A 125928-nucleotide genomic window follows, 5' to 3' on the forward strand; every position below is an offset into this window, starting at 1 on the left:
TTCTTACTGAATATACTTGCTTTAATAAAATAACAAAGACTAAGTTTATTCATCTATGAAATTACAAAATACCCTTACGTTTACTTACATCTAAAAGCAAAACAATTCGAACAGACTACTCAACCAAAATACACATCCATCAGTATGTTATACACACACAATTTCACATATCCAAATAGACACGCACATTCTAAAAATCAATAACACGAATAAGCTAGATCTACATGTAGGTCAAAATCCTTCGTCTAACCGGTTCATCCGAGGTAAGTAATCCATAGAATATGCACTTTTTCATAATTACATCCAGGATACATTAAATAACACGAAAAAAATGCGCGTCTTCAATGTTTTATTCCAAGACATCGCATACTAGTTTCGTGTACACCAAAAGATGACATCACATATGTTTGGAAAATGACGCAATAAGTATGTAATTTTATGACGCCATCAATCAGCTGATTTCGGATTGCGAAAAATTATGCCCCTTGACTAGATCTAATGGTTGAAGGTCGTATAATTTTAAACCTAACGTTTTGTCGACTCTAGAGATTTCTTATGAAAAATCATTCCGTGGTAGAATAAAAAGTATTCCGTGCACGCGACAGGTATATTCAACAAGGTGGGATACAGGCTATTTTTTTCCATGGGTTGTTTTACCGTCAATGTCGGTATAAGAATGGGATAAATTTGTTTTCGTTAATTGTGTGAGTTTACCGATCCACAAGATTAACACAAACATATCAGAAAATGACCAAAGCAAATTGCTCTTTTCCAAAATCAGAAATCCACATAAGTCATTTAGAAAAAGCAAGTCCAGTGTTTGTGAAGTAAAGTACCCCCTACTGCGCTTTGAAGCAGCACAGTGCTCGGCTGTTTTAGAGAAACTATTAAGGTAAGTCCAAGGCCCATAACTTCGCCAAAGAACAATTGACCAGAACAAATCTTACACTTCATCTGTTAGGCATGTTCGTTGACTTATATACCAAGCTCAATATCTGAAAACATTGGTTAAAAAAACTTCCAACAACGGTTACTACAGAGAAAATTTCCTTTAAGTCCAAGCCAATAACTTCGAAAAAATCACTGGACCGGAATGAATTTCACATTCTAACTGTAGGTCATGTAGGGCTCGACTCGCACACCAAATATCAGCTCAATATCTGAAAGTATTGCGTAAAAAAGTCCGGAAAATGGAATGCCGCAACAAGAGACGGACAGTCCAACTCAACTGCTGTTATGCCACCTGTACCACGAGGAATTGTCAACAAAAATAGTTAAACATTTTCAAACATTATGATCAGGGCTTTAAGATTGTGCTTAAAGTGTTGTCCCAGATAAGCATGTTCAGTTCTTAAAGGCTAATCTGACAGGGAAAACACTTTCCTCCTAAAATGGATTTGGTTTTGAAGAAACTTCCTTAAAACAAGCAATTCCATAAAAGCAGAAAGTGACAGAGCGTTCACTTGAATTCTGACGCAAGGAGACTTAACTTCCTTGCCTTTTTGATGTTAAAGAAGTCCTTTTCTCAGAGGCTCATATGTTAAGAAACGTCTTAAGGCACTTCAATTATAACCCATCTGAGGAACAAATATCATAGGAATATAATTATCTCAGACGATATTGTAGAGAGAATTTTAAACACAATAACAATCCATGGTTTAACATGGATTGAGCTCTTTAATACGTCACAAAACAAAACAATCTTATTTCCTTCTGGTATGAAATTGAATTCTTTAAAACTTTCAATAAAAAACAACATAAGTAAGGACTAGAAATGGCGCGGCAGAGGCCAACGCGTATCCCCACGTCGCACTTTGTTAGTAAAATGAGGGAAATGTCTGACCCGGCCCCACCCCAACCCCCATAACTTTTGACCCAAGCGTCAGATCAAAATTCCAAATAGTGCACTATCGCACATATGCGCATAGCTACCATGTGTGTAAGTTTCAAGGTTCTAGTGCTCATAATGTAGGAGGAGATAGTGGCCAGGACGGACAGACGGCGGATATAACCACATTATAAATGTATAAACAAGAGCGCCAAAGGCCCAAGGTCGCTGCTCTGAGACCTGAAGAACTGACCTAATGTGGGCAGATTTGGTGATGTTGCCAGAAGCATATTACACCTCAGTAAAGATATCTTTAATAAATACAATGTAAGCAAGTTAAATAATGAGTGCCCCAGTGTTCCAGCTAAGATTTGAAAAAGGAAGGGGGGGGGGCTATTTTGTCAAAAGGGCACTTTCAACGAACAGAATTTTGTCAAAAGGTCACTTTCGAGCGCGCGGTCTTATCTGGAATGCTCCCTGTTGCATATATATTTTAATGTTATTAATAATTGTTAGAATAAATTTTAGCCTTTTTTATTAAACCATGCAAAGAATATGTCTACAATGAGTAATAAGTTAATAACTATGTAATAAGAGATTTATAAATTATAATATGTTTTTTGTGTTTTAATAATAAAAGGGCAGGGCGGGGCATCAGAAAGGCATGGCGGGGCTTCTGGAGGGCAGGACGCGGCGCCTTTCCAGTATAGCCTAGCTGGAGCACTGTTCAAATTGGGCTACACATTTGACTTTAAGAGTGTTCCACAATAGCCATTTAAAGAAAATTACCAAGATGTTATTCTGACCAAAAATTTGTTTAAGTTTCATAGAGATTGGGCCAATAATGTGACTTCTGGAGTGTTCAAAAGATTTTTCTATTATTTGAACTAAACTTAACTTTCTACCCATCATGACCTGTGTTTGTAAAACAGCCTAGATATCATTAAGACAAAGCTTCCAGAAGATAGGCCAAAAATGCGTCTAAAGTGTTGTTTCTTTCATGACAAACATTTTGGAGCTCATGTGACCCAGTTCGAACTCTGCTCACAAAGCATTCATAGTCCCTTGCAGCAAAATGTCTTGGGGTTACTACTTCAGGGACCTTCTTTGCAGTAACCACTGTAGCGACCTCACTAACGGGAACCACAGCAACCATCTCCCGAGCGGTAGCCACTGCAGCCATTTCCCAAACAGAAACGAATGCAAGAAGCTCCCTTACGGTATTTTTTGCAGCGACATCCATTATGATTACCACAGCAGCCAAATCCCTAGTGGTAACCACTTCAGAGACTTCCCTGACGGTTTCCACTGCAGCAATCTCTCTAGCGGTAAGCATTGCAGGGTCCTCCCTAGCGGTAAGATTTGCAGGGTCCTCCCTAGCGGTAACCACTGCAGCGACCTCCCTAGAGGTAACTACTGCAGCGACCTCCCTAGCGGTAAGCATTGCAGCGACCTCCCTAGCGGTAACCACTTCAGGCACTTACTTAGCGGTAACCACTGCAGCAACCTCTCTTACGGTAGCCACTGCAGAACCTCCCTAGCGGTAACAACTTCAGCAACCTCCATAGCGATTACCACTGCTTCAACCTCCATTGCCGTAACCAATGCAGCAACATACCTAGCGATATCCATTGCAGCGACTTCTCTCTCGGAAACCACTGCAGCAACGTCCCTTGGTAACACAGCAGCAATATTCTTATCGGTAACCACTGCAGCCAACTCCCTTATGGTAACCACGGCAGCGACATCAATTAAGGTTACCCCAGCAGCCATGTCCGTAGAAGGAACTACAGCAGCCATCTCCCAAACGGTAAACACTGCAGCCACTTCCCTTACGATAACCACTGCAGTCATCTCCCTTACAACGACATCCCTCATGTTAACCACAAAAGCCTTCTTCCTAGCAGTAACCACTGCAGCCACCTCGCTAACGGTAACCACTGCAGCGACCTCCCTAGCGGTTACCACAGAAGTCATCTCCTTAGCAGTAACATATGAAGCGACTTCCCTAACGGTAACCAATGCAGCGACATCCCTGATTGTAATTATAGCAACCATCTACACAGCGAAATCCACTGCAGCGACCTCCCTAACGCTAACCTTTCCAGCCATTTCCCTTTTGTGTTGCCACTGCAGTAAACGCTGCAACCATCTCGCTAATTGTAACCACTGAAGCGACCCTTATAGATGTAACAACAGCAGTCATCTCCCTAGCAGAAACATATGCAGCCAAATCGCAAACGGTCACCACTGCAGCGATAAAGCGACTTTCCTAACGGTAACAACTGCAGCGACACTTATGGTAACCAAAGCAACCGTTTACATAGCGATAACCACTGCAACGATCTCCATAACGGTAATCACTGCAGCAATGTCCCTAGTGGTAGTCACTGCATCCGCATCCCTAATAGTTACAGCTACAGCCAGTCCCCTAGCGGTAACCGCTGCAGCCATCCCCCTGATGGTAACCACTGCAGGCACCTCCCTATCGGTTTTCACTGCAGCAACCGCTCTAGCGGTACGCATTCCAGGAACCTTCCTAGCGGTAATCACTGCAGCAACCTCTGTAGCGGTAACCACTTCAGCAACCTCTCTAACGAAAACCACTGCAGGCATCCCCTAGCGGCAACCATTTCAGTGACCTCCCTAGCGATTACCACCTCACTTCAACAACCTCCATTGCGATAAGTAACGCAGCAACATCCCGTGCGATATGTAACGCAGCAACATCCATAGCGATAACCACTTCAGCGACCTCGCTCCCGAAAACCACTGCAGCCACCTATTTTACTGTAACCACTGCAGCGACATCCCTTATGGTTACCACGGCAGACATCTCCCTAGTAGAAACTACTGCATTCATCTCCCAAACGGTAACCACTGTAGCCACCTCCCTTACGGTAAACACTGCAGCGACATCTCTAATTTTAACACAGAAGCCTTCTCCCTAGCAGTAACCACTGCACAAACCTCGCTAACGGTAACTACTGCAGCGACCACCCTAGCAGTAATCACAGCAGTCATCTCCCTAGCAGTAACACTGCTCTTATGTTAATTTACCACGGCAGCTATCTACCTCGCGGTAACCACTGCAGCGACACTAGATCTGAAAGAATTATCAGTTAATTTTATGAAATGGAAGTAATTTTCGGCATAATCGTTATGTTATATTACATGGACATTACAAAAGACAATGACGATTTAAATCATATACACATAAAAGCAGTATTATTACGCAGTATTATTTGTATCGAGCATATGATAACGTGTTTGGAATCGCGGCGATCATTGGACAAGAGGTGTGCTCGTAACCAGTCGAATTCCTGCATGAAGGTTACACATATTGCACAGTTATGTACTTACTTCGAGCCAAGCGTGCTTCCGTCCGACTGCCTCACGCGTCACTTCCACAACGCATTGTAATAACAAGCCGTAATAATTATAATATTTTGTATTTACCTGATCCATCTACCCCTTGCAGGTCGAGGTCATCCTGCTCCATACTTAAAAAATTGCATTGTTAATTGACCTTCAATTAAATACAATTTAATTGTTTTATATTGTAATATCCGTTTTGTTGCGTTTAACATATTGCTATTTTACTTGATAGATTTTAAGTAATGTAATAAATAGAATAGGCAAAAAAGCTAACTTCATGTGTGATTGCATTTTAAAGATAGCTAATAAATCCACTCACAAGTGGTTGTTTTTATGTACTTTTAACCCTTTCAGTGCTGGAACCGAATTTTGAAGGCCTTTGCAAACAGTTTGGATCCTGATGAGACGCCACGTTTTGTTAATCTGATAGTATTCTTTGAAAAAAATCAAAGAAGCTGCTAATTTTAGAAATTCAACAGACGACATTTTAACAGACGACAAATTTCCCAGCATGCAAAGGGTTAAGCACAAGTGTGAAATAATGCCAAAACTAATCACCGTATGGGCGAGGTGTGTCGCGCGCTGCAAGAATTACACTGTGAATCGCTTCACTTGAAGAAATCAATAGTTTTCTTTTTTCTATTAATTGTTTTATTATTAATTTGTATTATTATATGTTTTATCGCGTACTAAACGTTAACATTTAGTGTGTGTAATATAAGACATTCGACGGTATTATAAACACAGTGTAATTCTTAATATATTGAAGGTCAATATGCTAATGGCCCACTAGAAGGTGATTTAAATTAGTATGTATTACAAAAAAATCGTAATGCTTCATGTTTCTTCGAGCATTGCAACTTAATGTAAATATAGCATTCGATCGAGTACTTAATAATACGGTGCCACTGGTGTGTCGCCATTTTTAGTTGGTCGCGCTAGCGGGCAACTAATGTAGAGAGTTTTGCAAGTCAGTCTGCTATTAACTACGCTAGGAACGATAACCACCGCATCTGCCTGTTTATACTTCACTGGTACACTGCAGACAGCAGAGTGTGTGTATGTTATCAATAGTGTTTAACAGCTTGTGCGATGATATTTGCAAGTCAAGTGTTTAACAGCTTGTGCGACGACATTGGCCAGTTTATCGTTTTCTGGGAAAACGGCGCTTAATGCATGTCAAATAAGATTAGCCTGTGCACACTGATTAGCCTGTGCAATGCGCACAAGCTAATCAAGAACGACACTTTCTGATTTTATGGTGTTGTTCGTTTAAAGAGAGCCTCTGGTACTGGGATGACGATTAATGCATATGCATTAAGCCATGTTTTCCCAAAATGAAGCTTAAATTATCTTTTTTATTAATGATTTGAAAAAAATAAAGATAAAAGTGATAATAACTTAAAGTAACCTCGCTGACAAGGCAAATAAACAAAATCACTTTTAAATCAAATAAACAACCAGTGAGTTCGAAATGTTTACCTTGTGGCATTTTTAGTAAACATCTTTAATGGACCTTTTCATAGTTTGTAATTAAATGCTTAATATTGATAAATGTAAACCAGGGGGGCACGCGTATACGGGAGCTTACCGCGTTTAAGTGAGAAAGTTGTTGCAAAACTTCAAAGATGGCGTCGTTTAAGTGTTTTTCGTGAAGGAGTAGCGGATATTTTCACCCGGTAAGCCAGTTTATATTTATATTTCTTTTAAATGAATAAGCCCGTTCGGCTCTACGGTGTTTGTTCTCCCCTCGGTTTTTTGTTTCAAAACCGTAGACGTCGGAATAAAAAAGTTATTGAAGCAAAACCGTCGACAAATTTGTTGTTTAATTTCTTGACCTTCGAGATGTTGGATGTTCGAATATCATTTTCTCTCATAATAAACAGTATTTGTGCATGTGTACAGTAAAATATAACATAAATCACGAATATTTTATTATCTCGACGCGTTGTTACGTCTATTAATTCATTTAATGCCGAGTTATAACGGGTTAACCCCCATTTTTGGAACTAAACTTCCTTTTAAGCACATTTTGGGACCTGACTTCCAATTGATTAACAGCTCTTTCCTATGTTACAAGGTTTTATGCGAAATAACTTTCGTGAATGAATTCCGCATTGATGCGAATGTCTTGGAAAACATTTTCACTTGAAGAAATCAAGAGTTTTCTTTTTTCTATTAATTGTTTTATTATTAATTTGTATTTTTATATGTTTTATCGCGTACTTAACGTTAACATTTAGTGTGTGTAATATAAGACATTCGACGGTATTATAAACACAGTGTAATTCTTACCTGTTTATTTTAACACATATGGACATACTTGTGTTTGAATATGCATCCAACGGAATACTATGCTTACTATTTCCAGATATCTAGACGCCAGTTGTGGTCCATGAATGGGGCATGATATCTCAATCCTCCCCTGATGTAAAATTCCTGATTACATATACTGCAACGAAAGATGCACTTATTTTCGCCCTTTAACCTGCATCATCTGAAAAGACAGTAAAAGAATGGTTAAAAAAAGTTCATAGCAGAATAAGGTCGACACGTCATAAAATACATGGAATTAATTATAATATTACTGAAAGATAAACGTTCTATTATCTCGTACATCAGCCACCACACAACCCATCTTCTTGAAAATAGGTGAATTGATTCAATTGGTCGGCAGGTTTTTCGAACAGCATTATTATAATTCTACAGTAAGTAACGTGATTAAGAAAACACTTATATTGCACCACGTAACATGCTATCAAACTATAATATCGAAGTACACATATACACTTTATTTAAGATGGGTAGGTATATCATGTCAAGCTCTTTTACATATGAAAGAGCTGTTTGTCATTTGGAAGTCAGGTCCCAAAATGTGCTTAAAAGGAAGTCAGTTCCAAATAAGGGGGTTAAACCAATAATGTTTGCCAATAAAATAATTATCAGTGATAAAACGGCGTCGGTAAAAAGAAATAATCATGATTTTATTTTTATTTTACTGTTCACGTGTGTCAATACTGTGTATTATAAGAGAAAATGATATTTGTACATCCAATTTCTCGAACGTCCCGTTAGTAGACAACAGATTTGTGGACGGTTTTCCTTCAATAACTTTTTTATCCCGACGTCTACGATCTTGAAACAAAAAACTGAGGGAAGCACACACACCGTAGAGCCGAAACGGCGTATTCGTTTAAAATAATTATAAATACAAAGGGGCTTACCGGGTGAAAATATCCTCCCTTCCTTTAAGAAAATCCAACAAACGACGCCATCTTTGAAGTTTTGCAACAACTTTCTCACTTAAACGCGGTAAGCTCCCGTATACGCGTGCCCCCCTGGTAAACATTGGATCTTAAAAGCCCCATTAAATAAAAAACAAGAATACAATTGAAGAAACAAAATAAAGTTACCCTCAACTGGGCTCGAACCACTGACCCCTGGAATAAAAGTATATCGTTAAGACCGCTCGGCCATCCTTGCTCATATAATGAGAGATGTATTTTATAGTTATGATACAATATTACGACAACAACAGATCTCTCTAAATTATTAAATCGTTTAATTGTGTAAGTTTACCAAAACGTGTAAAGGTCCCTTAAATGTCTTCAGACTTGCAAATTTAGCAAAGTTAAATACACTGTCAGATCTTACATCATGAATAACTTACAGGTTTAGTGGTTGCCTGTAAGCCTGGGGCCAGAAGATTTAAGCCCAGGAAACTCAATTTCAAAAGTTGGTTACAGTTGGGCTAAAATACGGAATCCGGATAGTGCCGTCTATAATCTCGCCATTTTTTCATCAAGGGCGACACTAGACACACGAAGCGATACACGATATTTTTCGCGACAGTCGCGACGACGCACGATAGTTTGCGCGATAGTCGCAGCGACGCACGATACTAGTATATTAAACACGATATATCGCCTTTTGGGCTACCTACACAAGGGCGATATATCGTTTTAAATATTATTATTATATTATTACAGCGTTATTTGAACAGTACAAATATCGTGCGTCGCCGCGACTGTCGCGCAAAATATCGAGTATCGCTTCGTATGTCTAGTGTCACGGTCTTAAATTATACCGCGATACACGTGATTCGGATAATATGGGCGATATTTGAATAATAAAATATCGTGCGTCGCCGCGACTGTCGCGCAAAAAATAGTGTATCGCTTCGTGTGCCTAGTGTCGCCCTTTGAATGCGAGATACGACACACGAAGCGATACACGATATTGTTCGTGACAGTCGCGGCGACGCACGATATTTTTCGCGACAGTCGAGGCGACGTACGATATATTTAACACGATATTTCGCCTTTTATGCTACCTACACTAGGACGATATATCGTGTTAAATATATCGTGCGTCGCCGCGACTGTCGAGCAAAATATCGTGTGTCGCCGCGACTGTCGCGAAAAATATGGTGCGTCGCCGCGACTGTCACGAAAAATATCGTGTATCGCTTCGGGTGTCTAGTGTCACCCTTGATGAAAGAATGGCGAGATTAAAGATGGCACTATCCGGATTCCGTACTAAAAAGCAGGGCAACTGATTTTTTCAAAGCTTGAACAACTCAATCCAATTAAACATAGATAACAAATTGGCGACTGTGGATCAATTAGTCCTAGGAAATGATTCAATTCCGGCTCACAACACGACATGATGCATCAAAAGTCTGTCATGTCGTCAAACTTGTTGCTCAATCATTTTAAGAAAATAGATAAAGTGTTAGATACACATAACACAACATGTCCATGATTCAAGGCTTGTTATTCTTTAGCAAGGCAATCAAAATTCTAAAGATTGTTGCCAGTGCAGCAACTCATTGCGAAAAAAGAAACGTTTTGTTGTTATTTTGTCTAAGTTATCTCTATAACATAAATAAGAGGATAAACAGTGCACACACATCTCGACCTGTGCTTTAAGACACACTCTTTATAAATTTAAATGGGCTGTGTTCATTTCAAATTTGCGATATAAAAAGCTATAACATAATTTTGATATTCCGTGCAGTGTGTATTACATGTCTGTTGGAAATCGCAAAGAGCAATTACTAAACCTTTCTTTATCTATTGATCTTGTGAAATTACTGAGTATTATTCATTCCCAGTTCCAGACACACATGCTGTCCGAATTGTTTAAGAATATGTGTTGTTATGCGTATTTGTCAACTACCTGCCTAGACCGCTTCAATAAACTGACGTCCAAGTTAATTATTACCAATATATATGCTATACCAGCAGATTTCAGTATCAGCATTATACTGATACTGTTTGACAGACTAGTTTTAGTACATTATTACCATATATTGATTTACTTGCATATTTGCAAATTACCACAATTGTCAACTCTTACCAAAAAGTTTCTTTTTGTTACAAATGCACCATCAAATGTGTATATTAAAGGGGCCTTTTCACAGATTTTGGCATTTTTCAACTTATTAATTAAATGCTTTATATCGATAAATGTAAACATTGGATCGTAAAAGCTCCAGTAAAAAATCAAGAATAAAATTAAATAAAGGAAAAAAAACATTGCCCGGACCAGGTTTCGAACTTGTGACCCCTGGAGTCCTGCAGAATCCTGAAGTAAAAACGCTCTAGCCTACTGAGCTATTCCGCTTAGTTTACATGCTAGACGTATTTTATACGTTATATAAGCAATCTTCGTAGTTTCACAAAATTTAACGACAAAAACAGAACTCTCCAAATTATTCAATCGTTTCGCGTTGCAACGCTTTATAATTTTTTGGTTTTAAAATCGTCAAAAGATGCATATAATGGCTATATAAGACCATGGTAAATGTTCAGTATTACGGTTTCCTCACAAATATCATAACTAAAACGAAAATTTGCGAATCTGAAACAACTTTTTTCAATTTTGTCAATTTACCAAAGCGTGAAAAGATCCCTTTAAAGGGACTTGTTCACAGATTTTCGTATTTTTGAAATATGACATTTAATGAATTAACGTACAAAATGCAACATTTGGAATAGTGTAAAACAATTATGTAACCATGAAAATCATAAAATTAAAAAAGTGCATGCCTTGAGGATCGAACCCAGTACATCTGGAAGCAAAAACCAACTCGCTACATCTTAGTCAAACACCGATGTCGGTAATGCAGGTTTTTGCTAAATTATCTTTGAAATTTTTAGTATTTTCGATCGATAATAATAGAAACGAAACAGATTTCTAACATTTTTTCTTAGTCAGGGGTTTTTTGCTTGTAATCTAATGAATGCATTATTTATTTCATATACATAGTGTTTTTATTAGTGAGCGAAGCTCACAAATAATGCAGCCGCAATTTTGCAAATCAGTATGGATCAGTATGGGCTTAGGTACGGCAGGAACCGTAACCCGTGACTGCCTGTGTGAATAACTCCAGTAAACTTTAGCGTCTGCCTTTAATCACCGCATCTACCTGTTCTCACTGGTACAGTGCATAGAGTGTATTTCACAACTTGTAGCAAAACAACGTTGGCCAGTCTAGTGTTTATCATTGAAATCTGTGCATATTGGCTGCTTTCAGGGAGAACGGGGCTTAAAAGCCGGATCTCACTTGCTTGATTTTGCGGTGGTCAAATATTAAAGGGGCCTTTTCACAGATTTTGGCATGTTTTGAAGTTTGTCATTAAATGCTTTATATTGATAAATGTAAACATTAAATTTTAAAAGCTCCAGTAAAAAATCAAAAATAAAATTTAAAAAAGGAAAAAAAAAGTAGCCGGCGGCATGGCTCGAACCAGTGACCCCCGGAATCCTGAAGTAAAAACGCATTAGCCAACTGAGCTATCCTGCCAAGCATACATAAAATGCGTATTTTATACGTTATATAAGCAATCTTCGTAGTTTCACAAATTTAGACGACAACAACAGAACTCTCCAAATTATTCAATCGTTTCGCGTTGCAACGCTTTATAATTTTAAGGTTTTTAAATCGTCAAAAGATGCATATAATGGCTATATTAGACCATTGCAAATGTTCAGTAATACTGTTTCCTCACAAATAATCATAACTAAACAGAAAATTTGCGAATCTAAAACAACTTTTTTCAATTTTGTCAATTTACAAAACCGTGAAAAGATCCCTTTAAAGAACATTAACTAGTAGGCTGGGTTTATCTGCCAGTGATTTGCTGCTAACATTAGTGTTTATAAATAGAAACACGTGTTTGTGCAGACAGCATTTGGAATACTGTTGAATCTGTATTTACATATTAACTTGATTTGAGTCATTCGCTAGCTACTGGCTGAGAGAAGTTCATAACCTTTCAAGTGAGCGGTGCTTAGCATTTACAGGGAAATTTGAATTTCAAGCAGACACCAAACAAGAAATATCTTTAAAAAAGATATACGGCGTTGATAGTTTAATGAATGAGATCAAGGATAGCGAATGTCTTTTTTTTGTGCAGTTCTTAGCTGCATCACACGCAGTACGGGATGTTACGCGGAGTTTTCGCGGCTTATTTTACATTTTTACATATTGCTGGTCATAAACCTATAGATACAAAACAGAAAACCAAAAGAAGAATGGAAGTGAAATTAAAACATACGAGTCAACCGGCCACACGATAAGTATCCGTATTTATAGGCGCGTTCTTCGAACAAACCTGTTTTAGTGGTTTGATTCGATTATTAACAGTATCGATAATCATCGCGCTCATGCTTAATACATTGGTCAATATGGTGGAATAATTATTGTTAAATTAATCAAAAATAATATTTATCATTGTTTTGTTGAAAACACATTAAGAATCTACATATTTCTGGTCTAAAAAAATTCCAGGTCACCTAGTAAACGGATAGCGTATTTATTATATAACTATTATTTTACTGGCCGCGAACTCCGGAGATGACCTGTATATAAACTCTGACATTCATACACTGGCCGCGAATTGACCCGGGTTGAAATGCAATGTATTAAAGTGAGGCCTCGCTTCCACTGCTCTTTATACTTTTACATGTTAACATGTTGACAAGAATATGGAAGTAAGTACTAAATATGAGAACATAGCCTTTAAATATAAACGCGTTGCGCTGGTAATTCTCTGAAAATAAAAGGTGTACGCACAAACTGTATTTATGTCGAGAATTGAGTGTAAAACTGTTCTATCTATTAAGCCTTTTCATTAGAAATTAAATTGTTTCATGCAGTAAAACAGTGTTACAAAGACGCGGATATGTTTCCAATGTTTTGGTGGAATACTCAAATCAGCCAATGGAATAAATGAAGTGTATTCATTCGTACCTAGCCGCGGGAAATTTTATTTGAATTTTATTGGACACTTACAAAGGTCAGGAGAGGTGAAAAGCTGGCTTAATTCAGCTTACGCCGAAAAAACTTTTTATGTAAGTCAATAACTATATAACTTTCAACCACCAAATTACACATACATATTGTTTGTATACTAAAGTATATGCATGCCAAATTTCACTGGAAAATATTAAATACAAACTTAAATATTATGAAAATAATTATTTTTGTTTTCTGCTGTTTACACACCAGTGTACAGCTGAAAAGTTGACATTTTGTGAGTTTGTGGTCCTTTTATACTGCTTCTCTGGTGTTTAATGCATGTCAAATAAGATTAGCCTGTGCACACTGATTTCTCTGGTGTTTAATGCATGTCAAATAAGATTAGCCTGTGCACACTGATTAGCTGTATCAATGATTTGAAAAAAAAACAACACATCTCGACCTGTGTTTTAGACACACTCTTCATAAATTTGAATGGGTTGTGATCATTTCAAACTTGCGATATAAAAAGCTATAACATAATTTTGAAAACTGAGTTGCGTCTAAGATTATACAACAGCGAACAAATTCAGTGCCTTCAGCGCTTTGATTGTAATATGTAATGTTGCTTTGCTTTGAACAGGTCCTTTTCTTTGATCAATTGTAAAGGGCTATATACATACCAATCACTGATTTCAGAGCATCCGCCCCTGAGATTTAAAACGTCAAAATGATTAGTTGAATTGTCTGTTATCTGTCTCTTATGAGTACGTTAATTGTTGCAATTTAAGGTATCCTGTCTGAAATGAGGAATTTAAGAAAGCGAATTCCTTGGAAAGTTCAGTGATATTTTGTCTACATTTCTCCAATAGTTTGAAACACATGGGACCGTTACTTTACTTTTACGACATCTCCAAACTGTAAGCGAAACATGCTCTAAACTCACTAAAGGACAACACTGCAATTATTTATGTCTGGTTTCAAATTTCAAGGTTCAAGGGTAGGTTTTCTTATCACATTCGCATTTGGCGTTCCGGATGTCGACAAATATTGCTTAGGCAATACATCACGTACAGATTATGATACCATTGAAAAAAAAATTAATCTCGAGTATACTAATCGTTTTTCATTTAAGGCTTATATACCATGGTGAAATAAGTCTCACAGGGTCAATGTTTGGCGTTATTTTACATAAACAATAGCATATGTTTACCGGTATATTTCAACTGGATACGCGTTTAACGATTATCAAATCGTTAATCTTTTAAAATGCTTTTGCACGAACGAAGTCCTTCGTACGTAACGTGGTCGTAAAGACGAATTGTAACAATTTCAGTTGGTATTGTCATGCATAAAGCTTGTTTGACGAAGTCCAAGCAACAAAGCAAATCGTATGTTAGCGCGTCAGTTCGATGGCACAGTTATTTGATAATGGGGGGTGGGGGTGGGGGGGGGTGGGGGGGGGTGGGGGTGGGGGGGGGTGGGGGGGGGTGGAGAGTGGATTTGACACGCGCGGTTTCGCACGTAGACTGGTTGTGAGTAGGTTTTATAGCATAATTGCTGTTTGTTGACAGAAATTCGAGATACAAATGGGACCAAGATTTACTAATCACATACGCACACTGATCTACGCGAACGTGATGATAAAGTAGATGGAATTTTTTACGGTAGATGGAATTTTTACGACGCTATTTGCCACAAAACATTAAACAAATAGATAGACCATGTATAATGGTTGGTACACTCGATTCTCACATAGGCGACACGGGTTCAATTCCCGTACCCGGCCGCATGTGAGTTTGGATTTGTGGTCACTATACCGGTCAGGTGGGGGTTTCATCCGGGTACTCCGGCTTTTCCATGAAACACAAGACCACGCTTATTTAGTAAAAAAACATATGTCAGTAACAACGAATTAGCTGTAAATTGCAGCTATACTTCAAAATTCGTCCCACCTTTCGTAAGTCTAGTAAGTTAATTATGTATATAGGAGTATTGGGGCACATTCCGGGTCCACACATAATGTAGTCTCTCATAAACTTGGAAATGCACGCACGTATATTGATACAGTTTCTACACACAGCATGCAACTGTTGCATGTCTACACTTACGCATACACATACATGTATACTTAAGGTCATGACCGAAAAATACTGCTTAGGCTTATATTGCTAAGTTGTGTTATCCATTAGGTTTTGTAAGAGTTCACATCCGTAATATATAACAGTATTCCATCCATTTCCATATAAAGAGAGAACAAATTGCAGTTTGTTGGATCGGTTCCATGTCGCCGTATCCGCGTATCTCCCTGTCCATGCCCCTAGCCCAGTTCGTCAGCCTTTGTCCGTATGCTTGCCGAGTAATTTAATTAATTAACGTGTGCTGTTGCGGACAGACAGAAAAAGTACGACCCACCTGTAGAAAGATGACCGACAGGTTGTACGGCGTGCTCACTCCAATAATTAAGGTACTTATTTGTACAATTATATGTAATATGGAATGTTAATGCATCCAAACAGTAATGTATAGTGAATCAACTTACCATATGGTGATATTGTTTATATAGAATTAAAAGTTTGCGAATAGCTTTAGGGAAAGTGCAATTTGTGTAGCTCCTTAAAACCAATGTGTTTCATGATGTTTCATGCCTTGTTATATACATTGTTTTGCGCCTCTCTGTTTCACAACTATTCCCTTGAAATAAGAAAATGACCACAAAATAGAACGAGGTTTTTCTCCTGTTGGTTCAGTTGATGTTTAACTTTGTGTATTTGGACTCTGTTCAATGTAGACCAATTTTAGGAATATGTTTTAGAGAATGAACGACGCTGTTGTATGGCGATAATAAGTAAACATAATTTCAATAGTTATACATGGTAATTTAGGACTATATTCAGAAATTGTTAACATGAAAATACGTAGAACACACATTTTGGAAACCAAAAAAGAAAAATATAACACGGATATGTCTGGATGGGAACTGCTTTCAACCGAAATATTAAAACATGACGCGGATATGACTGCATGGGAACGTGCCTATAATCGAGGTACGGATATGGACCCGAATATGTAAACGCAACATGAAACTTCTAATTTTTTTTGCCATTGTAATTCAGCCATATACTGTATCTAGAGCTCAACAATAATTCGCTCTTTATCACGAAATCCTTTTATAACGAATAAATGCCTCCGGTCGCAGCAAACGCATTTGAACTACCAAATTTTAACGAAAAGGCTTTCAATCCACGACCACGTTACAGTTCGAACAGGCAATAACCAAACTACGGTAGTAAGTGCCGTGTTCGTATATCTTTCGAGCATTTTCGAGATACATGTATATCCGAAGACGTCTACATACTGTCCCTTTCAAGAAATGGTCTGCTTTACATAATTATGCATATTGTATGTAAGACTCAGAACAACAATCCAATCGAGCTATACAGTAGTTTTGAACAAAACTGATCAGCACATTAATAAGAATTCGGATGGACGGGCAAAGTAGAAGGTAAGCTTAAAATACACGAGTAAACATGTATTCAGCATCTACAGCACGATAATATTTCGTTGAATTTGTTGTCCACACATAATGAAATTAAACATATATATCATATTTCACAACTTATATTTCAAAGATCTACGTCTATGGTATGTTTTCTCAACTCTATCTTTATTGTTCATGTTAGTCACTTGTGAAAACACACACACACACACACACAAAACGAGGATAATGGTAGATCTATGAAATGGACGTTTATAAGTACAGATCTACCAATCTCCATGCAGAGTTGTCGTTCCTTGCTCTCACATACAACTATGCTGGTTCCCGTCAGTAGGTTGCAGATCTACGTGATCAAAATTATGCTTAGCAGGCCCGTAGCCAGGGTTTTGAAAAGGGGGGGGGGGTGCGAATTTTTGCCGGCAAAAAGGGGGGGGGGGTGGAGTGTGCGGGAGGAGATGTCCCCCTCCTGCAATCGGGGGCTTTGGAGGTCCTCCCTCTAGAAATATTCGATAATGAAACGTAAACTCCTGCATTCTGGTCACTTTTTGACTGTATTTAGAGACTGAAATTATGGAGTATTTTAACATGAAATTTCACTTTCATTGACCATACTCAGTGACTGATTGACATGAATATGATATAACATACATGTATTCCCCACCACGTTTTCCAATAACCACCTTTTTATGCTCCCCCAAAATTTAGCTCCCCCAAAATTTATTTTGGGAGGAGCATATAGTCGCCGCTTCGTCTGTCCGTGTGCGCGTCTGTCTGTCTGTCTGTCCGTCCGTGCACAATTTTTGTCCGGGCTATTTCTCAGCAACTAATGACCGGAATTCAATGAAACTTTATGGGAAGCTTCACTACCAAGAAGATGTGCATATTATCAGCGGGTTCTGGTCGGATGATTTTTGACAGAGTTATGGCCCTTTGAAATTTTCTGTAAAAAAATATTGTCCCCCCAACTACTGTGCCCTCAAGACGTTTTCTTTTATCTGAATATATAGTGCAATATTGTGAACAAAAAACCTTTGGGGAGCATCACCCGTCTCCGACGGTTTCTTGTTTGATCAGTCACGGATATACATGTACATCATTTTATACGGTGTTTAACCCGACACTAGTATGCGCGCACACACTTTTTTTACATATGCAACAACAAATTTATAGAATGTTATATCAACAATAAGAACGGTATAAAATATCATTATTTATTGGAATATTGGAATCTAAAATAAAATTGGTGTGTTTTACCATTCCAACATTCTACCATTCATACATCGAGAAAATTAAATGGAAATACAACATGTATTTGACTTTTTTGTCAAAACAATTGTTTGTTTGCTACTATGGGTAGCACCAGAGGCATTGCATATTACTCTAAACAAGATTGTATTGTACAACAAACACTGATTAACAAAACTGGGTCTTCTCTGATCTGCAACAATACTTAAAAGAAATCAAAATGGTACAACTGGTTACTTTAATATTTTTTTTAAACTTTTTTCTAAACGAATTTCAGAAATATAGAACACTTAATGCTTCATTAAGACCCTATAACCACAAACTACTGGCCCTATGGTCTCAAAGTCCTTAATACCAGGACGTTGAAGAAAAAAGATGTACCTATTTGCCCATTATATGCTCAAGATCCGTCACAGTTGATGAACATTTAACGCTGACGCCCATCTGATCATATGTTATAACGTTTTAACTTCATTATAACAACTGTTTAAGAGTTGGACATGCCTAGTGTCAGGTTTGACATAATTAAAACATTGTGGGAAGTTATGTATGGTGAGCAGAACAGACGTCATTAAGTGTTGGTAAACTACAAAAAACTACATTGCTTTGTAGAAATTATTTGTTTTCTTGTCATTCAGCAAAAAAAAATATCCTGTCTTGACCATAGCTGATATTTTGTTGTGGAAACCCCTTTAGGGGATCCGAAAATGGTTGTACGGGGATATAACAAAAAGATAACGCAGTCTGTCGGAAATGCTGTGCACAATGTATAATTGTTATAAATCGTGGTATTATGCAAAGTTATTAACCAGTGACTCATTAGTCTTCGGCAATAGTCGAAGGGTGTCCTTTGATTTCAGTCATTTTCGGAAGCTGACATAACATTCCGCTAATAATCATCTTAAATGTATTTTCATTTTCATAAAATTATTTATTCAAGTAAATCAAATTGTTTTTCAAGCCGTTTAGATAATTGTCGAAAAAGGTTATTGGACTGGGATTTCAACCCACAATAAGAAGGCTTCATCATTTTGTTATGATATCTATTAAAGTTATAACTTTAACAGACATTAATAACGATGACAAAAGTTACAAAACAATCATTCAGTATCAAATATCCATAAATAAGTATCGATTTTATACGGAGTAGGGTGCCAGGCTAATAATTTTTCATTATACAGAAAACAAATATCCATTTATAACAAAGATTCAAATTCCATTTTGCGCGGACCGGCTTCTTAGATCTTTTCAAATTTTGCTGTCAAAACTTCTGTTGATTTAAACAATTATACGGTTAAATATTGTTAATAAAAAGCATGCGCTATCTAGGAAATGACTTAATCGAGATATGAATGATATGGTGACCTGTCGATGGAATATTGAATACATTATTATAACGCTTAAATACGAAGACTCACTGGGTTCCTGGAAAAATATATAACCGTTTTTGCGTAAAATAAAGTTGGGTGCAACGTGCGTAGTACGCTTATTTTTACTTGTCAAAAAAGATTGGGTGCGAACGCACCCAACGCACCCCCCCCCCTGGCTACGGGTATGCTAAGTCATATGAACTTGTATTTAAGTTGACAGTACAATAACAAATATTTGTTACAACTATGCATATATGACCCACACTGTCATTCTCCTAGCAGAGTTGTCGTTCGTGCCTAAACATACGTGAATGTAATGAACCGCTGTGTAAGAGAGCGCCAAACTGTAAAGTTTACGTCCATTAAATTTTTGGTTGGTATGTCTTCTGTCGTTGATGCTAGTTATAAATTCCATCGCCCCGTGTTTTAATTTTAACACGTCGGAACTTAATACGTCCTGAATTGCTGACAGTGATTCATTTACTCGTGTTTCTGTCATCCGGGCAATTTATCCATGGCTGGTTATAAAACAAAAATAGCGACTGCTAGAGATATTCTATTTCGATAACTGACGGAACTTTTCTCTTCTGCGGGAAAATAGAAATATATATACAAGCACAGGTACACAATGCAGGTAATCTACGTCCCGTATTCTCTCGACTCGGTACGGACAGGGAGCAAAATCACAACATTATTTTACTTTTGGAAGATAAACGATATTCGTCTATTTTGGTCGCAGACTTCAGTTCAGACTGAGGAACCGGCTAGCAACCGGCTTCACGGAAACTGGTAAATTACAGTCTAATAAGGCTCAAAAGAAGTGAACATACCTTTGGTTCGTATTTTTATAATGTTTTATACTCGAGTTTGCTGTTGTCATTACCCGGAAACGCTTCAAATCCAGTTTTACTGTACTGAAAATTTCCGTTTTGTCATGCTGGTCTGGTTACCTCCCCTGAATAATAAATGATAAAATTGCATCATTTTGCAGACTTCTTTAATATAAGATCCCAGGAAACTAATTTATTACTTATCCCTTACAGCTTACATAAGGATTAATCAATGCAATTTAAGCGGTAGAGCAATTACCCTCTAAGCATGACTAACACAATCTTAGTCAGGTATCTGTTTATTTCAATAGTTGTTGATTTTAGAGTTATAAGTGAGACATTAAATACCAATTAAGTGCCATCATTTTAAACCAGGTTTTGCGAAGGAAAAAACTGGTTTAAGATTGGCAAATGTCGGTGGGCGGGCTGGCTGATGGGTGGAACAAGCTTGTCCTAGCCATAACTAGAGCTCCAGATAAGGATTTGTGAAATTAGTAACGGTACTGCCACTGACAGAAATAGCCAGGTCAACACATTTTATAAAATTGAAACAAATCTGGGATACTTATACAAATTCTTTTCAGGCTTTTTTTCCTGACTTTGTGAAGCGGCCCTGGCCCCTCACTTTGTGAAAAAATGAGTCGCGAACATGTTAAAATTGTGAAAAATTGAGTCGCGAACTTCTTAAAATTGTGAAAACATGAGTCGCGAACTTCTTAAAATTGTGAAATTCAATGCATTAGTATAGTTAAAGCATGTTAAACACTTGAATATTATCAAAATTTCATTTCCTTAAGTAATGCAATAAAGGCATATTTTCCCTCTATGAATACTGTATTTAATACAATAACATCACATATCAGAGCTACAGATAAGCTTTTTGGGGTAATTGGGTAATACCCTTCAAAATGAATTGGGTAATGGTAAACGTGATTGGGTATCCAAAAGTATGATGCCCGCTCATATAAAAAAATAATTGGGTATTTGTACCAAAACAAACAAGTGTATTGGGTATTTCCATAAAACGTGAATTTAGCTTCTCAAAACCGTACCTACATAAAGTCACTGTTATGTATTCAATCGCAGTATAGGTTGTTCCATCTTTCTGCTATCAGATTCAACAATCTGAAGACAAGGGAATTTTCTCAAGCCACTCATCGAATGTGTTTCTACTTGTTTTTGTTCCAATAATATGGGCCAGTACTTTTGTTTTAGAAACCCAACACACCCCATCATAGGGATTAGGGGTTTGGAACAGTATTGTGGTAGTATAATATAGTGTATTTTGACCAAAAATGCCCCAAACAAAATTCATTATAGTCATCAACTATGCCATTTGCAATTGTTTTATACTTAGATTGTTTTACTACGACAAAAGAATCTAAATGTTTTTGTATTTTTTTGCGCAACTTTTCGTCTGCCTCGAGACGCCATTTTGTTTGACTCGCATTTGTTATCATCTAGATGATTGGTAAATAAGTTACCAGATAAAAACAAGCGCTTGTCGATTAAGACTATTCAAAACGGCCAAAACAAAACGGAATTTTTCATTACGCATGAAGGCGGCTCGAATTGGGTATCGGCGATTTCTTTTGCGTACTGGTACGCACAGATTTTAAAAAAATTGCGTAGCCACCTATTTTTTATTGCGTATTTACGCAAATACGCAGCTTATCTGTAGCTCTGACACATATACATATATCTGTTTTGCAAAACATTCATGTACCAAATGCAACTAAAATACCTGGTCCCAACACTTCTTTACCACAGGAAAAACATTTATAAACATAGAGCATTTCAAGGGCACATAGCTCAGACATGTTCTGGACTTTACAGCTTTAAAACTCTGTTCATTTTACTCTTGAAAATATCAATAATTCTCTCAATATCTGAAAGGAAAATTCCTTCTTCATGATATTTTTCATGTTCTGTGAGCCTGACCCTCGCCAGTGCATGGTGATCTCCCTGGGAAGTTGTCATTTGATCTGAAACATTAGGTATACATTGAACAACAGTACTTTTGTAAGAAATGTAAACGAGTTACTTTATTTTTCAAATTTTTTCACAAAGCATAAATAGACTACTTACAAAGTTTGAATCATGAATATGCGTCATGAATTTGCATTTTAATTAAAAAAATATATATGAAGGGACCACATTATTACTTTAACCAAGATTTACAATCGTAAACAGATACGAATAACAAGTCACGGTCATCAATATTAGAGGACGTTTTGACTAGCTTCCAAGTTTCATCAATACATAGCCGCGGCAGATGCTTTCACTTTTATCAAATGACTTCTTATAATGTTATCATGTGCATGTTTTAAAACTTACCCTTCTATAGAAAGCTTTTGTTTCTTCACTGTTATCCAAATTTTCTATAATACAGATTATTTGCGTTTTTTAAATTTTCTTCGTGTAGTAACGAGTGCTCCGCATCGCCATTTTTTTATAGTGACGATGCTAGGCAGTGCTTTTACTATTAACGCCGGTTTCACCGGTTACACAACACTTGAAAATTGATTAAAACAAGCAAACATTGGTAACGCGAGTCGACAATTTTTCGCGAATTCGGAATTTAAAACGAGGTTTTGAAACCTATATTTCTGTTCGGGAATGTCCGTTTTTGACAGTTTTGAGCACGAAAAGTCAGTTTTTCACGTTTTAAAACAGCCGTTTTTGTAAATATTCACGGACATGTCAGGTTTGTGAAGTGGCCGTGTCAAAATTGTGAAATGTCCGTCCACGGCCAGTCGCAAAGAAGGAAAAAAAGCCCTGCTTTTAAAAGACACTTAAGCAAAATTAAAACTCTTTATTTGATTAAAAAAATATTGCCAAATAAGCAAGATATTGAAATTTCAAAAATAGGAACTAGAACTTCTTTTCTGTCAGTTTTTGACGATAAACACAATATTGTACTTCCACACATGTATTGAAGGGAATTTGTGCATATTGTACCCAATGCTAACAATTGCATTTAACATGTTATTTTACAAGCTAAAACTGTATCAGTTTCTAAATATTTTCTTTGTAATTTCCCATTAACTTGTATGTGTAGATCGCCTTATCACCTGAGTATTCCACATTATACCATGACGGGTATCCAGGAACCTGAAATGAACAGTGTATTGCTTTTGTTTCACAATCACATACATGTTTATGATGTTTTAATGCACACAATTTGTTGGCTTGAATGTTAAATAAATTTAGAAGATTATATAAAAACAATATAGTATAATAATATACATGTATTATATCATAATTTTGTTCCGTTCTATTAATAATCCAATGCCTATGAAATAATAACATGATATTTAATATACAAATATGAGTATCTCATATATTACTTATATATTTTACTGAACATATGGAATATATATTGATTAAAAAACTTAAAATTAGAACTTAACTTACTGAATTCTGATGTATTTTTCTTTTTCTTTTTTGTAGATAAATGAATACGCAAAGCTTAACTTAATTGGTCAGCTCAGTGAATGACACGCTTTTCTCCAATCCAAATTATAAACAGGTTTGTAGTGTTAACTGAACATGTTTAGATGTTTTGAGAATTGTTGCTCTGCTTAAAATGGACTATACTTTAGTACAAGAATGTTATAAATGCATTTAAAATTCTACTAGTGAATACCTTATGGGATAATGTGAATACAACTTATCTATGAAAAGTTGTAGGGAAATAAATTGGAAATTTCATATAAATTCAAACAATGTTCTCTACACAAAAATTACTAATGCCAAATCTATAATACATGATTGTGCTAGTGAAATATGATAGGTATATACCATGCAATCTTTGTCAAATATTCGTTAAATATACTCTGCATTTGGATCAATTTTCTATTTTTATTGACTCATTTGTAAGAAACATTTTAGAATTCATTAACGGTATGTACCTGACAATATAATTATTTACTTGCCACATTCTAGTGAGCAAGTTTTTATTTCAAAGTCTGCATGCTGTACAATTAATTAGTAAAGTGTTTAAAGCATGGTAACACTGAAGTGACCTTTATGTCAGACCGAAACTATATATCTACTGGTACTGCAGGAATTTCGCTTTTCTGTCGCTACCTGAAAACCGGGCTTGATGGATACTCTTATGAAAAAAACAAAACAACATATTACGACACAGTACCATACAAGATTTAGCAATCCCAAATTAATTTCTTAAAAAAAAAAAATTTAATTATTCAGAATTTAAACTGAACTGAATATCTTGCTCTGGCAATCATTCATAAAAATTATCTGATTCGATAATTCACATGAATTCTAATTCATATTGATATTTGCTGATTAGTTTTTATAACATTCAAATTCTTAACAAAATCTTTAAGTAGGATTTAAACTCCGAGTATGATATAACATGGTTGAAACACTTGTTAATTAAATTCATTTTAAAATTGGCCGACTGGTACATGTTTAGTAGGCTAAAAATATAAGCTTGAAATTTTAACCTCTTCTTTCTTTTCCAAGTCTTCTTCAGTAATAGAAGACTCAATGTGCAGCTCCGAGTTGGAATCAGACAGAAAAAGGTCCTCACTCATGACATTCTAAACAATTAATGACACATGCCAATAAATCTTAATGATTGAAAAATTGTTGATATGTACATTATTTTTAACCAGGTTTTCTGAAGGAAAAAACTGGTTATTAGATTGGCGAATGCGGGCGGGCTGGCTGGCTGGCTGGCGGGCGGGCGGAACAAGCTTGTCCGGGCCATAACTTTGTCGTTCATTGTGAGATTTTAAAATCATTTGGCACATTTGTTAACCATCATTAGATGGTGTGTCGCGCGAAAAAATTACGTCAATATCTCCAAGGTCAAGGTCACACTTTGAGTTCAAAGGTAAAAAATAGCCATAAATGAGCTTGTCTGGGCTATAACTATGTCATTCATTATGAGATTTTAAAATCATTTGGCACATTTGTTCACCATCATGGGACGGTGTGTCGCACGAAAGAATCACATTAATATCTCCAATGTCAAGGTCGCCACGACTAAAAATAGATTTATTTTAAAACAAACTTACAAAGGGGGTTAATTTTGTTTGTTCATTTCAAAAGTTCAGTTTGAGTTGTCTCCCTTTATCAGATTTTTTTTCACAATGAAAACCTGGTTTTGTGACAATTTTGTCCCTTGTTTTTATCTTCATCCCAGTTGTTCTTCCTCAAACATTGTTGTACAAGTCATATATGAAAAAACTACGATGTATGCAGCCTTTTTTAAACATAATACATGAACACACATTCCATTGCAATAAGAAAAACAGCAGGAATTTTTTTTATCCGAATTGTGAGCTGCATTCAAAATCATCCAAATCTAATGGGCGAGAATTGACAATGACGACCATGAAATATTGTTTAAATCATATTTACTGACAAGATTCTACTATAAAAATCAGAAATATATCATTTACTTACGATGACATGTGGCAAATACTGAAAACGCAGCCAGAAATTCGTACAGAAGTATAAACAAATGTGACTGATTTGAAGAGTATTCGATAAAGGAAACAAATCCAAACAAAATAGTTGCTTGAGGCTTGCGACAGGGAATCTTCGGATGGCTAACGCACAAATGTGCATAGGTTTATAACAAAAAACTTTCGTAAACTTTACTCAAAACGGATTTAAAAAACGCTAAAATGATATTTTCAAACATTTATAACGATCTTCTCTTACCTTTCTTCTACCTGAAAGTTGGCTTAAACAAGTACCAGCCGTGAAAATGTATGCTTTCATTTAATACCAAAAAAACGCCTTATTAGCCCGTGGTGTACCTCTATGATGACATTCAACTTGCAAAGTAACAAATTTTTCATTGGTCGATGTAAATAAATCAGATCAAAAGTTATCATATGATGCTGTAATTCCAAACAAAAGCCGTCCATATTGAAAAAAGGCGATGTAAACACAACGTTTAATCGCGACAAACAATCAATGTAAGGCCGAAATCGACAAGTTATCGGTACAGTTAAGATGATAAGTATATATTTTAGCAATTGCATTAATGTTTTTTTACTCATAAACATATCATTTATTGTGTATTTGATCATTATTTCATGCAATGTTTACACTGCGACAAATACAATCTGAGCATGCGCTAGATGAGCTGTCCGGGCTAGCAGAAAGAAAAGGAGTAACACTGAAAATCAATTATGGTAGGTTACTTGTATAGCGCGCAGTGTTTTACCTCAAAAATTAAAATTAAAAAGCTGGTGCGCGCTATACATTGATACAATGCTACCCTGGCTGCTAAATTGGTAAAAATATGTTTGTAATCGTAAATAATCAAAATGGCCGCCATTTATTTTTCCAGAAAACTACCACCCTATAATTGTACAGACTGAGGGACCATTGTCGAAACAACAAGAAGTCGCTACTGGTAGATATGAACGCGGTAGAAGCAGTTTTGGTCAAAAATAAATTTGTTTGAATAAACTTGCGGACATTTCTTTGTTTGTCTTTTTACACTTCTTTATTGATGAATTCCGATGGGGACTGTTGTCGACATTCGTAGAGCAGGCAAGGGTAGGTGCGAACGAGGTCTTTTTTGTTGGTAACTGTAGGTGTGAAAGGGGGTCATTTTGCACTTCGTAATTCATTGGCAGATGGTATTGAGTAATATGTGCCACGACTTGTTAAGACGCTAATTGACATTTGAGACACTAATTGACACTTGAGAACGTGAAAATATGCAATCGCATTTTGTGTGTATAAATATTGAACGTTCAACAGTGGCGTTTCAAACACTCGTTAAATTTGTCAAAATATAGTGCTACGCCCGCATACCTCAACAACTGTATACCTGTCTCCCATGCGACATTCAAATTTAATGCCCATGCTTTCCCCGAGGAAAAATCACACGATGTACACTAATTCTTATTTTCTCATGTTTTTCACGAAATGCACTTGGACTGTTAATCTTTAGCTAGAAAATTACAAAATTGTCAGAAAAGTATAGTGCTATGCAACCCATGCTCCTTATCATAATGACGCTTCCTATTTTGAATGCTTAATAAAGCTTTCCAATGCCCGGGATTATTAGATTGTTCAATAGTAAAATGGCGGCCATTTTCGGTCCGATTTGGTGGTTTTATTGTCTTTAAATATTTTTTTCTTCATTTTTGCATTTTAAAAACAGCCTGCGCGCTATAAACAGGAGCGCGCTATACGAGGAAACCTACGGTAGTACCTGTACCACCATATCCAAAAATACAGGTAGTACTGTACTACCCGTGTTCTTGGATATTGAAGGGTGTATAACTGACTTTACAGAAAGATTTGCAGCAATTATAATTAATATATTTAGCTTCCTTGATCAAACAATTATACCTAGGAACAAGTACACTACTTTTTGTTTATGAATATACTGTATAATTCAAACCTTCATAGGCCCACACTGTACTTAATTTACAATGTTTAGCACTACGCCAAATTTCACAATTTAACCGTAAAACATCTTCTATTTTCTCGGTGACAATCTAATTATATTTCGTTTTCCAATATTCCACAGTTTTTGTTTGGGTCCGTTTCCCATCGTGTTTTATAACATTTTTAGCCAACGATGCAATCAAATCTTTTAATATGGGACCATACGGATAATGTCTTTTTTTTTGGTTTACAGATTGAATGTCATGATGGTTAGGCGACCGTGTGTAGCCATTATATGACAACAAAGTGTTGTTTTAACCGCTTTCGGTGTAGCCGGCCTTCCCTTTCGCGCAGACATATTGTTTTTGACAGGTTTACGAGTTACCGGAAAACACACGACAGAATAGACAATAATACCGGAACCCAGTCTACAACTGTTCGGTAATTTAAATTAACGAAAAGCGCCGTTAGGTTAGAGACCAACAAATCACACCAAGCTGACGCGGATGTATCGGTACAGCCAGATGTTTTTCGTTCATGCGTAAAAGGGATATCAAAGTCGTAATTGTACGTCAAGTTTAAAATAAATTTGTAAACCTTCATGAAAACGCTGTACTTACGGCTGTACAGCCCTTATCTAGAGCTCTGTATAACTATGTCGTTCATTGTGAGATTTTAAAATCATTTGGCACATTTGATCACCATCATTGGACAGTGTGTCACTCGAAAGAATTACGTCGATATCTGCAATGTCAAGGTCACACTTTGAGTTCAAAGGTCAAAAATGGCCATAGATGAGCTTGTCCAGGCCATAACTATGTCGTTCACTGTGAGATTTTAAAATCATTTGGCACATGTGTTCACCATCATTAGACGGTGTGTCATGCAAAAGAATTATGTCTATATCTCCAAGGTCAAGGTCATACTTAGAGTTCAAAGATCAAAACTGGCCATAAATAAGCCTGGCCGTAACTATGTCATTCATTGTGAGATTTTAAAAGCATTTGGCATATTTGTTCACCATCATTGGATGGTGTTTCATGCGAAGGAATTACGTCGATATCTGCAACGTCAAGGTCACACTGAGTTCAAATGTCAACAATGGCAATAAATGATCTTGTTCAGGCCATAACTATGTCATTCAGGAGACAAAAATATTTCTAAACTGCACACATCATATAGGACGAGTGCTTTCAAATTGTCACTCGTCCTGCAAACACATGCATGCACTCCTCCTTCAAATATGTGTGAAATAAAGATTGCAAAGGTCTGACATTACTAATAAAGTTTCCTATATCACTGCTAAAAAGCTGCTTACTCAGTTATTCATGCCAGCTGATCACAAAAGAAATGTTAACCTGTGAAGTTAGTTACTTTATTTATGAGGAACACACAATAAATAAATGAAGACAACTATTTTGCTAACTTAATGTTTGGTCTTATCGTACACCAACTGCAGTGTTTTCCTTTTTTCTAATGCTCCCGTGCTTTCTGTTTCGGACGTTTTTACATCGCCACCGCCCCCTTTAAAGAACGCTCGTATAACAGACATTTTTCAGACTGGTTTAAAACCGTACTTTGATGTTAAATAATTATTTAAAAATCGATACCTACAATGAATACAGTCGGATGGTTCCCTGTCAACATGAACGCACAAAGTTTACACCACAAAGCCAATATTTACTCGGGACACAGTCTTGCGTAACAACGTGCACCTGCTGTATAACTTTACAATTACAATTTCCGGTTACTTGGCGTTCTACTTTAGGAATAGATGTGCTATAAGAAAATGATTTTATTTAATGAAAAAGAGTCTTACTGGTCAGAAAATACATATTTTAACATCAGCTTTTTTTCACTCGTCCTGTAGGACGAGAGCTTTAGGGAAATTCACTCGTCCTTATAAGATTTCACTCGGCAATACGAGTGGACGAGTGAAGGTTTTGTTCCCTGTCATTCATTGTGAGATTTTAAAATTACTTGGTACATTTTTTCACAATCATGTGACAATGTGTTTTGCAAAAGAATAACGTCAATATCTCCAAGGTAAAGGTCACACTTTGAGATCAAAGGTAGAAAATGGCCATAAAAGATCTTGTCCGGGCCATAACTATGTCATACATTGTGAGATTTTAAAATTACTCGGTACATTTGTTCACAATCATTGGTTGGTGTGTCATGCGAAAGAATAACGTCGATATCTCCAAGGTCCAGGTCACACTTGGAGTTCAAAAGTAAAGAATGGCCATAAATGAGCTTGTCCGGGCCATTAAAAATATGTCATTTTTCAATTGACTCTGTATATTAATTTTGTTCACAGTCATTGGAAGGCGTGTCGTGCGAAAAAATTCAATAGTTCGAAGGTCAAAATGGCCATAAATGATAATGGCATAATAAATCTTAAAAATCGCCATAAATTAGCTTCTTGTTTTGTGAAGACGGCATGCAAAGTATTCTGTGTCAATGCAGCATGTGGGGGTATACGTCATGTCTGTGACAAAGCTCTAGTTATAATATTTTTTTTATTGAAAACATGGTTTTGTGACAATTTTGTCCCTTGTTTTCTTTGATCTGGACCTTCTTATCAGTCTGGCTGTATTTACCCTTAAGAAATGCATAACAATAAACGTCTTTTTACAACCTCATTATCAGGGACTACCCTGTTGAGGGTTACTTTTGTTTCTTTTTTAAAATTGAATTCTTGTATTTTTTACTGGAGACTTTTAGTTCAAATCTTTAAATTGATCAATTTAAAGCTTTTAAGGCATTTAATGACAGGCATCAATAAATAACAAAATATGTTGGACGACCCCTTTAAAACTAATAAAACAACTGTTGAAAGTTGGCAAAAGGTTTTTCGTGGCTCACGGTTGTGGACGATAAAGACGAAGCTCGTCTTAAATGTAAAATCTGCCAACAAAACAAGGCTGATAAAAAGAAACCTACTACTATGAAGGAATACACATAGTTAATTGTTTATTGTGTTTAACATGATTTAAGTAGTGTGTCTGTACCCCGGCTATATTCTTGTTTTACTTTTAGCAAATAACCCTTCAAGCAAGGCAAAATTTGACCATTTACCCCCATGCTTTGAATAGTGGAGGGTATTTACCCCCATGGGTAAAATATTATTTATAACGCTGTGTTGTGAGGTAACAAGCTCACAGCATAAGTGCTAATAGTACAGTTGTAGTTGTCCATTGTCATTATAGTCATCATCAATTTTTTTTTTTTTTCAAATGAGCATTCTTTTTCAACTGTCTTCATGAAAATCATTTACAATATTGAGATGAATACAGTTCAATTAAAGTAAAACTATGTTAAATGTGTTCAAAAACTTGGTCACCTGGTTATAATCACAGCTATTTTGATTTGCCCATGTACATATACCTTAAGTGTTTGATTTGTTTTTGAACACAAATTCATCTGCTTAATTCCCATTGTTTTATTGTGGTTATGTCCCTTGGAGCATGTATGCAGCTGCATGGGAGTAATAGTTTTATGGATTTGAAAAACTTTAAAGTTGTTTAATTCAAATGGGGTAGAATTTTAGTAAAGATTTAGATAAGATAATAAATATTTTACGTTACTTATGCTCATTTTTGTTATGTTGTAGAAAGATTATTGTTTATAAGATTTAAATAAAATATTAAAGATGGTAAATCTGTATGTTTGCTGATATTGTTTGATACATCTTGTTTAAAAAATGATGTTGGCACTGTTTCCCTTCTACAAAGAACTAATAAATCCATATACCTTGCAACTTCATGAAAAAGCAAAAAAAAACACCATTGAAGGAAAGAAGCTCCCAGATTTTTAGATGGCTAAAATTTTCTTTGAATAGTCATTTTTACAGATTTCTTTCATAAAGAATGCCTTAATTTTCCAAACAAGGCTTTTTTAGCATCTAAAACAATAGTGTTTTACGCATGCTCATTAATATTGTGTGGTAGAAATCTTAATATTGGGGTAGATAAATCTGTTTTTCATACAGATGGATTGAATTTCACAAATGATTTGCCAATCAAATAAGTTCAATGAACTTAATTGATTTTGAAATATATTATTTACAGTTTGTATGCATAAAATCTGTTGTGTAAAAGGATCTAATTTGTATTTTGATGCATTGCCAAGTAAATGAGCAATTAAAGTTGGGTAGAAAGATTAACGGTTAGATTTATTGAACAGTTAAATTATGTAAATTGCAAATTGAAAAAGAGTCAGTGCAATAGAAGTCATTCTGGTCTTATCAATTGGTGTTTTTTATCTGAGTTTCTACCTGCAGAGTTTTAATTGTGTCATTTTAATGTCTGGTACAAGTTTAAACTTGTGTTGCCCATGCATGCTGAAAAGTGTAATGTCACATGTCAAGCACGGGTATATTTTAAACTGCTTTGCTATGACTTTATCCAGGTCTTAAGTTTGAGCATTAAGTTTTTTGTAGTATTATACTGAATGAACCTTTTTGAGAATGCCTGTTTGATTTACTTGCTGATCGAGCACATTAAGTATTTGATCAATATTCTGAAATGGGTAATTATATGGCTTGTTTAAACAGAATGAAGGATAAATACTAGGCATTTTATGCTTGTTTATTGGAATAAACCACTATTATATTGACTGTTTGATCATTGTTACACAGCATTACAATAATTTATAGGATTTGCTTAACAAAATGTAAGTTGTAAATTTGGGTTCATTGACAAAGAAAACAAACTTTGAAAGAAATGATTGTAGAATAAGAGAAGTGTTCATCTGCAGTCAACACTGTTTTAAATCAAACAAGAACTCTTATCACTAAAGTCACTCGTTAGGAAAACATTAATGCTAAAAAATCTTAGACATGTATCATTGTGTACTTCCATGCTAGGCCAAACTTCCACAGCAGGTAGAAAATGAAACTTGCCATCTAATTATGATAGTTTTTTTTTAAGGGGTTGGCCCGGGGGACAAAACAATTTGACATATTTACCATAAAATACTTGTGCTTCATTTATATTTAACATAAAAGAAAAAAATCTAACAAATAGATCAGTTTTGTATTTTGATGCCTGTCCAAACCTCAACAGCAGCTGGTATCAAATGAAACTTGCCTTCTATGTATGACACTTGTTTTTTTTGGGACAAAACACATTTGACATATTTACTGTAAAATACTGTTGGGTAATAGTAACTTAAACATTAAATTCGTTTGGACGAGTGAAGGTTTTGTTCCCTGTCATTCATTGTGAGATTTTAAAATTACTTGGTACATTTTTTCACAATCATGTGACAATGTGTTTTGCAAAAGAATAACGTCAATATCTCCAAGGTAAAGGTCACACTTTGAGATCAAAGGTAGAAAATGGCCATAAAAGATCTTGTCCGGGCCATAACTATGTCATACATTGTGAGATTTTAAAATTACTCGGTACATTTGTTCACAATCATTGGTTGGTGTGTCATGCGAAAGAATAACGTCGATATCTCCAAGGTCCAGGTCACACTTGGAGTTCAAAAGTAAAGAATGGCCATAAATGAGCTTGTCCGGGCCATTAAAAATATGTCATTTTTCAATTGACTCTGTATATTAATTTTGTTCACAGTCATTGGAAGGCGTGTCGTGCGAAAAAATTCAATAGTTCGAAGGTCAAAATGGCCATAAATGATAATGGCATAATAAATCTTAAAAATCGCCATAAATTAGCTTCTTGTTTTGTGAAGACGGCATGCAAAGTATTCTGTGTCAATGCAGCATGTTGGGGTATACGTCATGTCTGTGACAAAGCTCTAGTTATAATATTTTTTTTATTGAAAACATGGTTTTGTGACAATTTTGTCCCTTGTTTTCTTTGATCTGGACCTTCTTATCAGTCTGGCTGTATTTACCCTTAAGAAATGCATAACAATAAACGTCTTTTTACAACCTCATTATCAGGGACTACCCTGTTGAGGGTTACTTTTGTTTCTTTTTTAAAATTGAATTCTTGTATTTTTTACTGGAGACTTTTAGTTCAAATCTTTAAATTGATCAATTTAAAGCTTTTAAGGCATTTAATGACAGGCATCAATAAATAACAAAATATGTTGGACGACCCCTTTAAAACTAATAAAACAACTGTTGAAAGTTGGCAAAAGGTTTTTCGTGGCTCACGGTTGTGGACGATAAAGACGAAGCTCGTCTTAAATGTAAAATCTGCCAACAAAACAAGGCTGATAAAAAGAAACCTACTACTATGAAGGAATACACATAGTTAATTGTTTATTGTGTTTAACATGATTTAAGTAGTGTGTCTGTACCCCGGCTATATTCTTGTTTTACTTTTAGCAAATAACCCTTCAAGCAAGGCAAAATTTGACCATTTACCCCCATGCTTTGAATAGTGGAGGGTATTTACCCCCATGGGTAAAATATTATTTATAACGCTGTGTTGTGAGGTAACAAGCTCACAGCATAAGTGCTAATAGTACAGTTGTAGTTGTCCATTGTCATTATAGTCATCATCAATTTTTTTTTTTTTTTCAAATGAGCATTCTTTTTCAACTGTCTTCATGAAAATCATTTACAATATTGAGATGAATACAGTTCAATTAAAGTAAAACTATGTTAAATGTGTTCAAAAACTTGGTCACCTGGTTATAATCACAGCTATTTTGATTTGCCCATGTACATATACCTTAAGTGTTTGATTTGTTTTTGAACACAAATTCATCTGCTTAATTCCCATTGTTTTATTGTGGTTATGTCCCTTGGAGCATGTATGCAGCTGCATGGGAGTAATAGTTTTATGGATTTGAAAAACTTTAAAGTTGTTTAATTCAAATGGGGTAGAATTTTAGTAAAGATTTAGATAAGATAATAAATATTTTACGTTACTTATGCTCATTTTTGTTATGTTGTAGAAAGATTATTGTTTATAAGATTTAAATAAAATATTAAAGATGGTAAATCTGTATGTTTGCTGATATTGTTTGATACATCTTGTTTAAAAAATGATGTTGGCACTGTTTCCCTTCTACAAAGAACTAATAAATCCATATACCTTGCAACTTCATGAAAAAGCAAAAAAAAACACCATTGAAGGAAAGAAGCTCCCAGATTTTTAGATGGCTAAAATTTTCTTTGAATAGTCATTTTTACAGATTTCTTTCATAAAGAATGCCTTAATTTTCCAAACAAGGCTTTTTTAGCATCTAAAACAATAGTGTTTTACGCATGCTCATTAATATTGTGTGGTAGAAATCTTAATATTGGGGTAGATAAATCTGTTTTTCATACAGATGGATTGAATTTCACAAATGATTTGCCAATCAAATAAGTTCAATGAACTTAATTGATTTTGAAATATATTATTTACAGTTTGTATGCATAAAATCTGTTGTGTAAAAGGATCTAATTTGTATTTTGATGCATTGCCAAGTAAATGAGCAATTAAAGTTGGGTAGAAAGATTAACGGTTAGATTTATTGAACAGTTAAATTATGTAAATTGCAAATTGAAAAAGAGTCAGTGCAATAGAAGTCATTCTGGTCTTATCAATTGGTGTTTTTTATCTGAGTTTCTACCTGCAGAGTTTTAATTGTGTCATTTTAATGTCTGGTACAAGTTTAAACTTGTGTTGCCCATGCATGCTGAAAAGTGTAATGTCACATGTCAAGCACGGGTATATTTTAAACTGCTTTGCTATGACTTTATCCAGGTCTTAAGTTTGAGCATTAAGTTTTTTGTAGTATTATACTGAATGAACCTTTTTGAGAATGCCTGTTTGATTTACTTGCTGATCGAGCACATTAAGTATTTGATCAATATTCTGAAATGGGTAATTATATGGCTTGTTTAAACAGAATGAAGGATAAATACTAGGCATTTTATGCTTGTTTATTGGAATAAACCACTATTATATTGACTGTTTGATCATTGTTACACAGCATTACAATAATTTATAGGATTTGCTTAACAAAATGTAAGTTGTAAATTTGGGTTCATTGACAAAGAAAACAAACTTTGAAAGAAATGATTGTAGAATAAGAGAAGTGTTCATCTGCAGTCAACACTGTTTTAAATCAAACAAGAACTCTTATCACTAAAGTCACTCGTTAGGAAAACATTAATGCTAAAAAATCTTAGACATGTATCATTGTGTACTTCCATGCTAGGCCAAACTTCCACAGCAGGTAGAAAATGAAACTTGCCATCTAATTATGATAGTTTTTTTTTAAGGGGTTGGCCCGGGGGACAAAACAATTTGACATATTTACCATAAAATACTTGTGCTTCATTTATATTTAACATAAAAGAAAAAAATCTAACAAATAGATCAGTTTTGTATTTTGATGCCTGTCCAAACCTCAACAGCAGCTGGTATCAAATGAAACTTGCCTTCTATGTATGACACTTGTTTTTTTTGGGACAAAACACATTTGACATATTTACTGTAAAATACTGTTGGGTAATAGTAACTTAAACATTAAATTCGTTTAACTTAAGGTTATGTATGACATAGCAATCAATGCCTTTCATGTTTTTTGAAAAAATCAGTATATAAGACTAAAATAGAGTCTTGTCAAGTTTGTGGAACAAAAACAACTTTTTATGCTCCCCAAAAATATTTTCGGTGGAGCATATAGTTGCCAGTTTACCAATCGCTTTCATATTTGGCATGTAGGTACCTTGCATGGACCTCTACCTTTTGATGAGGTTTGAGGTCACTGGGGTCAAGGTCAATGTCACCTAGGCTAATAATAGACTTTCTTCTGTCACACTTTTGCTACCGTTTCTCATAGGGCCTTCAATACTTAACCAATTGCTTTCATATTTGGCATGTAGGTACCTTGTATGGACCTCTACCTTTTGATGAGGTTTGAGGTCTCTGGGGTCAAGGTCAAGGTCACGGAGGCTAATTATATACTTCCTTCTGTCACACTTTTGCTACCGTTTCTCATAGCGCCTTTAAAGCGGGTATATACGATTTTTATATGTGCTGAATTGTAAAATATTAATACAAATATGTTATAATAACACACAATATGCAAGAAAAATGATACATTTAAGACGAATTTCATAAAATACAGCAAATACAAATTAGGGCCCTGAGCCGATTGTGACGAAGATAATTCGTAATTATTTTCCTACAATAACCGATGCATTCGTCTTTTTAGTAAGTGTTTGTGTGTCGTATGAATCGATATCGCTGCAGGAATTTCAAATGAACCGTTAAACTAAATTTAGATTCACATCGTACATGCATGATATACATGCTGGCGAATTCGGCTGTACAGCCTTTTTCGATTTCAGAATTAAATATCTGGCTTATTTAGCATTTTTCGACACATGTTCTTCTTAACTTTTATTTTAGTTCATATTGAAATATATGTATAATAAATTTTTACACATTTTATATTAATAAATAAATATTTGACAAGATCGTATATACCCGCTTTAATACTTAACCAATCGCTTTCATATTTGGCATGTAGATACCTTGCATGGACCTCTACCTTTTGATGAGGTTTGAGGTCACTGGGTCATGGTCACCGAGGCTAATAGTTATTTTAGGTGTTTATTAACACATACATTGACAAAGCGCATAATTGGGGAGCATCCATCAGTTTCACTGATATTCTTGTTATTTTACGCCTTATGTGCACTTGATCAGTGGCTATAAATTTCATTACACTATTCTCAGGGCTGTATTCAATATGACCCCTTTACTCTTTCAAAACATCCCTCAGACTCAGCACTTTAACAATTGATGACCTTGATTAAACTAGTGGGGCCTTGATTAATTGCAGTTTAGTATTTGGCTACTTTTCATTATGTGACATCTAACATATACTTGTTTCTCCAACATTAGTGACTGACCCTGTCTTGAACTTTCACGATTTAAATCAATGTTATTGCTAGTGTAAAGAAAAACATCACCATAAAACTGGTAATTTATTTGATTCCTTTTTATGCACATTTGAATTAATTACAATTTGGGGGAACTTAATGATTTTATGTTCGGAACTAACATGTGGGCCCTAATTGGAAAGTTTGTCATTTGATGCCTGGTGGAACAAACAGTATCTCTTGATCGTTTTTGTGACTGGATCTTCTCAAATATTTATGTTTTATTTCAAATATATTCACCCCCCCCCCCCTCCGATCATGAAACCCCATTTTCAAATTGGTCAATGAATTTTTCATCAGGTGCCTATTTGAAAGCAACATGATAATTGATTACATTTGTAGGTACTTGATACTGTAATTTGATGCCTTAATCATGTTAGAAATAATACAAACCAGTTATTAATGGGTGTGCAGAAGAGCTTTATTTTCATTCACAGCATTTTTTGTCAACAAAATATCAAAACTGCATGATATTTTTACTTTATTTAAAAAAAAAAAATGTCATAGAGATGACTAAAGACATGAAGGTGTGTTGTCATTAAGACAACTAAAAACATATATAGGTTGGGTGACTTCAAAGTAATTAAGTAAGGGCAACCTGATTTTGTCAGCTGTAGGGCGAGTTGCTGTAAACAGATTTTTTACAACCCTGTTAGGTATTTATCAAACAAGCTTTATTATTTGTGCAAGCTTCCTTAAAAAACATTTTCATAAAAAAGGAATGTATGCATTATGTTTAAACAAGCAAAATAACACTTATGACTTATAAAAAAGTTTAATATATTGGATCATTAACAGATAATTAACGGATAAAAAACGTCAAGTTTCTGTTTCTCCAATAAGTACGAACGGCTGCATAGCACAATGGTTGCAGGTTACCTTTTGCTTCCAGTTGACTCGCGATCAAACTTTTTTCTTGCTATTATGATTACTTAAGACTGGTAAAAAAATTATAGATTTGTTATGCCCCGCCAAAGGAGAAGGGATATAGAATTGACGTTGTCCGTCAGTCTTACTGTCTGTCTTTCCGTGACAAAATTAATTTTGGCGGGGGATATCAATTTGATGAATTTTCTTGACAGTTTTCAAAATATGAAAATCTGTGAACAAGTCCCTTTAATAGTCTTGTTGGCTCCCTGATTATTCGGACACCATGACCCATAATTTATTTGGCATTGAATCTTTTTTTACCGCCCTATATTGACATCTGTGAAAAAAACTGAGGTGTAATTTTAATAAGTTAATAATATTCAGCTATATGAATTGATAAAAAATAAAAAAATCTAATATTATTGCATGAGCACTTTTTTTGCTGTAATTTATTAATGTTTAGTTGTAAGCTTAAATATACGAAATTACTAGCACAGATCAAAATATCAGCTCAACAGAAAATATCCATTAAACCAGGCTTTTCTGGGCCTAGCTGTTTTAGTGCACTGACACTGCTGTGCCTTTGCATTCAAATCAAAATTGCAGCCGCATTGGATTGTTATGGGTATCATAAACAGTATTATATAATAGTAAAATGTTTGTGTGTGTTAATTTGTTTATAATTAAATAATGGGTAAAAGTACACAACTAGCTTGAAGCTTTTGCATATGAGGCATTCTGCTATTGTTCTAATTTTGTTTAATGAGACGTTGTCAATCATTTGTATGCCAAATTTACTGAAACATGATGGTATATTATACTTTGGTTTGAAGTTTTAATATCAAACAAATTTCAGCAGCAACTGTTCCCAGTCATGGTCCCAATGCATTAAAAAATGAAGCTAATTTTAGATGTTATCATTGTTCAACAGTGTTGATTACTTGATGACAGTTCAAGGGTTTCACATCTTTGATGAATTATTAAATTATAAAAGTGCAAGAGTCAGGGCCCAGTTTGATATCTTCAATGAAATATCACATTAGTGAAATCAAAGTGCTGAAGGCACTGAAGTTGTCCCTGTTGTCCTCCTTGATTAGCTTGTGCGCATTGCACAGGCTAATCAGTGTGCACAGGCTAATCTTATTTGACGTGCATTATGCCCTGTTTTCCCTGAAAGCAGTCAATATGTACAGATTTCAGTGATAAACACTAGATTGGCCAATGCTGTCTTAGAAGCTGGTATATACACTCAGCGCTATAGCAGAAGCATATGTCGTCTGCTGCAGACAGGCAGCGGTAATCGTCCCTAGCAGAGTGAGTTGCGGTTCTGACTGTAGCTAAGGCTTCTAAGCACATACTGATTTGCAAATATGCTCTGTAAATTTAGTCGGCCGCTAACGCGACCAACTAAAAATGAAAGAGTTTTGGCCCATGATTTGTATTAAAAGTGAGAGTCAAAACAACTACCAAAAAACAAACAACAAAACATGCCAGGCTACATTGCCCTTTGCATTGTATTTGCCTGCTTTACATTACATGTGGGACAGTAATAATGATTTTGTTTTTTCCATGTTTTTTTGTTTGTTTATGGCTCAAACTGCAACTTTGTGCAAGCCATTCATCATCTGCATTTGACAAATGTGGCAGTCCACAACTAGGACATCACTGTCTTATTTGTGCTGTTTGCTTAAGAAGTTTGTTTACAAGATACTGCAATAAACGTGCACGCTTCATTTGCATCAGTGACCAGTGTGTACTGGATTATAACTATGTTGTTGTCATCGTATTAGCTGGGCCAGAAAATTGACTTCATAATAGAGTAGTAGGTAGCCTGTCACGAGGGGAAACACGTGAAGTGGGAAACATGTCAGGTTGTGACCCAATTTAACATTGAGTGTCAAATGATTGTATCCTAAATTGAAATGTGCATCAGATACTTATATATATGGTTGTTTATTTTTCACTGAACATTGATTGACAGCAAATTGTGCACATAATTAAGCGCACATGTTACAGGTAGCCAGTATAGGGCATGGTTTACAGCATAAATATCCTCAGGGACAACAACATTTCGATAATTATCTGACTTGCGTGTGTTTAATTTATTTGTCAACTATTGCCCTTGTTTTTAGTTTCAAGGTGATTAAATTGTTTTCTGCTGGATGGTTTAAAATAATTTTTAGCTCCACTTCTGATAAAACACGAGGTATTGTCATAGCTAGCTTGTCGTGTCAGGTCTAAAATTCCACCGTCCCGCGTCCGCCGTGCTAAAACCTTAACATTGGCTCTAATGTGCTTCAACTTTGAAACTTCACATGTAGATGCACCTTGATGAGTTCTACATGCCACACCCATTTTTTTGGGTCACTAGGTCAAAGGTCAAGGTCACTGTGACCTCTAAAAAAAATATTCTGACAGGCTTTCATTTATTCAAAACTGCACCCGCAGCCAAGCGTTGGCATCCGATATGCGGTGCTCTTGTTATTGACATATGATGGCAATGATATTTAAGAAAGCAAATTCGATGAAGTGTGTGATTAATTAACAGACAAAAATGCAGGGATTTCAATGGAAGCAGAATCCTGCTTTTTGTTGAGATCATTTCACAAATTTCACACATTTTTGACTTGTTCAAACTTTAAGTTATCTGCCGTACATCATTTTGATGCAAAATTAATGTGATCAAGAAGCTAACTCAACAGAAACTGTCATTCAATTTTAGGCATAGTCATGCATTCAAGTTTATGCATAAAAACATGTTCAGAGTTTTTAACAAATATGCACAAAAGACCAACAACACTTGACTTCAGTATTTTGACCCCTGACGATTTTATATTACCCCTTAACATATAAAGCACATGGACCATTTGACTCAATATTTTCAAATTTTATTGAAATCCCTGCAAATCAGTTGAAGAGTTTAATAATTTATTTGGTCAACAAAAAGGAAAAAAAGCTTTTTGCATATCAATTTCTGCATTATGCTCCTTGTAAACATATAGGCTACATAGATCTTTATGATACAGTGACAACATGAATTACCAAAATTAATGTTTATGGAATTGACATCATTACTTAGTATCTAGATATGTTTGCCACCATGCATATACAGGTGACATTTAATACTTGGTCATGATATAGTTTGCTAACATTGTTTTCATGCATTTGTCAGTATGTTCAGGGACCGACACTTTTTAAGTGCATTTGGGTTAAAGACAGTAAGTAGGACATTTCAGTGCAGTGAATAGTGAGATTGTGTTTTCAAGTTTATGAGGGCCTTGCCTTCCTGAGGCTGCATCATTTGTGGACCTGGAGTGTGGCAAAGCACTCTCTACCTAATTAACTTACTCTAGACTTGACAATTTTAAAATTCCAGCCTTTTATTTGATGCTTAAGGTTTTTTTTTGCGGTCTGAAGCCAGAGTAGTCTTGAATCCCCACCTGTCCAGTATGGTGACCACAAACCAAACCCACCTGTCCAGTATGGTGACCACAAACCAAACCCACCTGTCCAGTATGGTGACCACAAACCAAACCCACCTGTCCAGAATGGTGACCACAAACCAAACCCACATACTTTTAGGAACCCGGGTCGCCAAGGTCAGAAGTGTGTGTACCAATAACTGCCCTGACCGGAGTGTATGAACTTACATTAAGACAAAAATACACTTGTTTGTGTCCACAATTATGCAGCCTTAGGCAAGGAAGTACCTTCTAAAACTAGGAATAGTTATGCTAAGCATAAAAACTTTAATTTACCAAACAATTGCAAAACTAAAGAAAAAACATTTTCAAATTATTATGTTGTTTGCACATGGACATAAATTAAGATAAGGCTAACAGTGGATAATGATAAGGTGGAGAAACAAAAACCCAGACATCATTATTGTCGGTTTTGTTAGTACATCGTTTTTCTGTTATCTTAGACAACAAAAAATATTTATCACAAGTTTATTCAAACATTTGCTGTTAATTAAAACATTTGTAGAATATGTTTTGTTAAAAATGGGCAAAGAGCTTTTTATGCCCCCTTTCAATGATGATTGGGTATATTGTTTTGCTGGATGTCTGTTTGTCAGTCGCTTGGTCAGTTTGTCTGTCAGTAAACCAGTTCGTTTCCGATGAATAACTTGTGAACAGATTGACAAATTCACTTGACACTTCCCATGTCCATAAGCCTTTTCCAGGAGATGTTCCATATTGATATTTGGGTTACTAGGTCAAGGTCACTGTCACACTAAGAGTGAAAATTGTTTCCGTTCAATAATATGTGAATGAATTGACCAATTGTCTTGATACTTCCAATGTGCATTGGCCTTTGCCCGTTGATGGCCCCTATTCAAATAAGGGTAACTAGGTCAAAGGTAAAGGTCACTGTCTCTTTAAGATTGAACATTGTTTCTGATCAATAACTTGTGAATAGAAGGACTGATTAGCTTGATACTTCCCATGTGCATTTGCGTTGGACAGTAGATGGACCCTATTGTAATTGGGGTTACTAGGTCAAAGGTCAAGTTCACTGTCACACTAAGTGTTGAATCCTTTCTGATTAATAACTCGTAAACTAATTCACCAATTGGCTTGATACTTCCCATGTGCATTGGCCTTGGACAGTAGATGACCCCTATTGAAATTGGGGTCACTAGGTCAAACTGCAAGGACACTGTCAAATTAAGTGGGAAGATTGTTTTCGATAAATAACTTGTCAACAAATTGACAGATTGGCTTGAAACTTCACATGTGCATTAGCCTTGGACAGTAGGTGACCTGTATCAAAATTGGGGTCGCTAGTTCAAAGGTCAAGGTCATGGTTACATTTATATGATATGATGAACTCTTATGGTCAGTTTTGTTGAAAAGAATCCTGTGTCAAGGCCCTGTTTGTGGGCATCTGTCTCCATCTGTGCTGCTCTTGTTTTATATTTATTTAATGATTCAGTTATTTCTTTGATAAAAGCAATGAATATTTCAATCCACTTTTCATATTATACCATCTGCACTCTCTTGACAACAGCTTTATTTTATTGGCAACAGTCAATGAAGTTAAGGTTATTTGCTCAACACTTGCAAAAGACTATGCTGTAAATGTAAGTGTTTATGTAACTTCAACGTTCCTGCTGTATGCTTGAAATACTGATTTATTCTAACGATATATTTATTTGTCACAACCAGTAAATTCCAAAATAATTCCTCATTCGTACTTTGCGCGACTGCATTTCAAATTTGCATTAATCCACTGTTTTAAAACACATTTTAAATCGAAAAACTGCCTATCCGAAGGTAAAGTCTCGTCATTTCTGATGATGACCGAGTGAGGCATATGTAAATCACAACATTGAACTGTATGACTTCATATGAAATAATCAAATTATTTTGTCCATGTCAAATTAATAAGACAATTTTTTATGTACCCCACCACTATAGTGGGGGACATATTGTTTTTGCCCTGTCTGTTGGTTTGTGTTTGTTTGTTTGTTTTCCCCAACATTAACATTTGCAATAACTTTTGCAATATTGAAGATAGCAACTTGATATTTTGCATGCATTATGTATCTCATGGAGCTACACATTTTAAGGGGTGATAAAGGTCAATGTCAAGGTCATCCTTCAAGGTCAAAGGTCAAAAATATAGCTTCAAAGTGGCGCAAAAGGGGACAAAGTGTTTCTGACAAATGCATATCTTGTTTTCAATGTTATTTTAATTTATTTTGGTATGTGTGATTTGTTAATGCAATAAAATGGAAAAGACACATTTTTTCGAACATGATCATCTGCGGGTGCTCTCAAAATATTGTGCGCTGCACACTCGGGCAGGAACAGATTTTTCGAGCGCCCGCAGATGATCATGCCCTTGAAAACGTGTATTATCCCTATATACAAAAAACTATCTACATGTTTAGTCCAATCTTCTTGAAATTTGGTCAGAACATTTTAACTCGAAATATCTGGGCTGAGTTTGAAAATGGTTCCAGTTTGTGTTTCATTATTTTTACTGAGTTTATATTAAGCACTGTGTTAATGCAGGAATTAGCTGTTTCTTTGTTTAAGTCGAAAACTTTGGTAAAATCCTGTTATCAATATACAGTTTTGTGGTAAAATCAACTTTAACAAATCAATGATGTTTGAAAATTATGGGGCATCTATTACACTAGTTGTTCTGCACATTTCAGACATTTAAACTACATATAAAAAAGATTAGTAATGCATAATAATAAACTTATTTAAAAGTTTAATGTCATAATACCTATCTTAAAAAAATAATCATTTTGTTCAAACAGATGCCTTTTGAAAGTGCCAAAGTAAATAGACCCTGTAACTTTGATTAAGTTTTCTGTGGAAGTTTAAGTGACACATCCCTTTCTTGTTTTCCGCTTAAAAGTACAGGGAGGAATATCTTTAAACATTTCTTTTGACAGACCACTCTTGTACTAGTTACTACCGTATATCCACTGATAAATGAACCATGAGTCAGTTGTGATAATAGTGACTTGTGAGTGGACACTAAGCCCAGGTCAAGGTCTGGGCAACATAAACCCATGCTTGTAGGATTGATCATGTTATTGCCTTGAGCATGAGTCATTTGGGCTTCTTACAAACTTTCTGGGGATTTGAAAGCATGAAAACAATGATGTTGATTGCTACTCATCAGTGTGTTAGTGTTGGAAGCCTTTATAACTTGAATCTAGTAGGACAGGTCTTAAATTAAATTGAACTTTTTAAGGGACTACACACCTGTCAAAGTACTTATCTAGTCATAAAGGTTTAAATAACTTAAGTTTGGATGGAGATATTTTGCTGACATTTTATGTGTTTGTAGCTTACTTTGGATTCCAGTTAGAGGCAGTCCTGGGTCAAGGGTCAAGGTTAAATTTGATACAAGAAGTAAACATGTACTGTTTAATAACTTGCGTTTTATGGTCCAGGTAATCGTACACTTACATTTTGTCTGTAGGTAGCTTACAAACAGACCTGGTTTGGAGACGCACATTGAGATTAAATTAAGATCTAAAATCTTTACAAATTGGTTTTGTGGCCATGCCGTGTTTCTTGTTTAATGATTGAAACATTGGTCATCTTGGAAGGTATGGAGTATTTACTTCAGCAACCCTGATTTAGCTGAATAAAAGATAGCGTTTGTCCACTTATGTAGCTGGTTTCACCCAGATTGGTTGTCTCAGAATACAGATAATGTCGACCTGGGTCATGTACATGGGGAATGGTGACCAGTCAAATAATATTTTCTTAAATTATCAGTACTCTAGCTTTGATTTGAAAAGGACAGGGTGAACTTTAGTCAGTACTAAAGCTTGCATAGTCATATTAACCCGTTGGCGTATTTGGCATATGTAATCAGTCTCAGTGAAAGTCTGGAAAATATGTTTGGCGTCATGGTCCGATCATCGCATAACTATTAGTCGCCGGTTAACTAAAAAGTGGTATTTGGCCTTAAATTGAGACTGGCCATGAGAACAATTATTTTTGATTTTTTTCTTAGACCTTGTGCAATTTTTCTGGCTTTGTCCGTTCCTCAGGCAGCCTTTTGTGCAGACTTTGTTATATAAAAATATTTCTCATAGAATATTATATAAAAATGTTTTTCATGTTGTATTATGTAAAAATGTTTTTTCATATTACATTATATAAACATATTTTTCATATTACATGTAGACTGTAGTTTTATTTAAAACTTTGCTTCTTTAATTAATATAACTATTTTTAATGACAAAAACTTAGTTAATATATTGAAACTACCAGCAAAATTTCTTAGACTAAGAATAGAGATTATTCTTGTCAAACTTGGCAGGAACCACCTCTGCATGTTTATTGTCTACCTATTGAAAATGCCATAACGGCCATTAACTGCAGGAAACACCTCTGCATGTTAGTTATCTACTTATCTTAAACGCCATAATGGCATTAACTGCACACTGAAATGCAAAAAAATCTAACAATAATCTATGCACAGACATTCTCGACAATTGAACTATCCCATAATTATAGGGCACACAGGCAACAAAAGTCATATACAAATTGACTCAAGAAAATTCAGAGCCAGTGTGATGGGTACATTTGTTTGCTTAAATTAAATGCTTGAGCTATTGATTGGCGACTACATCTCAGTAAAATTGATTGAGAAACATGACTGCACACTATTTCCACATAATTAGTAAAAATGTCAAGTCTACCTGTGAATTTCTGATTAAGGTATTGAACATAAAAAGCCAAGTAAGCAAACCTTCATTCACAGCAAATTGAAAGAAACATTTATCAATATAATCTGTTTATTAATCCTGATAGCTCTCTAAAATGGTTCATTTGGATCAATTGTTGGTAGTATCAGGTCTTTAACATTTGAGATAGTGTCTGTAAAGCGAGTCAATAGCTTTTGGTAGCTGGGCTAGTTTAACAAAGAAACCATAGTAAGTCAGCTGATAATCTCTGTAAGAATAAAGCAATCAGATTGATAAGACAAGATGCCTAGATTAGGATGTGAACAAAGGATGCAAGATATCATGATGACGAATGTAAATATGTTTTTGATGTATTTGTGATAAGTGAATGATTTGTATGGTGTGGACTGGCCTTTTGCACCCGTTTTTGTACATGGCTTTTGGATACAGTTTACTCCAGATTAGGGGGTTAATACTCGGATTGAACTTACTTGAACGTGTTTTGTAACTTGGTAGAGCTTATGGGTTTCATGTGCACAAAAACATGGCCTGAATGCTTACCTTAATATTTGGTATTTTTTAGTTGAATAATTATATAACCCAACTAAATGTTCCCTTTTCAATTATTTGCTGAAGTTAAAAATGCTTGCTATAGAGGGCACACTTATTTCCCAAGCTTCATAAAACTAGTCGACAAAATTTGTATTCATTAATATAAAATACATTAAAAGTTTGTGGACAATCTTAGAGGCCACATTTATTACCCCCATCCCATCTTCATGAAGCTTAGAACATTTTTCCTAATAATATTAATTTTCAGATGACTTTGAAACTGGGTCATGTGGGGTAAAAAGCTAGGTAACCAAGCAATTAAAGTAACAATCACGCTAAAAAATATTGAATATTTCGTTAAATAAAGCTAACCCATACAAAAATCAATGTTCCTTTTAGCAAAATGCAAAATTTCAACGTTAGATGTTGTCTGGTAGAATTGATTTAACGAGATACAAAATGCTCGTTTTTATTTTTTTGTGGCCACAAATAATTCCATTTATGTCTCCCGTGAAATATCCGAACATTTACGGGCGAACACGAGATTGGATACGGTAAGCGTCGGAAGCATGACGTAGCTCTCATGAATAATCATTCTGTGAAATCAAAATGAATTCTGGGTAACTGGAACTTAGCGAATGCGAAAATGGCTTGTATAAATTATGCAAATGAACGCAACCCGAATGAATCCGATCCTGACTCGAAAGCGAAAGTAGATTACATCGTGGAAAGTTATTTAGATATTGAGATGCTTTAAACTTGCCGAATGCTTGTAATATAACGTTTTTACATCAATGTTACTTGTTTTCAGGGTCTTCCTATTGTAATAAACCATCGTATGGTACTACTTTTTGTCGATTGTTTTTATATAGCATAATACAGTAGCCGTATGTATTGGTGAGCGTGATAGTGACTTTAAGAAAAAAGCTAGTGAGCATCTGTTTGCACATATAAATGATATTTTCTTTAAACATTTCACATATTTTACCCACTGTAGGTAAGTGTTGAGGCAGTTTTTTGTAAAATAAGTCTGTTGTAAAACTTCATGAACACTGCCTGCTGAGAATAGTTTAGTTCCTTTGGTTCTCAGGTGAGCACCTTTTTTCCAAGTCTTGTTCATACTGTTTGCAAAACACATCAGCTAAATGGCCTTGGCATCATTGGTTACCTGCATGCTTTAGAAAATGTAGTGGTACTTGGTATCTCAACTCATTTTTCAGCACCTGCAATTTGTATAATCAAAAGAGTGTACTTAAATCATTTGTGGTATTGCTTTTTATTGGATGTCTGACTTGAGTGTTTTTTGTGCCTATTTGTTAATTGTTTTGTGTTGTAATCTGTGAGAGTGATTAGTTGGCCTTGTTGATAGAATAAATTGTTCTTGTATTGTGGTTTTCTAGGAAAACCTTCCTGATAATTGCAAGCACAGGTTTCCTGTACATCACCTACATATTTCTGAAAAATGTTCATGTACATTTTTTTCGTAGCCAATAACACATGGGTAGCTTAATGTATATTTATTCTAAAGGGGTCTTTTCACAGATTTTGGCATTTTTTTAACTTATTCATTAAATGCTTTATATTGATAAATGTAAACATTGGATTGTAAAAGCTCCAGTAAAAAATCAAGAAAAAAAATTAAAAAAGGAAAAGAACATTGCCCGGAGCAGGTTTCGAACCAGTGACCCCTGGAGTCCTGCCAGAGTCCTGAAGTAAAAACGCTTTAGCCTACTGAGCTATTCCGCCGAGTACACATATTTGACGTATTTTATACCTTATATAAGCAATCTTCGTAGTTTCACAAAATTTAACGACAAAAACAGAACTCTCCAAATTATTCAATCGTTTCGCGTTGCAACGCTTTATAATTTTTAGGTTTTAAAATCGTCAAAAGATGCATATAATGGCTATATTAGAGCATGGTTAATGTTCAGTATTACTGTTTCCTCACAAATATCATAACTAAAACGAAAACTTACGAATCTTAAACAACTTTTTTCAATTTTGTCAATTTACCAAAGCGTGAAAAGATCCCTTAAAGACTTAAATTGAAAAAAGTAATATCACAAACATTTGATATATTTTTTATCAATTGTTGATTAATCAGTAGTTACTTTTGTTAGGTAACATTTCGTGAAGTCATGAAAAATCTGTGTACATGAATATTGTTTTGTAACAATTGTTTATGCTCCCCGAAAATTTTCGGGGAGCATATAGTTGCCAGTTTGAAGTTCCTTCCTTTCTTCTGTACTTCCTTCCTTCCGTCACCTTTTTGTTACCGTTTCTCATAGCACCTTCAATACTTTACCGATCTCTTTCATATTTGGCATGTAGGTACCTTGCATTGACCTCTACCTTTTGATGAGGTTTGAGGTCACTCGGTCAAGGTCAAGGTCACAGAGGCTAATAATAATATACTTTTTCCGTCACACTTTTGTTACCGTTTCTCATACGATCTCTTTCATATGTGGCATGTTGGTACCTTGCATGGAATTCTACCTTTTGAGGTCACTGGGGTCAGGTCACCGAGGCTATTAATATACTTTTTCTGTCACACTTTTTTTTACAGTTTCTCATAGCACCTTCAATACTTTACCGATCTCTATCATATTTGGCATGTAGGTACCTTGCATGGACTTCTACCTTTTGATGAGGTTTGAGGTCACTGTTGTCAAGGTCACTGAGGCTAATAATAGAATTTTCCGTCACACTTTTTTATACAGTTTCTCGTAAAACCTTCAATACTTAATGATCTCTTTCATATTTGGCTTTAGGTGCCTTGCATGGACCTCTACCTTTTGATGAGGAATTAGGTCACTGGGGTTAAGGTCACAGAGGCTAATAGTAGATTTTTTTGTGGTTATTAACACATAGATTGACAAAGCGCATCATCGGGGAGCATCCATCAGTTTCACTGATAATCTTGTTTTGAATAACCACTTGTGTACATGTATGTTGTTTCACTTTTGTAAACGTGGAATACTGTTTTGTTACTGATCCTGTAAAACTTCATTAATAACAAACGGCCAATATGTTCATGAACAAGCCCCCCTTGCATATTGGATATGGTGTCCGCCTAGCGACCAGGAAGTCAGGAATTTGTTCCCCACGGTGGGCGTGTTCATTATATCTCCCCCCATAGAAACCAAGTACTGGTTCTTGTCCCAAGAAACAAACTCGAGAGTGTTTCCAATAAGCCTTAAGATTTTGATGCAATCGAGCTAAAATAAATAGGTTTAAACTAAGTTAATGAACCAATTGAAACACATGTTTATGATTGGATGATGAACTATAACAAGCATGATTTATGAACCAGTTCATAAACAAAGCATTCAATGGTTGTTGTGGATGAACTGTTCATGAAACAGTTCCCTATGAACCACAATTTATGTAACCATTTGTGTACATGAATGTGCGTTATGTTCAATATATAACATGTTATGGCACATGAATGATGTTTTGTAACAATGTTTTTTATGCCCCCCGATCGAAAGATCGGGGGTATATTGTTTTTGGTCTGTCTGTCATTGTATGTGTGTTTGTGTGTGTGTGCGTGTGCGCGTGCGCATGCGCGTGTGTGTGTGTCCCAACACTTTAACCTTGGTCATAACTTTTGCAATATTGAAGATAGCAACTTGATATTTGGCATGCATGTGTATCTCATGGAGCTGCACATTTTGAGTCATTCTTCAAGGTCAAAGGTAAAAAAAACAAATTCAAAAACTTTAACCAAAACTTTAACCTTCTTCATAACTTTTGCAATATTGAAGATAGCAACTTGATATTTGGCATGCATGTGTATCTCAAGGAGCTGCTAATGTTGAGTGGTGAAAGGTCAAGGTCATCCTTCAAGGTCAAAGGTCAAATTTATGGCTTTAAAGTGGCGCAATAGGGGGCATTGTGTTTCTGACAAACACATCTCTTGTTTATAACCTCTTGTTCTCAGAACAAAACATTTCTTTTATAAACAAATAATCTAGAACATTGATGTACTACTTGTGTCACTGAAAAGTGATTCCAGCACGAGTTATCCTGTAAAGTCCTTTTAAGTTTATTTGATTCATTTTGAACTTTTGTTAATACTGCCAACATTTAAGCAGATGCCAGTGGATTTCAGCATGATATTTGTTATACCATTGATATTTTCATATGGTATATTTTGGTATTTAGCTTGAATTGCCAGACATACAACCTTTCACACCAAGGGATAAAGTTTATAGAAGGTATATATAACTAGATGTGAGATAAGTTCCTAAAGAAACTGCAGAGGTATTTAAGCAACACTTGATCGGATAGATTCCTTAAGAACCAGCAGAAGTATTTTAATAAGTCATGATCTGCCATATCACCTTAGTCATGTGGAGAGTCCTATTGGGTGGCAGTCTGGTTGTGGGGTTTTACTAGGCATTAATATTTCCCCGGGAAGGTCTGTTTCCATGAAAGGGACACAGCTGCAGTGGGAAACTACATCATGGTATCATGGATTTAGAACGAGCATGTGTTTAGGATTGTTCTCTGGTTGCTCCATGTTGCATGACAGTGAATGCAAATGGTTTGGAAAATGATAAGATCCATTACAAGACAGCGGGGCTGAATTATGAGCTCAGATTGCAGAGTTCCGGACTTATTAAGATGTGGTTAAGTTCAGCCTCAATCAAAGGCACCAGGTACTGGTTCTACCCAAGAGTCTGACTCAAGTGTATCTCATTAAACATTAGGGTTAAGATTCAATTATTCTTAAATACAAACTTATATAGATTTATAAGTTTTGTTCCGTGTTTATTATACCCCCATTACCATTGGTAATCAGACGGCTATATAGCAGTCACTTTGTCTGTCTGTCGGTCTGTCTGTCCCGAAAAGTTCATCAGATCTTCACCAAACTTGGTCAGAAGTTGTATCTAGATGATGTCTAGGCCAAGTTTGAATATGGGTCATGCCGGGTCAAAAACTTGGTCACTGGGTCACTTAGTGCGTTTTGAACCAAAAGTTTGTCCGGACCATAAGTTTGTCATTTATTGTTAGATTTTAAAATGACTTGGTACATTTGTTCACCATCGTGGGATGGTGTGTCATGGGAAAGAATAACGTTGATATCTCCAAGGTAAAGGTCACACTTAGAGTTCAAAGGTCAAATGCTTGTTCGGGCCATAACTTTGTCATTTATTGTTAGACTTTAAAATCAATTGGCACATTTTTTTACCATGGACGGTGTGTCATGCAAAAGAATAACGTCGATATCTCTAAGGTCAAGGTCACACTTTGAGTTCAAAGGTAAAAAATGGCCATAAATGAGCTTGTCCAGGCCATAACTAGGACGTTCATTGTGAGATTTTAAAATCATTTGGCACATTTGTTCACCATCATTGGACGGTGTGTCAATCGAAAGAATTACGTCGATATCTCCAAGGTTAAGGTCACACTTTGAGTTCAAAGGTCAAATAAGGCCATAAATGAGCTTGTCCTGGCCATAAATATGTCGTTAATTGTGAGATTTTAACATCATTTGGCACATTATTTCACCATCATTGGATGGTGTGTCATGCGAAAGAATTACGTCGATATCTTCAACGTCAAGGTCACACTTTGAGTTCAAAAGTGAAAAATGGCCATAAATAATCTTGTCCTGGCCATAAATATGTAATTTTATTGTGAGATTTTAAAATTACTCGGTACATTTGTTCACAATCATTGGACGGTGTGTCATGCGAAAGAATTATGTAGATATCTCCAAGGTCAAGTACACACTTTTAGTTCAAAGGTCAAAAATGGCCATAAATGATCTTGTCAGGGCCATATACTATATCATTCATTGTTAGATTTTAAAATGACTGTGTGCATTAATTTTGTTCACAGTCATGATCAGGCGAAAGAATTATGTCGATATCTTTAAGGTCAAGGTTACACTTGGGGTTCAAAAGTAAAAAATGGCCCTAAATGAGCTTGTCCCGGTCATAACTATGTCATTAATTGTGAGATTTTAAAATGACTCTGTACATTAATTTTGTTCACAGTCATTAGACGGTGTGTCATGCGAAAGAATTCAAGAGTTCAAAGGTCAAAATGGCCATAAATGTTAATGGCATAATGATTCTTAAAAATCGCCATAAATTAGCTTCTCTTGTTTTGTGAAGACAGCATGCAAAATATTCTGTGTCAATGCAGCATGTGGAGGTATATGTCACGTCTGTGACAAAGCTCTAGTTGTTGCTGTTGTCACTTGAAAAATGCACAAGTTTTTTTATTTTCAGAACCTTTCGCATAGCTCCAAGTTCATTAAACTGCCCTATGATTTCTTGATGACAGTAATCCTACCAAGGTAGCCCAGGTGAGTACATAGATTAATACCATTCTGATTAACCCTTTCAGTGCTGGAACCGAATTTTGAAGGTCTTTGCAAACAGTTTGGATCCAGATGAGACACCACAGAACATGGCGTCTCATCAGGATCCAAACTGTTTGCTATTCTGATAGTATTCTTTGAAAAAAAATGAAGAAAATGCTAATTTTGGAAATTCAGCAGACAACATTTTAGCAGACGACAAATTTCCCAGCATGCAAAGGGTTAAAGACTAGCCTTAGGATACAACAACACTGGAAGACCTTAGGACTAGGGTAGATTTTTAGAGCATACATGTATGATCTTAATCTTGGTGATTGCCTATAATGACCGCCCCTTTGTTCAGTGGCAGTTGGTATAAGCATTCAGTAACACCTTTGTTGCTTTAAAATGGACATGTTTACAGCCAGTGTCACTGTAAACCATGGTTTGAAATATGAGGACGCAGTTTTAAAAACTGTTTGGATTTAATTCATTTTTTGTATGCCCTTCTTTCAAAAATTTAACTTATAGCCGAGTCCCATTGTGTGTCTTTCTGTGTATGCGTGAAATTTCTTGTCTCAGCCATGACATTGCCATAAATATATTGTAGGATTTATAAAATAACTTGCCATAAATTTCTCCCATCATGAATTTGGACACATGGCCTTGAAAATTGCTGTCTCAACCATTACCTTACCATATACTTACATATTACAATGAAATCCATTGTAAGGAGACGTGTTACATGCGCAATTTGTCTACCTACCTCAAAGGTCATGGTCATGGTCACACATTTTTCAAAGATGACATTTGGCCATTAAACAGGTTGACCGCTCTGAAACTTTGTAATTCATTAATTAATGCTAGCTTTTAAGGCCCTATAAAGGTGACAAATCCAATTATTATGCATATAAACTGGTCTAATTTTTACCGGATTTCAGTTACTCTTGCATAAGAAATGCTAATAACACAGCTTAGGTGCAACGTTGTCAAGAATTATTGAAGATATACCAGTCTCATAATTGGAAGAAATGTTTACAACTTGGCAACTAACGTGATGTGTAGCCCCAAAGCGGTGACGTATGCAAAAAATAGCCGAAAGAACATTCAATTTTAATTCTATTTTAAACAACTTTTTACCAGCAGAAAGTAACTTATTAGATCACTACAAACGTTTAAACCATTTAGAAGAGACCTACTTTGTGAGTGATACCGGAAAACGTTGAAAATCAACAAAATATTTTTGGTGTTCTGAGTCACTTTCACTTTCCCGAGTAAACAGCGATGTAAATAAACTGATTGTTTGTAAACACGATTGACTTGGACGACACTGTATTTTGAGCTCAAAACAAGTTGTATTGCTCATATTTTTATGGTAATGTCCAATAAATATGTGTTATCAAATACATATTGTTTTTTGATAACCTTTATAAATAAAATATGGAAAAAATATTTAAAAATCGGTAAATAATTAAGGATCGTCACCTTTATAGAGCCTTTAACAATTATTAGTTTGCCACTAATGACCACCATACCTTTTGTGAGGAAAACTGTCTCCTTACCTGAGAGGTAAGGTATGTCACACTAAGAGGTCAAAGGGTAAATTTGGCCTTTCAACAGCTTGTCCAGGCTGTTGTTATCTCTTTCTACTTGCATGTTATTATGGGTATTAATTTAAAAAAAAATGTTTATTTAAATGACCTTATTTATTTTGATTAGCCCGCGCATTTATTGTGTCAAAGTGTTGATTGCATGTAATCTTCCCTTCTATTGGTACAGGTCAAGAGTTCAACATTGGTAGGTTGTTATATTTCAAGTGGAGATTTCAAGCAGTGCTACCAAAACAAAAAAGTGATACATATGGAGCAAACTGAGAATGACACTTATCTTAAATCGCAATGATTTGCAACAACAGCTTGTTAACCAGTGGGACCAGCAGGGTATGACCTGACCTGTGTTAGTGTATGTTACTGATTTCCACTGGTTATAACCTGTTTTCAAGCTGATTCAATTAACATGATACTACCAATATTCATTAAATTTACATTTAGTTAATTCTGCTGACATGAAATTTGGTAGATTTTAAAAATTGGCATGTGAGAAGTATCTTTACTTTGATTTTGGTTTTGGTAATATCTGATAAAAGATTTTGAATGCAAATGTTCATTAAACATTTGATTTTCTGGTTCAGCGCACTCATGAACATCCAAGAAAATAGGTTTCAAAGGTTTAGAATTATTGGTATTTATTTTCTTGCTGCTTCAAAGTGAATGATGATGGTGGGGTGGGACTGGGAGGAATGGTAAGGTGGTGAATATGATGATCGCATCCATGTTAACCATATCATTATTCATGATTGTGTCCGTCTGTCTGCCTCGCTATTTCTAAAATATTTGTTAAGTACAGATTTACACTTTATTTCCTTGGCTTTCTGGAGTCACTTGACATGTGTACTAGTCACAGCAAAAGACCTGCTTGCAGTGTGTGAGCCTTATGTTGGTATCTTTAAGAACTGTAACTTCTGCTCATCCTAAATAGATAGTATAATGGCTGTGTGTGCTATGTATTTAATTTACGGTATTGATTAACATGCAATTAAGTTATGTTATTTAGTAATAATTACTTCATTATGTTTATGTTATTTCCCTTGGTGAATGGGAATTTTGTTATGCTGTTGACAAATAAATTGATAGCAATTATCATTTGCAGTGCAGTAATCTTCATTAGGGAATGTTCATATTGCTAACTTGTTCTCAGAGAGAAATGGTTGGTTAACTATTGGTATGGGGCCCTGCGTATATGTGGTCTTAAAAGATTGCTTGATACAAAATTCTCTAAAAGTCATTGTGTATCAGGGTCTATGTTTATGTTTACTGGTGTCCATTCTCGTTATTATCGATGATTTTAGATGATACATTTTGCATTTCATTTCAGAAGTCCTCTTAAATCTAAGTGTCAGACTGAACCATACTACTATTTATGCAGAAACATGCACCCACCCATCAGATAGTTGCCTGACATGTTTAAATCCTACTTTTTCAAATTTATCTTCAAACTGCTGCCCCCTCAGACTATGGGAACACTGCCCCTGTGAGAGTTAAATGAATTTTTCATGAATCATTATTGTATCATTCATGAACAACATTCATGAACTATTCATGCGCAATTCATGAAGGTTAAATGGCCGCTTTCTGAATTAGTTCTTGAAAAATAAATTCATGAACCATTCATGAATTATTTTGTTCTTGAATCATTCATGAAATAATTTGTTCATGAATCATTCATGAACCTTCATGAACTCACATAATAATGAATATTTCATAATCACTTTATGAAGCAGCCATTTAACCTTCATGAATAGTGCATGAACAATTCATGAATTGAAACTGCATAAATTCATGAATTATTCTTTCTATATTCATGAAATTTCAATTCATGAATTATTCTTGCTCTATTCATGAAGTTTCAATTCATTAATTATTCTTGCTCTATTCAATGTTTTAGAGCTTGTTATGAGCAAAGTGATGGCATGAATACTTCAAGAACAATGAATGTAAGAAGTAAATGCATACCATTAAATTTATTTGAAAGATAAGAAAAGGGAAAAAACATATCAAGATGCACTAACCAACAGGTGATCTAGTTAGTTAATGACCTATAAAAATAATATCACATTAAATGAGCCTCTTAAAAAAGAAACAATTGTGGAATACAATCACACCAGTTTAATTTCATATAAATTGGCAAAACAAAATATTTATACAAAGTCATGTCTTTCGAAAGAATGCTCCCTAACCAAAGAGTGCCCCGCCAAAGTTTGCCAGCGCTCCACTGCGAATGCAGTTTCATATTAATGTCTGCAAGTTGGTGCAGGGATCTTGACCTCTGACCTAGTGACTCAAAAGTGGTCTTTTTTGTACAAGAAGTAACCAAAATAAAACATGTCACCAGTCACAGACTGCCAGGCTTAGCACAGAGGCTTGGTTTTTCAAACTGTTTGTCCAAGTCTTCAACACACTCCCATTTTCCTTTCTGGCGCAGAATATTGAACACCATGCACTGCCTCCGGGTCCTTTCTGGTATGAGGTATACTGTTCACATGCTCTACTGAATAAAAAACATAAAAAGGTCTGTAGTAAAAAGTTATTTACATTCAAACTATAATAAAAGTGAATCTACAATCAATATACATTGGGATCTGACAACAGGAAATGGACTGAAAAGTCTGATTTTGTTAGGCTTACCCTGCATGGTGATTGGTCTGATATTGTTCTGTAGGACAACTATCTGGGGCAAATTAAACAAGACAAAAGCACTACTAAAAATTCAAATTAGCCCCAAAAATAAGATACGTCCCATAAGTGATTATTATACATAATAACGAGCAAATACGGACATAAACTCATTTAATGTACAGTTAGCGCAAGCCCAGTACCTTGAAGACAGAATACACCGCTCTGTTTGAAGCTTTTTTCAGCATTCGGTTCTGGATGCCCTGGCACTCAAGTTGATTTTGCCATATTGGGGACATTCATCACCCTGAAATCGGTCTGTTTATTACAATAAGTTACATAAAAAATAATGTATAAGCTCTTCATTGCATATCAGATATGTTATATTAGCACAGCAGATAACTATTTATTGTAGTATTTCATTTTTTTCTTTTTTAAAGAAAAATAACCAGATTTGTTCTGAAAGTGAATTATTTCAGTTAGAAATCAATGTTATTTGGCTTTGCAATTATTTTGTTAGATAATGAAGACTTTGTACCACTTTAAAGCTTGTTTCATTATTGTACATAATGCTATATCTTTTGGAGACTGTCGCACTGTGTACCACATGTAAATACATAATTTCCAGTAAAGTGTTACATCACTGACTCCTGGTACGAAGTCAGCAGGGTACGAACTCCTTTGAGATAATTCTATTTTATTTATAGCTAACCAAATGATATACCTAGACACCTTTAAAATTATTCTAATCACATTGGTTTTAAGAATAACTTTACTACCAACTTATCGCACTGATTGTTTATCTAAATTCAAATTCCAAATAGCACAAGCAAAACTTACAAACCACGAAAATATATCACTCATTTGAGTCATCATTCATTCATTGCAATAGAAATTTGCGAGCAACAACATCTTTCATCCTATGCTTTACATCATTCTTAAAAATTGTTTACCTGTCTGTTCGTTTGTAACTTTTTCCCCAGTAAAACATTTATAAGTAAACTCTGCAGACCACAATATTTTAACTGTGTGCGATTTAAATATAACCCCGGGACGTCATGTCCGGTGTAACTTGGCATTTCTGGTCATCTATTTTCACGACTTGTTAAAATGTCGATCCGTGGCAAATGGGGAAATTTCCAGTAAGTTAAAGTGAAAGAAACAGTAATTGTTGACCACGACTACACATTTACATTTCTAATGGCTGATAATCAATATTTAAAAATATACCTTGTTTGCTCAGCCTTTCCGTTTGTCTTAAGTTTGTTTAGCCAAGGTTTCAAGGGAAATTATTTTCATTCCGTAACCTCATTATATTTTACAACCAATGAATAGTGAATAGTCATTTGAAATAGAATAGAATGAGAAAGTGATCATTAAACACTTAACAGTTTTTTTTTCTAAACATGTGAAGCCCTTTACAAAAGGTTTTTATGTCCATGTCTGTCAACTGCAGAAGTTGAATTTGGCATTAAATTTTATGGTTTGCTTTTTTTAACAAAAACATTTTTCAAAGAGGAATATTGAAATGGAATTTTACTGGAAGATGATGCCTCTTTAGGGAATTATTCCTGGTTTTATCACCATGGATTTTATTGTCTATTAAGTACTTTGTTTATTGAAAGGTATGGCTTCCCAGTGAACATTTGCATAATATTGTTTTAGGCAGTTCAAAATACGCATTCAGGTTTTAGCATTGCAATCATGACTTATTAAAAACATTTGCCTTTAGTTGCTTTTTATTTTGAGTAATAATTTATTTGTTATCAACAAGATATATGAAGCAGGGTAAAAAAAATGTCAATTTTATGGACTAAGTTAACCTGGTTGTGATGTGTTGCTAAATCTTTCATGTGCATTCTTTAGCGCATGCTTTTGCATTAGTGAAAAGTAAAGTTGTTAATGCCTGCAGTGCATTAGAACACCTTGTGATATAGTCTTGCTTGTAACACCTAGGGCATTATTTGATGAGGACATTGTTCTGGCTTGGGGACAATTAATACACTGGTGGAACATAAAGCTCAACACTTTAGTTCATTGGAAGTTTCACATCAAAAGCTCATAGTTTATGAGATTAAAAGTCAATCAGACTATCAAAGTTTATATGCTCTTCAGTGGTTTGAAGGGGGGGGGGAATGCATTAATTCTACAGATGTAAAAGGAAGCCTATTGGTGGTCATTAAACATGTTGTAAGAGCTGTTATAAATAGGATTTTACTTTCATCTTTAATTTACGATAAGTCCTCAGAGATGTTGGTATTGCCTCTCCCTGTCACTATCTGACTGGTAATGCATGTTTGCTCCAGCTTGCACTCTCTTGACTGCCTCAGATGCTGATCCATCTGTATAAACCATTATCCAGCTCCCCCTCTCTTGACTGCCTCAGTTGCTGATCCATCTGTATAGGCCATTATTCAGCTCCCCTCTCTGGACTGCCTCAGTTGCTGATCCATCTGTATAGGCCATTATCCAGCTCCCCCTCTATTGACTGCCTCAGTTGCTGATCCATCTGTATGTGCCATTATCCAGCCCCCCCCCTCTCTTGACTGCCTCAGTTGCTGATCCATCTGTATAGGCCATTATTCAGCTCCCCTCTCTGGACTGCCTCAGTTGCTGATCCATCTGTATGTGCCATTATCCAGCCCCCCCTCTCTTGACTGCCTCAGTTGCTGATCCATCTGTATAGGCCATTATCCAGCTCCCCCTCTATTGACTGCCTCAGTTGCTGATCCATCTGTATAGGCCATTATCCAGCCCCCCTCTATTGACTGCCTCAGTTGCTGATCCATCTGTATGGGCCATTATTCAGCTCCCCTCTCTGGACTGCCTCAGTTGCTGATCCATCTTTACAGGCCATTATCCAGCTTCCCCTCTATTGACTGCCTCAGTTGCTGATCCATCTGTATAGGCCATTATCCAGCTCCCCTCTATTGACTGCCTCAGTTGCTGATCCATCTGTATGGGCCATTATTCAGTTCCCCTCTCTTGACTGCCTGAGTTGCTGATCCATCTGTATGGGCCATTATCCAGTTCCCCCTTTCTTGACTGCCTCAGTTGCTGATCCATCTGTATGTGTCATTATCCAGCTCCCCCTCTATTGACTGCCTCAGTTGCTGATCCATCTGTATGGGCCATTATCCAGCTCCCCCTCTCTTGACTGCCTCAGTTGCTGATCCATCTGTATGGGCCTTTATCCATGCTTCCTGGATTCTTCAGGAATGGCCAGCATCAATGCTTCTTTCTTGCATCACTGGGTAGTCTTTTGTATAGATATGAAGGACTATAGTTCAGATGGCATATTCCATCTCAGGTTTTCCAAGGTAGCCAGATCCTTTGTACAGAGCACATGGGCTCTACATATGCAATATAAATGTTACCTGAAATGAAAACAATCTGAGAAATTTATCTCAATGAAGCTGTCAAACTCGCTGGTCAAAATATCTTCGTAACTATTTAAAATAAACTTTGATACCTTCACCAGCTTTGCAATTTTTTATCTTAAGAAGATTAGATTATTTTGACCCAAGAAGGAGGCCTGAAATGATGCAATCAGCTAATTGAAAGCTTTACCTATGTTTTACCAATATATTATTGACTTTTGTAAACATGTACAATGTGAAGTGATTTTTCAATTAAAATGTTATGCTTATTAAAATTGAATGCTTATTAAAAAGCTTATGCTGAGAAGTGTCTATTTGGATACTCTATGTACACTTTGGGATCGATGCTGTATTGATTGCCAGAAGTTGGCCGCTAATGTGGAAAACTGGGAGCTGACTGAAGACAAATCAATTTAATGCTAAGTTTTTTCATGCTGTTATGATAGTCAGCCTTCAGATGATATTTTATGATTGTTTGATTGCTCAATTATTTTATGCTTTTCATGCAAATTTTCCATTAACCGGTGTGTGGAGGTGTTAAGGGCCCTTGTTATGTGGCCTGAGTACCTGAGAGGGCCTTGCAAATAGCATTAGTCCTTTGTTATCACACTGGATTTGACATTATTTTTTAAGAGGCAAATATTTTTTATTTGAATTAAAATTTCCCTTTTCATTTTGAAGTTGTAAAATCTGAATATAAGAGTTTCTTGTTTAATGGTAAATGACAAAAATATAGCCTAAGCCTACCTTAAATGATGATGTTTGGAGTAAAATAATAATTAAATCATTTAAAATATTGATTGTCTCAATTAATTGACAGCCTCAATTTGAGTCAAGTGAGAGCACTCTGATCATATTACACCATCAGGACCTAAAACTAATAGTGTCTTTAGAACTTATTTAATGAACCCTTTACCACTTAGATACATATTTTTATTCATTTGTAGTCCCTCAGAAAGTAAAATGTTATTAAAGGCCTTTCTAACTAGATCCAAGTTTTAAAAGTTTCAGTTCCAACCCTTAGATACTGATGAGCAGCAGGCTGTTCTGGTTTTATGCTGTTTGCACATATCCATTTTCACTTTTCTTCTGAATGGCAAAGGGTTAAAAGATACAAGGTAATGACCAAATTTGTTGAGCTCATTTCAAGGCCTGTGATACATGATAATGCATTTCTGTCCCATAACTCTGTCCTCATAATTGGTATGTCTAGTGTTCTGAGCTCTGTGACATGGAAGTAATCAGTTCCGATTCCTCCTTAGAATGAGAATTATGCAGACTCTAATGGCTGTTGAAATTGCCTCTTGCAATTTAGGACTTTTTTTGCATAATGACAAAAGTGAGGTAACGATAGAATATGTCCTGCTGTTTCCAAGGTTCAAATGGATCTGATCCAAGTTTTATTTAACGGAGTAATAGCAATTTTTACTTGCTGAATTGTTAGTAAGTAATTCAAACAAAAACACTAATTATGCTGTATGTTTATTTATAAATGATGTCACTGTTGTTTTTAGCCAACACTCATGTACAAATTTGCCATTAGAGCCTTGGAATCTGTCCATGATTGACTGGTCAGTATCAAAGCAACAATTAATGCTTTAATCAGTGTTATTTACCTCCCATTGAAAGAAAATTAATAGCATTACAAGTTTTAGTGAGCCCATATTTATTGATCAGTGGTGTTTTGGTCAAATTTGGTGCTGAATTTATGTTTAACTGCATTCTGCGACAAAGATCAATTAAATTTACGATTAACAAAGAGCTTTAGGTTTTAAGTTAGAATTAAATTGATTGGTTATGTAATGTCGAATCATTTGTTTAGTTCAGTAATAAACCAAAACTCCTGTTTAGTAATGAATGAATGGATATTATATTGATCTTAGATGAAAACCTATTGCATACAAAATGAAAATAATTGATAATTGTAAAAACAACCCTGAGAAAAAACTTGAAACTAGTTTATCAATATTTGCAGTTATATATGTTTTTAATGTTGGTCCAAGCTTTTTTCCACGTATTGACAAACACTTATCCCCTTGTGTATGAAATTTTAGAATATGTCATTGTTTGGCTGTATGCAGTCCAGTCTTAGGCAAACATTGCTGATTATAATTGTTCAATACTCGTTTTATCATTGATATGGATATATCAAGTTTGTAAACTGTGTTTCACTGTTTAAAGTAAATATACCATTCTCCCCAGCAAAGGTGTACTGAGTGCAGAAACTGATAAGCTGAAATGGTGAAAACTGTACGACTGGAGCTTGAATCCTGGCTCTTCATGTAGCCTAAGGACAATGCTATAATGATCAGACACTGCATGTTTATAATCACCAGCTGCAATGGTATTTGTATTAAAGATATGAACCCTGGTTGTCTATCAGTCAGTCTGTCCATTTATAACGCTTTTGTGTCTGCTCCATATCCCTTTAAACCTGTTTATTGTTTTTTATGAAACTTTCCTAAAATGTTTGGGCATTGAGACAATGTACAGATGGCATGAGTCCGTTTTGTCAAGTCAATAACAAAGTTATACTTCAAGGTAAATGGTTTCTGCGTCCAGTTTTTGTTAGCCCCAAAGCTCCTATACATTTTTGAAGAGTACTTAGGAATCTGATGGTAATATCATTTGGACATTGTGCATAAGGTATGAGCCAGTCATGCTGACTCAATGTCAAGGTCATAGTTTGATGTCAAAAGTATAAGCCTCAGTTTGTGTGTCTGTTTGAAATCTCTAATTGCAATTAAAGGTTGTTTATGAAACTTGGATACTATGTTTATGTGATTTTGATTTTGTGCAGAAGACATTAGTCAGTCACCAATTTTTTTGTCTTCTCCATTCTAGGGGTTGTCCAAGCCATTTTGGGGAAAAGAGTCAGGTCAATTTGGATTGGGTCCCTCTTATTTGGGATCGGGTCTGTTTTTTGCAGCATTTTTATGTCCCCCACCACTATATTGGGGGACATATTGTTTTTGCCCTGTCTGTTGGTTTGTTTGTTTGCACCAACTTAAACATTTGCCATAACTTTTGCAATATTGAAGATAGCAACTTCATATTTGGCATGCATGTGTATCTCATGGAGCTGCACATTTTGATTGGTAAAATATCAAGGTCAGGGTCATCCTTCAAGGTCAAAGGTCAAATATATTGGTCAAAATCGCTTATTCAATGTACACTTTTGCAATATTGAAGATAGCAACATGATATTTGGCATGCATGTGTATCTCATGGAGGTGCACATTTGAGTGGTGAAAGGTCAAGGTCATCCTTCAAGGTCAAAGGTCAATATATGGAGACATAGTGTTTCACAAACACATCTTGTTTAAATACCAGGAAAACCCTGCATTTATTCTCTACCCTTCGAAGGATTTTTATGAAACAATACTTAAAAATAATGTCAATAGAAACAATGTCTCTAAGGCAAAAGTAAGTCACGCTTGCTCTAGGTCAGGGTCATTATAGAAGGTCAAAAGTTAAGCTTTCATTGTCTTTGTGTTTGCTTCATCTCCACTATACAAATTGAAGGATTTTCATGAAAAGTTATTCTGCAGATGCCCAGAAGTCATGAGTCAATCACGCTAGCTTAAAATCAAGGTCACCACTTCAAGGTCAAAAGAATACTGATGGCTGATATAGCTGTATATTGGACTTCATTGTTTAAATACTGCTTTTTAGGACATTATAAAACATGATCATTGATTTTCATCAAACAAGGTGAAAGCTCAATATTAGACGCACAGCAGTGGTCTCTCGAGTGGGCGAATGGGGGCGATTTATTCTCTCAATTAATCTGCACTTCGCACATTAATTTCATAAAGGCGAAGTGACTTCTCTTCCTTTTAATGATTTACTTTGTACCAGACATTGACTGATTAAAATCAATTTGATGTGGAAAATTGACACAGATAGATTCTCAGTCATAAGTTGCCCCATTTACAGGTCATGCAAAGTTGAACATTCAAAAGAACAGTCTGGAGCTATTACACTTCTTGAAATTGTTAATAGACGATTCCTTGATTAATTGCCTTGTGCTGGCTACCAATAACTATGATTCAGCAAAGTTAAATGGCCCATTAAAACAATACTCTAGAATGATCAAATGGGAAGAGGTATCCTAGCATTGGCAAAACATATGGGGCTCGTTTACAGGCCTAATTTGTTATCTCTGCTGTAAAATGAGATTTTAAATGATTTTTTAATTTAAAGCAAATGTAACAAAATATAAATTTGATTTAATTGCTTAAATTTTACAAGGAAGTAAAAAGATTCTGTACATTTCTGGTTTTGTTACACTTGAAGTTTTAATTGATACACCTGTACAGGAAAAAAATATGTTAAAAGTACTATCATAAATTTACAATCAATGACAAAGAAGACTAGAAATGGCGTGGCAGAGGCCGACGCGTATCCCCACGCCGCATGTTTGACCCAGGGGCGCCCCAGGGTTGGTAATGGGGCCATGCATTGTTGAGATTGACCGTATTGTCATAAGAGAAGTTCAGTATCAATGAGAAGTGAATCGGTGTAGAAATGAAGAAATTATAGTAAAAGGCAATTTTGGGTGGGCGTGGCCTATGTGGGCGGGGCGCCTCAGGGTTGGTAATGGGGCCATGCATAGCTGAGATTGACCATATTGTCATAAGAGAGGTTCTGTATCAATTTGAAGTAAATCGGTGTATAGATGAAGAAATTATAGTAAAAGGCAATTTTGGGTGGGCGTGGCCTATGTGGCCAGGGCGCCCCAGGGTTGGTAATGGGGCCATGCATAGTTGAGATTGACTGTATTGTCATAGAAGAGGTTCAGTATCAATTTGAAGTGAATCGGTGTAGAAATGAAGAAATTATAGTAAAAGGCAATTTTGGGTGGCCTATGTGGGCGGGGCGCCCCAGGGTTGGTAATGGGGCCATGCATAGTTGAGATTAACTGTATTGCCATAAGAGAGGTTCAGTATTAATTTGAAGTGAATCAGTGTAAAAATGAAGAAATTATAGTAAAAGGCAATTTTAGGTGGGCGTGGCCTATGTGGGCGGGGTGCCCCAGGGTTGGTTATGGGGCCATGCATAGCTGAGATTGACCGTATTGTCATAAGAGAGGTTCAGTATCAATCTGAAGTGAATCGGTGTAGAAATGAAGAAATTATAGTAAAAGGCAATTTTGGGTTGGCGTGGCCTATGTGACTGGGGCGCCCCAGGGTTGGTAATGGGGCCATGCATTGTTGAGATTGACCGTATTGTCATAAGAGAGGCTCAGTATCAATTTGAAGTAAATCGGTGCAGAAATGAAGAAGTAAATGTAAAAGAACATAAAAAAAATGAGTGAAAATCTCTGACCCAGCCCCGCCCCAACCCCCATAACTTTTGACTTAGGGGTCAGATCAAATTTCTGTCATTGTCACCGTCGCACATATGCTCATAGCTACCATGTTTGAAAGTTTCAAGGTTCTAGTGCTAATAGTGTAGGAGGAGCAGGTGGCCAGGACGGACGGACAGACGCACATCACCACAATATCCCCACTTTTTCTCCGAAAAACGTTGGGATAAAAATGTAGGTTTGATACACATGTCTTATTATAAATGAAATGCAGCCTTTTGAAATCCACCATCAATATCAGTCTCTATTATAGAAATTATTTCAGCAGTAATGAGGCTTACCAGTTATTACATCAAAAGCATGTGAATAAGTGTTAAATATATTAATTAAATTCAGTTTTATACAGCAATAACACAACATTAACACTTAAGTGTGTGTGTTTGTATTTGTAAATGTTGTCCCCAAAAGTGCGAAATGAGAGTTGTTTCTGATAATGATAATTGGCATGTGTAATGAGGGGTATAAAATAAGTGAAGAGTTGATTGAACGCTGAACAGAAACCATTTTATCTTTTAGTTGCCTCACTTGTCCCTAATTTTAGCTGAAGGAGAACTCACTTCTCCCTCAAATTTGAACGTAGGCTGAGCCCTGATTCTACCTTTTGAAGCAAAATATACGTAAAACTAAGATCTATGATGCAAATGTACCATTTCTCCAAAAGATGTTACCACTTCTCCCTTTTTTGGCTTTAGAGAGAAGTGACTTTCCTTAAATTTTGAGCCTAGCTAGACCCCTGCACAGTGATTGTTTCATTTGGTCCCCTGAAAAGTTTCATTTGGTCCCCTGAAAAAACTTTAAATTTTATTGGTTGCTTGCAATTATGGGCTCTTGTCTGTCCATCATATCATTTAATTAGTCTCTCACTTTGACTATTTTGAAATCTGGATACCGGCTGATTGTTTTATACATGGTAATGTATTCTATTTGTTATGCTTGCAGGTATGCATGTTTGCAGGTCATTCCAAATCGGAAAAGCAATTAATCTGAGATGCTTTTAGAAAGCCCTTACAGGCAGACTTAATAAGGTTATGCTATCCTTAGAGCTGGCTTTTATGCATCAGGTCAATTAGCAATTCAAAGTTTAGGTGGATCAAAGTGTGCATAATTGATGTTGCTTTTCTTTGGAATTAACATGACTTATAGCTGAAAACCGAAAACTGTGAGTTTTCAAGGCAAGCTTTTCAGGATTGTATCAATAATAATAGCTCTTTTTCTGCACCATTTACAGAAATATAACAAATTAGCAGTTGTTACTGTATTACCCTAGATGTACATGTATCTGTTATCACATAAAACACACAAAAAATGCAATCAAATCTGCATTGGTATTATTGTGTGCATATTTACTCAAATGATCTTAAACGAAAATGGTCTAGACTGCACTGACAGCTTGATCCCATTGAAAAGAGAGACCTGGGCATTGATCGGGTATGGATCTTTATGGGTATGGATCTTTTGGGTGATTGGCAAGTATTCCAATTTAATATCGCTGATAACCCATCTGTACAGAATTTTGTCCCATGAACAGAAATCATAATTATTATGCCCCCCTTTGAAGAAGAGGGGGTATATTGTTTTGCACATGTCGGTCGGTCCGTCCGTCCACCAAATGGTTTCCGGATGATGACTCAAGAACGCTTACGCCTAGGATCATGAAACTTCATAGGTACATTGATCATGACTCGCAGATGACCCCTATTGATTTTCAGGTCACTAGGTCAAAGGTCAAGGTCACGGTGACTAGAACCAGTAAAATGGTTTCCGGATGATAACTCAAGAACGCTTACTCCTAGGATCATGAAAATTCATAGGTACATTGATCATGACTTGCAGATGACCCCTATTGATTTTCAGGTCACTAGGTCAAAGGGAAAGGTCACGGTGACTCGACACAGAAAAATTGTTTCCGGATGATAACTCAAGAACACTTACGCCTAGAATCATGAAACTTCAATAGTCTTGTTAAAATATCGTTTTATTTTTGGTTTAAGTTTATTTTTATCCTTTTCAAACCTGACTTGTTTTTGTTTTTTCACCTTCCAACCAAAGCAGAAAGACTTACCTGTTTGAGTTGTAGTGTTCAATAATTTCACTAGGCAAAATTATTCAAATTATGTGTAGCAGGTGACTTGGTTCATCTTTTAAATGTTCTCTCACTTAAGATATCTGGGTCAGAAATTCATAAAACTTACTTAGCTTTGTTAGCCGGATTTTTTTCGAAAAAATCTCGGCTTATAGATTGATGTTGTCGGGCGGGCGGGCGGGGTGGCGGCGTGCTCGAAAATGTTAAAGTTCTTATTTCATGGTATAACTTTGGTATGCTTGGACCTAGAGTCTTCAAACTTGACATGAAGGTTGGCCAGGATTAACAGATGACCACTGGTCATTTCAAGGTCATTCATTTGAAGGTCAAGGTCACTGTGACCTTCAATATAAAAAATGTTAAAGTTGTTATAACTTTGGTATGCTTGGACCTAGAGTCTTGAAACTTGACATGAAGGTTGGCCATAACTAGTTAGTAACCACTGGTCATTTCAAGGTCATTCATTTGAAGGTCAAGGTCACTGTGACCTTGAATGTAAAAATGTTAAAGTTCTTATTTCATGGTATAACTTTGGTATGCTTGGACCTAGAGTCTTCAAACTTGACATGAAGGTTGGCCAGGATTAACAGATGACCACTGGTCATTTCAAGGTCATTCATTTGAAGGTGAAGGTCACTGTGACCTTCAATATAAAAATGTTAAAGTTGTTATAACTTTGGTATGCTTGGACCTAGAGTCTTGAAACTTGACATGAAGCTTGGCCAGAACTAGTAAGTAACCACTGGACATTTCAAGGTCATTCATTTGAAGGTCAAGGTCACTGTGACCTTGAATGTAAAAATGTTAAAGTTGTTATAACTTTGGTATGCTTGGACCTAGAGTCTTGAAACTTGACATGAAGGTTGGCCAGAACTAGTAAGTAACCACTGGACATTTCAAGGTCATTCATTTGAAGGTCAAGGTCACTGTGACCTTGAATGTAAAAATGTTAAAGTTCTTATTTCATGTTATAACTTTGGTATGCTTGTACAATAAATAGTATTATTTCATCTAAGTTTATTTTCTTACATTTGATAATGAAATTGATGGAAACTTCAAACAATATTTTACTAATTTGCTAATAAAAAAATTGAGATCAAACTTTCCTAATTGTCAATTCAAGTTCATATTTGTGACCTTAAATGTTATTGTTGTTCATGTATATGCATGCATTCAAAACATAACACAAGGTTTGCTCATGCCTTGAAAAGTACTTACATTTCATTTTGACCTTTGAACAATATTTCAGTAATTTAAGTATTGCAACCTTTGAACAATATTTCAGTAATTTAAGTATTGCATTGACAAAAACACGAAAGGTACTTTCCTGTCATTTAAATAAAAAATCCGGCTTCAATGCGGTCATCTCCGACCGCGGAACTCTTGTATATAAGTTACTTTGCTGTTGATAAAGCGATTTAAATGAAAAAGAAGAAGAGTAGATTCTACAGTGCATGTTTGTTATGAGGATATTTTGTGGATTTTGTGGGCATCGCAGGGCTCCTTTTTTCCTGGAGGCCTTAAAAAAAGGGCATCATTAGGAGGCTGAGGAGCCTACACAACTTGAGTAGTCATAATGTTCATTTGCATGCCATGAATTTCAATGTCATTTTTATTCACAAAAGTTGTCTTTACTATCCCTATGGAGTTTTTTTTAAGTATGACTGGAAATGACCACTTTTTAACTACTATTTATATATTATGTTGTTTTTGATGTGTATTACTGATAAACAGCAATAAATGAGATCTATTTAAAAGTAAAACACTTGATAAATGGCTACTTGAGTTGGGATAAGGACTTCTTTAAGCCTTTTTACAGTTATTGGATGTTAGAATATTCTTTTTTTTCCCAACCTTTTTATGTCCCCCATCACTATAGTGGGAGACATATTGTTTTTGCCCTGTTTGTTGGTTTGATTGGTTGTGTGTTTTTTTTTTGTTTGCCCCAACTTCAACATTTGCAATAACTTTTGCAATATTGAAGATAGCAACTTGATATGTGGCATGCATGTGTATCACATGGAGCTGCACATTTGATTGGTGAAAGGTCAAGGTAAATGTCATCCTTCAAGGTCAAAGGTCAAATATATAGCATCAAAGCAGCACAAAAGGGGACATAGTGTTTCTGACAAACACATATCTTGTTATTATACTCCAGTCCCTTGACATGGCATTTAATGGGAAATCCCAAGGCAGACGGACGGGCAGGCGGCTCGTTTTGTTTCCGATCTATATATTATAGAATTGTAATTGTAACTTTACTAAACCTTTTGGAAATGTTTGTTAATATGAAAGAAGGAGATGTTTGGTAACGAGCAAATGTGCACCAGGTGCGATTGCCACTCTCCTTAACATACAGTTTTCTTTAAATCTTCACCAAACATTCTTAAAATGCTTTTGGATATAAATATTAAGGCCAAAGTGAATAACCAGTCAATGTACACCAGGCACTTCAGAGGTAAGGCCCCATTATTATGCCCCACTTCAAAGAAGAGGGGGTATATTGTTTTGCACATGCCGGTTGGTCCGTCCATCAGATGGTTTCAGGATGATAACTCAAGAACGCTAAGGCCTAGGATCATGAAACTTCATAGGTACATTGATCATGACTGGCAGATGACCACTATTGATTTTCAGGTCAATAAGTCAAAGGTCAAGGTCACAGTGACTCGAAATAGTAAAATGGTTTTGGGATGATAACTCAAGAATGCTTAGGCCTAGGATCATGAAACTTCATAGGTACATTGATCGTGACTGGCAGATGACCCCTATTGATTTTCAGGTCACTAGGTCAAAGGTCAAGGTCACAGTGACTCGAAATAGTAAAATGGTTTCCGGATAATAACTCAACAATACTTACACCTAGGATCATGAAACTTCATAGGTACATTGATCATGACTCGCAGATGACCCCTATTGATTGTTTAGGTCACTAGGTCAAATGTCAAGGTCACAGTGACCCAAAACAGTAAAATGGTTTCCAGATGATAACTCAAAAATGCTTATGCCTAGGATCATGAAACTTCATAGGAACATTGATCATGACTGGCAGATGACCCCTATTGATTTATAGGTCACTAGGTCAAAGGTCAAGGTCACTGACTCGAAATAGTAAAATGGTTTCCGGATGATAACTCAAAAATGCTTACGCCTAGGATCAAGAAACTTCATAGGTACATTGATCATGACTGGCAGATGACCCCTATTGATTTTCAGGTCACTTGTTTATAAAAAAAATTGCAAAATTTGCTGTTTTTCTGTTTTAGTAATACAGTTTTCATAGTATCTTTTCCCTACTGATTGCAAATATTTGTTAACATAAAATGGAGGGCAATATCAATAACCAGCACAATAACATCATACTAAACAAGGTGACCTTAAAAAAAACTCAAAATATTGACGCTTTTCGTATTGAAGAATTGCATCATAATGCATTACTGTGTCATAAACATAGCACAGAAAAATACGATATTTGTCACAAACATAACAGTATAGATAGTCACCCTAAAGGTGGCTCTATTCTCCACAGTGGCCAAAATAAGTTGTTTGAATATTGTTTAGTCTATAATTATCAGCAATATTATCATCATATTTGTGCCAAGACGTTCTGCATGTTATTCATGAAATGGCCTAGTGCAATACGCTATCTTGTTTCATAATCATTCCAATACAATTTAATTTCAATACATTTTGGAACCGATACAATACCCAAGATGATTAACAGCCGAATACTAATACCCCATACCACTTAGCTGAAAGATTTAAGTATTTAATCTAAAGGCTACCGCTAACTCATAGTGACAGGTACAGTAAGGTGTTTTGTAAATGTGCGTGGAATCAACCTGGAAAATACTTTTTTTTAGTAACAAAATTGATGTTGACTTGTCAGAATATGTTATGGAAATAATGTAAGTGATTATAATATTTATAATATTACATTTTGATATTGATAGTATGACATGGTGCTTTAAATGACAGCTTATATTCAGTTTCATGGTAGTGCAGTATTACAACATGTTTCTACAATCTGTGTCACCAGGACATGTGGATTTAAGTCAATAGGCATTAAGTTATTTTCAGCTCGTCGTGTCCATCGTTGTGTCGTCCGCTTTGTGCTAAAACCTTAACATTTTGTAAAGGTTTTGAACATTGGCTCTAAAATCAAAGTGCTTCAACCTACAACTTTGAAACTTTGTATGTAGCTGCACCTTGATAAGTTCTACATGCCACACCCATATTTGGGTCACTAGGTCAAAGGTCAAGGTCACTGTGACCTTGAAAAAAACAACAACAAAAAAACTGACAAGCTTTCATTTATTCAAAAATGCACCCGCAGCCGAGCGTGGTACCCGTTATGCGGTGCTCTTGCCTATTTTGATTTAGAATTGTGTTATGCCTTCCATGTTTGTCAGTTTAAATGATGGCTTTGAATTAACATCAAAATAATCTCATGCATTAGTTTTGTTTCTAGTTGTTTGTACACTGTTTATCTTGTTTATTTTACTGCCCAGTCACTTATTAACTTCAAAGCATAGTACATGCCATTTCAATCTGAGGTAATGCAAACATATTAGCAATCCTGTCTTCTTTTCATGCTAATTTAATGAGCGTGATGATTTCACCCAGATTGCTGTGTTTAGATTTTATTCTCCTGTGGAAGTAATTTGCCAAGCTAAAATTGAAATCATTTGAAGGCAATTAAAAAACCAATCAATTATAACGTTACTGTCAAAGATTGTACAGTTGTATCAAACCTTGAAAACATTGTGAATTAAGGTGAAATGGCGATTGCATTGGAATGAAATTAACCATGCTTAATGATCTATTACATATGATCAGGTGCAGAATATTCAGTAGCTTCTTATGAAATATTTAATAGAATACTAGGCATAGTCTACCTTGGGCATGTATTTCAAGCATTAAATTTGCTAAAATTGAAATGTAATCAGGTTTTATTAGAATGGGGCTTCTTACTGACCTGGTACATACAGTTTGATAAAGGGTCGGTGAATTAATTTTAGGCGAGGCACAGTTGCTAAGAGCTTAGCTTAGCCTAGTCCTTGAATTTGATATTTGACTAATGAGTCTGAACCCTGTCAGCTGGATCATCCTTGCATATGGGAAATTGACCTTAACATAATTGCCTGGCATTCAGGAATTTCAATAGCATAATTTAAACATTTGCAAATAAAGAATTGTTTTATTTCGCCAATGATCTTCAAAAACTGCGTAAAGTATATTTGGTATTATTTTAGGAGATAAAAATACATGTTCTGTAGGAAAATAAGAGAAATGTTTTACCATTCATCACCGCATTTGATTACAATTTGATAATAAATGTGTTTGTGTTATAAGTTACTTGCCAAATTGCATGTTATTACTTGCCATTGATAAACTTGCAAACTGTTAAGTGAAAGATACAAAATGTTTCTGAGAGGTTCCTGTCTGAACTTGTGTTTGACTAAACTATATGCAGTAACATTACATTATCACCAATTGTTTTCCAGGATTTCTTACAGACCTTAACTATGCCTTCTGATTTAATATCATTACCAGTTCTTTAGAAGAAATGTAATGGAGCTTCCATTCAAATAAAATCAAAAGAAATTAAGTGCTCTAAATTAACTTATTCATTTTTCCAGGTACATCAATGATTTGCATATGATTCTGTTTTAGCTCATTTCGCACAAGTATTTGGAAGCCATACCACTTTACAGGTATAAAAAACGCTAAGTTGCTTCCAGTGCGGAAACAAATATATTCATTGTCATTGTACTTTAATATATTCATGCATTGTAAAGATTAGTGCCACTTTTAATAATTATTTGCAAGCTGTATCTTAGAAGTGATAAGGATATACAATAATTTCACATTCAACCCTCTCGATGGACATCCACTCAGAGAAAATACCATGAGTACCAATTACATCCAACATTCTTTTTTATGCCCCCCTTCGAAGAAGAGGGGTATATTGCTTTGCTCATGTCGGTCGGTCTGTCGGTCCGTCCACCAGGTGGTTGTCAGACGATAACTCAAGAATGCATACGCCTAGGATCATGAAACTTCATAGGTACATTGATCATGACTCGCAGATGACCCCTATTGATTTTGAGGTCACTAGGTCAAGGTCACGGTGACCCGAAATAGTAAAATGGTTTTTGAATGATAACTCAAGAACGCATATGCCTAGTTTCCTAACAAAATTGTTCTCCAATTTATTCCAAAGGTATTATAATATTATGATTTGAAAGCATTTTTATGATAGTAAATTGTAGATTGGAAAGGTGTGATTGAACCATATTAATGAATGAGGATGGGTTGATTTGAGCAGAATTTCATTAAAGGTGGAGTCGGTTTGTCATCAATGTACTTGCCAAATTAGCGTTTCTTTTTGAATGTCTTTGATAGAGTTATTTTAGTATTTGGATGATAGTTCAGTAATTTCTGATAACTAGGTGAGATATTTTCTTAAATACATGTGGTTGGTCATTTGTACAAAGATGTTTGTTTAAAGTCATAATTAAGAAACAAAATGAAAACAATCATCATGGATGCCAATTTGATAACTGTTGATAAATCTTTTTAGCTCCACTGGCCAAAGGCCAGCGGGGCTTATGTCATGGTCCTGTGTCCGTCGTGTGTGCGTCCGTGCGTGCGTGCGTTAACTTTTTCTTTAAACATCTTCTTCTCCTAAACTACTGGTCCAATTGTGATGAAATTTCTCAGGAATGTTCATGTGGTGAACCTCTTTCAAATTTGTTCAAATTATGCCCCTGGGGTCAAATTTGACCCTGCCCCAGGGGGTCAAAAAATTGAAAATTTGCTTATATAAGGCCTATTTTGTGCAAACTTTAAAAATCTTCTTGTCCATAACCGTATGGCATAGGGCTACCAAATTTGGTATGTAATGACATCTTATAGTCCTCTACCAAGTTTGTTCAAATTAAGCCCCTGGGATCAAATTTGACTGTTCCCCAGGGGTCACAAAATTGAACATATGCTTATATTGGGCCCATTTTGTGCAAACTATAAAAATCTTCTTGTCCATAACCATTGGGCCTATTTCTACCAAATTCGGTAGGTAGTGACATTATAATAGTTCTCTACTTAGTTTGTTCAAATTATGCCTCTGGGAACAAATTTGACCTTGCCCAATGGGTCACAAAAATTAACATACTGTGAAACCATTTATTTTCGTCGGCACAAAGTTTCGCCCTTTTCATAAAAATGACTATTTCGTCCGCTCTTAAATTCGCCCATTTCTGGTTTTGAAAACAAACAAAACGTTTGATTTGTTTGTAATACATGTAATACGCGGTTGCGAAAAAATCGTGCTGGGGAAAGAGAGGTGACACTTGGTAGTCACTTGCAAGAGGTGGGCCTTGTTTGGCATATGCCAATTAACAAGTCTGTTATTTTAGGTGATTGTAACTGTCCCTTATTATTTTATGTCATTGACACGTTATTTGTTATGATTAGCGGATACGTGGGACTGAATAATCGTTAACGAGTGTTTTAAACAACGAAGCCAATTGCCAATTAGTCTTTTTCCATTACTATCACGGTCAAACTGATAACAATCTTACCTTTAAAAGTAAATGTTTGTGTAAATTTTTTCTATATATTGCCTTGTTAAGTTTTTGACCATTATAAATTGACAATAATAACAAATTGTAATGTGAGGACTGGTCATCCATCATAGGTCAGAAATAGACTTTAGATGGTGTTAAGATGATAATTTTGCCATATATCAACTAGTTTTATCAACAGAGCACTTCACAATTGGGTGAAGATTGTGATCCCTGTAAGCACAAGCTGCTCATAGCTAGCTTTCATGATGGTCTTTTGTCTAACATTTTTCTTGTGGTGGTCATTATTTACCTTGTGAACAATCTAGAGGCCACGTCTTGCTTTTGACGTTGAAAAATTGTATGCTTTTGGTCGAGTTTGAAACTGCTTATTCAATTAAAACTTGATATTTTGTTTAATAGCCATGTGTATCAGATAACCCCAACTATGGACAACTCATGATGCAATTTTATCTGTGCTTTAATTTTGATATTTGTATGATGATCTTATTAATTTTGCTATTCCCATTAAGTTAAATTAAATTTTAAAAAATCAATGAAAAAAATCTAATTGTTTCCGCAACCAATCGAAACTGGCATTTATAAGGATGTGGCATTTTGTAATTTTTGTGGCATTTGACACATCAAATTCAAATAATTATTTAAAAAAAATTGGTTGTAATAATTTTACAAAAAGCAATTGGTTGTAATAATTTTACAATTCTGAATTAATAATTGTAAATAAATTATTGATAGCAACATGAAAGGAACTTGTAAAAAATAATTTTTGTACCTGCATTTTGTTACACAATTATATATACATATTTTTATGCCCCCCCCCCCATTTCGAAGAAAAGGGGGTATATTGTTTTGCTCATTTCGGTCCGTCGGTCTGTCCGACCGTCGGTCCGTCTGTCCATCGGTCCGTCCACCAGATGGTTTCCGGATGATAACTCAAGAACGCTTAGGCCTAGGATCATGAAACTTCCTAGGTACATTGATCATGACTGGCAGATGACCCCTATTATTTTCAGGTCACTAGGTCAAAGGTCAAGGTCACAGTGACTTGAAACAGTAAAATGGTTTCCTGATGATAAATCAAGAATTATTAGGCCTCGGATCATGAAACTTTATAGGTATATTGATCATGACTGGCAGATGACTAAGTCACTAGGTCAAAGGTCAAGGTCACAGTTACAAAAATGTATTCACACAATGGCTGCAACTACAAACTGACAGCCCATATGGGGGGCATGCATGTTTTACAAACAGCCCTTGTTATCCCCACGCTTTTCGGAGAAAAAGTGGGGATATTGTGGTGATGTCTGTCTGTCCATCCGTTCTGGCCACCTGCTCCTCCTACACTATTAGCACTAGAACCTTGAAACTTACATACATGGTAGCTATGAGCATGTGTGCTACAGTGACAGTAACGAAATTTTGATCTGACCCCTGGGTCAAAAGTTATGGGGGTTTTGGCGGGGCCAGGTCAGAGATTTTCCTGCGTCTGCGATTCGAAAAAGGCTCATAACTACTGTTCCCCTTCAGATATTGCTTTCATATTTGGTATGCATGTGTATCTAGACAACACCTATCCATGCACATTAAATTGTTGACCCCTGTGACCTTGACCTTGAACTTTTGGTCAGTTTTCAGGTTTCGAAATCTGCGACCACGATTCGAAAAAGACTCATAACTACTGTGTCCCTTAAGATATTGCTTTCATATTTAGTATGCATGTGTATCTGGACAACACCTTTCCATGCGCACAAAAATTTTGACCCCTGTGACCTTGACCTTGAATTTGGGGTCAGTTTTCAGGCGAAATCTGCGACCGCGATTCCAAAAAGGCTCATAACTACTGTATCCCTTGAGATATTGCTTTCATATTTGGTATGCAGGTGTTTCTAGACAACACCAATCCATGTGCATACAATTTTTTACCCCTGTGACCTTGACCTTGAATTTTGGGTCAGTTTTCAGGTTTCGAAATCAGCACCGCGATTCGAAAAAGGCTCATAGTACTGTGTCCCTTAAGATATTGCTTTCATATTTAGTATGCATGTGAATTTGGACAACACCTTTCCATGTGCACACAAATTTTGACCCCTGTGACCTTGACCTTGAACTTGGGGTCAGTTTTCAGGTTTAGAAATCTGCGACCGCGATTCCAAAAAGGCTAATAACTACTGTGTCTCTTCAGATATTGCTTTTAAATTTGGTATGCATACAACACCTATCCATGTGCATACAATTTTTTTACCCCTGTGACCTTGACCTTGAACTTTGGGTCAGTTTTCAGGTTTCGAAATCAGCGACCGCGATTCGAAAAAGGCTCATTACTACTGTGTCCCTTCAGATATTGCTTTCATATTTGGTATGCATGTGTATCTGGACAACACCTTTCCATGCGCATACAAATTTTGACCCCTGTGACCTTGACCTTGAACTTGGGGTCAGTTTTCAGGTTTCGAAATCATGTGCATAAAATTGTTGACCCCTGTGACCTTGATCTTGAACTTAAGGTCAGCATTCAGGATTTTAAATCTGCGACTGATTCGAAAAAGGCTCATACATGCTGTGTCTCTTGAGATTTTGCTTTCATATTTGGTATGCATGTGTATCTGGACAACACCTTTCCATGCACCTAAATTTTTTTACCCCTGTGACCTTGACCTTACACTTAGGTTCTGCATTTAGATTTTGAAATCTATTTTGTGGTTATCTCCGCCGTCTGTCCGTCTGTCGTTGCCAATATCTCCTACACTATTTGCACTAGAACCTTGAAACTTACACACATGGTAGCTATGAGCATACCACATGTGCCACAATGCACTTTTTGGAATTTTGATCTTATCCCTTGGGTCAAAAGTTATGGGGGTTAGGGTGGGGCCAGGTCAGAGATTTTCACTCATTTTTTTTAGGTTATTTTACATTAACTTCTTCATTTCTACACCCATTTACTTTAAATTGATACTGAACATCTCTTATGACAATACAGTCAATCTCAACTATGCATGGCCCTATTACCAACCCTGGGGCGCCCCTGGGTCAAACATGCGGCGTGGGGATACATGTCGGCAACTGCAGCGCCATTTCTAGTTTCAATTTGGTATAAAATGAACATCATGATAATGTGGCAGCTTTCAATACCAAAGCAAGGAAGCTGCTAAAGGTTGTTAAAAAAATACCAAGAAATGGTTTTGACAGAAAATGACTAAAAAGTATCTCTTTAAGAGACTGGTTTCAATGCAATTTATACAGAATCCAACTAACTCATGACTGCCTTAAATAAATAGTTATCTCCCTTGTATAAATGAGAGAATTATGTGCGTATGTATAAAAGTTTATCTTAAATCAGCATAAGTTTAAAGGCAGAGTGATGATGAATTAAGTACCGGCATAGGCTTAGTATGGTATACATATTAAGATGCAGTACATCTTTGTTATCATTCACTATCTGAGAGTTGACTGCAGTTAAAGGACTTCAGTTTAATTTTTGTCATTGTGGAAATTTGGAATATTAGATGGCTGGTTTAAATCTTTAAATCCATAAAAAGGTCAGGCACTTGTTACTTTGTGGCTTTTATCTTGCTGTTTATTTCAAGTTGATATTGGTATGAAATCATTTATGATTATTATTTATTCAGTCTGCAAAATTAACCCATCGCCTGATCGCCAATGCGATGAAATCTCAGCTCTGGCGATGTAAAAAATGAATATAGATCGCCTGAATTGCGATGAAAAAAAAATCAGAGAAAATAAACCAATAAATAATCAATTTACGCATTTCAGGTGTAAATTCTTACAGTGACACCGCTTTGGTTACTTCCCTTAGTTTTCTATCGTTAGTGATCTCCCTTAGATGTTATAGAGAGTGTAAAGTCCGGCTCGCATATTTAAAATGTCGTAATACTTTTGGTAAACTGAAATTCCATTCTACGCCGATAAATGAAATAATAGTGCGTTTTTTTTTTATAAATTAAGTAAAACGGTTGAATGTATGTTATTAATAGCCTTGAAATTACGAAATAACCGTAACAGTGTTTATTATTCATATGATTAAGATCGATACCCGTGAGCACCGGCTTTGAATTTGTACTGGTAAATACTTGCTGCCGAGAATTACACTTTTTTCGTCTGCTAAGGTCAAAATGTTTAAGCTTAAAGCGCCGACATCTAGTTCTGTCCCTGGAAAAAAGAAGTTGCCACCACCAACGGATGAGACTGTAGCGAAACGCAGGAAATATGAGCAGCAAGTATGTTGCACTTTTAGTCCTATTCGTAGGCGGCTAAGGATAAAGACGCGCTTGTACTTTTTTCATTTTCTCGAATATGCCATGTGGGCGGGGTAGTTTAAAATGAAGGACTGATCATTCATATCACAATACAAGTTGACTACGAGATCAGGGTTTTAATTAATAGTTATTGCAAAGCCATTAGAGTGTAAAAACAGTTTACTATACTATTATTTATTTAATTATTGTCTGTTTCGCGTGATCTACTGCCGGAGATTAACTAGTTTATTCGGTCACTGCTTTATATAATAAGCCTTTAATCTTAACCCCCCAATTGCAATCTATATGGAACTTTAAATAACGACTGTTGTTCAATCGTCCTTTCATGATAATGTCACTGTAATGAATTCATTTTTGTCTGGCTATGAAAAATTCCCTCTGGCTATGACATTTTCAAAGTTTCATAGCCACATTGGCTATGAAGACAAAAAAGTTAGTTTTGCAGACTGATTTATTGCGATTAATTTAATTTAATTTTTCCAAAGTATATATTAATACTCCCAGATTTAAATAATTTTATTGTTGATTTCCTTCTCATTCGACCTGCTGAGTTGTTAAAACAACTATCAAAATTAATATTTATAAGTATGATCATAAATTATCATTTTGACTAAAAGTTTAATTTGCATGTAATTGAATGTTCATAAAATAACACTGAAACAAGCTAATATAAAATGATAGTATTAATTAGTAAATGATCATAATTCCATAAGTTTTTAGTATTTATTAATATAGTAATTAATTATGGCAGTTGGTAAACAGCAGGGAATGTGCAGCATGTAATGGTGTTCGCACTCCCATAGGCCATTGCAAATAATGGAACAGACGATAGGTGGGAAGTATTGAACATGTGGCATAGAGTCAACTACACTACTGCTGTTAAGTCGGATATAAACATGTGCTAGCTTTTCTTTGTGAACGTTACTCAGAACTTGGAATAATTTCGCAAATAAAACAATATTAATGGAAATATTTTGATGACCATTTACATAATCTGTGAGTAAATTGATTTTTAAGCAAAATTTACCATTAATGAATAGTTTGTTCAGACTTTTTGTTAATCATTTATTGTTGGTTTAATGGTTTAAAATGAGGTGGGATCAGGGAGTGGAAGTTTTAATATAAACCTGGCCACGTGTGTTAGTTGTAGTGTACAATGTAAAGTATGGGCATTGAATGAATGAACTGGAAACATAATTCAATAATAATAATCAGTTGTTAAAAATAACCAAAAAAATCTGTACAGGTAAATAGGGGAGAATTTATTTTGGGGGGTCAATTTCAAAATTTAAAAACTAAATAATTATTTAAAACATTTGATCATATGAATTTTAAACTGATTTTAAAAAAGCTAATTAAAAATAAAAATTAATAATCTTTAGAATATTTCCCTACTTAAAAACTCAAAGCAATAATACGCAAAAAAATTACAAAATTACTAAAATGTTCTTTGGTTAGCTCATTTTTACTGTCGGGTGATATGAAACCATCTAAAGGTATTTGTAATGCCGAAAAAAATATAATAGTCTGAATGATACATTTTGTTTGCAATAAAATTGTTTGTAACAACTTCTTACCTGTATAGATTTAAGCAATGTTAAACAGTATTTCAGTTAGTTAAATCAATGATTTCTTGACCAATGATTTTTCCTCACAGCTGCTGTTTGTGTGTAGATGTATATACATCTTCCCAGTCACTTGGTATGACTTGTTTATGGATGGGCATCATAATTAGCCCTGAACTTTACTACTTTATGTGCTGGACCCGCTTGTTATATTGAAGTGTTTTTTTCCTCCAAAATATGTCCAAAATATAGGTCAGAATTTTAAATAAACAACACTTGGCGGTAACTATCTCATGCGTTGAAGTAGCATTTGGTATATCAGTGTTTTTTTATGGCAATTTCGGGGCCGATATTCGGCCCCATTCTCCTATAAAAGAGTATATATTTTTCCCCCATTTTGTAAAAAAATCCCCTCCAGAAGTTTTAAAAAAAAAATTTTTTTTTTTTTTTTTTTTTTTAGAAAGAACTGTCTCATAATCATGATACATATATCTCAAATTTACATAAACAACTAACAAAGTATATAGCTATAATTTATATTATTTTGAATTATTATAAAGGGTTGTATTTAATAGTGTTTCCCAAATCAGTGGACTTTTCACATTAATTGCATTTTTCTCCCAAAATGGCAAAGTAAAGGCCTGATGTGTCTATATTGTGTCAATATTTGTTAATAAAATCATTCCAATTTGGTCCATTTTATTGATAAAAAATGCTCGAATTTGCCATTTTATCGATTTAAAAGATCCCAATTAGACTCAAAATGGCTAAGAAAACTGAGACTGTTCAGGAAGGCTGAACTGTCTGAAACTTAAATGTTGAAAAATATCATTGATATATATTTTAATTTTAAGAAAAAGGACAAAGACATTCAGCTTGAATATTATATTCATACAAACATGTGTATTAATATAATAAATATCATTACATATAAACAAGTGAATTTTTTATTTTCCCCTTTTCCTAAAAAACGACGCATTTATCCCCTTTGGACGGGCCCCGCCACTATTCCCCTACAAGTGAAAAAAAAACACTGTATATTTTAGTAGCTATTAAGGTAATCTGAGGGTGGTGTGCAATTTAAATAGTTGCACTGGTATGAAACTTGGTGGTGTTAGATGGAACTGGGGTAGGTGGGACATTTGAGCCGGGGATCTGGTTTGGTCCAGCACTGGCTGGAGGTTGCTCAGGCTGTGATGGAGTAGCATTATTTAAAATGCTGGTTCACTTGATACTTGATATTGTTTGTTCTTATTCTGCGGCATGTGGTTTTATTTTTCAATGCAAATTTTTAAGGATATTTTTTTAAAGGTGTATAATTTATTAAACTGTGTTGCTAAATCTGGTTGGGACCAGCATTTTACAGAATTGTTGACCCTGTAATTAATTTAGCTGTCTGTATAGTGTTAGTGTTGAAGATATGGTACAAGTTTTTTTTACACATGGACACAGTCATAAGTGCTTTCAGGTAAGAATTTGAAATTTGAATTGTGGTTGGCCTTTTGGGGGTTTATCTCCAAGAGATTATGTAAGGGGGTTGGTTTTATACTGAGCTTTCAATCTGTGGGGATTAAGTGTTGCAAAGGTTTCTGATAATGTGGCCTGTGAAATAAACTTTAAATTTATGTTCAATGATTACAGGGGACATAATGGGCTGGTCAGAGGCAATATTAAACTGTTACCAAAGGCTGGTTGCATAAATGTAAATAGGTATCATAATTACTATTGTTTTGCTTCAATCTGGTTATGTGTAGTGGTTGAGTGAACATTTTTTGCCGTGGCTTTTATCTGGAGCAAGTGAGTTCACTATCACTGCCACCATTGATTTTTCTCAGGGGAAGTTTGTTAGCATTCATTGCTTTTGGGGCAAAATCAATAACCAATAAGCTGAAGTATTTGTATGCATGGATAAGGCTCTTTTCTTGGGAATTTAATTTGCCTCATTTATTAGGCATAATTAAGTTAGATAATATTTCATATTAATAGTTTTGAAAAAGTCATATCTTAGACTATTGCAAACTCAATAAATCTGTGTGATAAAAAGTTCCCATCTATTGATTGCTGTTTGGAGTGCAAACATTTTGTTTCAGATAGCCAGTTGTAATACCATTGATTTATTAGGACTTTTTATGTTAAGCATTTGCTTTGACCTTAGTTTTAAGTTTGAATGGATTTTAAGACAGGTGATTTCTCAATGATTAACATATTTTTGAATTGTTCAATATTGATAGAGTGGATAAACAGGGTGGATTAATATGCAGTATAAGGTAGAATGCCAGTTACCACTTGATTTTGAAAGTTAATCATTGCAAAGCTGAAAGATTTGTTCAGACATGTATGTATAAATACCAAGTCATTCATATAAACAATATGTAGTTGTCACTGCACTCAAACACGGATGTAGTGTCTACAATTTTATTTCCGTTAAACAAGAATATTTTTTTCACTTCTTGATAGAAGTCATTCTGATTTTGATTTAAATGATATACAGTTATCATATCAAGTTTCTGATTTTATGGCAGTAATATTGGTTCCATGGGTTGTTTTACTCTATTTATTTCCCTTGAGAATGATGGAGTTGCATTAAAGTTGTTAAATTGATTCAAAATCTTCTTCCTCTAATGTAAGCTTTTAACTAATAATTATAATTACTTATATTACATGGTTGAGATAGAGGATATTTGTTGGATTTGGTGGATTATAGATTTTAATTCACGAGTGATTATAGAAAATATATTTTTTATATGATCAAGAGTGAATTAAAATCGATAATCCACCGAACCCAACAAATGTTCTTTTTATTTTACGCTTTTTTTCACAGTTTATATACATTGTTAAAGAGTTTAACTAAAGAATTTCGCTGGGAAAATGACGTCATTTCGTCTAAAAAAATGACGTAATTTAACATAAACAGTGAAAATTATCGATAATTTTCACTGATAATTTTCATTGTTTGAAACAGTGAAATTATCAGTTTTAATTCACTGATATTTCTCTATAAACCACCGGAAAGCATAAAAAAAAAATATCTTTAAGATTATGCTAAGTATGGTTTAAATATATATAGAATATATTGTAAGATATTATCTATACTGCATAGTCTAGCTGCAACATTCTGATTTGTATAAGATCGTGAATTTAAAAATTAGGTAATGCAATACTCATAAAAGCAAAAGATAGTCACGAAGCTCTTTAAAAAGATCTGTCTCCAAGACATAAAATTGTCTGAAAATATTCTTTGACAAGTGTTCAATAATGGTTGCCAGACAGGGCCCAGTTATTGAAAGGCAAGGGCACAATTGCCCGTCTAGAGATTTACTGTAAGATTTACTGTTCTTTTTGCAGCCCATATGGCGACAAGAGACAGATCACCAGGATTTGTTGCAATTTGCACTGAATTTCCTGATAGATGTTTGTTTGTGTGGCTTTTTTATATATGGCTGTGACTGGGCAAGAATTGTATCTTATGATATGTATTATGATAATTACAATTTTTTAATAGCTTTAGTAATTATTGTCTGAATTTTTTGTTTGGATTCCACAAGTCTTTGTCCTGATTTGTTTGTTTGTTTGTTAATTACTATGAACACAATTATTGTTGGATCTGTTCTAATAAGCTTAAGGAATGATGGCAATGTGTGGTCATTTACCATAATTTGATTTTTGAACATAACTCATCAGGTATTCTTCTTTTTGTTCATTTCTGACAGTTGATATGTTTGGTTTACATGTCGCATAAATTCTAGGAAGCCAGGAGGCAAGACATATGGCTATGTTTATCTAGCACAGTATATAGTTACGCCATAATTGATGATAAGGCATACATGAGAAACTACAATGAAATTGGTTGTGATGTTACAGTATTCAGTACAGTATGTGATTTTCTTTTATTTTCAGGTACAAAGCCCACTAAGCAACAAGTAGTTCTGAATCAAATAAAGCAGTCAGCATAAGAACATCAAGAAATCACAGATCAAAAGCCAAGCCACAATAACCAACAAGCCAACACCAAAACCAAGGCATCGAGTTAAATTTTGTCAACTCAGATCTAAACGTTAAAGCCCAACAAATAAAGAAACCACCCAACAGAAATTAATCAGGAAAGCTAGATCACTCTTCCAGATAAGTGTCCTACATACGGCAGCAGGCCAGCAAGCGGGTTGGAGCCACTCTGTTGATCCAGATGGATGTGTCGATAGGCATTAAGTGTGAACCTTCTAGTCCCCTTAGTCTTAGTCATTGCAATCAACCCAACTTTGACGAGGGATTCGGACGTGAACTCTTTGGCGATTACTCGGTGAATGATGATCTAGGTTCGGACCATTCATTTCCGGACGATAGCCTCGACAATGGATTCGACAGCTGCGACTTGTCACCAGACCTGTCGCCATGTAGCTTGGAGGACAGCAAACTCAATTTTGACAGTCACGTGTTTTCGTACGCTATGGACAACATAGATGTAGATTCTGGATACACTGGTGACAGTGGGGAGAGCAGTGGCGAGGTATCGCCGTGTAGTGTGGAGAACAATCACCATCAGTACACGAAAGTGGAGTACTGCTCCAGTATAAACTATGAGCTCGAGTCTGCCGAGGGACAGAAAAAGTTGTGTTTAGTGTGCGGAGATATAGCCTCTGGTTTCCATTATGGTGTCTCCTCATGTGAAGCATGCAAAGCCTTCTTCAAACGAACTATACAAGGTAAGTGCATCACTTGTCAATTAAAAAGTGATCCTTATTGACTTCAAAAGTATTAATCAATGTGGTATGTCGAACATAATTATGTTCAGCAGGTAGAAGTATTAGTTCAGATAATATGTTCTTGGTCAGAATTCAGTGCATATGCCAGGAAATCAGCTTAGATCACATGGATCACCCCATCCCAGTGTTCTACTTCCTCTTCTATCACTTGTGAAATTGATAATGCATAAAACAAGTTGATGATAGTCGTCTCTCGTCTCTGTTCAAACAAGAAGTAATGTATGATTGATATTTGCCGTGAATGAAGCGTGTTTGTATAAAAGTTTGAACTTTAACAACAATTATTCTTTCCAGCAGATATAGTAATTACTTTGTCATGGTATTTCACAATTCACACAACCACATAAAATTGTTTACATGACGAGACATCTTCACTCAAAAATAACCTGTAAGGGATGGTTGCTTTATATCCAAACAGCCAGCACTTAGAACTACAGTTTGTTTTAGGACACTTTCTGAGCAAAAAGAACTTAATGATTTTCTATGAATATTTAATTACTTTTTGTTCTTTAATTCATAATTTGCTCAAGATGTCCTCAAAAGACACTGATTTTTTGCCATAACTAAAGGGTCCATTTATTACGTTTAACATAATAATTTGTTAAAGATTGTTTTTCCCCCAACACTTTGTTTTCCCCCAACACTCTGAAGTTCTGCCAAATGAAAAGGTTCATTTGCGTTTTATGAAATGTCAAAAGTTGCTATCTTTCCAGGAACAACTGTATATTTAATAGAAACACATTTATTTGAGATATTTCTGCCTTGGATATAATAAATTATAAATAATTTTCAAAGTTCAGTGATCAAAATGATTAACAACTCCAATAAAACTATGCACATTATTTTTGCCACATGATCAAGTACTCTTCACTAGGAAAACCATATTATTTGCTAGAAAAATGATACATGTATTCCTACTAGTAAAGCAATATTCATGATGATACATGTATTCCTACTAGCAAAGTAATATTCAATGCCATATTGGGGGAAGCCTTTTTCCTGGCTTACTGGGAAAACAAAATTCCTAACTTGTAAAAGAATATTTCTATCTTGTAAAAGAATATGCCTAACTAGGCAAAATAATATTCCTATATTTACAGTAGAATTGCAATAACTCGAGCTGGCGATTTCCCGAAAACTGGCGATTACTCGAGCATGAAAGGAAGCCCCTAACATTTTCCTTTAATTGCTATATAAAAATACCCGCAATAACTCAAACATGCGATTTTCGATAACTTGAGGATGTGTGCCGGTTCCTGAAAGGCATTTCACACCTTATTAATTGGCAATTATTCGAAGACACTTTCTCGTCTGGTGGGTGGTTTAAATATTTGAGTTGTGAAAACAGGGCAATCAAGCAGACAAAAAACGCTTGATTAGGCAGGGGTTTTTTTTACTAAGAAAGTGACACCGATATTCGGCGTCTTCCCCTACCAGAATTTTTCCCCTTAAAATACAATTTCCCCACCAAAAATATCATTTTTCACCAAAATATAATATTTTCTCTCAAAGAAATGTTTATTTTTCCTTGGGGCATTCGACAATTATCCAATTTGCACCATGTACAACGAATTCGCGCTCTCTCTCTCCAGACGAACACACAACATCTGGGAATCCCAGTTATTCTAAATATAGCTCTTAAATAACGTCATGTAAACTGGGCAACTAATTGTAATTATCATGTGACTATTTTACTGGATACCGGTCTTGCGCGAGAAGGGTGTTTCGTCAATTAATTACCGGAAACCAGTCGAATTTTCATCCGGGCTATGTGCAAGCCGAGGTATAAACGTGAAAACAGAAAAAAATGTCTCACAATTAGCGTTCTTACACAAACAAAATAAAACATTCGAACTCAAAAGATACTGAACGCATCGAGGCATTTTTTAAGTAAGAATCATCGAAAACCGTTATAACCCAGCAGGATTCTGAGGTAATCAACATCGAACATTGTGAAAGTGAAAGTAGACAATCGGCAGCTGCCGCTCCTTTCCCTTCCAATACTGTAGCAAATCAAGATCGTCAACCCATTCATCATGAAATTGAAATCACAAAATTGACATCGTCCCCCGGCCCCAGTACAAAAATATAGTTGAAAACATTTCCCATTATTAGATCTACACCTGCAACTTTATTAAGGACTTTGACTTTAATACCTGTTAAATGTGTTTAAGAACAAAAAGGACAGAGACAAGTCTCTTTTGATGAGTTATAGACATTGAAATGAACAGTTTTTATTTTTTCCCTTAATATCTCTCTTTCGCACTCTTTTTTTCCCCTTTCACCCAGCGTCCAGCGTCTTCCCCTTTCTCTAAAAAAAACCCCTGTTAGGTGTGAAGTTAGTCGCAGTTTTAGAAACACTGCAAATTGTCATCCTTTGAGACGCAAATATAAGCTACACAGTTTTAATGATAATTAAATAATAACCAGCAATCGATAGTTATGATAAAATGTATGGTATACATAAGAGTGAACGATCACTCTTATTGTTTAGTTTAGTATACTGTAACCTTAAGCGATTTTTTTTACAAAGCCTGTTCATTTCCAATCATAGTCTTACATGTAAATAAAGCGTTTGCAGTCAGAATTTAAGCATCACCAACCGAAACAGTGAAAACAAATGATACCATGGATTACTAGAAACCTGCAATTACTCGAGCATTGAGGTCTGAGTCCCGTGTTTCCTCGAGTTATCGCAGTTTTGCTGTAGTAATATTTACACAATTTAGTAATATTTACACAATTTAGTAAAATGTCAATATCTCTCCTTTGTTCAGTTGCAATTGTTGCAATTGTTCCATGTCAATATCTCTTCTTTGTTCAGTTGCAATTTTTCCACGTCAATATCTCTCCTTTGTTCAGTTGCAATTGTTCCACGTCAATATCTCTCCTTTGTTCAGTTGCAATTGTTCCACGTCAATGTCTCTACTTTGTTCAGTTGCAATTGTTCCACGTCAATATCTCTCCTTTGTTCAGTTGCAATTGTTCCACGTCAATATCTCTCCTTTGTTCAGTTGCAATTGTTCCACGTCAATATCTCTCCTTTGTTCAGTTGCAATTGTTCCACGTCAATGTCTCTACTTTGTTCAGTTGCAATTGTTCCACGTCAATATCGGTCGTGTGTATTTTGGGCAGGATTATGTGTTCTATATAAAAAAACTGTGTTTTAAATAAGCTTTTGAAAGATGCAAAAATCTTAATACAGCATGATCAGATGACAATTAAATCCCAGATTGAAGTCGGAGACTACAAACAGATCGTAACTCGAAATAGATTTGGAACCCCCTGATTTCAATCAAAAAGAGGCCGACAATTAAGAAAATCCCCGGCTGTTTTCCTGGTAAAATACGTCAGTACCTATTTTTAAACGGAATTCCCATAGATACGGTTTTGATTGTTTTCCTCGAAGTGACGTGTTTTCTCGATAAAAATATGTTTTAAACTTAAAGCCGGGATCGTCCTGGATTGTCCGGGATAGATGGAGGTATAAAACTCGACATAAACACAAAGTTAATGTAAAATTATTATTTATCAATTTTATTTAATTTTAATTTGTTTGATCGATTAGAAGTGTTTTGGCAATCTTTTTTACGCAATTCAATTAGCAAATCTAATATTAATGGTCGATCCCGGCTTTTAGTAGAGAGTTAACCTTGTACAATTGTTACGACTACCGTAACACGCTATTTGTTATTTTGCGACACCTAAGATTCACTTACCGTTTGTTGTCGGACAGCAACAGCGGCAATCTATGTAAACAGGTTTTAACATTCATGTCGTTGTTTAAGTTTGGCTTTACGGGTGGGGATGGGGGTTCCTCGGATAAGAAAAGAAAAGGGAAGGAGGAAAGTAAGAGAAAGTATGAGGAAAAAAAACAAGGAAATTTCTCCCGAAATGGCGTGAAGATTACAAATAGATGTCTTAAGTAGATGAATATTGAATTTATTAGCATTTAGTAATGCAAGCTAATAAGAATGATTGAATCATAATTGCGCATCTCCACGCACAAGAAAATACAAGTTAAATGATAAATATAAAGGTTTTGATAATACTTTGGTCGGGGCACATGAAAGATTGGTCAGGGCTTCTAGGTTCTGCATTTACTAGCCCGAATGGGCTAGTTGATAAAAAAGTTAGTGTTAAGCCCTGTAACTCAATATATAATGCTTATCATGAAGCTTTTTCTATCAGGACCATGCTTGAAACTAAAGCAAAAGCCAGTATTAACTGTGCAACACTTTTGTTATAAATTTACAAGTATTCCCTTGCATAAACTTGCTGTTTTGCAAAGGAAATGAAGAGCTACGAGTAATTTGATTAAAAGACAAATGACAGTCACGTTTGCACGACACATTCATTTTACCGATAGTGTCATGTTATGTGCAATAAAGAAGGTCAAAACCAGTTCGAAGTGACATTTTATGACCCACATTTTGTTTTGCCCTCAAGAAATACAGATGTGGCTTGTTTTTACCAACAAGTAATTCACCTGGTTCACTTTATTCTTATTGACAGATTGTATAATGTATTTTCCATTGCAAAGTTAGGAATGATAATAATTGTCCTAAATCACTACTGTTAATAGAATATAGATATTATTTTCATTTCTTGCCTTAAAAATGTTATTTGCACCTTGCTGTGGCTATTGGACATGTGCTTCATTTTATGTTACCGGCTGGTAGACCTGCTGTTATATCTCACCTGTGAGACCCATCTGGGTTTTATGTGTGTTACTTGAATTCTCATTTACTAATTCAGAAGCTATTAGTTCTAGTGTTATTGCCTCGGCTGAATGTCTGGTCAGTGTATGACCTAGCTGAATAATAGAAGTAAAAATGTTTAACATTGTTTTGATTTATATTTCTGAACTTGTTTTATGTGTATATCTCGATCTTCTCCTTAAAAACAATATTTATTGAATCATGACAGTCTTTACATCTCTTTAATGTATTTTTTGTGTGTATGTATTATCTAAACAAGTATATGCTTGTGGTAATGAAGTACCGTATATGTCCTTACTGACGCTCATGCCCTAATAGACGTGCAGGCCGTCTTATCTGGGGTTCATCGGAATTTATCTGAACCATAAGATAAGATTTATGCATTCTGTAATCCAATAAAGAGTGGCTTATAACATCTGAAAACATTGTTTTTGCGGCCATTTTGTTTGCAACACAGTGACACCGTAAATATGCTACCGTGCGAGTATACTAGTAGGTTACAAACCAACAATAATAATAATTATTGTCGTCAGCACAGTTGAAATGTTTGATTTCTTCTTTCATTACAGACAAACAAATGATATTGGTCTAATGACCAGCACTGTCTGTCATAGTCTGTTTCAACATCCAGCTCCTCGTCCACATGTTTATCGAAGTTTGCTTTCATTTAAAAAATTGTACTGTAGTGCGTACTATCAAAACTTGTTCATCATGATTGCGTACGATAATTATGCATTTGATTTCTTAAAACAAAACGGAACGAGTACGCTGTTATTGTTAAGCAATTACCATTTACATTGTTCATTATTGATTATATATTTTGTCGATGTACATTCCTCGAGGACTACGTGTAACTCCGATGCTAGGCAGCAGTGAAAGGACGTTGTCATGGGTGGCACGTGCGCTTTACGCCGATGACGCCAACTGTATGGTATTGAGCGTTCGGTGTAATTTTTGTCACACTGTAAATACTTATTTGCTAGACGCAGTGAAGGCGCGAAATACCGCGTCAAACTGGATTTAATTGTGAGCGTCTCTTAATGGGAAAATATTTAAGTCGATGAAAAATAAAATTGGTTCCATGGCCGATTTGCATTAAATTGGACATCGGGATATAGCGGGTCTGCAGCAGACTACGTCATACGATTGGATTAAACAATGTTGTGAGCGACAGGTAATGAAAATGTTACACTGTTTAAATGTTAGGAATAGGTAATAGTGGTTCGAATTTAACGCGCAGGGGTCTTGAAAAAACACGCGCTTCAAAAAGGACATATACGGTAGTTTATAATAGACATGGATTTCAATTGAAGCAGAAACCTGCTTTTTGATGCAAGCATTTTGCAATTTTCTCACATTTGCCCCTTCAAATTCTCTGTCTTTATCATTTTGATGTGAATGTTTCCAAAAAGCAAAACATAAATCATAACTCAGTGTATGATATCATAAGGATAGAGTTAAGAAACATTTGCATATAATTTAATTAGTTACAGTTCACAAATAATATATCTTTGTGCTTGAGTATTTTGATTCAGGAAAATGTCACCTGACCCCTTTTATTTTAAGCAAGGGGTCATTTGACTATTGATTTTGCTATTGAAATCCTTTTGCTTTTCAGTTCATGTTTACAGGACTGAAATTTCATATTTTGATTTTTTGAAAACTGTCTTTGTAATACGGTCAGTTCTTGGAATTGTCTCAACATTTAGTTCCCATCCTTCTCTATAAGTTGAACCTTTGAAATATTGAAAACAAGTTTTTTCACAATTTTGAAGCATTTCTTAGCGAAACAACAACAACACTTATTTCCCAATTTTTCCCAATCCAAAGGGAGCCAGACCCATTCCCAAAATGGTGAAAAAAAACCCACTGTAACCCAGTTCAGCTGAAGGGAGTAAAAACTTGGACAATAATAGTTAATTCTTCTTCTCAATTTTGGCATAATTTTGGCGTGGGAGTGAAAATGAGCAGCAGTTGTGATTTGTAACCTGTCAGTTCCTATCCTGTTGTATTTGCCAATTCCTCACAACTTCGCAACCACTTCCAGGCGTTCACAGGTATATTCTTCACTTGTAATTGCAGCATTTGCAGTTTTGTTTTCAATTTCGTAATATTCCATGCATTCTATATTGATTTTCTCAAAAGGATCAGTGCCAGATTTGTCTTGTAATAGAATGCTAACAATTGTCCGTTTTCACTGACAAGATATTTGTTTGGTGTACTTTAGATGGCTTTTAATAGGATGCCGATGTCCTTAATAGAAAGTAATTTGATAACACCATCAATATTAAATTTTGGTATATTAAAGGGGCCTTTTCACAGATTTTGGCATGTATTGAAGTTTGTCATTAAATGCTTTATATTGATCAATGTAAACATTGGATCTAAAAAGCTCCATTAATAAATCAAGAATAAAATTTAAAAAAAAAAAAAAGTAACCCTCAACTGGGCTCGAACCACTGACCCCTGGAATCCTGGCGTAAAAAGTCTACCATTAAGGCCACTCGGCCATCCGTGCTCATACAACGAAAGATGTATTTTATTCTTAATATAAGCAATCCTCGTAGTTTCACCAAATATAATGACAACAACAGAACTCTCCAAATTATTCAATGGTTTTGCGTAGCAACGCTTTATAATTTTCAGATTTTTAAATCGTCAAAAGATGCATATAAATGCTATTTTAGAGCATGGTAAATGTTCAGTATCACTGTTTCCTCACAAATATCATAACTACAACGAAAATTTGCGAATCTGAAACATTCTTTTTAATTTTGTCAATTTACCAAAACGTGAAAAGGCCCCTTTAATGTTTAATGATGGCATCCTAGTTATCTATAAGTGAAGACTTAAAGTCATGCCACATACTGGCAAATTTAAGCTACCAGTTTTGGTGACTGGTAATCGCCTTGTGTTGTTAAGTTCTTGTACACATGTTGTTCTATTTTCCAGTGATGTCTTCTTATGTTCCAAAATTTTTCCAAGTAGCTACAAGAATTTTAAATCTTTCAAAGGAAGAGTTTATATGCTTTCAAATTTATGTAACCTTTATGATGTTAAGTTCAAACTCCAACAAAAACACATATCAGTGGTAACATTTCTTAATTAATTTTTTTTGCTGTTTTTCTCTTATTGAGTTCTTCTAAGTTAAGAAATAAGATCATTTCTTGTTAGTACATAGAGTTTCATCATATTAATGCTTGTAAATGATTGTTAAAATGTGCAGCAATTATGCAAGCACAAATGCTATTGCAACATTGTTTTTTTGGTTACAATCTTCCACTGTCTGGCATGGTGCTCATGTCCTACAAGTGTTTATTCTTTGTTGATGATATTAATTGGCAAAAATGCTAATGGGTGCAAGCTGAGAATGCATAAACACGTAAATTTCTTACGTAAAACAATGCAGAGCTTACGTAGGTAGTTAATTCCTAGTTGTTCAGAAAATAGACGTCAATGGTTGATGTCTAAAAATATCCTGAGAAAGTGCAGAAAAATATTAATCAAACGTGGAACATCTATGCACCATCTCTCTTAAAGTTCATTGTAATTATGAAAATACTTTGTTCATACATTTCACTGTTTTTATAAACATTATGTGCACTTTATATATCTTTTTCGTGTAATTATCGTGGTTAATGTTTTCATTAACAAAATTCAATTTGTGATTGAAAACTGAGTTCTAAATAAATACTAATAATTTTCACAAAATAGATCAATTGTGAAGAGCAAATTGATTTGAAATACATAGAATGTCATATGAGGACACTTATAATATTATCTGATGTAACATCATTTATACCTACATACACACGTGTGCAGTTTTAATATAGTTGAACATAGTCAATTGTAATGGATATTTATGCCTCCCTTCGAAGAAGAGGGGGTATATTGTTTTGCACATGTCGGTCGGTCCGTCGGTTGGTCCGTCCACTAGATGGTTTCCGGATGATAACTCAAGAACGCTTACGCCCTAGGATCATGAAACTTCATAGATACATTGATCATAACTCGCAGATGACCCCTATTGATTTTCATGTCACTAGGTCAAAGGTCAAGGTCAGGGTGACTCGAACCAGTAAAATGGTTTCCGGATGATAGCTCAAGAACGCTTATGCCTAGGATCATGAAACTTCTTAGGTACATTGATCATGACTCGCAGATGACCCCTATTGATTTTCAGGTCACTAGGTCAAAGGTCAAGGTCAAGGTGACTTGACACAGAAAAATGGTTTCCGGATGATAACTCAAGAACGCTTACGCCTAGGATCATGAAACTTCATAGGTACATCGATCATGACTCGCAGATGACCCCTATTGATTTTCAGGTCACAAGGTCAAAGGTCAAGGTCACAGTGACAAAAAACGTATTCACACAATGGCTGCCACTACAATTGACAGCCCATATGGGGAGCATGCATGTTTTACAAACAGCCCTTGTTCTTTCATATTTTATATTTTGCAAATACACTCATAAATATGTGTGTAAAAATGCATAGGAAACGTGATATGTTCTATGTATTGATTTATAAACTGTATAAATTTGAATACAAAAGTATAAACATTAATATAAACTACATCCCATGAATTTTATGCTGTGAACCAAAAACTGGAAATAAAACTCCACGACAAACAATTAAAACTTTAATTAAATTAGAACAAAAATTAGCCTTTATTTTCTAATCAGGACATATGTCTAATATATTTACAAAACAACAACTGTTGAACATATTTGTACATCTTACCTTAACCTTGCTTGAAAAATCTGTTGTGACAAACTGGATTGATTGTTATGGAAATGGTGCGCTCCAATGTCTTCTCTATCTTATGATTGAATTGACAAAGTGATATCTATCTTATGATTGAATTGACAATGAGAGTTTCTGCCCAGTAAGAGATGGCAATATAATGTTTCTGACATCAATGATTCTGTTGAATTTTCTCAAATGCCAAAGGTAAACTTCCCAAGAATCAGTAATGCATTGCCAGGATGCTCTGGAACTGTTCCATAAATCAGTGTTTTTGTTTTCATTCCAAAGTAGAATTAGTAAATGTTAGCTTCAAGAGGCAATTCAATCAGATGGTATATTGTTTTTCTGCCTTGCTCCAGTTAAGCATTGCAAATTTAGGAGGGAAGGCGTGGGTGTAAGCATGATTACTGGTGTTCATATATTTCCAAGTCAGATTTGTTTTAGCAATTAAGATATATGATCTCCAACAGTTGCCAGGCATGCACTTGTTGCCTTTGGCTCCTTCTGTTAACAACTGGGAAATGTTAATGTCTTATTTCAACTTCCTATGATAAAGTTTGGTTTAAAATGGAAGAAGTCGGAATATCCTTAATCAATTGCTAGCTAGAAGGTCTGATAATCTATTTATTGTCACTTGTCTAAACATATTTATTGGCCAATGAAGTTAACAGAGGAGGTAATCATGTGATAGTCAAGATGGCGACATTCATACCAAGACAGTTATTTTTTAGCCTTTTATTATATTTGTTTAATTTTAAATGACGCTAACTTTCAAGCCATATCAGTAAAAAGATGATTAACTTTAATTTTGTATGAAAATTTGCCTTATTTCTCGACTTTACTCCCCGCAGATTTTCTTAGTGGAGCTGTTATTGGGTCATCCCGCTAAGAAATTTGCAGCCAGTAAAGTCCTGATATTGGGCGAATATTAATACGAAATAAACTCTTGTAACTTTCTTGCTGATATGGCTGGAAAGTGAGCGGCATTTAAACAATTAATGCAAGAAATAAAGGGTATATAACAGTGGAAAATACTTGCCTAGGCATGGACGTCATCATCTTGGCTATCGCGTGATTACCCCCTCTGGTAAAGGTATGTACTTGGACACAACTTTTCACTAGCCATGAGGCAAGTCTTCAGATTTTTTTTTCTGGGACCTTAATTAGTTCTTATGACTTTTTCCAAGGTGTGGCTGCAGTTTAGCAGTTTGTTGAGACTGTATTTAAGCTTTTAAAGGGATCTTTTCACGGTTTGGTAAATTGACAAAATTGAAAAAAGTTGTTTCAGATTCGCAAATTTTCGTTTTAGTTATGATATTTGTAAGGAAACAGTATTACTGAAAATTCACCATAGTCTAATATAGCCATTATATGTATCTTTTGACGATTTGAAAACCTAAAAATTATAAAGCGTTGCAACGGGAAACGATTTAATAATTTGAAGAGTTCTGTTGTTGTCGTTTAAATTTACGAAACTACGAAGATTGCTTATATAAGGTATAAAATACATAACCTGTGCATACTCGGCGGAATAGCCGAGAGGGCTAATGCGTTTTTACTTCAGACTAACTGACGACGAGGACTCCGGGGGTCACTGGTTCGAGCCCTGGTACCGGCTTCTTTTTTTTCCTTGTTTTAATTTTATTCTTGATTTTTTACTGGAGCTTTTAAGATCCAATGTTTACATTTATCAATATAAAGCATTTTATGACAAACTTCAAAATATGCCAAAATCTGGGAAAAGGCCCCTTTAAGATCTCCATTTTGAAATATTGCTGTCACGCAACTGACTACTTAGACAAAGAAACAATCATCATAAGTGTCATTGACCAGAAAGATGTCTACATTGTGTGTGCAGGTTGTATGGGACAGGTTGCCCTGTTGGGTCTTTGGTATCTTTAGAACATTATATACAAATTGATGGGTACATTTGACTGGTAAAGAACATGTCAATGTCATCGTGCTTATAATATTTGGCTACTTTTATGGTTCATTGCGTTGATGTTCAGAATGGTGTGATTTTGCTGTAATTATGCTAATATCTACCTTAGGGGTAATGATGTACTTTTTGTAGATTTAAATGTTTAGCAGTTGAATATCAGCTTGGTTCTCATCCATTATTTACCAACAGTTTGATGGTATACTTCACTCTCATTTCTATATGTCAATAGTTGTTTAAAGATGGCTTGAAAGTTTAATAGTATCGATTTCTTGTGTTGTGTTACCTGTCTGTGACCTCTGACTGATTTGGTGTCATTTTTTTAACTTCAACTTTCTTTTTATAATTTTGCTGATAATACAGTCTCTATTAATTATTTTGGACCCATTCATTTTGTTTGTTTATAATTTTATTTTATCTAACACCTCTGGAAGTTGGCTGCACTATAGCTGAATTATCCATGGGAGAAAAACTCATTATCACTTATTAATCTGGTTTAAATGACATCTTCTGGGTTATTTGTATACATTTAAAGAAACATTGATTATTTTTGTTGAAGGAATAAAACCCAAGCAATTAATGATTTATTTGATTCTCCTTTCATGTGTAACTCTTTCTAAAAATCTGTTTAATGAATAAGAAAAGCTTTACCCCCATACTGTGTGAGAAATAACATTACCTGATTACGTTGAAAAGATTTTTGTTTGCGTGGCTAAAAATGGTGAACCATTTTAAAAGCCCTGTTTTATGGACCATTTAAAAAGCCATAAGCTTCAGAAAAAAATAAAAACACAATTCTTGATTCATGTCCAAGTAGTCAAGGACAGCTTTTGATCTATATGTTAATCCTTTGGCAAATGTTTGTGTCATTGACCAGACTCAATTGATGAGGGAGTTATTCCTACCAGATGATTCTGGGCTGACAATAATTTATGTAGGTGAATCTGCTGAACCACCTTCAACTGTATACATTGTCCTGCTTGGGCCAAAGCCTAAATTGGACAAGTGAAATTTTGCAAGAATCTATCACATTATTACTGTATGGAAGATCGGCAAACAACAACATCAAAAACACAAGGTAAAACAATTAATGGACCCAGTGAGGAAAGTTCATATTTTAGCCACCAATGTGTAAATTATTTAGCTACTTAATCAGGGATTCAACCATCAGTTAACTGATATATTTAATGTCAGTGGAAAGTGATGTCACTGTCAAAAAACTGTGACAGTTTACTTTAGTATCAAATGGACTGTGTCAGAACTAATGTGTTTTCTTAGACCTCTTTGCTGGTTTTAATTCTGTAGATAGCTCTTAGCTATTTTGGTCATAATAGGTGACAGGTCCCCGTGGCGTAATGCATATGGTGTCCGCCCTGGGCCCTGGAGGGAACGGGTTTGATCCCCACTGTGGGAGCATTCTTTAGATCTCCCCATAGACACCAAATACTGGTTCTAGTCCCAGGAAACGGACTCGAGAGCGTTTCAAATCAGCCGAAGGCTTTCTATTCAATCGAGCTAAAATAAATAGGTTTCAACTAATAACAGGTAAAGTTCACTAGATAGGACTGACATGCCAGTGTTGCCATTTATAAAATATTTGAATAGTTGACAATTTTACCACTTGAATGGTACTGTAGATAAGGTCATTATCTCATGTGGTTGTTTTGTGGGCCACTTTCTGCAAAAAGAGATTTAATTTATGGGCAAGAGTGTTGTGAAATATCCGTTTATTTGGATGAAAACAAAATAAATATTTGTAACTGAAAGTATAAATTGATAAAATATATTAAATAACATTAAATTTTCTGTTATAATTTGGTACTAATGTGATATGTGACTTTTTATGCCCCCCTTCGAAGAAGAGGGGGTATATTGCTTTGCTCATGTCGGTCGGTATGTTGGTCTGTCAGTCGGTCCGTCCACCAGGTGGTTGTCAGACGATTACTCAAGAACGCTTGGGCCTAGGATCATGAAACTTCATAGGTACATTGATCATGACTCGCGGATGACCCCCATTGATTTTGAGGTCACTAGGTAAAAGGTCAAGGTCACGGTGACCCGAAATAGTAAAATGGTTTTTGAATGATAACTCAAGAACGCATACACCTAGGATCATGAAACTTCATAGGGTAGATTGATCATGACTCGCAGATGACCTCTATTGATTTTGAGGTCACTAGGTCAAAGGTCAAGGTCACGGTGACCTGAATTAGTAAAATGGTTTCCGGATGATAACACTAGAATGCATACGCCTAGGATCATGAAACTTCATGGGTAGATTGATCATGACTCGCAGATGACCCCTATTGATTTTGAGGTCACATGGTCAAAGGTCAAGGTCACGGTGACCCGAAATAGTAAAATGGTTTTCGGATGATAACCCAAGAACGCATATGCCTAGGATCATGAAACTTCACAGGTAGATTGATCATGACTCGCAGATGACCCCTATTGATTTTGAGGTCACAAGGTCAAAGGTCAAGGTCATGGTGACCCGAAATAGTAACATGATTTACGGATGATATTTCAAGAACGATTTTGCCTAGGATCATGACATTACATAGGTACATTCATCGTGACTCGCAGATGACCCCTATTGATTTTCAGGTCACTAGGTCAAAGGTCATGGTCACAGTGAAAAAAAACGTATTCACACAATGGCTGCCACTACAACGGACAGCCCATATGGGGGGCATGCATGTTTTACAAACAGCCCTTGTTTTTATTAAGTAATCAGTAATAAATAAAATAAGTGTTATCAAATATGTTTGAATATGGAGCTAGTTAATTATGTAATTTATATAATGATTCTGACACATTAGAATTACACGTTCTGAATGCCTTTAAAAAGGGACAATGATTTTTTTTTATGATAATCTTTCTGTAAAAAATCCTTCATTAAATTCTGAATAAGAAAGAGTTTAACAACAACAATTATGTCATGATCGCAGACATAAAATAGTTGCTTCATTATAAGCAACAATAACTCTTTGCAAAATGCCTCAAATACTCATACACAATCTAAACACATTGCATCAGCTGTTTATCTATGAACTTGACCCAGAATACTACCATTTGAGAAGTTTGGACTTTTTCCATTGGTTTATGTAAATGCAATTGCGTATTTCGAAATTCTCTCTGTGCTTATAGTCTGTTTCTAGAAGGTATATTTGTCTTGTATAAAGACTGTTCTATTTTGTTACGCAACTATTAATATTCATTATGTAAATACCATGCAGCAACATTGGTGATTATTTCATAATGTGAATGCTTTATTAGTCTGTATCTATTTAGTTTGATTTTTTTTCTTCTTTGAATGTTCAGATTTACATTATTTCTTTATAGTCTATCGATCTCATAGGATAAACTTTAAATATAGAATCACAGAAGTTCTAAACTCACACATACCAAGACAGTCTTGCATAAAGTGGAAGATATTTGTGTTGTTATGCATATGAAGAGACATGAGTGAATCATGAGTGAAGATAATATATTTCATATCATGTGGACCTGTCTTTGTTATCAAGGAGTGTAAGGGCTACTTTATGCATTTCAATTAACCCTTTCAGTGCGGGAACCGAATTTTGAAGGCCTTTGCAAACTGTTTGGATCCAGATGAGACGCCACAGAATGCTATTCTAATAATATTCTTTGAAGAAAATCGAAGAAAATGCTATTTTTAGAAATTCAGCAGACTACGTTTTAGCAGTCGACTAATTTCCCAGCATGCAAAGGGTTAAGCATATTGCAACAATGTTTACTACAGAGAAGTATGTTTCCCATGTTTTTATGCTTACCTTATTAATTAAATGTCAACATCCTCATTTTGAAAACCAAGGATGCTTGAAGGTAAAACATGCTGAACTTTTATGCCCATATACACATTTGAAAAGTAAATGACAAATGATGAATGACTAAAAGTTGTGTTCTCTAATACGACTGTAACATGCATTTACTTTGAAATTGTAAATCTCAAACCATGACCAACAAAAAAAGTATTTTTTATGACAAGTAAGCAATTCTAATTATGATCACATGGTTCAAGTTTTGTTGTTTTGGTAATAAATGAATTTTATCCTTTAATGATGAAATAAAACAGAAAGTGGGGATAGTAAATAAGAAAATGTTTGCCAGAAAAATATGGCAATAACTCAGCTACAGGCTTATGTCAACCAGCCATTATGGCATACAAACTGCCTGTCAGACTGACATGTGAGAGGTTCAAACATGAATGCTTGGAGTGTGAGATGGGACACCAGTGATCGGTCCATGAGTTAAGAGTGTTTTATAGCCTAGCTTCAGGTTATCCTTGTTGCCCTGTATTTGAGACATTTTAACATGAAAACAAGCAGCACTTACAGATGTATTAATGGTTTGGTGGGTATGTATTTGACTTGTTTTGGATGCTTTAACACTTCAACTTCTCATTTTCAATGTACTGGTAAAACAAAGATACATTAGGCGTGAAACACAAATAAGTTGAATTTAAAACCATGTCAAGTGTAAAAAGATAGTGGATGTTTGTTAAATTATTTAAATGTAATCTGTTAGTTTAATTGGAGATCAAATGGAAATCAAGTTGCCTTCAAAATTACCATATAAATGCATTGGTTGATTGAAATGAACCAAACTTTGTTAACTGAGTCAAATTGTTGAATTTTTGTATGTTCCTTCCCTATCAGAGAACAGACCTGTCCAGAATAGAAATTTAAATAGGGAAATACAGCTTGATTTTAGATGGAGGTTTTGTATTTAAATTTGGTGTGAAGGTAAAGTTATAACACAGACAAAGCTTTTGTTTGATTTTGGGGCCAGTCAAGGCAAGGGTTAAGTCACTGTTACTAATCAAATCACTGAAGGCACTGAAGTTGTTCGCTGTTGTCGTCCTTGATTTGCTTGTGCGCATTGCATAGGCTAATCAGTGTGCACAGGCTAATCTTATTTGACATGCATTTATCCCTGTTTTCCCTGAAAGCAGCCAATATGTACAGATTTCAATGATAAACACTAGACTGGCCAATGTCAACTTACAAGCTCGTATATAAAGTCACTGCTTTAGCAGAATCATTTGTCGTCTGCTGCAGACAGGCAGCGGTAATCGTCCCTTGCAGAGTGAGTTGTGGTTCTTACCGTACTTGAGGCTTCTAAGCACATACTGATTTGCAAAATATTAGTGCTGCACCGAATATCTGAAATATCCGAGATTCACTGATCCAAACGAGGATTAGGGATTCTTTCTGTTTGAAAGGCTGACTGGTATGTAGTTTGTCACAATTATTGCTACTTTTTCGACAAAAACATGGTACTACACAGATATTCGATATCCGAGCCTTTGGATTCGAATTCGGATCCAATTGAAATTTTGGATTCGTTGCAGCACTACAAAATATGCTCTGTAAATTTAGCTAACACAACCAACTAAAAATAGAAAAGTGGTTTTCATTAAATAATTCAAATTTTGACTGCAGTGTCATAATGTAAATCAGTACAGATCAGTAGGGAGTGCAGTTTAATAATCTTCAAACTGGAGTGAATCAGTTTTCAGATAAAAATTGGTTTGCACTCTATGAAGATTGCATTTAAAGCTATCCAATCCAATATCATTTTAATCATATCCTGTTTCAAATTGCAATGTCCAATCCAATATCATTTTAATCATATCCTGTTTCAAATTGCAATGTTTACCCCCCCCCCTCCTAGGATCATGAAACGTCATAGGAACATTGATCATGACTGGCAGATGACCCCTAGTGATTTTCAGGTCACTAGGTCAAAGGTCAAGGTCACAGTGACTACACAGTAAAATGGTTTCCTGATTATAACTCAAGAATGCTTACGCCTAGGATCATGAAACTTCATAGGTACATTGGTCATGACTGGCAGATGACCCCTATTGATTTTCAGGTCGCTAGGTCAAAGGTCAAGGTCACAGTAACAAAAACGTATTCACACAATGGTTGCCGCTACAACTGACAGCCCATATGGGGGGCATGCATGTTTTACAAACAGCCCTTGTTTTAAGGAAGTGGTTGACATAGTTCAATATTGCAAACAGGCTCTGGTGTGATAGAAGTATAATAAGAGTTTTTAAATCAATTTGATTTTGGTTTAAATGCTTCTGATTTTAGTTAAAGCATTTCATAAGCAGGCCTTAGTTCACAACTGTGGATACAATCTAACATTATTTATGTTCATTATGTCCATGATTTGTCAATAAATTGACACTCCAAGACATTTTGTGGTTAGACATTTCAATAATAAAATAATGCGAAAAGTGTTCTTTATGTGGAAATATAAAAATGCAGCCTGTATTGATATATGGCAATGGTCAAATATAGATCGCAGTAAAAGTGTCTGGAGTTTTGTAGTATTCATTACAGAAGATTGGAAACCTATGTCTATATTTGGCCTGATGCAATTTATCATGATTTTGGAAGATATTTTCGTACTAGATTTAGGTTGTGTAAAAATGTCATATATTTAAAGAGGCTTTAAATTGTCTACATTTAGTTATTGTTTGAGGGAAAAGTCAATTGATACATCCTGGTATTCATTTAATGGTTATTTGTGCATTGCAGTCATTTAATGAGATGTATAAGTAATAATTAATTTGCCATTAAACCACACAGTACACATGACAGTAGGTTTCCTGTTCCGAATACCTTCTGAATGAATAAATGAAAGGTTATCGAACTGAAACATGCTAATTATGTGCTTTTGTGCTACTTTTTCAACTTAAAACAATTGGTTCAGTGATCTGTGCTTCAAACAGACTGACATATAGTCCGAGATATCAATTAAACCAATGTCGGTAAGCAAAAAGTGTGTTTAAAAGACACGCTTTAACCCGGTGCCAATACCGCAGGGTTTAACACGGTTTTAACACGGATTAAAACCGGGTTTTGCCCACTTTTTTTGACAAGGGATGGCTTTTGTACAATAGTATAGATCATTATAAGAATTTATGTCAAGATTTCTATCTTCTTCAAAGACAGTGTTTAAGATGATAGATTTTAATTTTGCTGACTTACCAAAGATGCCTAAAAATTAATGCAAAATAGATCTACTTTCAGCATAAAGTATGTGGGAAAAACAACAACAAAAAGAATGAACAACATTATTCATTGTTAAAAGTTGTTCTCTTTTTTTCTAACTTCTATGCAAAACAACCCACAATTTGTGTTATTAACCATTGAAGATTATTATATCATTTATGGAGTCGCTAACTATGATGGAAGTGAGTGTTTTTGCAGTGATTGTTTTCTTGCTTGATTTCACACTAATGAGATTACCAGTCTGCATGGAACTCAATTTGATTTTGAAGGCTGCTTCTCTAGGGATGTCTGCTGACTTCGAAATGAAGTTGATCAAGTTGCTTTACATGCAATATTGATATAAAATCAGCGCAAATAGCCTGGAATCTGTTATAGACTGGTGAAGTTGATTTTATTGAAATGTATTCACATGTTCAGTTTATCACTATCTCGTTTTTATAAAAAGAAAGAACCTGTTCTCTATTTATCTGACGGCTTTATGTTCTACTTCTGCCATGTTTGCTCTGCATATCTTTTGCATAATACTTGGATACATGCTTGCTTTGAATACGGAGATTTATTTTCTCATGTGTATATATGCACATATAAATAAAAGTCTTTCTTAAACAATTTTGCGTGCATGGTATGAATGGTTTTATAGAATAAAAGATCTACACTGAAGTGACCGATAGCTCTGACGAAGTGGGATAAAAAGATATGTTCCGTCAATATTGATTTGTTTGTGATGAAAGACCACTGTTGCCTGCATTGAATTACTAATAGATCGGGAGCCAAAAAGGTTATCTGAAAGCCACATGTATTTTGGTTGATTGATGAAATGCTTTTTCGATGAATATATATCAGGTTGGTGCTCTTGTGTGTACTTATCAGGCCCATAAAATGCCCTCTAGTGATGGCCTTGTCATTTGGAACTGTCCCAGGGCACAATATTGTTGCTGGTTTATTCTGTTTGTTTATGTTTACTTTTTTTGGGGGGAAGGGGGGTTAGAGCTTTTTAGGGGGTTATGGATGTTTTAAGCCCGGTGTTTTCGGAGAAAACCCGAGGTATTGTCATAGCCAGCTCGTCGTGTCGTTCCCCGTCTGCCGTCTGATGTCCGCCATCCGCGTCATGCTAAAACCTTAACATTTTGTTAAGGTTTTGAACATTGGCTCTAAAATCAAATTGCTTCCACCTACAACTTTGAAACTTCATATGTAGATGCACCTTGATGAGTTCCACACCCATTTTAGGGTCACTAGGTCAAAGGTCAATGTCACTGACCTTAAAAAAAAAAGAAAAAAATTCTGACAAGCTTTTATTTATTCAAAACTGCACCCGTAGCCGAGCGTGGCACCCGTTATGCGGTGCTCTTGTTTATGTAGGCTGTCATCATAACTTCAGAATTGCAGTGTTTTAGTCCATTAAATTAAATTGGAACATTATAGGTTAGTTTAAATCAAGGAAAGGCATTGTTTTCAGATTTATTATTTGAACTAATGAGGCAGTGTTGGGTCACAGATCAGGTGATAAGAACTCACAAAGATCTTTGGCTTGGCACCTAGTTTTTACCAAACTTTTAAATCTATCAGCCCACTTCTGAACCCCCCCCCCCCCCCCAAAAAAAAATGTCTTGATCAACATTGCCCTCACAATGGCTCAAAAAAACTGATTATTGATCAGATACAAGTTCAAAAGGTTGCCTTGAATTATCTTTCTTACCAAAAGATATTGAGGCTGGAGAGTACAATTTGATGATGTTGTATCTGCTTGTTACAATTCTTTACAAGATATGAAATGTTCTTGCTCAACTCCCAATCATGTCTAGTTATTTTGTGTCTGTCCAGTTGTTTTTTTTCACCATTTTGGGAATGGGGCCGGGTCCCTTTTGTTTGGGAAAATTCGTGGTGTTTTGACTAAAATTGGGAAATTAGTGTTGTTGTTGTTTTGCTAACAAATGCTTCAAAATTGAGGATACAAGTGTGTCCAGTATTATATTTACTGAAGTTGATCTCATATGGATGGGAGATGAACAAAATATTGAGATCTAAAAAATATTTTTTTTTTTTGGAAACCTTCCATGGGAATGTTTAGCTCCCATTTGGGACAAATATATACTTTTTTCCATTAGGAATACCCGGTCCGGTTACCGGACCCGATTTTGGTGAAAAAAAAAACCAACAACACTGCTGTCAGATAGTGTTTTAATGTTCAACTTCGTCCATGAGAGTTACTCTGTTTATCTGGCTGGCAAAATATAGTACTTTCACACCTCATAAATCTCTGGCCTGATGCCATTGTTATGAACTGCTTGGAATGTTCCTAGATATTGAGTTGCAGCAAGTTTGTCTGACAATAAGAGCCTACCTTACTGATTAGCTTTGATGATCAGTGATAAAGAGGCTGGTAATTAAGCATTGTTTGCATAAAACTGCGCTTAATGCATATGCGTAAAATGTTGTCCCAGATTAGCCTGTGCAGTCAGTCAATGACCAGTGTTTAATGTACATTCCAGATTAGCCTGTGCAGTCAGTCAATGACCAGTGTTTAATGTACATTCCAGATAAGCCTGTGCAGTCAGTCAATGACCAGTGTTTGATGTACATTCCAGATTAGCCTGTGCAGTCAGTCAATGACCAGTGTTTAATGTACATTCCAGATTAGTCTGTGCAGTCAGTCAATGACCAGTGTTTAATGTACATTCCAGATTAGCCTGTGCAGTCAGTCAATGACCAGTGTTTAATGTACATTCCAGATTAGCCTGTGCAGTCAGTCAATGACCAGTGTTTAATGTACATTCCAGATTAGCCTGTACAGTCAGTCAATGACCAGTGTTTGATGTACATTCCAGATTAGCCTGTGCAGTCAGTCAATGACCAGTGTTTAATGTACATTCCAGATTAGTCTGTGCAGTCAGTCAATGACCAGTGTATAATGTACATTCCAGATTAGCCTGTGCAGTCAGTCAATGACCAGTGTTTAATGTACATTCCAGATTAGCCTGTGCAGTCAGTCAATGACCAGTGTTTAATGTACATTCCAGATTAGCCTGTGCAGTCTACATCAGGGATGACATGTTTTGCTTTTACAAGAATTTCTGTGTATGAATAGTCTCTTTAAAACAAAAATTAAGAGGAGGCTGAAACAGTGGTCATTGACTGACTGCACAGGCTAATCTGGGATGCACATGAAACAGTGGTCATTGACTGACTGCACAGTCTAATCTGGGACGCACATGCAATTAAGCCCAGTTTTCCCAGAACTAGGCTAAATTATTGAATAATTTGTTACTCTTGACATTACTTACAGAATGCAATTTCCTGTTCATCTTTGCAAGAATATTTCTTTGCATTTGTTGCTTTATTGAATTATCAGACAGATTATGGTGATTGTAATGTCAGTTTCAATTCCAGGCCTATGTCAGTTTCAATTCCAGGCCTATGTCAGTTTCAATTCCAGACCTATGTCAGTTTCAATTCCAGGCCTATGGCAGTTTCAATTCCAGGCCTATGGCAGTTTCAATTCCAGGCCTATGTCAGTTTCAATTCCAGGCCTATGTCAGTTTCAATTCCAGGCCTATGTCAGTTTCAATTCCAGGCCTATGTCAGTTTCAATTCCAGGCCAATGTCAGTTTCAATTCCAGGCCAATGTCAGTTTCAATTCCAGGCCTATGTCAGTTTCAATTCCAGGCCTATGTCAGTTTCAATTCCAGGCCTATGTCAGTTTCAATTCCAGGCCTATGTCAGTTTCAATTCCAGGCCTATGTCAGTTTCAATTCCAGACCTTATATATATATATATATATATATATATATATATATATATATATATATATATATATAATGTCAGTTTCATTTCCAGGCTTATGTCAGTTTCATTTCCAGGCCTATGTCAGTTTCAATTCCAGGCCTATGTCAGTTTCAATTCCAGGCCTATGTCAGTTTCAATTCCAGGCCTATGTCAGTTTCCATGCCGCAGCGGGTGTTTGTTATGAGGTTAATTTCAGGTCAAAGTTGTTTCAAAATATATGTATGGTCTTATTTAGGTATCAAGATTAATTTAAAGACACTTTATTTACTATTTATAGACAGGACAATGACAGCATTCAATGATTATATTCAACATTCAATGATTGATATGAATTGACGTTATTGATTTGAATAGATTTATTTATTGATATAGATTGAGCTAAGGATTAGATAAATATGAATACAAGTTTGTTCACTACTGCCCTGATTTTGTTTGATGACTGTGCAGTTTGATTGCTGTAAGGATGACAGGCTCACTGGGGGCTGACGAGGTATAAGCGTAGTCCGTTTCGCTACGAAGTCGGGTATATGTTTTACTACGAAAACATTGTGTACATACACTACTTAATCAGGCGAGTTTCATCTTTTCTGGTGTTTATGGATTAGAGAACGGAACATCCAGTAATGGTAGGTACTTATTTTCAATAACAAACTAATAACAAATGTGCGTAGTTTCAGCCTGTACATTTATTTTGTGGTAAAATCGAAATATTTTGATTTGAAGCAATGCATAAGGTGGTTATTATGTTAAAATAGCCAATTACGGTAACTTAAATCGAATAAAACTACATGTTACTTTGATTCATTGTACATTACACATTTTAAAGTACAAAAACGGTTACGAACATGTATTTTAATTATTCAAATGCTTTGTTTCGAAGGAAATTACAAGTCGCTTTATGTATAGGTTTCGCACAGAGTATGTATTGGTTGTGCTACGAAGTACAAATATAATGTATAGGTTACTCAACGAAGTCTCTGTATCCTTTTCAGGACATATCACATGCAGTTTGCAGTTACTGCAGACTACCATTTCCCAGTGCAAAAGATGCTGTGCTTAATTGTGCGCATGAGCATCCAAACGAAAAGGTTCCCTTTATGTGGGAGATGCCTTGTGACACTGCACCAGGTGTACAATACAGAAATCGCACGTTCAATATTATGGGTGGCGACATTAAAAAGTATGCTGAAAATATTACATTCAATCCGGTTTCTGGCAAATTCATAATTCCGATAAAATCTACAGTGACAGAAAGTCATGTGCGAAAGATATCACGAATTAACACGCCCGTTGTCAGATATTTCCCGAGCCAGTGGTACCTTCGGACAATGTAGACACAACCGGGATGGAACCGTCAGAGCGCCGGTTTAATTATGTACCGTAGCTATACCGGGACTCTGTCGGCATTCACCAGGCTCCCCGTAGCTCTGCCGGGGTCTGTTTGGGCCCCGGTGGAGCTATGGTGCCGTACCGGTGCAGTTCCGGTTGTTCACAGTGCCACGCCGGTCGTTGTCGGTCCTTCCCGGTGACTCGCGGTTCATCTCGGAGGTATTTAACATTTTAATATGTTGCCAGTGCAGCCCCGGTTGTCCCCGGTCGTCTACGGTGCAATCCGGTGGAGCACCGGTTCATCCCGGTATGGCCCCGGTTCATCCCGGTAGATGCCTGATCACGCGCCGGGGCTCCGCCGGCATCATAGTGAGACCGGACCTTAAGCGCATTGTAACACAAGGTAAATTTACCGGCCGTCATGTACACAGTAAACAATAACCTGTGACAGAAACCCACTGTCAAGCCTTAACAACAATACATTGATAAGGAAATTGCGGATTTGTGCCATTGGGGTCCTACTTTCCACACCTTACGGCTGTTACAGGTGTTGATTTTACAGGTAAAATCATGTATACGAACATGAAATTCATCTCAAAATTAGTTGGCGATAACCGATTTTCAAGAAAATCGCTTTGACAGATAAAATGTAAAAATCAAAATCCGTATGAGATAAAGGATCGAAGTTGGGACATGGGATTTACTTTGACATAAGCAGAGTTTCGAGATAATATAACGAGCATCGACTGTTACTAGTATTTGTTAAAGAATACCGTATGCTAAAAACCTATCGTCGGTCTCTATCAAAAAGAACGTATAAGGGATTGTCACAAGGTGAAGATGCGTAATTTATATTGAGACCGACGACAATAGGTTCTCGACTCTCAACTGTCGTCTTATATATGGATTTTCGATTTTGATCGTTTCCTTTGGCCTAGTCGTGAATTTAATTATATCATAATAATGTGCATTACCATGTCGACTGTGCGCTTCGGATCATGTTGTGTCGTTGTTACTATCTCTTCCCCAAAGGAAACATCCAGCCACTCCATGACTCTGTATTTAATAAAAAACATGTTCTTTATTTCGCCTTTGAGAGATAACCAATACGTCCTCTGTGAGGAACGCATACACGCTAAAGCGTTGTCGTAGCGAGGCATATACGTATACTGTCAGAGACATGATCATACATTATAATACTATTTAGCCTTTATTTCTGACAACTGGGTCACCCTATACATTTCTGAACACACCAGTGGCTTAACAATACATACATCAATATGGAAATTGTAAAATTGTGTCAATTAAACATAGATGTAAACCTTAATTGCATTTTTGTAAAATAAAACTTGACTTCGGTTTGATAAAGCAGCGGTAAATTTAATGTTTAACGCATAAACCAGACACTAGTTGAATCATAATTTGATGTAACAGACCTATGAAATGTCATTGTGCTTAAATTCAGAGTTTTGTTATTACAAAAGCATAATCTTACCTGTTTTAAACACAAATTTCCACTAATCCGTTCTTCGATGTCATGTGTATGTACACAATGTTTTCGTAGTAAAACAAATACCCGACTTCGTAGCGAAACGGACTACGCTTATACCTCGTCAGCCCCCAGTGAGGCTACTGGGTGCATTATGCTTACCAACATTTGATTTCAATGTTTTCTTATCAATTGATCCAGATTTTTTGATGCAGCCAATGTTCTGTCTGGGAAAATCAATTCTGAGAAAAGTAAGTGCGGAGGGGGAAATCTACACAAACAGAAGTGAACTTCTGACATTTTCCATTGGCTGAAAAGATTCTGCAGAAGAATTAAAGAAAATGGATCAAGGCAGTTCTTTTGAAAACATCTAAATAGTTATGCAAGCATACTGCCAAATTTAAGTAAAGTCTGGAAGTTAGGCAATTTTATTTCATAGTATTTTCTGGGCTTCCGCAGCATTTCTTTTTTTCACCACCATTTCAACATTTTTTTTGCATTTTCTAAAAGGATGAAAATAAACACAGTGTGGTGGTGATTGAATTGGCTTATGTGTTTTCTTTGGTTATACAAGTGTCACACTATTTGGAGCAGTGCCATTAACAGACAATAGAAACCAGGAAAGCTGTCCCTGTTACACTGCTGTATCACACTCAGGAGAGTTAGGACACTCTGTGGAATAATAATTGGGCTGTGCTCTATGAAAAGGGGTTTAATGCATTGCTTTAAGTGTTGTCCCAGATTAGCCTGTGCAGTCCACATAGGCTGATCAGGGATGACACTTCCCAAACTGGATTTTTGCTATGAAGAGACTTCCTTTATACGGAAAATGTCATAAAATTGGAAAGTGTCGTCCCCTATTAGCCTTTGCGGATTGCACAGCCTAATCTGGGACGCCACTTCACGCACATGCATTACAGCCCCTTTTCACAGAGCAAGGCCCAATTTTGCAATAAGATCATGAAATACTGCTCCAGACAACGTTATAAATGATTTATTATCCGCTGAACATAAAAATGTCTCATAGCTTTGAATACAGTGATATATTTCCATCAAAATATGCAAATAAGCGAAGTCTCGCTGTACAAAATTTGATAATTCATTCAATTCTTAAAAGTTTTGCCAGGATTCATATTTATAACAACTTTATACTTATTTTATACTTATTTTATAATAATAATGATTACAAATTGCTGCAGCTAACAGATGTTACACTGATGTAATTGTTGAAGTGGGCGTTTTCATTAGGGGAATGTTCATCTGAGAGTTGTAGACACAGAACATCATTATGCAGTAGACAGAAGTGTGAAAGTGATGTTCAGACAGCGGAAAGACTTTAATTAATTGTTGTCTCAAGCCGATATATATTTCTTTGTCCTCATTTCTCTTTTAGGAAAATCTTCTTTCTGTCAAGCCCTAATACTGTGTGGTTTTTAAATCTGAATATGCTGACTCTTGTTGTGAAATGGTCTTACTTGTACATGCATGGCTGGATGAAGACAATTTTTAAAATATTAAAATACTGGCACATGAAGATACCAATAAAATAGTACTAAGACAAGTGATCACATGTTGAATACAGATTAGAATTGAATACTTATTCACTGACAATTTAATAGTCCATTGGTTACAATGTGTATAACACATGTTACATTGAGTTTTTGCGAAAAATTGAAGCTTCAATTAGAAACATTTTCCTTAACTTAAGTTTCAAGACATCAAAATGTAAAACTAAATTCTCAAATCATATTAATCAATTTCTATCAAGCTTATCTTAAGTATACTATTCTATTTTCAGGGAACATTGATTACTCATGTCCGGCCAATGGAGACTGTGAAATAACAAAGCGCAGAAGGAAGGCATGTCAAGCTTGCAGATTTCAGAAATGCCTCTTCGTTGGCATGCTCAGAGAAGGTATGTTTAGTTTAAACCTATTTATTTTAGCTCGATTGCATCAAAGGCTTAAGGCTGATATAAACGCTCTCGAGTCCGTTTCCTGGGCCTATAACTAGTACTAGGTGTCTTTGGTTGAGAGCTAAAGAACGCTCCCATGGTGGGGATCGAACTCATGACCTCCCGGTCGCTCCAAGGCAGACACCATATACATTACACCTCGGCCACCTTGAGAACATACCTTTGAAGGTATGTTTGGTCTATTACATTAAATATGTGAATGGGCATCCAGACCCAATTGGTAATTTTTGTTACTTAAAACTGTGCCTCAGTCTACAAATCCTAAAATACTGTGCAAAATGGTTAGATTTTCTGCTATACAAAATGCTTGTGCTTTTTTCTTCAAAACCTTTTCCTCAGGCTTAAAATAATCTCATAAAGCATACATGTTATGAATTGTAGTTGTTTATTATATGAAGTGTGCCCGTTATCATAAATATCACTGGGGCATTTCCCCCTGGTAATAAAAAAAGGCCATCTCTGGTTTAAAATTGAACTACTTTTCTTGAGTCACTAAAAACTTGTGCACAGTGATGGTCATTTTATGTTATCGCTGGCTGCTGGTAATCCATCCTATTATGGAAGTCCAACTGGGACTGTAGGGCCATGATAGAGTATCTTTCTAATCAGTGGACATGATTTGTAAGCCTGTCCTGTGGTTGCCACTATAATACAACCTTATTATACAGGACCCCCCAATATGATCCCATTGTGGTTATAATAGCTCATAGTTTAGCTAGAATTAGTGGATAATTATGGTAGTTCAAGGCCAGTGGCTGTTGAACATGATGATATAATGTGGAGACAGCTTTTTATAAGAGAATATTTCATACTAATTTGGAAATATGATGGATTGATAAAATTTAGGCTGTCCAGCTATAGGGCTGTATTTGCAAAAACTTGCTTATGGTTTGTTCCCCAATTGATGGGAGTTTGTAGGTGGTGATATTTGATACTGAACACATCGAATTTCCTCTTTCAAAACCTCTAAGTGTTCTAAGAACTGTAGTGGACATCACTTTTTAACCAGGTTTTCCGAAGGAAAAAAATGGTTATTAGATTGGCGAATGCGGGCGGGCTGGCGAGCGGGCGGAACAAGCTTGTCCGGGCCATAACTATGTCGTTTATTGTCAGATTTTAAAATCATTTGGCACATTTGTTCACCATCATTGGACGGTGTGTCGCGCGAAATAATTACGTCGATATCTCCAAGGTCAAGGTCACACTTTGAGTTCAAAGGTCAAAAATGGCCATAAATGAGCTTGTCCTGGCCATAACTATGTCATTCATTGTGAGATTTTAAAATCATTTGGCACATTTGTTCACCATCATGGGACGGTGTGTCGCACGAAAGAATCACGTCAATATCTCCAATGTCAAGGTCGCCACGACTAAAAATAGATTTTTTTTAAAAACAAACTTACAAAAGGGGTTAATTTTGTTTGTTCATTTCAAAAGTTCAGTTTGAGTTTTCTCCCTTTATCAGATTTTTTTTTCACAATGAAAACCTGGTTTTGTGACAATTTTGTCCCTTGTTCTATTTAATATGATCATGGTTAACCTGAGTCTATTTACATTTAAATGGCTGAATACTTATTTTTACTTGAAGAGGGCTAAATGTAAAATGCTGAAAATCGAAAACTGAAAGTTTGGTGTGACATTTATATCTGTGGCAGATTCTAATGTACTGTGGGTTGAAAAAAAAGATTGATGTCTGACTGTCTGTTACATTTGGTATTTAAAGAGTCAGAACTTCAATAAAACTGTGAAATGTTCTATGAGTAAAAAAAAAAGCTGATCTCCATAATGATGCGAACATTTCCTACATAGTATATAGACATATCTTTTTCTCTTCAAATTTAATACATTATTTACCTTGTCACAAACTAAATACATTTATGTGCATATGTGGTCCAGTTAATGTAACAGGATCTGTCAAGGTTAACCCATTCATGCCTAGCGTCCTGAAAAAAGGACATTGCAAACAGCGTAGACCCAGATGACAGTCGCCGCATAATGCGGCGTCTCATCTGGGTCTGCGCTGTTTGCTTAAAAGGAATTTCTTTATGAAATATTCTTATTATAGAAATAAATATACTTGACATCCCTAATTTTGGAAATAAATTGATCCAATTTAGAAGGATGGGAGAGTCAACTAGTCATAAATGGGTTAATATTATTTCATCATTCTGTACCTGATCAGTTTTGTACAGTTTGATATTACTGATCATGCTACCATCATATTTTATGACCTTACAGATATAAAGACATGTGGTGACATTGTTTAACAAATTTATCCAAGCCAAGTGCATACGACTAAGTTGGTTATCTACATGCAAATAATCTGACTAAAGCATTATCTATTACTGAATGTTATTTATAGGTATGTCACTCATTAAAGGTGCCTTTTCACAGATTTTGGCATTTTTTAACTTATTCATTAAATGCTTTATATCGATAAATGTAAACATTGGATGGTAAAAGCTCCAGTAAAAAATCAAGAATAAAATTAAAAAAAGGAAAAGAACATTGCCAAGACCAGGTTTCGAACCAGTGACCCCTGGAGTCCTGCCAGAGTCCTGAAGTAAAAACGCTTTAGCCTACTGAGCTATTCCGCTGAGTACACTTACTTGACGTATTTTATACCTTATATAAGCAATCTTCGTAGTTTCACAAAATTTAACGACAAAAACAGAACTCTCCAAATTATTCAATCGTTTCGCGTTGCAACGCTTTATAATTTTTAGGTTTTAAAATCGTTAAAAGATGCATATAATGGCTATATTAGACCATGGTAAATGTTCAGTATTACTGTTTCCTCACAAATATCATAACTAAAACGAAAATTTGCGAATCTGAAACAACTTTTTTCAATTTTGTCACTTTACCAAAGCGTGAAAAGATCCCTTTAAAGCAGTCTTCACTTAGAATGTTATATATTATTTCCCGGCCTGAAAGGGTTACTGTGGGCATAACGGAAGTGTAGGCTGAAGTCTTGGTGCAACCCCCTTTCCGGGCCAATTTATGTGTGGTCCTGCCCAGACAAAAATGATAATATTTTAACATGAACTAATTACTATTAAGGATTGCATTGCATGTTTCTCCATATCAACCATTTTTTTAAGAATAATTAATAGCAATCCAATTACATAATTTAAAATTCTGGTATATTAAATGAAATATTTTTATAAGCTGTAAATAAGTTATACCATTGATAAGCATTGAGTCAATTTCCATTTTTCCTTCTATTCAATTATTAAAGTAAATACAAGTTATTGTTTACATTACCTAAAGAATGCAAACACACTGTAAATTCTATACATGTGTATTCATAATAATGTGCTTGAAAATAATTGTTATTTTGTATTCATTATAACTATACATGGAGGTACACTTTGTACAAAGCCTACATTTCAGCTGCATGAATAAGTTGCTGATTATGTGGCTTTCATTTGAAACAACTGGCCTGGTTACATTAAGGGAAAGTAACATGACATATTTAAATAAATTTTATGAATGAGTGAGAATTAAGCCACGAGACTTCCTTTTATGATATTATAATGTTAAATGAGACGGTAGTTGACAATTCATGCCATTGTTCCATTTCAATTTGTACTATAAATTTTGACATTCATATTTCATAGGTTTTAACATAAATCTGTCATGCATATATCCACTATGCAAAGTGTTGGTTAAAGACAAAAGATGTATTCTTCCTTGGTGTAAATGGATTACAGTTTTGGATGTATCCAGTTTGGTTGACATGACAGCAGTACATGGGTGTTTAATTGGCACAGTTACCTCTCTGATCCGTTTCCTTTTCTTGAATGCAACTGGAATATCACCAATAATCATCATACCTTTCTGCTTGGTGGCCTTGCAAAGTTGAATGATATATATTATCATGTCACGATACATTTTGGTTTAAGACAAATGTATTGATTGGTAGTAATTGTTGGTTTTTGCATTTAATTGTCCCCATTTGAATGATCCCTTTTGTTAGATCCCTGGTGTACAATTTCTATCAGTTAATGTAGGCTTTTGTTCATGACCATTGAATTCAAACACAAATCTTGTTAATTCTTCCCTCATGGTTTTATTGGATACACTGTAATGCGGAGCCAAGCTTATTGTGTGTATTTCAAAGATTAAGATATGATTGATTCCAAAGTATTAAGATTAAAATATTATTAAGATTATCATTCTATACAATCTTGATGCTGTTTGAGCATGGAGTTCATACATCAGGACACTTATTGCGTTTTAAAAGATTATCATTGATCCGTCTTTTATTTTAGTAATGTTGATTGCTACTCATTTAATCTTCTGGTTTATCTTCAATTTGGGACATGTTGGTTTTAAGAATGTTAGTAATGTTCCTTTATATCACAAATAGCTCTGCAGTACTTGGCACTCTTGATATTCAAATTGAAATTGCCCTGGTCTCATGTGGCACTAGTTTCCTTATCCAAAATGCCATCCATTGTGTAGTTTGTTCAAAAGCATTATCATTTCTTGACAAGAAATTTGATGTATCTGTACCGTGCTTTAACTCTGTAAGTCCATTGATAGTTCCTCTGTCAGTTCTGAGTGATTTCCAGTAAAGAAAAATACATTCTTGATATTGTCTGTAAGATGGCAAGGCCTATGTGGAATCTTTGAGTTCTTAACCCTTTCAGTGCGGGAACCGAATTTTAAAGGCCTTTGCAAACAGTTTGGATCCAGATGAGACGCCACAGAACGTGGCCTCTCATCAGGATCCAAACTGTTTGCTATTCTGATAGAATTTTTTGAAAAAAATCGAAGAAAATGCTAATTTTAGAAATTCAGCAGACGACATTTTAGCAGAAGACAAATTACCCAGCATGCAAAGGGTTAAAGATTGGTGGAAACTAAAATGTGTCCCTCATCATTCACATACATGTATAACATGACACAATTTTCAAATCTCTCTGAAGAATTATAGATTTCTCTAAAAGCTTGATTTAGAAAAAACTTAAAGCATTTAACTTTAACAAAAGACAATTTAAAAGCCCTGCAGTTAAGTGATTGTTGAAGCTGCTTTTTTAACTGTTGTGGATTCAACTTGTTTTTTGGTTCATTTTTGTTATTAAAAAGACTGTCTTGTGCGAAATAATCAACACAAAGGTTGCAGGATGACTGTTTGATATATATTTTAGTAAACTTGAAACTTTAAGTACACAAATTCATAAAATTGTTATCATGCTCATTCAGAATGATACCAGGTTTTTTTAAATCTGATTTTAGGGAAAGGGACCTTTTTGAGGAGGAAAAAATTGCGCAAAACGCTGGAGTTTGGGGAAAATAAAGAAAGTCTTAAATAATCAATTTAACATACTTTACTGTTTTTAAAACAAATTCAAGGCAGCAGATAATTTAATTATGCAATTTTTTTTATTTCTACACTGGATCAGGTCAACTTATATATTTAAAGGTTTAAACAAAATAAAATAATTATTTTTTTTTTTGGGGGGGGGGGGGAAATGAAATCTAGGGGAAAATTTACCAGCTCGGCGGGTCACGAAGAAGGAAAAAAAAAATGGATACAAAATCTGGCTGAACTCATACCTGTCATCTTTTGTGACAGATTAATGGGCAGAGACGTCATGACACGAATTAGAATGTAGGACAAAAGTGAATTTAAAAGCACCATTGAGTAATCAATTATACAGTTCTGCATGTGGAGTGTTGCATGTCTCCAGATCATAAAGTTTTGATGCCACAACTTTCCGACTTTAGGTTGAAAGCATATTAAACCTTTCCTACAAGGTGTGGTGCCCCAATTAAGTTTCTTTTTGAGGATTTGTAAGAAAAAAAGGAAAGTTCCCTGATATTGGGTGGGCATGTGATTCTGGTGTAAGACTGTTTGAATGTAAGAAACATGCAACATGTGTTGGCGAAATAAAGTGAACATCATTGTATTTGGTAATTGCTTTACTTAAATTAGTCTCGGTGTACATTACACAATGTGTGAGGAAAAGTGCTCAAAAGTGTAACAGGGGTTGTTAATCTAATTCATTTATTGCCTGTTTCCAGAAATATTTCCCTCTATCAAGCTGGTTTAAAAAAAATTACTAAGTCTGACAAGGTAATTGCAAATTAAGATACTTAATGAGAAAGTAAAATGGCCTTTTTTCATTTTTTTTTATTCATGTGTTAACTTTATTTTTGTACTTAAAATGTTATAATAGTAGCAGGACATAAATTAATTGTTTTTACGCCATTCAAGCAGTAATGGTTCTTTGTTGGTTCTTGTTAAGTCAGAACACTTGAATTTAATTTGCTGAATTAATTGCAGTGAACATAAATATAAACATTTAAATTTGATTTGCCTCATTAATGACAATGTTTGCTATTAAACATCCAGATATATAGAAATGTTAATAGGTATTAACCTGTGATCATCAAACACACATATTGTTTAGTAAAGCTCAAAGAATTAAAAAGGGTTCTCTTTCATCTGTTGTTTTATCGCTTAATTCACACACAAAGATGTCTAACACCAACACCTTCCCATTAAAGCAAAAACTTGCTCCATTAATGTGCCAATAGTTTGTTAATAATGAAGTCTTTGTTAGGGACAATATTTATACCAATTTACCAGTGATTAATATTGGCAATGTCAGAATTGCCTGAATGTGACATAGTTGAAGGTGCAAAAACTTTGTCCCTCTGTCTGGTCAAATCTCAAGTGCTTTTTTTGATGCTCCATGTCAATGTGTGTAACGTTTTTTTAGCGAATGTTAGTTACTAATAACTTCACTTAAGTGTTGCTTTATTGTGTCAATGAATCAGTTCAACTTTCATGTTAATTTGTATACATCTCAAGATATAACAATAGTTATTTTGAGCAATATTAAGTGCACATTACCAATTCTTTAATTTAAATAGAACATTATCATCTGGTTAAAATGAAAAATTATAGAGTTCTTTTTTAATGATATTGTACTTTGTTATCCCGCGCCATAGGCGGAGGGATATTATTTTGGCGTTGTCTGTCCGTCCTTCCATCTGTCCGTCTCTCCGTCCGTCAGGAGCCATATCTTGGAACTGCTTTGGCGGATTTCATTGGAACTTGGTATGAGTATATATATGGACAAGAGGATGATGCACGCCAAATGGCATTGTACACAATCTGTTCATAACGGAGTTATGGCCCTTAGTATCTTGAAAAAATGCTTTTTAATATTATCTCCATTAACACATGAGCCAGAGCCATGAAACTTGCCATAGTTGTTCTCAATCATCTGGGGTTGCTTCACATTCAACACCCATAACCCTAGGGACTAAGGTCAACGTCACACATTGAGGTCAAAGGCAGAAGGCCAGATAAGATGGGTATTTGCGTAAAATACACATGACAAAAAGAAAATATGCATGGCTTAAAATTTTGTTGAGTAACAAAACTCCTGACTTAATTCGGATTACGCATCGTGTGCAATAGGAATGCGTAATAACCGTTTATTCATGCATATAAAATCATGTAGACATGACTGTTTTCCGGCATTGTGTGCACACCGGAAAAAAACGTAGTGACATCACCATCTATGTATAGAATGTGTTTCCCAACCTAATTTACTCCTCAGTCAAAACGGTATCATTTCATGTTGATACAACGGGCTCCCAGCTGCATTGTTAAGCATCGATATACGCTTATGGTGAAAACATTTGACATCACATTCGATAAAACCCGAATCGCCCAACTTCAAGCATATAATTTTTGCTATCAATTGATCTCTTGTGTGGCACTATGGAAAAAACTTTTACCTTCAAGCACCTTTTTAAATGGCGCCAAAATACACATATAATAAACAAGTTTTGAGGGCCAAGCTTAGAAGATTTTGATCGTGGCTGTACAGTGTGTGCTAAACAGTGGCTTGCCAAATCTAGGCTGGAAAAGAGATTAATGGCTGCTGATAAGCCAAGGGCAAAAAAACTCAGAAAAAACTGTTAATTAAAACAAAAGTGATTGCTTTATTGTGTACAAACTGCTTGTTATATATATATAGCGAGTTAACATAACATGTACAATTTATTATTAATTCTGATCCTTTGAACATAAATTCTCCTTCAAATTATCGGATTTTGATTTTTACTCATCAATTAAACATTTCATGAGTGAAATACCCCTCGGCTGAAAAAATTATCTGGAGCTCTGGTCAAAGGGCGTTGGCCATCCATCCAGAAAACTTTTGTGTCCAGAAGCATATTGGCAGGGGATACCAATTCAACGAATTTGCTTGTTAATTTTGTGTGTGCCTTATAATGGCTACACAAGAAGACCAGATACATCAGTTAATTAAAATCATTTTTAACAAAGACATGGTCCTTTCATGTCAGTAACTGTTATGTCACTTATACTGACCAAAACTGGCTAGACTGGCTGCATTTGTCACGTTTATGCGAATGTTAATGAGATCAGGTCGGATGTAGCCTGCCAATGTAAATAACAAGGTGGGATTTAGCCAGTAGACTGAAATCTTTTGGTTTGTTTATAGGTGGTATTTTATGAGCTTCATGATGCAAGGAACGATAATAAAAAAGGATTTTCATCATTGGTATTGCTATTTTTGCATGCCAAACTATTATAACTGTTGGAAAAATATCGCATAGATAAAACTTTAGTGCCCTGTTCTGTAAAATGACACTTTGTTGTGGCAGATGCTTCCACAAGTGTTAGAAGGCATTCTGGAACTGTCATGTCTCAGACATTGAAATGTGTGCCAACCATGAAGCAAAGGCTGGTTGCATGCATTCCATGGGTTGTGGTTAATAAATAAATAACGTTACAGGCATTGCTTGCAAGTCATCCATATATTTACGATTCTTTTATGGGAACCTCTTTTGACATTTACCTTATTAGCCATTCCAGTTATTCTGCATTTCTTCTCTGTGCTTGTCACTAAAAATAAGATCTAGGAGACTATTAATGCAATAAATGTAGTAGTTTTGATATATATATATATGGTTAACAAATATCCAAACTGATATGCAATTGGAGTACAGTGTAGTCCTTCCTATATCACTTAACAAGCCCAAGTGAGTTGTGTACAATGCATTGTCTAAAATGTACAAAGTCTGTCAATTAGTGCTATATTTGATAAGATATGCACAATCATGTCTGTCACATAATTAAGTCTTAATGGCATATGCCAGAGGTTTAGAGTATTTTCTTGCTTAAAGCCCAAATTCTGTAAACACGGCATAAGGTGTATAGTCTACTGCCTTAACAGGCTCTAAAATAGAAGTATTATTCATTGCTTTCATATGTTCATCAGTCTAAGTGATAATTTCTGCTTTAATTTTGGCAGGGCTTCAATAAGAAAAAGAACTGGGAGAAATAAAATTGTTTGACATAGGTATAAAGAGCAAATTTGATAGTAGATATTGATTGCATCAATAGATGTTGAAAAGTGTATTCAATAGATCACTTGACTGAAAGTCAAGTAGGAGGAGAAACATTTAAGTGTGACATGCTCAGTGGCAAACATGTGTGATACCTTAAAGAAATAGACTATAGCGTTTAAATTTGATAAATTACAAGTGCTTTTTGAAGTGATAAGAGTCACCTGTTTTTGATATGCACTGAACAGGTAAACAAATTTAAACACAACCTGTAAATGATGTTTGAATGAAAGATCTCTTGTTTATTGAGAAATAACTTAAACAAAGTGTTTAAAAGCTGATGTTATGCAAACATGTCTGGTGTCTTAATTGGCCAATTGCACCAATGGATGTAATAATTACCAAATAAGCACACATATCCACATGTATTGAAGACAAGACAACTGCCCAAAAAATATACTACTCAAAATTTGTTAAGGATCACTTTTTATTTTCATTATCTTTAATTTTGGATAACGTTCATTTAAAATTGTTATTTTATAGGTTTTTATATTGGAATGTGTGTTTTTGATTTTTAGCTCACCTGATTGCTCAGGTGAGCTTTTGTGACCGGTTTTTGTCCGTCGTATGTCCATCCGTCCGTTAATTAACATTTGCTCGTAAACGCTCTAGAGGCCATATTTCTTTCCCATCTTCATGAAACTTGGTCAGAGGCTTTGTCCCAAACTAGGTCACAAGGTCAAAAAAAAGAAAAACCTTGTAAACACTGTAGAAGTCACATTTCATGCCCAATCTTCATGTAACTTTGTCTTAATGATTTCTCGGTTGAGTTCAAAAATGGTTCCGATCCGTTGAAAAACATGGTCGCCAGTGGGCGGGGCAGTTTTCCTTATTTGGCTGTAGAGAAACCTTGTAAACACTCTAGGAGTCACAATTTTTGCCCAATCATCATGAAAGTTGGTCAAAACATTGGTTCAATTTATGTCTCGGACGAGATCGAAAATGGTTGAGATCAGTGAAAAAACATGGCCGCCAGTGGGCGGGCATTTTTCTCTATATGTATAAGTGGCAGTTTTCCCTATGTGGCTAAAGAGAAACCTTGTAAACACTCTAGAAGTCACAATTTTTGCCCAATCATCATGAAAGTTGGTCAAAACATTGGTTTTATTGATATTTCGGACAAGTTTGAAAATGGTCGGGATCGGTGAAAAAACATGGCCGCCAGTTGGCGGGGATTTTTCTCTATGTATATAGTGAAAACATGTTAACACAGTAGAAGTCACATTTTGGCCCCATTTTCATGAAATTTGGTCAGAACATTTGTTTCCTTGATACGAGAGTTGAGTTCAAAAATGGTTCCGATCAGTTAAATAACATGGCTGCTGGGAGGGGGGCAGTTTTCTCATTATGCCCCCCCCTTTCGAAGAAGAGGGGGTATATGGTTTTGCTCATGTCGGTCCGTCAGTCCACCAGATGGTTTCCGGATGATAACTCAAGAGCGCTTATGCCAAGGATCATGAAACTTCATAGGTACATTGATCATGACTCGCAGATGACCTATTGATTTTCAGGTCACTAGGTCAAAGGTCAAGGTTACAGTGACCCGAAATAGTAAAATGGTTTCCGGATGATAACTCAAAAACGCTTAGGCCTAGGATCATGAAACTTCATAGGTACATTGATCGTGACTCCCAGATGACCCCTATTGATTTTCAGGTCTCTAGGTCAAAGGTCAAGGTCACGGTGACTCAAAGCAGTAAAATGGTTTCCGGATGATAAATCAAGAACGCTTATGCCTAGGATCATGAAACTTCATAGAAACATTGATGATGACTTGCAGATGACCTAGATCAATGGTCAAGGTTACAGTGACCTGAAATAGTAAAATGGTTTTCGAATGATAACTCAAGAACGCTTAGGCCTAGGATCATGAAACTAAATATGACTCGTAGATGACCCCTATTGATTTTCAGGTCACTAGGTCAAAGGTCAATGTCACAGTGACCTGAAATAGTAAAATGGTTTCTGGATGATAACTCAAGAAAGCTTATGCCTAGAATCATGAAACTTCATAGGTACAATGATCATGACTCATAGATGACCCCTATTGATTATAAGGTCACTAGGTCAAAGGTCAAGGTCACAGTGCCAAAAAACTTATTCACACAATGGCTGTCAAGGTCACGGTGACTCAACTTAGAAAAATGGTTTCCGGATGATAACTCAAAAATGCTTACGCCTAGGATCATGAAACTTCATAGGTACATTGATCATGACTCGCAGATGAAATAATGATGAAACTTGACCAGGATGTTTGTCTGGACAATATCTAGGTCAAGTTTGACATTTGGTTAATTTTTATGAACCGACTCCTCTCAGGTGAGCGAACTAGGGCCATCTTGGCCCTCTTTGTATTTTTATGTATAGATTTATCATTGATTGGTGACGCTGGCTCAATCTAGCTAGAGGTGATCTTCAATTACACTACTATACAAGTGATCCTTAGCAAATTTTGAGTAGTATAGTTTCGTAAAATGATTTAAAGAGCCTAGTTGTTCACACTGCATCAGCAAGCAGAACAGTCATAATATTTTGCCCAAAGCCCAACAGAAGTCAGAAACATGAGAACGATTTAATTTGGCTTCTTGGGTAACCTCCCTTTGCTCTAGCTTCTCCAATGGGGGCAATTTGTGTGCAGTAAAT

General features: G+C 35.6%; 2 protein-coding genes and 1 long non-coding RNA gene across 9 annotated transcripts; 2 read left to right on the top strand and 1 right to left on the bottom strand.

Moving 5' to 3' along the window:
• The first annotated feature begins 2903 nt into the window (after positions 1 to 2903).
• LOC127857394 (serine-rich adhesin for platelets-like) lies at positions 2904 to 4001 on the top strand. The gene has a single exon (XM_052393790.1). The coding sequence runs from the start codon at positions 2904 to 2906 to the stop codon at positions 3999 to 4001; it is 1098 nt and encodes a 365-aa protein (XP_052249750.1).
• A 16041-nt stretch (positions 4002 to 20042) lies between these two features.
• LOC127857948 (estrogen-related receptor gamma-like) lies at positions 20043 to 113933 on the top strand. Of its 7 annotated transcripts, none has more exons than XM_052394726.1 (5): positions 20043 to 20202; positions 23852 to 23930; positions 53508 to 53584; positions 85973 to 86775; positions 113704 to 113933. In XM_052394726.1, exons 4-5 carry the CDS (start codon positions 86259 to 86261, stop codon positions 113916 to 113918), a joined length of 732 nt encoding a protein of 243 aa, XP_052250686.1. In that variant the 5' UTR covers positions 20043 to 20202; positions 23852 to 23930; positions 53508 to 53584; positions 85973 to 86258; the 3' UTR covers positions 113919 to 113933. The 7 variants fall into 7 exon arrangements, with proteins under 7 accessions (XP_052250686.1, XP_052250689.1, XP_052250690.1 ...); XM_052394731.1 differs by having other exon boundaries at positions 20062 to 20189; XM_052394729.1 differs by lacking the exon at positions 23852 to 23930 and having other exon boundaries at positions 20046 to 20202.
• LOC127857950 (uncharacterized) lies at positions 68873 to 69630 on the bottom strand. The gene is made up of 2 exons (XR_008038693.1): positions 69481 to 69630; positions 68873 to 69335 (listed from the first exon to the last, which is right to left on the bottom strand). It is a non-coding gene; the product is annotated as an uncharacterized LOC127857950 (long non-coding RNA).
• Positions 113934 to 125928: the final 11995 nt, after the last annotated feature.

Source organism: Dreissena polymorpha, chromosome 14, assembly GCF_020536995.1.
Source record: "Dreissena polymorpha isolate Duluth1 chromosome 14, UMN_Dpol_1.0, whole genome shotgun sequence".
In the NCBI taxonomy this organism is placed as follows: Eukaryota; Metazoa; Mollusca; class Bivalvia; order Myida; family Dreissenidae; genus Dreissena; species Dreissena polymorpha.

What these genes read in the sequence shown, in the direction of transcription:
- LOC127857394 (XM_052393790.1), top strand. Translation starts at nt 2,904, where the DNA reads ATGTCTTGGGGTTACTACTTCAGGGACCTTCTTTGCAGTAACCACTGT.
- LOC127857948 (XM_052394726.1), top strand. Translation starts at nt 86,259, where the DNA reads ATGGATGTGTCGATAGGCATTAAGTGTGAACCTTCTAGTCCCCTTAGT. An exon ending in CTTCAAACGAACTATACAAG is followed by an intron (nt 86,776 to 113,703) that starts GTAAGTGCATCA and finishes TTCTATTTTCAG; the next exon opens with GGAACATTGATTACTCATGT.